This window comes from Sphaeramia orbicularis, chromosome 4 (assembly GCF_902148855.1).
Source record: "Sphaeramia orbicularis chromosome 4, fSphaOr1.1, whole genome shotgun sequence".
Lineage (NCBI taxonomy): Eukaryota > Metazoa > Chordata > Actinopteri > Kurtiformes > Apogonidae > Sphaeramia > Sphaeramia orbicularis.
The window spans coordinates 57,994,737-58,138,915 of record NC_043960.1 but is presented as its reverse complement, the minus strand read 5'-3'; the positions used below and the strand labels follow the sequence as shown (position 1 = coordinate 58,138,915).

Genomic DNA, 144,179 nt, shown 5'->3' with positions numbered 1-144,179 from the left:
TGTGACGGTTCCACGTGTCTGTAATGTTACTGTAGTGGTTCCACGTGACTGTAATGCTACTGTAACGGTTCCACGTGTCTGTAATGTTACTGTAACGGTTCCACGTGTCTGTAATGTTACTGTAACGGTTCCACGTGTCTGTAATGTTACTGTAACGGTTCCATGTGTCTGTAATGTTACTGTTGTGGTTCCACGTGTCTGTAATGTTACTGTTGTGGTTCCACGTGTCTGTAATGTTACTGTAACGGTTCCACGTGTCTGTAATGTTACTGTAGTGGTTCCACGTGTCTGTAATGTTACTGTATGTGGTTCACGTGTCTGTAATGTTGATGTAACAGTTCCACGTGTCTGTAATATTACTGTATGTGGTTCCACGTGTCTGTAATGTTACTGTTGTGGTTCCACGTGTCTGTAATGTTACTGTTGTGGTTCCACGTGTCTGTAATGTTACTGTAACGGTTCCACGTGTCTGTAATGCTACTGTAACGGTTCCACGTGTCTGTAATGTTACTGTTGTGGTTCCATGTGTCTATAATGTTAGTTATGGTTCCACATGTCTGTAATGTTACTGTTGTGGTTCCATGTGTCTCTAATGTTACTGTAACAGTTCCATGTGTCTGTAATGTTACTGTAACGGTTCCACGTGTCTGTAATGTAACTGTAACGGTTCCACGTGTCTGTAATGTTACTGTAATGGTTCCACGTGTCTGTAATGTTACTGTAACGGTTCCACGTGTCTGTAATGCTACTGTTGTGGTTCCACGTGTCTGTAATGTTACTGTAACGGTTCCACGTGTCTGTAATGCTACTGTAACGGTTCCACGTGTCTGTAATGTTACTGTTGTGGTTCCACGTGTCTGTAATGTTACTGTTGTGGTTCCACGTGTCTGTAATGTTACTGTTGTGGTTCCACGTGTCTGTAATGTTACTGTAACGGTTCCACGTGTCTGTAATGTTACTGTAACGGTTCCACGTGTCTGTAATGTTACTGTTGTGGTTCCACGTGTCTGTAATGTTACTGTAATGGTTCCACGTGTCTGTAATGTTACTGTTGTGGTTCCACGTGTCTGTAATGTAACTGTAACGGTTCCACGTGTCTGTAATGTTACTGTAATGGTTCCACGTGTCTGTAATGTTACTGTTGTGGTTCCACGTGTCTGTAATGTTACTGTAACGGTTCCACGTGTCTGTAATGTTACTGTTGTGGTTCCATGTGTCTGTAATGTTACTGTAACGGTTCCATGTGTCTGTAATGTTACTGTAACGGTTCCACATGTCTGTAATGTTACTGTAACGGTTCCACGTGTCTGTAATGTTACTGTAACGGTTCCATGTGTCTGTAATATTACTGTTGTGGTTCCACGTGTCTGTAATGTTACTGTTGTGGTTCCACGTGTCTCTAATGTTACTGTAACAGTTCCACGTGTCTGTAATGTTACTGTAACGGTTCCACGTGTCTGTAATGTTACTGTAACGGCTGCACGTGTCTGTAATGTAACTGTAACGGTTCCACGTGTCTGTAATGTTACTGTAATGGTTCCACGTGTCTGTAATGTTACTGTAACGGTTCCACATGTCTGTAATGTTACTGTTGTGGTTCCACATGTCTGTAATGTTACTGTAACGGTTCCACGTGTCTGTAATGTAACTGTAACGGTTCCACGTGTCTGTGATGTAACTGTAACGGTTCCACGTGTCTGTGATGTTACTGTAACGGTTCCACGTGTCTGTAATGTTACTGTTGTGGTTCCACGTGTCTGTAATGCTACTGTAACGGTTCCACGTGTCTGTAATGTTACTGTTGTGGTTCCACGTGTCTGTGATGTTACTGTAACGGTTCCACGTGTCTGTGATGTTACTGTAACGGTTCCACGTGTCTGTAATGTTACTGTTGTGGTTCCATGTGTCTCTAATGTTACTGTAACAGTTCCAAATGTCTGTAATGTTACTGTTGTGGTTCCACATGTCTGTAATGTTACTGTAACAGTTCCATGTGTCTGTAATGTTACTGTAACGGTTCCACGTGTCTGTAATGTAACTGTAACGGTTCCACGTGTCTGTAATGTTACTGTAATGGTTCCACGTGTCTGTAATGTTACTGTAACGGTTCCACGTGTCTGTGATGTTACTGTTGTGGTTCCACGTGTCTGTAATGTTACTGTAACGGTTCCACGTGTCTGTAATGTTACTGTTGTGGTTCCACGTGTCTGTAATGTTACTGTAACAGTTCCATGTGTCTGTAATGTTACTGTAACGGTTCCACGTGTCTGTAATGTAACTGTAACGGTTCCACGTGTCTGTAATGTTACTGTAATGGTTCCACGTGTCTGTAATGTTACTGTAACGGTTCCACGTGTCTGTAATGCTACTGTAACGGTTCCACGTGTCTGTAATGTTACTGTAACGGCTGCACGTGTCTGTAATGTAACTGTAACGGTTCCACGTGTCTGTAATGTTACTGTAATGGTTCCACGTGTCTGTAATGTTACTGTAACGGTTCCACATGTCTGTAATGTTACTGTTGTGGTTCCACATGTCTGTAATGTTACTGTAACGGTTCCACGTGTCTGTAATGCTACTGTAACGGTTCCACGTGTCTGTAATGTTACTGTTGTGGTTCCACGTGTCTGTAATGCTACTGTAACGGTTCCACGTGTCTGTGATGTTACTGTAACGGTTCCACGTGTCTGTAATGCTACTGTTGTGGTTCCACGTGTCTGTAATGTTACTGTAACGGTTCCACGTGTCTGTGATGTTACTGTAACGGTTCCACGTGTCTGTAATGTTACTGTAACGGTTCCACGTGTCTGTAATGTTAGTTATGGTTCCACATGTCTGTAATGTTACTGTAACGGTTCCACGTGTCTGTAATGTTACTGTAACGGTTCCATGTGTCTGTAATGTTACTGTAACGGTTCCATGTGTCTGTAATGTTACTGTTGTGGTTCCACGTGTCTGTAATGTTACTGTTGTGGTTCCACGTGTCTCTAATGTTACTGTAACAGTTCCACGTGTCTGTAATGTTACTGTAACGGTTCCACGTGTCTGTAATGTTACTGTTGTGGTTCCACATGTCTGTAATGTTACTGTAACGGTTCCACGTGTCTGTAATGTAACTGTAATGGTTCCACGTGTCTGTGATGTAACTGTAACGGTTCCACGTGTCTGTGATGTTACTGTAACGGTTCCACGTGTCTGTAATGTTACTGTAGTGGTTCCACGTGTCTGTAATGTTACTGTTGTGGTTCCACGTGTCTGTAATCCTACTGTAACGGTTCCACGTGTCTGTGATTTTACTGTGACGGTTCCACGTGTCTGTAATGTTACTGTTGTGGTTCCACGTGACTGTAATGCTACTGTAACGGTTCCACGTGTCTGTAATGTTACTGTAACGGTTCCACGTGTCTGTAATGCTACTGTAACGGTTCCACGTGTCTGTAATGTTACTGTAACGGTTCCACGTGTCTGTAATGTTACTGTTGTGGTTCCACGTGTCTGTAATGTTACTGTTGTGGTTCCACGTGTCTGTAATGTTACTGTAACGGTTCCACGTGTCTGTAATGTTACTGTTGTGGTTCCACGTGTCTGTAATGTTACTGTTGTGGTTCCACGTGTCTGTAATGTTGATGTAACAGTTCCACGTGTCTGTAATATTACTGTTGTGGTTCCACGTGTCTGTAATGTTACTGTTGTGGTTCCACGTGTCTGTAATGTTACTGTTGTGGTTCCACGTGTCTGTAATGTTACTGTAACGGTTCCACGTGTCTGTAATGCTACTGTAACGGTTCCACGTGTCTGTAATGTTACTGTTGTGGTTCCATGTGTCTATAATGTTAGTTATGGTTCCACATGTCTGTAATGTTACTGTTGTGGTTCCATGTGTCTCTAATGTTACTGTAACAGTTCCATGTGTCTGTAATGTTACTGTAACGGTTCCACGTGTCTGTAATGTAACTGTAACGGTTCCACGTGTCTGTAATGTTACTGTAATGGTTCCACGTGTCTGTAATGTTACTGTAACGGTTCCACGTGTCTGTAATGCTACTGTTGTGGTTCCACGTGTCTGTAATGTTACTGTAACGGTTCCACGTGTCTGTAATGCTACTGTAACGGTTCCACGTGTCTGTAATGTTACTGTTGTGGTTCCACGTGTCTGTAATGTTACTGTTGTGGTTCCACGTGTCTGTAATGTTACTGTTGTGGTTCCACGTGTCTGTAATGTTACTGTAACGGTTCCACGTGTCTGTAATTCTACTGTAACGGTTCCACGTGTCTGTAATGTTACTGTTGTGGTTCCACGTGTCTGTAATGTTACTGTAATGGTTCCACGTGTCTGTAATGTTACTGTTGTGGTTCCACGTGTCTGTAATGTAACTGTAACGGTTCCACGTGTCTGTAATGTTACTGTAATGGTTCCACGTGTCTGTAATGTTACTGTTGTGGTTCCACGTGTCTGTAATGTTACTGTAACGGTTCCACGTGTCTGTATGTTACTGTTGGTGTTCCACGTGTCTGTATGTTACTGTAACGGTTCCACTGGTCTGTAATGTTACTGTACGGTTCCAACGTGTCTGTAATGTTACTTGTAACGGTCCACGTGTCTGTAATGTTACTGTACGGTGTTCCTGTGTCTGTAATATTACTGTAACGGTTCCAGTGTCTGTAATGTTACTGTTGTGGCTTCCCCGTGTCTCTAAGGTACTACTGTAACAGTTTTCCACGTGTCTGTAATGTTACGTAACGGTTCCACGTGTCTGTAATGTTACTGTACGCTGGTCAACGTGTCTGTAATTGTTACTGTAACGGTTCCACGTGTCTGTAATGTTACTGTAACTGGTTCCACGTGTCTGTAATGTTACTGTAACGGTTGCCACACTGGTCTGTAATGTTACTGTATGGTTTCCACATGTTCTGTAATGTACTGTAACGGTTCCACGTGTCTGTAATGTTAACTGTAACGGTTCCACTGTGTCTGTTAATGTTAACTTTGTAACAGGTTTCCACGTGTCTGTAATGTTACTGTAACGGTTCCACGTGTCTGTAATGTTACTGTTGTGGTTCCACGTGTCTGTAATGCTACTGTAACGGTTCCACGTGTCTGTAATGTTACTGTTGTGGTTCCACGTGTCTGTAATGTTACTGTAACGGTTCCACGTGTCTGTGAATGTTACTGTAACGGTTCCACGTGTCTGTAATGTTACTGTTGTGGTTCCACGTGTCTGTAATGTTACTGTAACGGTTCCACGTGTCTGTAATGTTACTGTTAGTGGTTCCACAGTGTCTGTAATGTTACTGTAACGGTTCCATGTGTCTGTAATGTTACTGTAACGGTTCCACGTGTCTGTAATGTTACTGTAACGGTTCCACGTGTCTGTAATGTTACTGTAATGGTTCCACGTGTCTGTAATGTTACTGTAACGGTTCCACGTGTCTGTAATGTTACTGTTGTGGTTCCACGTGTCTGTAATGTTACTGTAACGGTTCCACGTGTCTGTAATGTTACTGTTGTGGTTCCACGTGTCTGTAATGTTACTGTAACAGTTCCATGTGTCTGTAATGTTACTGTAACGGTTCCACGTGTCTGTAATGTAACTGTAACGGTTCCACGTGTCTGTAATGTTACTGTAATGGTTCCACGTGTCTGTAATGTTACTGTAACGGTTCCACGTGTCTGTGATGTTACTGTTGTGGTTCCACGTGTCTGTAATGTTACTGTAACGGTTCCACGTGTCTGTGATGTTACTGTAACGGTTCCACGTGTCTGTGATGTTACTGTAACGGTTCCACGTGTCTGTAATGTTACTGTTGTGGTTCCACGTGTCTGTAATGTTACTGTTGTGGTTCCACGTGTCTGTAATGTTACTGTAACGGTTCCACGTGTCTGTAATGCTACTGTTGTGGTTCCACGTGTCTGTAATGTTACTGTAACGGTTCCACGTGTCTGTAATGCTACTGTAACGGTTCCACGTGTCTGTAATGTTACTGTTGTGGTTCCACGTGTCTGTAATGTTACTGTAACGGTTCCATGTGTCTGTAATGTCACAGTTACGGTTCCACGTGTCTGTAATGTTACTGTTGTGGTTCCACGTGTCTAATGTTACTGTAACGGTTCCACGTGTCTGTAATGTTACTGTTGTGGTTCCACGTGTCTAATGTTACTGTAACGGTTCCACGTGTCTGTAATGTTACTGTTGTGGTTCCACGTGTCTGTAATGTTACTGTTGTGGTTCCACGTGTCTGTAATGTTACTGTAACAGTTCCACGTGTCTGTAATGTTACTGTAACGGTTCCACGTGTCTGTAATGTTACTGCAACGGTTCCATGTGTCTGTAATGTTACTGTAACGGTTCCACGTGTCTGTAAAGTCTTTCCATTTTTCCATGACAGTACATTCACCATGATTTAATGAGTTTATATACTTTATTTAACAGCTGAATATTCACAACACTATATTTGTAATGTAGTAATGTCAAATTTTTCATGCCAATTCACTTACACTACATACAAAATTATTAGTTATGTTTTAATTTTCCACTTAGATCCAATTTAAAATATAAATATGACTCATTTTCAGAAAGTCCTGCCATCTAAATAAAAACTCTCCATCTCAATAGGGTGACGCCAAAATCCCACTAAGAAGCCAAGTGGACTGGAAGCTGTTGAAAATTCACTACCACAGACTGGATTACATGAAAAAGAAAAAAAACCATGTAGTTTGAGTTCTGCAGTCTTGATGGTATAAACAGCTGTAGTTCGAATGTTAAGGATCATTCAAAAGAACATTTATTCCAGTTGAGACCTTCGACGTCCTGCACCAACTGGCCAACACTAACTCATGGTCAGTCCTGCTAAAAAGGTATTTCAACACGCAACTGAAAAGTCTGAGATGTACAAAAGATTATGGTAAAGTAAAACATGATGGTTAGAAAAAGTGGAGATGTCAAGAGATGGACGGAAGGAGGGCTCAGAGTAGAAATGAGGAAACATCTGTAGAAAACCGGTGAATTGAAAGGTTGAAACTAAAGTGGTTCTGAGATCCATAAAATGCCTGACCTCATGTCAAGTCAGTAATTATTAAAAACAGCAAAATGTTTTTTTTCCTCCCGATACATCATCTTTGTAATTTACTTAGAAAACATATGCATTTGTTACTGTGCAGAATCATTCAAAAACATTTGGTCATTAGTGTACAGGTGGAGGTGGAGTCGACGGTGGCGGGTTCGGCTCCGTTCAGGCGTTTGTAATAATCATCAGAGCAGGACAGGACGTCTGTTGTCTCGTCTCACACAGATTTCCCTGATCAACTGGCTTGGCGAAGACTCGCGGTGTGTTGAGGTTGTAGACTCCTGCTTGGAGGAAACAGGCTCTCAGAGTCAGACACAGAACTTCCTGGGCCTTCAGCTGCAGCTTGTACTGGGTTTGACCGACCCAGGTGAACGGGCTGTAGACCTCCAGAGAGTCCGGACTGGAAGACAAACAGCACAAACCACACTCACTTTTACACAATCAAGCTGATTCAGCCTCTGCATTTAAGCCCTCCTAACATGCACACGCAACCTAGCATTAGCATTAGCATTAGCACACATTAGAAGCAGTGAGCTGCAGTTGAAGGTGTTCGTGGACCTCCAGATCTTCATCAGTACCATGGTCAGGGGCACCGCAGGAGAATTAACCCATAAGAAGCTGTTTTTAATGATGGACGATGCAGCGTGGTGGTAGGCAGGTGGAGGTACGAGGGGATATGTAGTATATACATATGTAATGTACCCACAGTATATACGTATGTAATGTACTCACAGTATATACATATGTAATGTACCCACAGTATATACATATGTAATGTACTCACAGTATATACATATGTAATGTACTCACAGTATATACATATGTAATGTACTCACAGTATATACATATGTAATGTACCCACAGTATATACGTATGTAATGTACTCACAGTATATACGTATGTAATGTACTCAGAGTATATACATATGTAATGTACTCAGAGTATATACATATGTAATGTACTCACAGTATATACATATGTAATGTACTCACAGTATATACATATGTAATGTACCCACAGTATATACATATGTAATGTACCCACAGTATATACGTATGTAATGTACTCACAGTATATACATATGCATGTACTCACAGTATATACATATGTAATGTACCCACAGTATATACATATGTAATGTACCCACAGTATATACGTATGTAATGTACTCACAGTATATACATATGCATGTACTCACAGTATATACATATGTAATGTACCCACAGTATATACATATGTAATGTACCCACAGTATATACGTATGTAATGTACTCACAGTATATACATATGCATGTACTCACAGTATATACATATGTAATGTACTCACAGTATATACATATGCATGTACTCACAGTATATACATATGTAATGTACCCACAGTATATACATATGTAATGTACCCACAGTATATACGTATGTAATGTACTCACAGTATATACATATGTAATGTACTCACAGTATATACGTATGTAATGTACTCACAGTATACACGTATTCAATGTACTCACAGTATATACATATGTAATGTACTCAGAGTATATAACTGTCCATTGTTTTCTACCTCTTCAAATGGATTTGCATTTAGAAGGATTGCAGTTTACATGAACTCTAAAACAGAGTCCAACAGAGGCTTACTTGGTGCTTTTGTGTCGCAGGTCAATGATGACATCAGCCTGAGCCAAGGAGCAGTTGGTCAAAGTCAAAGTAACAGGAACCACACAGAGACTACGGACAAACACACACAACAGCAGATGGTTATTCAGCAGGCCTTTACTGTGGACCCCAAGGCACAGGGACTGTACCCATCATATTTACTATTATTATTATTATTATTATTATTATTATAAAAGAAATGTGGCCCAGAGTGTTGGAAATGCACCCAAACATATTATTGCATAAATGTGCAGCCTGCTCTTGAAAACTGTGCTATTATTCGGATTGACATTTGATGCATTGATTTTGTTAAAGTTGCAAAAAACCGTCCAGATTTGTCCTTCTGAAATGAATAGGGCCATTTTCAAGTAGCTCCCGTTCCCACACGATTGATCCTAAAGTTATTCCGTCAAAACGACAAATGTGCCCAAAGATTATATATGTGACACATAGTACAGATATCACACACAGTTGTGAAAAATTGTTCAATTCAGTTCAAATCAATTTAATTTCTAGAGCCCTACATCACAACAAAAATAGTTGGAAAAACTCTTCTTTCAAAGACTATTGACATGTTTATCGTTTGTTCATCTCCAGACCTCTAAGCGTACAGAGTGCTGATTTTTCTCATTCACTCCAGTGTTAAATGTTGGTCACTAACATGTTGGATTATCTCCACTTTACACAGTCTCTGCTCATTCACTTTGGACTTTTTTCCTCATATTATACATCGATGTATTCGCAAGACTCACCACAAACCGACCTGCAAGACCTTTGGAGATCAGATGTCGGGTTATGGATGTTCATCAGTTTGTTTGAGAGGTGGTTTCTTAGTGAATTAGTGAACGTGCAGGGTATTCAACCAAACCACTCCTTCCAATCCACCCGTTTGTCCAGTTCATCAGACCTCACACCACTAGACTGTTTTTATGTGGATCCCTAAAAGACAAAGTCTACGCTACGAGACCTGGAACAGGCGCTGAACTGAGAGCAGCCACTGAACATGAATGAACACAAATACCAAGGAACTGTTTGGTGATGTGTGCGATTCTACTGGTTGGCGTTGTCAGCAGTGGTGGTTAGTGGTTTGACATCCCCTTAAGGGTCCCTTTAGTGGTTTGACACCCCCCCCCCCCCCCCCCCAAAAGGGCCCTTTAGTAGTTTGACCCCCCCTTAAAGGGCCCTTTAGTGGTTTGACCCCCCCTTAAGGGGCCCTTTAGTAGTTTGACCCCCCCTTAAAGGGCCCTTTAGTGGTTTGACCCCGCCTAAAAGGGCCCTTTAGTGGTTTGACACCCCCCCTTAAAGGGCCCTTTAGTGGTTTGACACCCCCCCTTAAAGGGCCCTTTAGTGGTTTGACACCCCCCCCTTAAAGGGCCCTTTAGTGGTTTGACACCCCCCCTTAAAGGGCCCTTTAGTGGTTTGACCCCGCCTAAAAGGGCCCTTTAGTGGTTTGACACCCCCCTTTAAAGGGCCCTTTAGTGGTTTGACACCCCCCCTTAAAGGGCCCTTTAGTGGTTTGACCCCGCCTAAAAGGGCCCTTTAGTGGTTTGCCACCCCCCCTTAAAGGGCCCTTTAGTAGTTTGACCCCACCTAAAAGGGCCCTTTAGTGGTTTGACACCCCCCCTTAAAGGGCCCTTTAGTAGTTTGACCCCACCTAAAAGGGCCCTTTAGTGGTTTGCCCCCTTTAATGGTTTCTGTGCCGTTGGTTTTGTTCCTTTACTTATAAACAGTCCGTCTTTGGTTCTAGTTCTTCTTTTCCATCACACCTACACAGAAGTCCACAGATCCAGCCCGAGGCCAGAACACAGAGTCCTGTTCCTTCAGGACATGTGCACATGTTCAGTTATATTTCGGGGCTTTCAGTTGCCCTTCAGAGCATTAGCATAGGTTCCACACATGAGCAGAGCTGTCACCTGTCCTGGACGAAGGCGTGGCTGTAGCTCTCAGGGTACTGGAGGCTGGTCTTAATCAGCTGGGACAGTTCTGCAGAAGGAGGGACGACTGGAGGAGGGACTTCAGACTTGAACTTCAACAGCACCATCTCCTGAGCTTCCTGCAGTGTCCCCAGTAAAAAACACACCATTTAAGTGGTCGTACTCAAAATAATACAAAGTTTATCTTTAGGCTGAAGCTGCTGTATGTACTGATGTGATTTAAAGAACAGTTCATCAGCTGTTAACTCCAGTGTGTGTCGTATTATCAACGATACTCATTCTATTATTCAGTTCTGTATGTAGTTTATAAAACTGGAATTAACATGAGTGAATAAAATATTTGCCATTAATTAACAAGTAACTAATATGCATTCAGTATCTGTTTAATATCACTTTATCCAGGGTGTCCATGTTCACTGATTTTTAAAGTGAACCTGTACTGGTCATGTTTAACGCCTTAACTGTGTTTGGTGTTTGACTTAGAACAGAGGCACACATTCAGGAAAAATCCCCATAATGCACCACACTGGACCTTTAGGAGGTGAATAATGGGTGGGGTCAGAACCTATGAGAGCAGCCATTGGCTGTAAGTGAAGTATCATCATCAATTCCAGGTGATCAGTACCAGTAAACCAGTATCAGTACCAGTAAACCAGTATCAGTACCAGTAAACCGGTATCAGTACCAGTAAACTGGTATCAGTACCAGTAAACCAGTATCAGTCAGTCAGACAGATTGAGTTAAAGTACGTGTTAGTGTTTGTTCAGTTGTGACCTTTCCACTCCTCTGTTGTCCCAGAGATGTGACCCATCACTGGGTTGGGGTTCATGCTGTTACCATGGTAACATGTATGCTAGCTTCACTGTCCTGGTTGTGCAAAGGTGCTGCCATGGTACAGTAGTTAAATGTCATTAATGCTTCATGATATAAAAGGGAAAATATGAGACTTAAATACTTTTCTCATAAATAAAACAAACCTTTTCAGCTTTTGTTAACTAAGGCTTTTCTTATAATAGCTAAAAAAAAAAACCCCTGTAACTAAAAAAACCCAAATGTGAAATGTAAACATCCAGTGGTGTCCTGGTTCAGAATGACACACAGGCTGAGAAAAGACCATTCATTCGGTCCACATTTAAAAGGAGGTTTTGTTTGGTGAAAATGTGCCGTAGGCTGTTCCCCACACTGATGTGACCCATGAAGTTAGAGCTGACATGAGAACGTACAGTCCATTAAATGAAGGTTTGAATACACAGGTGGAAATGAACTCTGCACTCAAATTCAATACAGATTCTAGTCACATGTCAGACTGAGTCATTTGTTCCATGGAATTCAAATGCATCTTTTTCAACGACAGACACCAGTGTTTTCGACAGCTGTGGAAACACTACCTTTCTGGGAGTCAAAGAACTGGCCTCTTTTCCAACGGTCTGCAGAGCCACGTGGAGTTGACCTTCCAGGATCAGCTGTTTGTTGTCTTCAACCACGTAGGCCTGGACACACAAACACAGCACACAGGGTTAAGGCTAACCCTAACCCACACAGGGTTAACCCTAACCCTGTTAAAACACGACATTTTCAGCTGACATGTGGATTTATCAGCCACCAGCTGCTGTTCCTGTCCTTGGGTTGTGAATATTTGTATGGACACAACATTTAAAGTGTATATAATAAATACATCCATCCATCCATCCATATATATATTCACACACACAGCATCACATAATTTTTTAGGTTATGGTTACAGTTGAAATTGAAAAGAATTCTTAACTTTATTTTCTTCTTTGTTGCATATACTTACATACAGCATTAAAACAGACTTAATTGTCTTTACTCAGGAAGTGCACCAGTATTGTTTTGAATGGATCAGAATTGTAGACTCCTAGATTTCGTTGTGATCCTGTTGTGAAACATCATGGATAGTTCAGTCATGTTCTACCAGGCTTTGGTACCCATGACTAAGACATGCATCAAATTCTACCTTACTTTGTATTTTCTTAAAATGGAACATTTTTTTCTGTTAAACATTTGATATGTTTTCTATATTTGACTGTGAATAAAACATGGATTTATGAGATTCTGTTTTTTTTTATTATTATTTTAGCGTCCTAACTTTTTTGGAAGTGGGTTGTATAGGACATTTTTACAGAAGATACTAGAGAAAAATGGAAAACTCTGTACCGGAGTTACAAATAACACCGAATGCACTGGTGTTACAAATAACACCGAATGCACTGGTGTTAAAAATAACACTGAATGCATTGACATTACTAATGACACTGAATGTACCGACGTTATGAATAACACCGAATGCTCCAAAAGTTATTTTTATTGTTATTATTATTTTTATTGTTGCTGTTCTTGTTGTTGTTGTTATTATTGTTTTTCCTCTTCTTCTTCTTGTTATTGTTGTTATTCTTGTTCTTGTTGTTGTTATTCTTATTCGCTGTATGAGTTGACCTGGACATACTCACCTTCCAGATGACGATGATGTTGAGGTCCAGTTCATTACACTTCTTGAGGATGCTGCTGATGTCACTGGTCCGGTTCTCAGCGCAGACTGGAGGCTGACTCTTACCATAGGATGATACTTTAGATGGCGCCACCTGCTGAGACTCTGATGTCTGACAGCAACGGAAGAAAAAATCTCCACAGGGTGTTGAAGAACTAATAATCTGTGTAAATAAAAGAGGAAGAGATGTGCTGTGAGTGCAGGAGTAAAACCAGAGCACATCAAGGACCGGACCTGAAAACACTGGGTCACTGTCAGGGTTAGCAGGACTTTTATTCAAACTACAGGACACGTTTCATCATCAACACAACAACTGCTCAGTGTAGAAAATACACAATGTGAGCATCTTTTACCTCGGCATCATTTACCATTTGTATTTATTAATTCCAGTCAGGATCTGGAAAAAGTAGCTGTGACAAGAGCAGGTTTACCACAGTGTAACATCATTAAACCACAGTCTGTAAGTGTCTATTAATGTCTGAAAATGTGAAAGACTTAAGGCCTTAGACTAAAGACTTAAGGCCTCAGACCAAAGACTTAAGGCCTCAGACCAAAGACTTAAGGCCGTAGGCCAAAGACTTAAGGCCTCAGACCAAAGACTTAAGGCCTCAGACTAAAGACTTAAGGTCTCAGACCAAAGACTTAAGGCCTCAGACCAAAGACTTAAGGTCTCAGACCAAAGACTTAAGGCCTCAGACTAAAGACTTAAGGCCTCAGACCAAAGACTTAAGGCCGTAGGCCAAAGACTTAAGGCCTCAGACTAAAGACTTAAGGCCTCAGACTAAAGACTTAAGGCCGTAGGCCAAAGACTTAAGGCCTCAGACTAAAGACTTAAGGCCATAGGCCAAAGACTTAAGGCCGTAGGCCAAAGACTTAAGGCCTCAGACTAAAGACTTAAGGCCTCAGACTAAAGACTTAAGGCCTCAGACTAAAGACTTAAGGCCGTAGGCCAAAGACTTAAGGCCTCAGACTAAAGACTTAAGGCCGTAGGCCAAAGACTTACGGCCTCAGACCAAAGACTTAAGGCCTCAGACCAAAGACTTAAGGCCGTAGGCCAAAGACTTAAGGCCTCAGACCAAAGACTTAAGGCCGTAGGCCAAAGACTTACGGCCTCAGACCAAAGACTTAAGGCCGTAGGCCAAAGACTTAAGGCCTCAGACTAAAGACTTAAGGCCTCAGACCAAAGACTTAAGGCCTCAAACCAAAGACTTACGGCCTCAGACCAAAGACTTACGGCCTCAGACCAAAGACTTACGGCCTCAGACCAAAGACTTAAGGCCGTAGGCCAAAGACTTAAGGCCTCAGACCAAAGACTTAAGGCCTCAAACCAAAGACTTAAGGCCTCAGACCAAAGACTTACGGCCTCAGACCAAAGACTTAAGGCCTCAGACTAAAGACTTAAGGCCTCAGACTAAAGACTTAAGGCCTCAGACTAAAGACTTAAGGCCTCAGACTAAAGACTTAAGGCCTCAGAGGAATATGCATAGAGGGAAGGGAGCTCCTGCTGTTTCCGTGTTGTGTCTGTAGCAGCTGTGTAGTGTGTTTGTTGCTTTTTCATGCCGCTGCAGGCAGCTGTGCAAACCTCCGTTTCCCACAGTGCATGTCGCGACAAAATTCCGAAGATGCCTGAGGTACCTCCAGGCTCTGTTTGTAAACAAATGGTTTGTTTCTGGTGGATGGTGCTAAGAAACTGTTCACCATGAGGGAAGAGATTCAGGTGAGTAATGACAGAAAGACTAACGGATTCATGATACTGAGGATATGACTGAGGTTGGATAGATCTGAGGACAAACTGGTGATGAAAGTCTACTGCAGCTTTAAGACTGAGACAAAAACCCAACCATGAAGAACTACTGTGACAGGCTCCAACTTAATGCAACCTTAACAAACCCCAACTGAACCAACTACACTAACCTTAACTGAACTAACCCTAACCCTAAGGGCCCAGAGGTCACTGGTATCCACTATACTGTCCTATAGTTTCTCCAGATTCTCAGGGATCTTATAAACAAAACACTGATGATGGAAAAACCTTCACAATATTATGTGAAGAACATATTCTGACATTATTACAGACTGGTAAACCTCTGCCCATATTTACTTTGAAAAAATAAAATTCTCTTTATAGATTCTCATATTACTGACCTGTTGCAAATTAACGTAATTGATTGCAATATATTCCTGCAGCTGTTTATTTAACACCACTTACTGTTCAAGACCCTTGTTGCTCATGACATTTTAGAGACATCCAACCCTGCCATCAAATTAAAAAGTCATTCATTCATCCATCATCTGATCTTTTTAAATGGTACCTTTTTTCAGTTTAAAACTTTTGACTTTTTTCTATGTTTGATTGTGAATAAAATATTGGTTATGAGATTTTCAAGTCACACTGTTTTCTGCTAATGAAGTTCATTTTGTCTTCTGTTAATGTAATTAGACTTTTCTTTTGTTCAGACAAGGTATAGATATTAGATGTTACCCGTTGGACAGTTTCGAATGTGACTCAAGTCTTCCTCAGAAGCGTCAAGACTGGAGTCACAGTTGAAACTGTCCAACAGGTAACATCTAAAAACTATACCTTGTCTGAACAAAAGAAAAAAGTATATTTACATACTGTTTTCTATTGACAGTTTTCAATGACAGTTTGTACCCAAATGTGTTTACTCTTCCATGTTTTGTCATGTTTGGGGAAAAAATGATGTTTACCTGCTCATTTCCTAGATTCAGGTCTGCAAATGTGTATTTAGCTATTGTGTCCGGAGAAGCTAGAAAGAGACAGAAAACAACAAAAACATTAACTATTCAAAACCATCCATAAAATCCCATCAGAGGGATTCCATTAATACATTGTACTTCCAGTACCTTGATGGAGTTTGCATCGAATGGCCCTGAAGCACAACTTGGCTCTTTCTCTGCTTGTAAGTTTACAGTCTGGTAGAAAAAAGAGACACAGACACAACTTATGACATGATGAGCTCACACAAACACCTACTTAATAATAATAATAATAATAATAATAATAATAATACATTTTATTTGTATAGCGCTTTTCATTGAACTCAAAAACACTTTACATACAGCAGATAAAAACAGACCAAACACATTAAAAACAGATAAAAGCAGGTGCAAAAGGCAGGTATGCAAATATAAAACGGTAGCCTCCGGTAGTACCAAGGGTTCCTCTGCACTTAGTTGGGGTGAATATAAAACAATTAAACATTAAGATTAAACATTAAAATCAATCTTAAATAAATGACTTTTAAAAGGGATTTAAAAGTGTTGAGGTCGGAGCAGTGTCTGATAGAAGGTGGGAGGGAGTTCCAGAGGTTTGGAGCAGCAATGGAAAAAGCTCTGTCCCCCCCAGGTTCGGTGCTTATGTTGTTGGGTTATTTTACGTAGTAATTGAACCAAAATTTTACATTAGAAGTTGTAGTAGTTTAAAAATGAAACTCCTCCAAAGTTTAATGACAAAGTGCCTGATAGTTGGCACTGATTTTTGAACAGTGTTTATTCACCGACTTGAAAGTTTTCACCTTGTTTTTAAAAACTGATTCAGCATCAAACTACTTGGTCTTATTTTAACAAAATTAAAAAAAACCTTTGATGTCAAAGTAAGGACTTTTTTTTGTTTGTTTGTTTTACAAACTATTTTTGTAAAGGTAAATCCAATCATATCCAAAAACTTTGAATAACTTCTGATGCCCCACTTCTCTTGATAATGCACACAGATTTTGAACACATTCGGCAAAACGCTCAAAGATGGGTTCATTCAAATATGTCGGAGAAAACGCAGACTCAGCGTTTGGGAATTTTCAGTCCAAGATGGCTGAATTCTGGTTTGTTTTGGGCCATGGCCATAATAGTATTTTTTGTTTGTCTTGCGATTAATGTGTGTACCATTTTTCATGGCTGTATGACAAACTTTACGTGGGCCAAGGTCCCATTGGTTTAATGTATTTCCACTTTTCAAGGGGGTGCTGTCGTGCCATTACGGACATCTATAAAATCTATATGTAAATTCAATTTCACGCTTCACTGAATTTTGGGTAAAATTTGGTGAGTTTTCGTAAATGTTCAGGGGGTCATATTTGTGCTCAAATTGCAGCAGAAAGAAAAATAAACAATAATAAAAATAATAATAATAAGAAGAAGAAGAATAGTAACAATAAAAATAATAAAAATAATAATTGTAACAACAACAACAACAATAATAATAACAATAATAATAATAATAACAATAACAATAATAATAATAATAATGACAGCATGCGTCAGTGTTTCACCTTTGTCCTTGCTTGGGTTGATGAACTTATGGAGGCGCCAGTGTCGACTGCTGCTCGACACTTGGATAATGTGGAACTCTTGAACACCAGCTTCACTCTGACAAACACCAAAAACACCATTAAAATGAAAAGCTGAGTTCTGCACCTGTCACGATTTGGGAAATGTCAGATTCAATAAATACCACTAGGGTTAAACCCAGCGTACCCCCAGTGTGTTCCATGTTCTACATCTTACTGTATTAATGTTCTCCACGTCAACAAACACCAGGGCTCCATCGCTGCTTCCCTGATCTGAAGGGTGGTGCTGAGGGACGCTGCTGTGACACGCTGACGCCTGGACACTGAGCGAACGACTGGCACAGATGAACACTGTGTGGCGTAACACCCGATGACTGCACATGAGCAAAGAAGACGCACACAAAAATACACTTCAATAGAAAAAGGATACAGATGGTCTGTAAGTAAAGGGGCAGATATGTGCATTATATCCCATAGTTCTTACACCACATCCAATAACTGTGAACACATCAGTATTACAATAATTATCAGATTTAATAACTTTTCTGTACATCATTTTTAGTCATTTAGACAAAAGAAAAGACGATACTGAAGAATGGATTTCAGGACCTTCTTGGTGTGATATTGGTCCGAACTACACCACCACGACACTGAGGTACGAAAAAACAGGACACCGAGGTACGGAAAGACATGACAATGAGGTACGAAAAGACCAGGAAAGACACACTCTGACGTACAAAGAACATCTGACAGGACCGATTGGAATCAGAAATAATACAAACCAAAATAAAACAAGAATATAGAGCCATGGAGACCCTAGAACCATAGAAACCCTGACCCTATGGATATAGACCCACAGAGACCCTACCCTATAGATATAGACCCATGGAGACCCTAACCCTATAGATATAGAGCCACGGAGACCCTAACCCTATAGATATAAACCCACGGAGGCCCTAACCCTATAGATATAGAACCACTTAGACCCTAACCCTATATAGAGCTATGGAGACCGTAACCCTATAGATATAGAACCACTTAGACCTTAACCCTATAGATATAGAACCACTTAGACCCTAACCCTATATAGAGCTATGGAGACCGTAACCCTATAGATATAGAACCACTTAGACCTTAACCCTATAGATATAGAGCCACGGAGACCCTAACCCTATAGATATAAAGCCGTAGAGACCCTAACCCTATGGATATAAAGCCATAGAGACCCTAACCCCATAGATATAGAGCCATGGAGACCCTGACCTTAAGGATATAGAGCCACGGAGACCCTAACCCTATGGATATAGACCCACAGAGACCCTACCCTATAGATACAGACCCACGGAGACCCTACCCTATAGATATAGACCCATGGCGACCCTAACCCTATAGATATAGAGCCATGGAGACCCTAACCCTATGGATATAAAGCCATGGAGACCCTAACCCTATAGATATAAACCCACAAAGACCCTAACCCTATAGATATAGAACCGCTTAGACCCTAACCCTATATATATAGAGCTATGGAGACCCTAACCCTACAGATATAAACCCTCGGAGACCCTAACCTAACATAGTACAATCTAAGTTCAACTCCTCAGAGTCTGGGGTCCGTTGAAACCACCACTTCCTTTGACAGTCCTCTGAAGTAGGCTGCTTAGCTTGTTGCTAACCTTCTCCAACCAGATGTTCCATTAGCTCCGCCCCATTCAACACCTGAACACCGTCCACTATCTGTCACAGTAGCAGAGGTGAGCATTTACCTGAGGTGGGAACACTTAGTCCTGAGAAAGCAGCTGGGTAAGTGTTCCAGCCCGTCTAAGGACGGTCCTACCCAAATGTGTCAATCTGTGCAGAAGATCATCATTGGGAGTCTGCAGTTAGGGTTCGGGTTCCAGCACCGATGGAAACATCCAAAACCAGTACCCAAAGGGCGTTCAGCTGAGCTACAGAAGACAACTCCAGACTGGTTGTCCTCACCTCATCCGTGTTGAAGACCCTGGAGCATCTTCTTCTGCATCATTGAGATTCCACATCCATGTCAGAGGGTGGTGCTCTACATGCTAGCCCTACCCCGCTGTCATGTGGATCAACAGTATTTAACTCCTTACTAGTTATTTCTCAACCCTCTGGAATAGTCTTCCCCATCACATCAGATTCTATAGACACCTTCAAGCGACTCTTAAAAACTCACTTTTATAAACAAGCATTTTATTAAATCTCTTCTGTTTACGCCCCAGTGAATTCATGTTACTGACTTGACTTCTTCCCTGGAGTCTCTGTGCTTTATCACCTCACAGGTTTTCCCTGGATCATCACCGGTTTTTCCCTAGATCTTCACAGGTTTTCCTAAGATCATCTCTAGACCTGCTGCTGTGGTCCGGCCTCTCTCTACCTTTGTCATCACTCACTTATCCATATAATTACCATAGTGTTTATTATACTGTTCTATACATGTTCTAGTTCGGTTATCTGTGCATGTGTCTCCACCTACCTCCCCCCTCTCCCCCAGTCTCTCTCTATCTCTATCGCTCTCTCATTTCTCCTCCTTTACTTTCTTACTCTAACCCCAACTGGCCAAGGCAGACGGCCATCCTTAAGGAGTCTGGGTCTGCTCCAGGTTTCTGCTGTTAAAGGTAGTTTTTCCTTCCACTGTCACCAGTCGTAAGTGTTTGCTCCTGGAGGATTCTGTTGGGTTTCTGTAAATTGGCTTAAAATTTGATTTGATTTGTCTCCCCTTTATGTAAAGCACTTTGTAACATGTTGTTTTAAAAAGTGCTATATAAATAAAGCTTTACTTACTTACTTTTCTTGAATGTGTTTTTGTCAGGAATAGATGGATATGATCACATAAAACATGTCGTGTTCCTCCAGCAATGATTAAGTACAAGTCAAAGTGTTAGATCTGCACTGTTTGATCAACTACTTATTTTGGGTTTGTACAACAGTTTACAGACAGTGACAGATATGTGTACCTGATTTTGCCTCCTTTCTCCGTGTTCTCATAATAGAACAGAAAGTTGATTTCATGGACTCCCTCCTGGTCTGGTCCTCTGAGCCACAGGGGAAGCTGTGTAGATCCTCCTGGTTGCAGGGTTCCTCCAGATATTGGAATCTCTATCACACCTGGTGCTTGGCTGAAATCCTCGGCTGAAACCAGTATTTCAGCAGCTCCAGACCCTGTTTGGGACCCGGGTGGTTTGGCCAAGGTTTTATAAGCGGAACAGTTCTCAGCTGAGTTGGGGCTGACGGGTGTCGTAACTTGACTCCCAAACGTGAAGAAACTGGGATGTGTGGATGCCACCCGCAGGCCACACAATGCAACTGCACTGACATTACAGAATTCAATGTAGGCCTTTCTGATCTCACCACACAGTAAAGCCGTAGGAAACTTCAGGAAGAACACCTGAAAGACAACGGCAGAAATCATGAGCACAAACTTTCCATTTGCCTTCATTTTCCACATTCATGTCCCTCTGCAGAGGAATCTAACAGACTACACATGACTATCTATGACTAAATGTCCCCATGATGTTTCCATTAAGTACTTCTGATTATATTAGAACTATATAATTATATCAGTTTATAAGTAAATCAGAACATTTTTAATGAGAACTGTCCAACTGTGTCATTATGTTTTTACCTTTTTCTTCAAAACTTAGTACACAATGTTCCAGTGTTCTTAGGTATCACTTATACGTAGAAAGTCTTATTAGAAAATATATTTCACCAGTGTGGTTAAAAATGTAGTGACTAGTGTCCGTTGACTACACCTTCCACTGACTTCTACATCACTGACCTCTACATCACTGACCTCTACGTCACTGACCTCTACATCCATTCCTGTCAGTCTACAGCTGTTATTTCGCTACTTCTATTACACCAAGTTCCTACAATTTCATCAGGAACATTTCTTTGGAATAACTGAAAATGTCCTAACTGCACAGGGACAAGCAGCTGACCAAACTCTACAGCGTGTGAATCCTTTGATACCTCCATGAGGGGCATCGGTGGTGTTATGATGGGATTCAGACGCTGATCGGATCCATGTCGAACCAACATCTTGTCTTCTTTGGTCTGATTGAGCCGCGGACCTTGGATCTTCAAGTCCTGTCTGCCAGTAACCACCATATCCAGTCCAGTTTGTTTACCTGTTTACAAGAAAATCCACACCATGTGATACTACAGCGCTTACTGTGGTTGATCTGGAAGGGAACACAATCCAAACAGATCAACACCGATGGACTGTCATACATGTTCTGTTGGAAAACTCCTAATTAAACACTGATGAACCCACAACTCCACCTTCAGTGTGTTCCTGAAAAAACACTCTTGAAGAACTTAACAACTCATGTTTAGATTGGAAGCATTAAACACAACACTTCAGCTTCTGTTACCATGTTGTTATCATGTTTTCATCTAAACTCCCCCAAAAATACCTGAAAAAAATAAAGGTGAACAATTCCACTGCAAGAATGAGCTCCACTGTTTGTCCCCTGATTGAGAGAAGGTGGCGCTGAAGTCCCAGGTCATATGAGGTTAGGGCTAGTGTTAGGGTTAGGGTTAGGCTAACCCTAACCGACTGAATGAGCAGGAAACAGTCACTAAGTGTGGAAAAAAACAGCAGAACACAACCCATATAAAGTACATGCAAATGTATAAAACTAACCCATATAAAGTACATACAAGTACATAAAACTAACCCATATAAAATACATACAAGTACATAAAACTAACCCATATAAAGTACATACAAGTACATAAAACTAACCCATATAAAATACATACAAGTACATAAAACTAACCCATATAAAGTACATACAAGTACATAAAACTAACCCATATAAAGTACATACAAGTACATAAAACTAACCCATATAAAGTACATACAAGTACATAAAACTAACCCATATAAAATACATACAAGTACATAAAACTAACCCATATAAAGTACATACAAGTACATAAAACTAACCCATATAAAGTACATACAAGTACTTAAAACTAACCCATACAAAGTACATTCACAAAATATGATTTCTAGTAGGCCTGTAAAGGTACACAAAATTTTCAGTTTGGTACGTTTTTGGTTTTGAAAGCCATGGTTCTTTTTTTTTTCGGTTCAGTACGGGAAGAAAGAAAACCCCTCAAAATGTCTTTAATACATTTATTATGAATATTTGAACATCCCCCCCCCCGATTATTGGTGACAATAGAATATAGAAAAACAGGAATAATATAATTCTGCTGCTATAAATCAAACATAAAATAAATAAAATATTACTAAATGTATTTTAAACATTAGTTTTGCACTTTTCCCTGAAAGGTAGTTTTGAACAAACAAAAATCAAATCACAGTCCTGTCAGTTCACATTCTGCAGAAAAATAACAACAAAAACTCCACATAAAGTGCAACATTAACAAGAGGGCAAACTCGTATTCTCAGAACTACTGTCCAGGAGGAAACGGCAAACCTCCAGGAATATGTCAAGAAAATGGCCCCAATGGCCAACTGATAAGTGAATGCTTCAGGCAACAAAAGCCCAGTAAGGACGAGGACCCCGAGGGGCTATCATGGAAGGACAAGCCCCTGCATGGCATGGACCACCGGCAAATTGAGGAAGTGGCTGATACCGAGAAAACATACCAGCGGCTGGAAAAGGCTGGACTGAAAGACAGCACAGAGGTATTACTCATGGCTGCACAAGAACAGGCCCTGAACACCAGAGCAATAGAGGCCGGGGTCTACCACACCAGACTAGACCCCAGGTGTAGGTCTACCACACCAGACTAGACCCCAGGTGTAGGTCTACCACACCAGACTAGACCCCAGGTGTAGGCTGTGTAGAGAAGCCCCTGAGACAGTCCAGCACATCACAGCAGGTGTAAGATGGTCCTGGCAAGGCATACATGGAACAGCATAACTAGGTAGAGGACATAGTGTACAGGAATATCTGTACTGAGTATGGACTGGAGGTCCCAGGGTCCAGATAGGAGACACCCCCGAAGGTGACAGAGAACAAACAGGCCAAGATCCTGTGGGACTTCCAGATCCAGACTGACAAGATGGTGATGGCCAATCAGCCTGTCATAGTGGTGGTGGATAAACATCAGAAGACAGAGGTAGTGATAGATGTAGCAATCCCAAGTCATAGCAACATCAGAAAGAATGAGCACAAGAGGCTCGAGAAATACCAAGAGTTGAAAGAGGAGATAGAGAAAATGTGGGGTGTGAAGGCAACAGTGGTCCCAGTAGTGAAAGGGGCACTAGGGGTAATGACCCCCAAACTGAGAGGATGGAACCAGCAGATACCAGGAGCAACATCAGAGATCTGATTCCAAAAGAGCGCGATCCTAGGAACAGCTAAGATCCTGCACAGAACCCTCACATATACATATACATATACACACACACACACACACACACACACACACACACACACACACACGCCTGTACATTAATGATGCTTGTGGCTGAAATCAGGTAGAAAAACACCAGATTTTAACAATTCACTCCTATCTTTGACTGTTCTCCTCTCAGTCAAAAAAAAACTACAATGGTTTGAAAACCCAGTATTATGTGAGGGTTCATTACCTTCAGTGGTAGCACTGTGGTCTCCAGATGAAGCTGCAGCCAGGTTATACACCACACCCACAATGTTCAGCTGTCCAGTTCTGTGGGGCAGCAACTTGAGTCGGGCCTGAAGTCAAAAGTAAGAGTGTTACTATCCCCACATTCAACACTGGGGGACTGGGCTGACCCTAACCCTGACCCTGACTATTATTATTGATATATATGGTCTATTATTATTCATATATTTATAGTCGATTATTGGTGATGTATATGGTCTATTATTATTACTACTAACCCTAACCTTCCTTACCCTAACCCTAACCCTGGGGCAGACTGACAGAAGCGTGGTTGCCAGTCTGCGCCTACGGCCCCTCCCACCACCACCGAACATTCATACACATTCATACACCAGTGTGAGTAGCAGTACTGGTGTATTTGTTCACTGTGATGCAAGAGATTCAGGTGAGTAATGACAGACAGAGTAATGGATTCATGATACTGAGGATATGACTGAGGTTGGACAGATCTGAGGAAAAACTGGTCACGAAAGTCCACCACAGCTGTAAGGCCCACCTTTGTGTTTCTCTTAGTGGGTGATTGTACACTGTTTTTTCAGTTTCCTTTTAGAACCCCTAAAAGAGCCCATTAGTGGTTTGACCCCCCCTAAAAGGGCCTTGGTTTTGACCCCTTCAATGGGTAGGGTGTCTACACTTGTGTCTACAGCTGATGACCCTAACTCTAACTCTAACCCAGTCTAGTTCAGTCGTACACTTGTGTCTACAGCTGATGAACACTACCATCCACCCAACATAGGAGCTACTTACCATTTTGGTCTCCTCTGGACTCAAATGAAACACAGGGATGATTTCATTGGTAATGATGTCATCGTTCAAAGTCATCTGAAAGATAATACGGAGACGATGAATATTGTAAATGTTTTTTTCTGGAACTGAACAACATTCGTATTTGTACAACAGACAAATGTCCCAGATGCCCACCCCAGAAGCCAGGCTCTCCTCATTGGTGACGACCTCTCCATTAGCCTCATCCTTTGACGAAGATCCACCATCTGCAGTGAACCTCCACAGAAGTGAGAGGCTGGACAGTTCCAGGGACACCTTCAGAGGGTTCCTTAAGGTCACCTCTACTATGATTGGTTCTGCAGAGAAACAAACAAAACCAAAGTCTGTCCACAACAGTTATATTCAATATGATGAGATATAGAAGACAGAGAGATAGAAGATCAGACAATACTGAAACCAAAACAGTATGCTCTGCTTCTGCCTGGACCTAACCCCCCCTGGACCTCCAATGGATGCCTCTCTAACCCTAACTCTACCATTAACCCTAACACTAACTCTAACCCCCCATATCACACCATGTACTTGTGCACCCATGATGATGATGATGTAAATACGTAATAGTACTTAAAGTTCAATTAAAATCATTTATATAAATATTTAAATAAATACCAAATTTCTTACTTTTCTCTATATTTTACATTTTCACTGGTGTTTTTCTGTCTGTCTTTTTTCTCTGTGATTGGTTGTTGTTTGTTGCTGCTGGTAACTGTGAAATTTCTCCATGGTGAGATGAATAAAGTCGTATCTTAACACTACTGTCAAGACTACCAAACAACACTTGACCCTGGGACCCCAGAGCCCACCCTGTTGGACTTCTTACCCTCCACCACAGCCAGGGGCAGGCGTAGGTTGTCGGTCTGGTTGTTCAGACAGTACTGTGTAGGTTGGAAAGTCACTGGAATCACCCCCCTGTTGGCAGAGGCTACCAGCTGCTCCTCCAGATGAACCCACATGGCTGTCAGATCCTGGTCATACTCCTGGTCCAGGGAAACGTGTGTTGCTGCCTGCTTTTCGCCTAAATATACAGGGAGATTATATTCAGCATTTCATTCAACTTGCTGCAAAACTACATAAAACATTTTTTTCCAATATATATATATATATATATATATATATATATATATATATATATATATATACACACACACAAACAGGCAGATATACTCAAAGCTATATTTCTTGAGCTTTTTATTTACTGACTGCCTTTTTATTGTTTTTACTGTTTGCACAAACATTAAGTCGATAATAAATGAGGTCTATATCTCATTATATTGTGAGAAAAAAATAAAAGCTGAATTATTTCACAAATAAAACATCCTGAGCATAAATGATATGTTTTCAGGGTGTAATTTCTTCAGAATGGTTTAGGTTTGGATAAATCCTGTGACCTTCTGCAAGGCGGCGTTCATGTCCGAAGTAGACCCGAGTGGCTGAACCCTGGATGCACGGTAAAGGCAGTTCAGGAAGGATGGCTTCACTTCCTCCGATTACACTCTGCAAATTCACAACAAAAATTACACAGTTATGAAACTACTTTTGAAGTTTTTAATATTTACAAAACCCCAACAGACTGAAGGCCCCCACAGAGTCAGGTGTACTTGACTCTGTGGACGTCTGCGCGTACTGAAGGCAGACGTCCACTGGACATGTCCACGCAGAGCTCTATTTTAACACCCACGCCAACTCCGTGTAAGCATACTGGGTGTCACACAATAGACTGGTCGGTGGGAAGTCTTCACATTGACCTGTTTTAAATGTGACACCGAGCTGATTGGACTTGATCGGTACGCTGGACTATGAAAGCTCAAAGGTCTGCGGACAGTAAGCACACAGTCCAGCCGACAGCGGAAGCATTTAGACCAGTGTCCCAAACACGCTGTATGTTGACTTTCACATCTACAGCAGCCTGGATGGTTTTTCACACACTGTCATGAGTACTACTGGCTGATCCTAAGGCTTTCAAACACCATTCATTAGGAAGGATCACCTGAGACAGACCAGATACCAAGAAGAAGACAGGGACAAAAAGAATCACATGACACCAGGAACAGGGATCTATGTGTAACCTGTGTTCATTTAACTGAACCTGGGCTAGATTTCACCCTATCCCTAATAACCCTAACTCTAACCCTAATAACCCTAACCCTAATAACCCTAACCCTAACAACCCTAATAACCCTCACAGACCCTAACAGAAGGACAACCAGAAAGACAACCAGGAGGACATACTGGATCAGACCTGGCAGATCCAACCAAGCTTAATGCTCATGCTCCATGTCTTCTTTTCCATTTTTTTGTGAGAGCGTTCCAACACCACCTACAGGCCTGGCATCAGTACTACATCATTTTTGGGCATTTTCAGTGGTTTCGTGTGGACGCAGATATTTCCTGAAAGGACTCCGTGTTTACAAAGCCCTTCATTGAAAACGACAAAGGAAAAGATCGGATATGAAAAGATGTGGTTTGGTGTGGACATGGCCTCAGTGGTCTGCATAAATTCACGAACACATTCTAATTGAGTGAAGATTCAATATTGATTAAGTGTATGTCATTGAGCACAACCAGTAAAGCAGATGAAATGGTCAAACTTGACACATCAACATCAACATTATTGAAGTATTGATTGATTCACACCACTTCATGGAAAATATTCCACCTTAAAAGCTGTGTGCTAGTTTTTGAGCTGCGCAGTCATTACCATGGTAACCACAGCAGATCCAGCCTGTTCAGATGTTCTGGGTTTGTTCATTCAGATAAAAAAACCCGTGATCCAGGACTGTCCAACCCTGGTCCTCCAGATCTACTGTCTGACCCTGGTCCTCTAGATCTACTGTCCAACCCTGGTCCTCTAGATCTACTGTCCAACCCTGGTCCTCTAGATCTACTGTCCAACCCTGGTCCTCCAGATTTACTGTCCGACCCTGGCAGGGCTCGGCCAGTTTCCTACTCATAACACTATGAGATACGGGGCGATGCGGACCGTGCCGCCGGAGGGATGTGAAAGTGAAACGTATCGCTCATTTATGCAGAGATGATTTTCTTTTGTATGAAATATATGGTGTGGTGGTAACGATTTTGCCGTGGCGTTGAATCGTTTTCCTTCTTCTTTTTAAACCCTAATTGCTCTCACACATCTGCTTTTAAGTATGAAGGTGCTGGATTTATATTTGCCGCCATTCTCTTGAATCTCTTAGCTCTGACTGCGCAAACATGAGGAGAAAGACGTGGGCGTCTGTGTAAAGACAGTATCTAGACAGGTAAGTTGCTAGAAATGCTCTACAGTGACACTAGTGGCCGGCTAACCTAATCGTTCTTCCTGCAAAGCAAACGGGGAGATGGGCGGCGAGCAGAGTGCCAGACGGAACACGGGGGATTTGAATGGGGCTTGATGTATCGATCCTTGCGGCTGAAAAATCGATACTTTCTGGGGAAACAAAATATCGATATGTATCGCAGAATCGATAAAATCGCCCAGCCTTATGGAGGACCAGGATTGGTGAGCCCTGCTGTGACCCCACCTACAGGGCATTCGATCCAATGTGTAGGGACCCACTGGGCCTGCCCACTCAGAGCAGGGCTCAAACTCATTTTCTTTCAGGTTCCACATTCAGCTCAATTTGATCTCCAGTGGGCCGAACCAGTAAAATAATAACAGAATAACCAATAAATAATGACAACTCCAAATTTTGGTCTTGGTTTTAGTGCAAAAAACCCCCATTAAATTATGAAAATACTTACTTTTATAAACTATCCAAACAAAAAAGATGTGAATAACCTGAAAAAAACTGAAAAATAAGTGCAATTTTACAATATTATGCCTCAACTTATCATTTCTACATGTACATTATGGATCAGATCTACAAAGACACTAAACACTGAGTAACAGGCAGAAAATAGTTAAAATTATGCTTAATTTTCTTTAGACATTTCAGGTTGTTCATATTTGTTCAGGTTATCCATATTTTATTGTTACAGGATAGTTTGTAAATGTAAATATTTTCATAATTTAATGTTATTTTTTGCACGAAAGACAAAAAATTTGAAGTTGTCATTATTTATGGGCAAAATGTAATATTTTTTCACATCAAACCGAGAAGAAACAATGGAGTCATTATTTTTTGTCGGTTATTATGTTATTATTTTATTTGAGATCATATTGGTCTGTATGTGGAACCTGAACTAAAATGAGTTCGACAGCCTTAACAGTGGAATTTTTGCACTTTGCAAATTCATCCCACGGGCCAGATTAGAACCTTTGGCGGGCCGCATTTGGCCCCCGGGACATACGTTTGAGACCCCTGACTCAGAGTACCCTCCAGGATGTTGATCAGCTGTTCCAGGGCTCTACTCACCACCATGGACTTACCTTGAAAACGTACAGGTACTCTCGGAGGAAGGCCCCCTGCTGGGTGGACGTCTGCTGGCTGTCATTGACCAGGATTTGTCTGAAGGCTGTTACAGCGTTCTCCGGCTGGCGAAGTGTGAACGACTGACGGCCAATGGTGAAGTTGATATGGTCCTCTGCCAAAGTCCAGCCCCTCCCCTTGTAAACCTGCATGGCCTGACAGTAACAACGCAGAGCATGTCTTCTCTACAGAGAGACGGAAGAGATGAAGAAGAAGAGCATAAGAAGGAGCATCAGATATGGACCCATGCTAGACCACATACGGACCCACACTAGACCACATACGGACTCACAGTAGACCGCATACGGACTCACAGCAAGTTAACAAAAAGTAATGAAATGATGAAAACTACAATTGTAAAAACATTTTTGTTAACTGATATACATAAAAACTATAATTAAAAGAAAAAAACGATAACTAACTGAAACTGTATTGTGTGTTTACAAAACTAACTAAAACATATAAAAATTCTGGATAAAATTCTCTTCATTTTCGTCTTTATCAATGTCGAATTGATTTAAAATCGATTTATTTCCCTCAAGCAATTTTAGCTGCTGGCACCATATGATATTAAATGGTCCGTCACTTCTCATCACTTGTCATTTAGTGTCGTCTTCTGGTCCCCACTCTACCTGGAAACATGCAGACTAAAGTTGGGAGAAAGCAGCAGAGTCCTGTCTGGGATTTATTTGAATTCAACAGTGAAGAAGATAAAAGATATAAAGAAACTAAAACTAAACTAAAACCAAGCATTTAGAAAATAAAGAAAACTAATAAAAACTAGCAAACCTGCTATAAAAACTAATTAAAACTAACTGAATTAGAGAAAAAAAGTCAAAACTAAATAAAACTAAACTATAATGAAAAATCCAAAACTATTAGAACCTTGACCCACAGAAGATTCCCTACTGACCCACAGTAGACCACATATGGACCCACAGTAGACCACAGTAGACCATATACTCATAGGTTACAGACCATATACTCATAGGTTACAAACCATATACTCATAGGTTATAGACCATATACTCATAGGTTACAGACCATATACTCATAGGTTACAGACCATATACTCATAGGTTACAGACCATATACTCATAGGTTATAGACCATATACTGTACATTAGATCAGGATTCACTGGAGCTCACCTGTCCTGCTTTACTGAACCGATGTCCTGCCAGGATCATATGGAAAGCAAACTTGCGCAACATTGGATTCCGCATATTAACAAAGCAGTGGGCGGCCTGTTCCAGTAATAAAGCACTGCGCAAGTCTGAGTCCTGGACAAAACAATTACAACAAACACTGAATTAATGTACTGTGCTTTGCTTCTATAAACCAGTCAGACAAAGATGCTGCATCATATACATTTTACATCTATATACATTGTATATGTATATGCATAATTCAATCTATGCTGGAACTGCTCTGTTCATTTCTTCACCCTTTTAACAGTATATAGTGCAGTAGGTTTCCTTTACCTCACTGGTCATCTTAATCAGCAGAGTTGCAGCCTCTGAATATTTCCCCTGACTCTTCAGGATCTCTGCACTGAGTAAAGTACAGCGTTCAGCCAACGCCATGTTCCTGCAGTGGAGGAGTGATGAGGAGCTGTTAGCATCACATAGTTGGTACACTAGATCAGGGATTAAAGCAAAAATGTTTCATCTGACTGAAAATTTTCTTCTGGTCAAAATCATTGGCCACTATTAAAAATGATGCAATACAATACTACTATAGCGTACAAGTTTATATAGTCAAATTTGGCAATACTGTAAAACACACTGAATGGGAGAGTGTACAGGTGTAGAAGATTAGTAACATGGATAGAAAAAATGTCATGAGTGGTATTGGTGGGGGGTCTGGGGGTCTTCCCCCAGAAAATTTTTAAAGCTTCAGGTCAATTTTGGTGCTCTGTGGTTAATTTTAAAGGATATGAAAACCTTTGAAGCAAGTGAAAATAATAACTAGAAGAAAACCTTACTGCAAAAAATGAGTGAAAAACTGTTTATTTAACAATTTAGGAACTCCTAAAACATAACTCCAACTCCAACAGCACATGAATTTTGGGGAAGCGCCAATATCATGTTCTCTTTTGATTGGAAGAAATTACATCAACTGAAACAGAAATTCTATTCCGTTCCAGATCCTCTCTGAGGGTATTTCAAATACAGTGGCTTTGCAAATACCAAGGGTGATACTCATTCATTCTGTTTTATCTTCCTACTGTACCACACAGAAATAAGATGCTAAACGGGTCAAAATAAAGCACTTATGCAGTCGGGCGCGTAACAGCGTAAGGCCGCGGCGCGCACAGCCGCACGCACGGGAAGGGCACATACACACAAACACACACACACACACACACACTAGTCATATACCGGCAAGAGGAGATAAGCTATGAACCCAAACATGAAGGTCCATGTAGATCAGTTCTGTCTTCTTCCCTTTTCGCTGTGGTTCTGTCATAATGAAAGCTACTTGTTAGCACTAAACTAAAGTTAGTCTGGAGGCTGAACTTCGGTAAAGCTGAACTTGTCCATGTGTTTCTGAGGCACAGAATGAGCAGCGTTTCCTTCCAAAGATAAATAGTCATCAATCTGTCCTCCCGACATAAAAATAAAGAAGTTATCTTATTCTCATCACTGTTAAACCTATCAGCCCCCTGTGCGTGGTGTGCCTGTGTTAAACACCTGCAGATTCAGGACAGGATCGCGGTGCCGACTGGACTCCACGAAACATGTGGGGAAGTTACTTCAATATGACTTTTTTCCCCCCTCAATTTTTCCATTTGACGGAAATCCGTCGTGGTGACGGAGAACTTTAATCCCTGCACTAGATCCAAATGAAACATGTTTCTTACTGGAGCAGCCTGTCCAATAACTCAATGAAGAGAATGAAAGAATTCAGTCAGCTATACAGCTCTGTAATGCTCACTCATCATCTCAGTCCTCTTACGTTTTTTGCTGTGTGCAAACGTGCAGTGGAGAAAGGTTTGTAATAACCGAAAACTGAAAATGAGTGCATGAATTCAAACTGGAACCTGATGGGGTCAACGGGCCATACAGCCCAAAGAGAATTATCAAACAATCTGTGTTTGAGGTGGAACTATGAGACCAGAACCACATAAAGACTGGGCAAACCAGAGGCAATACTTGGTCTTCCATCAGTACATCAGGTCTTTGGGTTAGGGTATTTGGACAGTTAGGGTAGGGTATCTGGGTTAGGGTAGGGTATTTGGACAGGGTTAGAGCTGGGTTGTTCCATCACTGATTAACCACTAATTAACCTGGTTGTTCCATCACTAATTAATCTGGTAATTAATCTGGTTGCTCTATCACTAATTAACCTGGTTGTTCCATCAGTAATTAACCTGGTTGTTCTACCACTAATTAACCTGGCTGTTCTATCGTTAATTAACCTGGTTGCTGCTCCATCACTAATTAATCTGGTTGTCCTATCGCTAATTAACCTGATTGTCCTATCACTAATTAATCTGGTTGTTCTATCACTAATTAACTTGGTTCTCCTATCACTAATTAACCTGGTTGCTCCATCACTAATTAACCTGGATGCTCCATCACTAATTAACCTGGTTGCTCCATCACTAATTAACCTGGATGCTCCATCACTAATTAACCTGGTTGTTCCATCACTAATTAACTTGGTGTTCCAGGGACATTCAAAGCACAACCTACTCCCCCCTTCCCTCTTTAACTTCATGCTCATTTATTTTGTCTCTACCTCCTGAAGCTTCGCATTTGAGGGGGCAGGGCGTTTGTCCTGTTCTAGTACATATTATACATATGTAGAATACGTCTAATGCAACGGTGATAAATTTTTTTGTATGAAACGTTTGGTGTGGCGGCATGGAAACCTATCCCAGCGGAAACACTGGTTCAGTGTAATCCCATCATGTGTGAGTTCGTACTTGCAGACATCTTTGTACGTCTGTATTGCCGTGTCCATGTAGTGAGCTGGGTATGGTCTGGGAGCTCCAGTCTGAAGGAAAGCTGACACTGCAGCCATTTCCTACAGAAAAAGATGGTTTTAAACGAAAGGAAAGAAATGAACAAGAAATTGAAAAAAGACATACAATTTCAAATGTTGCCTTTAAATTACCGGACATAACTGAGGAAAGATGTAAAAAATAATCTTATGATAAACATTAAGAAAGCTTTGTTCAATTCAATCCTTTGGACGTTTTCTTTCTTTCTTCACTTCAGTTCACCTCCATGTCTAATGCTTCAGTAAACTGTATCTGTGACTGGGCTGTACCCATATGTACTCACCAGGGCTCCTGCAGCATACAGCATGGCCTGGTCAGACAGGAAGTCTTTTTTGGCAGTGTGGTAACAGCTGTAGGCCAGCTCATAGTGCTGAACCAGGAAGCAGAGGTCGGCCATCTTCCTAATCTGCAGTTCGGGTGCTTCTGGGGGATAGCTGACACCATGGAGGGAAAACCATTAAACACTCAAAGGCAGATCTATATATCTATAGAATACTGTCAACGTGAACTTGAAACGGAGCTGTCTGTAGTTGTGGTGTGTTCCTCATGAGTGGACTTAAGTTCATGCTGAGGTGCTTACAGAAGGCCACATGTGCTCTTGGGTTCACTGACGCTCTTCTCTGGAACCTTCCCACCACCAAACCACTTCTTTGTTGCAGTGAACAGGGACCGACTCAGACCTTTCCTGGACACCAGCTGTGGACACAGACACGTCACATGACTGACAAGTGGAAAGGCTTTAGTGGATGTTGACTTAAAACTGGACAACACTGGTCCTTTACAGCCTGAGTACCAGGATCAGGGTTAGGGTTAGGCGTACCTGGGTTAGGGTTACCTGGGTTAGGGTTAGGCGTACCTGGGTTAGGGTTAGGCGTACCTGGTCATTGAGCTGTCGGATGTTCTTCTCTATGTGCGGTAACAGGCCTCTGAAGGTGAACTCCTGGATGAACTGTCTAATATGGTCGTGGTCATTCAGAGTCAGACATGCACCGTGGTTCCCCGTTCCCCCACACGGGTGGTCCGGGTCGGGTTTCTTCAGGTCAGTGTTGACCGTTGGGAGGCCAAGGAGTAACCCAGAGCTGCTGACCGTCTCCAGCTGGAGATTGTGGCTACTCGATCCATCTGAAATGAAACCATGTTGAATTTAACCCCATTTACAAGGTGTGGCCGGCCACACACACGCACGCACGCACACACACACATACACACACACACACACACACACACTTTGGACTTAGACCTGCAGGTGCTAATGTAACATGTTCAACTGCATCTTTAGGTTCTATGTTCTGAGTTTCCTGTTGATCATTAATCCTCTCCCATGTTGCCATGATCGGTCCCTATCCATGGTCCTGAAACTGAATTAGACCACTCCCACATCACAGGTGCGGCCATTGCAGAAAATTAAATGTTTCATGTATTTTTAGTTTAAAGATGAATGTTCAACTGTTGGACATGTAATAGGACCGACCGTTAACTGAAAAAAGAATAGAGCCTGTTGATTGGTTGTTCATGATTAAAAAAACAACAACAATAAAACATCCACCCCCTCTGTTTTGTTAACAAATTGCACCCAGCATGTCTATACACACACACATATGTATATATACTATACATACATACATATATACACACACACATACACACATTTATATACACACAATTAAAATTGTAGAGAGCATAAGTTACACAGTCAAATGTGAGTGGAAGACAATGACAGGAAGTTGAAGTCTACCATCACTACATACAGGGGTTGGACAAAATAATGGAAACACCTAACATTGTGGCATCATAGAAGGAGTTTCCATTATTTTGTCCAACCCCTGTACATATGTAAGCCGAAAGAAATCCAATAATGGACCAGGGTTTATGATTATCGCATTTCTTAAATGCATGTAAATGTATTAGATATGATTATTACAATTATCCGATTACTCTCAGATATTGGCAGTAGTGTTTGGAAGCTACTAACAAATAATAGCTTCAACAAGAAGCTAAAGTAAGTGAAATGGTCCTGACCCTCCAGTGATGAGTGAAGGACTCACCTGCACCTGCACCGACAGGGTTCTCCACAGGTTCACTGTCAACAGTCTGGGTCTGCTCATCAAACAGGTCCTGCAACAGTTGACACACATATTACTGCTTTATATACATATATATGTATATACACACACTCACACACGTATGTAAGTATGTATACATACATGCATACACTCCCGATCAAAATGTTCAGACCAGTTGTAAAATTGCATGAATGTCCATTTTTCTCTGTTGGATCTTCAGAAGGTTCTAAATAGAGTTTGAAAATGCAAAAAGAAGAAATGGGAGTGAGACAAAAACAAATGTGAGTAATTTATCAAAAACAACAGTTAAACTGAACTAGTGTGTTCATCCACAGTTTCAGAGCCCAGCCTTTAACAGACCAAATGTGTGCATAAATGTGGATTCAGTGTCCTTCAGTGTCAGGTATTCCCACTGTCATGACCTCCTGATGGAAAAGGATCCAAAGCTTTGTCTGTTTGAACGTGGTCGGATTGTTGAGCTGCAGAAACAAGGCCTCTGGGAACGCACCATCACTGCTGAGGTTGGACGACCCAACACAGGCAGGTTGGACCCCCTGTTTGGAACTGATGTCCATTTTTGGTCACTTCCCTTTCCATCCATCCACAGATGTCCTCAGTGTGTTTTACATGAGGGGAACCTGCAGGACGGTCCACCACAGCGGGGTTGTCCCTCTGTCCTCTGTCAGACATTGGACATTGTGGACTGCAGTGTTGTCCTGTTTTTAAACCCAGTCCGTCCCACACAGACCAGGACCCTCAGTCATGACCTCTGACCCCTGAAACATCTGCACAGAGACACCCTTAGCCGTTGGATGCCCCTGCACAACCTGAAGCTCCACTGGTCCACTGAAGGACAAAGCACCCAGATCATGATGGCCACGCCCCCTCCACCAGGCCACACCTAGAAAGCCTCTCCAGTGGGATCTCCTTGTCATGTCAGTAACGGTGGAAGCATCAGAACCGTCAAGGTTCCATTTGTCCTCATCACAGAATCCACCTGTCTTCCACCTTTCACTGTCCCATGTCTGGTGTCTCTGTCCACGTCCAAATGGACAGTTTAGTGGTTTGGTTGAAGGACGAGGCCTTTGCAGATGTTGTTGGTTCTTCAAGTCCTTCTGTAGCAGATGTTGTCTGATGGTTCTTGGGCTGCAGCTGGCACCAAGAACCGCCTTCATTTGGGTCCAGGACCTTCCCCTGTCTGGACGGACAGCCAATCGGATCCTCCGGCTCAGCGCTGGGGACATGTTTTTGGTTCTACCACTGTTCCACAACCCTCAGGATCTTCTGTGGGTCCAACCTGCCTGTGTTAGGTCGTCACTAAACGACCTGACACTAAAGGACTCTGAATCCACATTTATGCACACATTTGGTCTGTTAAAGGCTGGGCTCTGAAACTGAGGATGAACACACTAGTTCAGTTTAACTGTTGTTTTTAATAAATTACTCACATTTGTTTTTGTCTCACTCCCATTTCTTCTTTTTGCATTTTCAAACTCTACTTAGAACCTTCTGCAAATCCAACAGGCAAAAATGGACATGCAATTTTACAACTGGTCCTAAAATTTTGATCAGGAGTGTGTGTATGTGTGTGTATGTATACATATGTGTGTGTGTGTGTGTATACACACACACATACGGTACATTGTTTGACGTTGGAACAGCTGACACACTCTGTTCTATACTCACCTGATTATGCAGGTTATTCTTGTGTAAGTATTGACTCCAGGGATCTGGAATCTGTTCATCTGTTTCTGCTAAAAATGTTCGAGAGTTCATTTTCAACAGGTAGCATCCCTGAGGACCATACCTCTGTTTCATATCCTCATACACAGCATCTGCCCTGAGGACCAAAGAAAACATCTGATGAACAGGTTTACTCTTATCCAATATATAACACCAGTACGTACACATGCTACAATTCTGAATTCTATTTAAAGGCTTATGGGTCTAGTGGAAACAAGGCCAAGACAGATCATATAATATACTAACCCATCAGATCTATACCATATGCATAATTATTAGGTAAATTGTATTTTTCAGAATCCTCTTTAGTATTGAAGGACTACAAAGCTGTTGGTCGATCCAATTGTTAATAGGTCTACAAGCAGAATATTTAAAGAAGTAAGTGATGTCTTGTCTTTGTTCGGAGAATATCTGTGTGTGGACACTTACTGGACAAATGTTTCTGAGCAGAATTATTATGTAACTACATGAAAAATTACCCTTTTCCCTTTTTACTTGTTTATTTTGATTGATATAGATGTAGGTAAAATAATTGTTCTATTAGATATAGATGTAGTTCAAATAAATATCATATTAGATATAGATGAAGGTAAAATAATTATCCTATTCGATATAAAGGTAAAATAATTATCCTATCAGACATAGATGTAGTTAAAATAATTATTCTATTACATATAAATGTAAGGAAATCTTACCTCTGTTCATCCCCCTCACTCATGTCATGCAGGAGGACATAATACTTGAGTGTGTTGGGGATAAACCACTTTGGGTGGGTGTACTCTCCACTGTGCTGAATCCTGTGCTGTTCTTGGGAAAGTTTAAGGAACTGTTCAACAGGAACTGCCTCTGAGGAGGACACCACCAGGAGACCTTCAGGATCAGACTGTTAAGGACAAACCATCAACCACATCTGTCAACAAAAGACAAACCATCAACCACATCTGTCAACAGAAGAAAACAGAGCCAACAGGAACCTTCTATTATTAATAATTCAAGGCTTACAAACCGCAATCAAAGGCTTGTTTTGCATATCGGAGGTTCAGTCGGTACGAGTGACTGAACAAACGAAGGAAACTCAATGTTTATTTTATTATAACTTTACATACTTTACTTGCTGCTAAATTACTTTGTATTTTGAATACTCTGCTACAGAGTTTGTCTATTACACAACATACCTTTACAAATGCACCCATGAATCTATCTGAACATTAACAAAAGTTTGACATACAAAAGGTCAATGTCTTCGATTCTAAAATGAGAGTTGTCTTTATTATTCTAGAGACAGAACATTGTTTTATGTTAAAAAATCACAGCTGTTACTGAAATCATCCAAACTCTGTCCCTTCTACTTCCTTTACTGTGGACGTTTCCTCCTTGATGTGGGAGAAATGTGTCAAACATAACATTCTAAAAGGACATATTCTAACAGAAGTGGACTCATTAATGAGATCCACCTACTTTCACACCAGATGGAATTAAATCAATCAATAAATAATCACATCCAGTGTAAAGGCCACTGTCTGTGTCCCAGTATGTGAAAAGGATACAGGCCAGGTAGTGGTTGAGGAACTCATGATCCGAGGCAGGCATGGACTGGAGGAAGGTCTCTCTGTAAGCTTCAAACCAGGGTGTGGTGGCTTTAAAAAACATAACACACAAAAGACAGAGACATGAAGGATTTGACCAAAGGCGTCCAAGTCCGATCAGGTTTAGAGGAGTGAGTTGGACCGATCAGAATCACACGTCTGACCAGCTGAAGGGGGGGCCGGCCCCCTTCCACTTTTTAATGCAACAATAATCTTTGTGCTTGATTGTTCAGAATAATGTTTGTAAAATGACAACGCCGTCTGCAGAACTGAAATGTGGTCAACTGTAGAAAAAGGATGACTTCATGGTACACGAACATTAACCTTTTCAAGAGTCACATACATGCTGTGAACCGAGATTACAAACTAGTTTTCTATTCAAATATTTGTTACTAAAAAAAAAACAGGAGAAATGTATTGATATTTAATTAAGTTATATGACTTAGTGGTGAATTAGCCATGTGAGACTCACATCACTATTTAAAGCTGAATATTTCACTATAAGAATTTATTTATTTAACCAGGAAAAAAAATCCCAGTTAGATTAAAAACCTCTTTTACAAGGGAGTCCTGGATAAGATCAGCAGCAGCATGTCCAACACAGTTAGAGGATTACACCATTAGAACACAAATAACACACACAGTGAACAACAAACAGACTGTAAAAATAACATTTACAAGCAGATGAAGAAGAAAAATAAGACCAAGGGTCCTGTAGTCCAACGGCATATTTAAAGGGGTCCTTCCACATGTATTTCATTCCTTTTGTGTTCATGTCTGAAGTTCTACCATGGACTCGACAACATTCTTTGTGGGTAAATGCCTTGGTTCCAAGTTTCTATCCATTCTAACGTGGTGATGACAGCCTGCTGAAGACTCAGCTCCATTTGCAGCAGTTCTCATGAATATTCAACATGCTATTCTGCTTGACTCTGATTCGCTAACATCTAGCCAATGAGAGCCTGGCTTTTCAGCATCCTTTACCCTGTTGCACAACAAGTAGAGGAACTATCGGAAACTGAAAATGAAACTGAACATGCTTTGAACGTCCGACTCCCAGCTTCTATACCTCTTGTACGGCGGACCTTACACGGAATTTTTACAACTTCTAACCTGTATCCACTGGACACCCCCTCCACTGCTCTATGCCCCCTCCCCACACACACACACACACACACACACACACACACACACACACACACACACACACACACACACACTGCTCTATGGGCCGTTGGACCGTTGGACTAATGATACCAATAGTCCAACAGACCTTCAGTCGATAGTTAAAGTGTAATTATGTAACATTTTACCGTTTTGGTTCTTCTTCGCTGTTTTGTTATCATTTTTCTTACTGTTGCTGTTTTCTTACTCTTGCTGTTATAGTTATAGCAAATGTTTTTTTGTAATAAATTAGTGCTGGGCAACAATTGTAATTCTTAATCATAATTAATCTCATGAATTTCTGTAATTAATCACTTAGTTATATGCTGGGGGGGGGGGGGTTTGCCGGCATCGACTGCGTGTGTTTCCTTTCAGTGATATTTCAGACTTGAAGTACTCCGGTGATAAAAAATAATTCCACACTGCAGTGCTTCCAAACAACTTCGTCCTTCTCAACCCCACCATCTGAAGACACTTAAAATGAAAATGTCCATGGAAAAGACCGGTACTTTTCTCCATATTCATGTCCCCACCAATTTATTTCCGGTTGTGAGTGATTGACAGGAGTCTTAAGACCACCCCAAATGCTGTCATTGGTTGAAATGCATGATGACGCCGATTGGCAAACCAACTCTGATCCACATCCCCCTCCTCCTGTGACCCATGGTTTACTTACGTGTATTCACAGAGCCAGAGCAATGGACTTTCAAAATAATATGTGATGTTCAGTTGTTAAAAGCAAGCAACAGGGGCCCTCTAGTGGTCGGAATAAGTTACACTAATGTATGCTTTGTCCTTGCGGTGTTACTGTAGTCAGTTCAGACATAAGAAGGAACTAACAGACACGTTTCTTTCACTCTGTTTGTATGGCCTGAAAAACATTTGCCTGTAAGTATTTTATGTTCAGTTGTTGTAAGAATGAATAGTATAAAATATCTCTGATGTGAACCTTTGTTGCTGGATAAAAAGACGTAAATCTTAAATTAATCTGTAAATGCTAATCGTTAGCATGTCTATGTATTTTCCCATTCAAGTTAGCATCAAGCTAGCGATCTTTTCCCCATTCATTTAAATGTATAATGCCATGTAAATGTACTAAGGCACTGAACAGAACTCAGACATATTTTGTATGTATGTTGCAGTTTTACAGTGAGTCTCAAGTAAAAGATTTAGAGATAAGTTTGGGGTGTCCGGCTTTTCTTGGTAAACCTGTTGTCTATCTGCCGAACTAATCGCTACACACACAAGCAGGGGCAGAGTAATATGAGTTATAATAAAACGGCATTAACGTGAGATTAAAAAAAATTGTCGGCATTATTTAATGAATGCGTTAACGTGACAATAACGTGTTAACTTGCCCAGCCCTATAATAAATACCTTGTACATACAAATGCAACGCAGAACAACCTAACGTTCATCCAAATATATGCAGTAGGCAAACGCATGGGACAATATTTTCTTCAGGAAATGTGCACGTCTAGTTTTTATAATTATTTGTTAAACTTTATTGTGGTTTAGTGTTTAAAATCTAATTAAAAAGATACTTGTAAACCATTTCTAAACTAAGAGAGTAAAAGTCAAAGCATATCTCAACATAATCCTTCAGTATGCTCCTCTGTCCCCTGTAAAACAAACTTACTACTGAAGTTGAAGTCGTAGTCTCCTGCTGTGATCACACTGGTGACAGCGCCCTCTTGTGGCTGGCAGAATAACACCACCTCATCCAGCAGTCGACGCTGGGCCGGGCTGAGGGAGGCAGATGCTGAGCTTGGGCTGGGAACTATACTGTTGATGCAGATGCGCAGGTTCTTCACCATTTGCACTTGGTTGTTGGGATCCCGAATATGACCTAGAAAAAAAGGACAATCAATCAAATTCAAACAAACCAAATATTATTTATATAGCGCCAAATCATAGCAAATGTTATCTCATGACACGTTACAAATCGAGTTGGTTGAAACCAGACTCTAAGCCAATTTACAGAAACCCAACTAGGGATGTAACAATTACCGGTATAATGATAAACCGTGGTAAAATTTCCAACGGTTAGTATTACCGTTTAAATTCTAATTATTATGATAACCGTGTTCGATTACCGCACTTTGAAAATCACGGTGATGCTCTTCGTTTCCTGGTCAAGCAGCAGCACTCCAGGCATGTGTATGCAGTTTGTAATGTTTGGCCTCTGAAAACATGGTGGAAGGCACCTGCATGGACACAGCTCCAGAGTTTGGGGATAACGGGCTCCCACAAGGACCCGGTCCGTCTGATTACGAGTGCATGGACCCGGTTCATTCGAGAGCACACAGACCAGGTCCGCACTACTGTAAAACCCTCCCCACCCCCGCTGCTTCAGCTCCTCATCCAGCAGAGAGACCTGTCCGACTCCTTTTTTTCCCACTCAAAAAAACACTCGGGAATCGATAGGAGACTTGATAAGGAATTGGATTGGTAAACAGAATCCACAATAACATTAATATTGATAAAATCCTATTAATTTCCACCCCTGGTGCAGATATCTCTTATGGCCATAAGGCGCTATCTTTAATGCACATTTGTATGTTTGATGTTGACATGTTAATATTTTAATGTTTCTGCCACAGAAAGTACATTGTGTGTGTTATCTATTTGTTTTTTTCAAAATACAACTTGGTTACATTATTTCAGTGTGTGTATAAGTAGTTTTTGAACATTTTGAACACATTACAACAATACCGCGATAATAATCATAACCGTGATAATTTTGGTCACAATAACCGCGATATGAAATTTTCATATCGTTACATCCCTAAACCCAACAGAATCAAAAAAAGAACAGCGGTTTTACAGATTCAGGTCCACTCTATTAGTGCCCAGGGGGAGTTGAACACCCATGAGCTCAAACAGTCCTGCATCAGTGAGCTCACTTATCCACTGCAGCTGCTCTCCTGTCAATCAATCAATCAAATGTTATTTATATAGCACCACATCTGAACAACAGTTCTCTCCTAACCCTTGACATCCAGAGCTGTTCAGACCAGACTCTTCTGTGACTTTAACTCTCCATCACCGTAAACATGTGTCTGGGCTCCTGAGTCAGTGAGCTGAGTGTATTCAGTAAATACATCAGAATCCAATCATGTGTTCATGTACATGTTAAGACAGCGGTTAAAATACACTTCGATGTATGGGTTCTGATTATGTTACTAGGTCAACTGAATTATCATGGCCACCGGTGAACCAGTAAATACCAGTCCAGAACCAAAGCTAATACCTAGACTGGTCTAAACCCCTCATGGGCCAGGGGTCATGTTCAAGCACCAGTTTCAGCCCCACACAAACAAGCCCACATTAGTTCTACATTTGGACTTTACCTAGAGTCTGTGTGGGTGTGGTCTGCAGACAAATACAGCCAACATATGAGACGAATATTATACACACGATGGCAGCGTGTACAGATGCAGTGACCCAGTGCGGTTCACATTTTAGCAGCTCTTATTATTTTGTATATTTGCACCTCCTTTTTCTGCTTTCATCGGTGGCAGTTGCACATGTGCAGTACAACAGAGCCGAACTGTTCATGTTCTCGGATAATCATCGCTTCACTTACGACAATAACAACTGGGACTGTATTCAGCCAGAGCTCCAGAGGTCTATGGAACTCCCTCTCACCATCTCCCCATTTAGGGTTAGGGTTAGACCGGTTTAGGGGTTAGACCGGTTTAGGGTTAGACCAGGTTAGGGTTAGGATTAGACTGGTTTAGGGTTAGACCAGGTTAGGGTTAGACCGGTTTAGGGTTAGACCAGGTTAGGGTTAGACCAGGTTTAGGGTTAGACCAGGTTAGGGTTAGACCGGTTTAGGGTTAGACCAGGTTTAGGGTTAGGGTTAGACCAGGTTTAGGGTTAGACCAGGTTAGGGTTAAATCAGGTTTAGGGTTAGACCAGGTTAGGGTTAGGGTTAGACCAGGTTTAGGATTAGACTAGATTTAGGGTTAGGGTTAGATGTTAAAAGGACATTTGTTTTCTTGTCAGCACACATATGTTTGGTTGCATCCTGCTAACTCTAACCTGCTAACTCTAACCTGCTAACTTTAACCTGCTAACTTTAACCTGCTAACTCTAACCTGCTAACTTTAACCTGCTAACTCTAACCTGCTAACTCTAACCTGCTCACTTAGCTTCATGTGTTTCTGGGTTAGGGTTAGCTCCTTTACCGTTCCCTGTAACCCAAGCTGACGCCAACCAGTCCGTTAGGGTTCGGGTTCTGGTTCGGGTAAATGTGGGCAGAGGTGGACCAGAATAAGCCGCTCTTACCTTCGGATGTCAGTCTGCAGAAAGGCCTCAACAGCTCATCAAAACTCAGGTTGTTTTTGCGGGTGACTCTCTCCGCTTCTTCGCTGCATAAAACGGCGACCATCGGAACAAAAGAGTCCTGAACGAACTCCTGCACAGAGTGAACACACTGGGCCATGACGGAGCAGAGGAGGGACCCGCTAACCCGAACCCAACCGAACCAAATGTCCTACTGTTGGACAAATACACTGCTTTAAATCATCAAGTCATCCGGGCGGATGGCAGCCATGTTGAATTCACTAACCCTCTTCCTGTGAAGACGACAGTCATGTGACCGTGAACGGCCTGTTTCCGGTTCCTCTTTCTGTTGTGTTATTGTTTGGAAGCTTGACAATGAAGTTTGAAAAGCATCCAGATTTAAAAAATAAAATAAAATAAGATCAGATAAAACAAAATAAAATAAGATCAAATAAAATAAAACTAAACAAAATAAAATAAAATGAATTCCACCCTAACCCCTCACTAACCCTAGTCTGTCCTGTCTATGTTCCTGCTTGACCCTAACCCTGTTCAATACACTATATTGCAAAAGTATTGGCTCCTCCATCCAAATCCTCAGACTCAGCTGTTCCAGTCCCTTCCATGTCCACAGGTGTATTAAATCCAGCCCTAGGCATGCAGACTGCTTTTACAAACATTTGGGACAGAATGGGTCTCTCTCAGGAGCTCAGTGAATTCCAGCGTGGAACTGTGATAGGATGACACCTGTGCAACAAATCCAGTGGTGAAATTTCCTGGCTCCTAAATATTCCACAGTCAGCTGTCAGCTGGATTATAAGAAAGTGGAAGTGTTTGGGAACGACGGCAACTCAGCCACGCAGTGGTAGGCCACGGAAACTGACGGAGCGGGGTTGCTGAGGCGCAGAGTGTGAAGAGGTCTCCAACTTTCTGCAGAGTCAATGGTACAGACCTCCAAACTTCATGTGGCCTTCAGATTAGCTCCAGAACAGTGCGCACAGAGCTTCATGGAATGGGTTTCCGTGGCCGAGCAGCTGCATCCAAGCCATACATCACCAAGTGCAATGCAAAGCGGTGGATGCAGTGGTGTAAAGCACGCTGCCACTGGACTGTAGAGCAGTGGAGGAGCCTTCTCTGCAGTGACCAATCACGCTTCTCCATCTGACAATCTGATGGACAGGTCTGGGTTTGGTGGTTGCCAGGAGAACGATACTTGTGGGAGCGCATTGTGCCAAGTGTAAAGTTTGGTGGAGGGGGGGTTATGGTGTGGGGTTGTTTTTCAGGAGCTGGGCTGGGCCCCTTAGTTCCAGTGAAAGGAACTGGGAATGCTTCAGCAGACCAAGACATTTTGGACAATTCCATGCTCCCAACTCTGTGGGAACAGTTTGGAGCCGGCCCCTTCCTCTTCCAACATGACTGTGCACCAGTGCACAAAGCAAGGTCCATTTGGACATGGAGGACAGAGTCTGGTGTGGATGAACTGGACTGGCCTGCACACAGTCCTGACCTCAACCCCATAGAACACCTTTGGATGAATCAGAGCGCAGACTGAGAGCCAGGCCTTCTGTCCAACATCAGTGTGTGACCTCACAAATGCACTTCTGGAAGAATGGTCCAAAATTCCCATGAACACACTCCTAAACCTTGTGGACAGCCTTCCCAGAAGAGTTGAAGCTGTTATAGCTGCAAAGGGTGGGCCCACGTCAGACTGAACCCATAGACTAGGAATGGGATGGCACTGAAATTAATATGCGAGTCAAGGCAGGTGAGTGAATACTTTTGGCAATATAGTGTACATAAAGTCCATTCCAGCATATGATGCATGTTTATGTGTGTTATCTATAGACTAACAAGGAATCTTAATCTTAATATTTACAATTAGTGTTCAATAAATTAGGGTGCTGGAGCCCGAATAATCTAATATTGGTTGGAATAAATACAGTGGCATAATTTGACCAAGACATTGTAATTCCCAGTCTGCTTTTATTTCATGAACAGACGCACCTGCCATGTCCTTGTGGAACACTGATGGGCTGAACCATATTTCAGATGAGTAACAGTGCATCAATACATATATACATAGAAGATATATACAACAGAACATTCAGTGCCATTATTAGTAATGCAGCCCTTTAAGAAGTGATCCGAACAATGACAAAAACAAACCAGATGTGCATTTAGAGTCATTTCACTGTAATCAGACAAAGAATCAGAATCAGCTTTATTGGCCAAGTATGTGAACACATACAAGGAGTTTGGCGTCGGTATTTACATTGCTCACGACACACAGTTCTGACATGAACCCAGACAACATGTGGACCTGGACACAATAGAGACAAACAGTCCACTAGAGACAGAGACAACAATGGGTTGAGATTTACAGTGGATTTGAAAAGGGGTTGAACATTAGTGAATAAACAGAAAACAGATCTCAAAGAAAAGTCCTGCATTTGTTGGACCATCTTAGACTTTATTACAACGGTAGCTTTCCTACAGAGGCGGCGTGCCACCGTGTCCTTATCAGTTACATATGTTCAGACCCAAATCAGAAAAAGCCTTCAGCACTGATGAATGGGATGACTGACAGGGTCATTTGATGTTGCGTAGAATGCGTCGAGCGTGGCTGGACTTCATGGCGGTCAGTGCCGTTTCCAGGGTGGAGATGAGGTGCAGAAGGGTGCTGGGGTCCGTCTGGAGGACCTGACTACTGTTGGAATGTCCTGACAGAAGCAGCTGGACGGTCAGCACAGGAATGAGCTGCTGCCGAAGTGAACGACTGGCCAACTGGAAGAAAGAATTCAAAACACAAGAGACATTTAAAAGATCTACAAGTCAAATAGAAACATACACAAAACTCACTGAGATACTGCAAATAATGACAAATACTCTGTGTGTTCTCCCAGCCTTGACTTAGTCCTGACTTCAGGTCTGGAACGGTTGGACTTCATAGTCTTTCCACTAAATCAGGGGTGTCAAATGACACGCTTCCACTACATGGAACCAGCTTGACTCGGTATTCCTGGAGACCGTTTCCATTACAGGATACTACTGACTTTACAGTACCTGGACGTCATAGTGATGCAGCATGTTATTTCCATGTCGTCTGCTCAGAGAGTTGCTGAAAACTCACTCAATGTGTGTTGTTTCATCTGAATTTTTACGTCGGCCACCAAAGACTGATTCTCCTCGACCGACCATGGTGTAGTTTTGGGCTGTTATCATGTGGATTACTGTACCGCTACATTTACTGTCCACTTCTGCATCTGTTGTTTGTAAAACGGCGTGTCACAGAGAAAACTGTCTGACCAATCAGTGGTCTGCAGTGTTATACGTCACGGTTTAGTATCGCTTGGAACCTCGGCGGAGGTGATACCAAAAAAACTAGTACCAGGTACCAGATTCCAGGTCCTTTTCGTAATGGAAACACAAAAAGGCCGAGCCGAGCCGGTACCACACAGTGGAAACGCGGCAAAAGTCATTTTCTTCCGGGGTCCACATTCAGCCCAATTTAATCTGAAGTGGGCCGGACCAGTAAAATAACAGCATGATAGCCAATAAACAATGACAAGTCCAAACTGTTTTAGCGCAAAAAAATGACATTCAATTATGCAAATATTTACATTTACAAACTATGCAAACAAAAAGGATGTAAATAACCTGAAAAAAATGAAATTTGTTTAGAAATCCAAGTACAATCTTATCAATATTTTGCCTTGACTTTTGCTGTCCCCCATCGTACGCAACACATCCATGGACGCAGTGGACTGCAGCACTGAGTTCATACAAAGGATCAGTTCTCACTCACCTAAAAGTAAACGTGCATGTTCTGGGGACCATTACTATTACTTTGCTGTACTACAGTATTTCATATACAGACTAATTCTAATTACAATATGACTTCAGTTCTACACGACTCTAAAACATTAGCTATTATTAAGTAGGATTCTGTTATTCTATTATGTAATCTGTTTATCTATATGTATTCTATTACGTATTCTATTAAGTATTCTATGTCTATATGTATTCTGTTATGTATGGTATGTATATGTATTCTATTACATATTCTATGTATTCTATGATGTATTGTATGTGTATGTATTCTATTACGTATTCTAAGTATTGTATGTGTATGTATTCTATTACATATTCTATGTCTGTGTATGTACTCTATTCTTTGTATTTCTACACATGTACCTGTACGTCCAGTCTCCATTCCAGGTTGTGGTATGAAGGCGGGTTGAAGGGCAGCTGATTGACAACGCTGCGGATCTGACTGTGGTGCTGCAGGTAAAGCTGCAAATAATTAAAAACAAAAGACAGAACTGATCAAAACCCCAGACTGGGACAAAACAAATACACTTCTTGAAAAATCTTCTCATATATAGAAAATATATTTGAAGTCACCTGTAAGAGGGTTTGATTCAGATCCTCATTGAAGCCCAGAACCAACACAGAGTCCAGGAAATCCACTTCAGAGATCTGAAAAGACAGATGGACACTGTATCACCTCAGAGCTAACCCCAACCCTAAACACCACAACACATCTGTCATGTTCAACCTCTGACAGAAAATCAATCTGATTTAAATCCAAAATAACCTTCTGACGTCTTCACAACTAACTGATGAGGAACGGAAAATGAAAGATGCACAAAAAGAGTGATTTGATTTATATCGTGATACATATCAATATCGCCTGATAAGAAAAAAATTATCATGATGTGATTGTTTTCCATATCACCCAGCCGTACCACAAACATACTGCTAATTTTATCAGTTTGTTCATCTTCATCATAGATTATTTTGTCAGATGTATTAAAATAGTCCTGGCATTTCAACAGTAAACATCCTGAGCTGTTTGTTAAAGAGTTAATAATAACTCAAATGAAACTATATTTAAACATTCATTGTCATCTCAGCAGTTTAGCTTTTACATAACTTCTGTAATGACCAAGAAAATGGAAAAAAAAACAAAAAAAAACAGAGGTACGGGACTGTGATGGAGTTAAACCCAGAGGTACGGGACTGTGATGGAGTTAAACCCAGAGGTACGGGACTGTGATGGAGTTAAACCCAGAGGTACGGGACTGTGATGGAGTTAAACCCAGAGGTACGGGACTGTGATGGAGTTAAACCCAGAGGTACGGGACTGTGATGGAGTTAAACCCAGAGGTACGGGACTGTGATGGAGTTAAACCCAGAGGTACGGGACTGTGATGGAGTTAAACCCAGAGGTACGGGACTGTGATGGAGTTAAACCCAGAGGTACGGGACTGTGATGGAGTTAAACCCAGAGGTACGGGACTGTGATGGAGTTAAACCAGAGGTACGGGACTGTGATGGAGTTAAACCCAGAGGTACGGGACTGTGATGGAGTTAAACCCAGAGGTACGGGACTGTGATGGAGTTAAACCCAGAGGTACGTGATGGAGTTACCATGTGTTTGGAGCTCTCTAGCATCAGGTACATGAGTCCTTCCACTCCATGCTGGACCACATCCACTGGAACACAGAGCTTCCCTGTACGTAAATGTGCATTCAACAGTTAATTTGAAGTCCTGACAGATATATTGCAGTAACGTGTGTAAAAGCCCAACGATATAGAAAAAATATTACAATTACACATTCCACTGTATGTTATAAAAAACAAAAGATCAGGAAAATAAAAACAGCTTCAAAAAGAGATCGATCTGTCATAAAAACATTCAAGAGAACAGCGAAAAATGAAAATGAGATTATACAGAAATGTACAACTCTAACCCTCTAACCCTAACCCTCTAACTCTAACCCAGATATGAAGTGTATAATGACACAAACTCTTACTGGCTGCTCCCTCATAGATCTTCGGGCTGGTTCCTTTTCTCAGAAACTCCAGTGCGATACGTCCAAACTCTGCGACCACTGAGAACAAAAACACAGACACATATTCAAACACAGTGACGTTATCATGTTCATGCCCAGATTAATAAAAGTGTGAAAAAAACTGATTATGAATATCATGATAACCCATAACAATTATTTTCATATTTATGAACCCAGCATTGATCTGTAAGTCGCCAGAGGGACCTACCCCGAAATACAGTTACCAGACCCACCCTTACATACAGTTACCAGACCCACCCTTAAATAGTTACCAGACCTACCCCCACCCTAACCCTCTCATGGGGGGCTTTTTCCTGGTTCCTATAAACCACAGAATGTGATCTCTAACCCTAACGCTCTGAGAGCACAGCTGAAATTTCAGACCTTTAACCTTGATATTTTGTTTTTATGCTTTATGACTTAATACATATAAATATATAATAATATAATACAATAAAAATAATAATAATATTTAATGCACTTAAAGTAAATTAATTAACTGCATCAAAGTAGGACAATGGGCTCTATGCACAGTCTCACTACTTCCAGAACTTCAGGTGGCTCCTTTATTTCCTGTCTTTCATTATTGGACACACTGATTAATCCAGCTGTGCCTAATTAATCAGTAGTCAGGACAAGAAGTAGCAGACACACCTGGGTTAACCAGTGTCCAATAATGAAAGACAAGAAATAAAGGACTCACCTGAAGTTCAGGAAGTACTGGGGCTGTGCAGAGAGTCCAGGAGGACCAACATGGAAGATGCACCAGATGAGTGAAAGGCTTTTGTACCTTTCAAATTAATGAAACTGATGTGGCACAGAGACAGTTAGGGTTCACCCCAACTACCCCTAACCCTAGGGTTCACCCTGACTACCCCTAACCCTAGGGTTAACCCTGACTAACCCTAACCCTAGGGTTAACCCCGACTACCCCTAACCCTAGGGTTCACCCCAACTACCCTAACCCTAGGGTTAACCCTGACTAACCCTAACCCTAGGGTTAACCCCGACTACCCCTAACCCTAGGGTTAACCCCGACTACCCCTAACCCTAGGGTTCACCCCGACTAACCCTAACCCTAGGGTTCACCCCGACTACCCCTAACCCTAGGGTTAACCCCGACTACCCCTAACCCTAGGGTTCACCCCGACTAACCCTAACCCTAGGGTTAACCCCGACTACCCCTAACCCTAGGGTTCACCCTGACTACCCCTAACCCTAGGGTTAACCCCGACTAACCCTAACCCTAACCCTAGGGTTAGAGCCTCGTGACTAGTCACCACATTCTGAGAATCTCCATAAATGCGACGATAAAAGCGGCGTTTATTTCAACTGTTAGACTAACTAACTAACTAACTAACTAACTAACTAACCAACCCATGTGTTCGGACCCAGGGCGGACGCTGGTCCCTGTGGCTTTGGCTCCAGATGCTTTTGTTTTTACCTGCCGTCGGAACCTTCGGTAAAAAGCCCAGGTGGTCTTTATGTTCTTCAGACAAAACCAGCAGCATTCTCCGGAACCGCAGTGTCCACCACAAACACCCTGCAGAAGCTCCAGAACCAAACAAACCCAAACTACTGATGTTCCACTAGCCGCAGACTGTGGACCTTCCACAGGACAAGTATCGCGACAAGATGTTTCGATGCAGCTTCATCAGGCGAAAAATCACGTGACTCTCCGAAGGCCGCTCCTCCTACGTCATACGCGTATCAGCTGTCACCCAGTCTGAGATTTTTTTTAAAATTAACTTTATTGACAATATACACATATACAAACAACTTGGCATAATTAAGAACATACAAAGGCACGGGTGCAAACAGGAGTACACACATAGATGTCAACAACCATGAAGACTGCAAATTAAAAAAAAAAGAAAAAAAAAAAAAAAAAGAAAATGAAGTGGGGGGACTAGGGCTTGTACAAATATATGTATGTGTGTGTGTGCATGTATGTATGTGTGTGCATGTATGTATATGTGTGCATGTATGTATGTAGATATATAGTGACTGGATAGCTCAGTGGGTCACACCTCTGACTTTAGGGTTGCCGGTTCGAATCACGGATCCCTTGAGCAAGGCCTTTTACAGTACACACCTACACATCAGAAAGGGCGTTAGAATAAATGTAAGTCATTCCAGTTCGGACGTTGCCGGGACAACAAGATCCACGTCAGGTGTTGGAGGGAAAGTCAGCTGATCCAGGCCATTAACACCAACACCTACACCCTACCCTAACCCATTAACACCAACACCTACACCCTACCCCATTAACACCAACACCCTACCCTAACCCATTAACACCCATGCCCTACCCTGACCCTACCAGTAATCAGATACCCCACTGGTATCATATCCTGGATATCCAGACAGTCTGTGGACATTAACAGGACCATCATAATAAAATACTCCTGAAATAAAGGATTTATTCAAATATCATTAGTTGTTCTTCGTTCACTTGTGGATCACACAGAAGACACAAACTAAACCAAACTCATTCATTTAATCACAACACATCACTAAAAATGGAAGGAGTATGAAGAATTTAAAGGACTGTATATATGTATAGAAGCATCCACCCTCCATGTCATTTCCATACATATACTAAGTGTATACACACACTCTTCTGTCCTCATCCTGTATATAACACCACATCTTCATGAAGGATGGAATTTTCCCCACAGCAGCAAATTAACCCTTTGACACAACATTAACTCTAGACTTTATTGAAGTGACTATAATGATACAAACATTGTGCTCAGATCAGTGAGCAGATGGTGAAGCTCCATTAGAAGAACATTCTCCTCATTAAAAAATAAAACACAAATGACACCGTTGAGATTTTATTTTTCTATTCAACTGCTTTTTGTCTCCATCAGCACTTTCTGTTAATACGATCTTCTTTGGACTGTTCTTTCATCCACCTTCAACCCTTAACCTTTAACCCTAGGGGTCAGTGTTGACCTGTCCTAACCCTTAACCTTTAACCCCAACCACAACATACGTCACAGACTTTGCCTGTAATTTTTGGGCAGAACATTTCTGATTGGATAACTGGTAAATGTCAGACTAATGCTGTTAAATGATCATAAAGACGAATGGACACTGTGTCAAATGAAGGACAGTTCAAAGACCAAACAGGTGAGTTCCATCTGACAAACAGAACTGTTTCCACACCCACTGTTCTGTACTAGAACTGATCCAGCATCTGCACATCAGATCTGCTCTAGTACACAAAGAATCACAGCCGCTGGACATGTACATGTACTACCAGTAGAATATTCTGTTAGTACATGTACTACCAGTAGAATATTCTGTTAGTACATGTACTACCAGTAGAATATTCTGTTAGTACATGTACTACCAGTAGAATATTCTGTTAGTACATGTACTACCAGTAGAATATTCTGTTAGTACATGTAGGGTTAAGGTTAATAAATATTCAGTCTGAAATGGGTTTCATACCAACCTGGAAACAGGTTCATTAGCGTTCACATTTTTCTGTCCAATCCTCCCAAGACACAAAATAAAAAAGAAAAATGAAATATATATTGAACCAGAAATATTTCATTAATTGAACTGATTACAGAGAATAAGTAAAAAAAAACATACAATAATTAAGTCTCCAGAAATAATATACAAAGAAAGAAGAGAACAAAATCACACTCATGCATGTCCTAGTGTCTAAAATAAGAGAAAACACATGAAATAATGCAATCATGGCCTCATTGCAACCCTTAACCTTAACCCTTAAATAAGAGAAAACAGATGCAATAACACTATTATGGCCTCATTGTACAGGTGTGTATGTGAGTGGAATATTCCACTATTTAATGGGAACTGTAAAGGGAAACTGGACCCTTAGCTAACCCTTAACCCACTGGACCCTTACCTAACCCTAACGTAAATAAACCAAACCCACTGCTTGGACCTGGAGCCTCTGGAGGGTTTAGGGTTCAGGGTTTCTGTTCCAACATCAGCCTCTGGTTAAGGTTAGTCATACCAACAGGGTTAGTTATATGATTAGGGTTAGTCATACCAACAGGGTTAGGGTTAGTTATATGAACAGGGTTAGGGTTAGTTATAGGAACAGGGTTAGGGTTAGTCATACCAACAGGGTTAGGGTTAGTTATATGATTAGGGTTAGTCATACCAACAGGGTTAGGGTTAGTTATATGATTAGGGTTAGTCATACCAACAGGGTTAGTTATATGATTAGGGTTAGTTATATGAACAGGGTTAGGGTTAGTTATATGAACAGGGTTAGGGTTAGTCATACCAACAGGGTTAGTTATATGATTAGGGTTAGTCATACCAACAGGGTTAGGGTTAGTTATATGAACAGGGTTAGGGTTAGTCATACCGTTAGGGTTAGTTATATGAACAGGGTTAGGGTTAGTTATACCAACAGGGTTAGGGTTAGTTATATGAACAGGGCTAGGGTTAGTTATATGATTAGGGTTAGTCATACCAACGGGGTTAGGGTTAGTCATACCAACAGGGTTAGGGTCAGTTATATGAACAGGGTTAGGGTTAGTCATATGAACAGGGTTAGGGTCAGTCATATGAACAGGGTTAGGGTTAGTCATATGAACAGGGTTAGGGTTAGTCATATGAACAGGGTTAGGGTCAGTTATATGAACAGGGTTAGGGTTAGTCATATGAACAGGGTTAGGGTTAGTCATATGAACAGGGTTAGGGTTAGTCATATGAACAGGGTTAGGGTTAGTCATATGAACAGGGTTAGGGTTAGTCATATGAACAGGGTTAGGGTTAGTTCTATGAACAGGGTTAGGGTCAGTTATATGAACAGGGTTAGGGTTAGTCATATGAACAGGGTTAGGGTTAGTTCTATGAACAGGGTGAGTGGAGGTTAAAGGTCAGGGCTGAGCAGTGTCAGGGTTGGAGGATGAGGATGGAAGTGTTAGGAGGGCGTAGCCGCATCTATATCTATAATTCAAATAGAACCTGATGATGTAACCCACCTGAGAATGAGACACAGACATAACCCTGATGAAACCCTGAGGAGGACAGACACCCAGAACAATAAAGAAAACTGTTTATTGGGTTAGAGCATGCAGGTCTGATGTCCACCAGCACCTGTCTGCATGAGGGGCAAACCCGTGGCATCAAACACATGTATGTCCAAAGATGACACGTACTAAATTCTTTAATTACATACAAAAAGGTCCAATGACTGAATAAATCATATTTCTTGTCTATTTGAGGGATCATGATTTTACTGTGGAATACAAGGGTTAGGGTTAGAGGACCAGTGGACCAATAGAATGGAGGGTTTTCCACTTCTAAACTCCACAACACCTGCTCCTAACCCTCACCAGGTGAACTCACACCTGATGGTCTGGATTATTTCAGTGTGTTCTTGGAGGACATGAACATCAGTGGGACATCAGTGAAAGATCAGACCGGATCAGGAATGACTGACAGCCGCATTCCGAAGACTAGACTGTACTGTTTTCATGATATCAGTCTGAACAGAAACCTGCACCATAATGAGGACTTCTGGAGTTTTATAAAACTAAACACAAAGTACACATGAAATAAAGAGTAGGAAATTCCTGTCATCTGATTTAAGAATCATTCCAACACCCAGACCAAGACCATTCACTGATCATATTCTGAAAAATTCAAAACACTTTTACTGAATGTTTGGAGGCAATATTTAGATTCCTATTAAAGTAGGTCCAGAAAATGTGGAGCGAAAAGCAGCAAAAAGTCTGTGTTTATGTAGAAGAATATAAAAACACCAGTGACAGGATCAGGTCTGAGGATCTAAGGTGGTGACGGGGTCTTCACATGATGGAACACTCTCTGGACGACACCTTCCCCTGTAGGAGAAACAAGTTCAACATCAGTACAAGCATTAAAGAACATTCAGTACAATCCAAACAACACACACTAACCCTAACCCTACTAACCAACCCACTAACCCCAACCCTACTAACCCACACACTAACCCTACTAACCCACATACTAACCCTACTAACCAACCCACGAACCCCAACCCTTCTAACCAACCCACTAACCCTAACCCTACTAACCCACTGACTAACCCTAACCCACACACTAACCCTAACCCTACTAACCCACTGACTAACCCTAACCCACACACTAACCCTAACCCTATTAACCTACTGACTAACCCTAACCCACACACTAACCCTAACCCTAATAACCCACTGACTAACCCTAACCCTAATAACCCACACACTAACCCACTGACTAACCCTAACCCACACACTAACCCTACTAACCAACCCACGAACCCCAACCCTTCTAACCAACCCACTAACCCTAACCCTACTAACCCACTGACTAACCCTAACCCACACACTAACCCTAACCCTATTAACCCACACACTAACCCTAACCCTAATAACCCACACACTAACCCTAACCCTAATAACCCACACACTAACCCACTGACTAACCCTAACCCCCACTAACCCTAACCCTACTAACCCATACAATAACCCTAACCCTACGAACCAACACACTAACCCTACTAACCCATATACTAACCAACACACTAACCCTAACCCACACACTAACCCACACTAACCCTACTAACCCATATACTAACCCTAACCCTACTAACACACACACTAATCCTAACCCACACACTAACCCTCACCCTAACCCACATATACCCCTTTTCCACCAAATTGGTTCCAGGACTGGTTCAGAGCCAGTGCTTGCAGGGGTTACAGACCAAAAACAGGAACAATGAAAGCAATGAACCGTCATTTTTAAAACTACAACCAGTGGGTTTTTAGTTTAGTTTAGTTTTCAGAGAAAAAGTTATAGACGCCAAAAATAAGCAGCAGTGAAAAGAGGAGGAGACCAGTGGTTTCTGACACTGTGGGCTTCATCTGAAGTCCAAGACCAGTTGGAGGGAGTCTCTCGAACAAAGCCAGTGTTCGAAAAAAATATCAAGAGAGACGGCTGCGACTGGACCTGGACCAGCTTCTAAACAAACTAAAGAAGATAAAGGACTACAGGACCAGAAAAGACAGAAGGACTACAGGAACCAGAAAAAACAGAAGGACTACAGGGACCAGAAAAGACAGATGGACTACAGGGATCAGAAAAGACAGAAGGACTACAGGAACCAGAAAAAACAGAAGGACTACAGGAACCAGAAAAAACAGAAGGACTACAGGGACCAGAAAAGACAGATGGACTACAGGAACCAGAAAAAACAGAAGGACTACAGGGACCAGAAAAGACAGAAAGACTACAGGAACCAGAAAAAACAGAAGGACTACAGGAACCAGAAAAAACAGAAGGACTACAGGGACCAGAAAAGACAGAAGGACTACAGGAACCAGAAAAGACAGATGGACTACAGGGACCAGAAAAAACAGAAGGACTACAGGAACCAGAAAAGACAGATGGACTACAGGAACCAGAAAAAACAGAAGGACTACAGGGACCAGAAAAGACAGAAGGACTACAGGAACCAGAAAAGACAGAAGGACTACAGGAACCAGAAAAAACAGAAGGACTACAGGAACCAGAAAAAACAGAAGGACTACAGGGACCAGAAAAGACAGAAGGACTACAGGAACCAGAAAAGACAGATGGACTACAGGGACCAGAAAAAACAGCTTGGATGCAGCAGCCAAACAGAATCCCACATTTGGACCTGCTGGACTGGGTTTTAGTGGACCAGTGAACCAGACTACCGGTGCACTGAACTGGGACACAGCAGACACGGACTGGAGGCTTTGGATTGTGGACGAGTCTGTTGTTCAAACAGCGTCAAACGACACGGGGAAGTTTTGTTTCTCAAACGCATGGTTAATGGTTCACAAAAAGTCGACTTTAGAGATTAAAGAGAGCTACAAATGTTACAGACGTTAAAACGCCAGCTACTGGTCTGCTAACATTTCCGTGTAGTTGTCTCCGAAATGCTGTTTCCTCGGTGGGTTCATAAAAGGCAGATCTGAACCCAGTAGTTAACAGAACCGTGTTCCAGTAGACGGGTTATGGTTCTAACAGTAGTTTACTGAACCGTGTTCCAGTAGACGGGTTATGGTTCTAACAGTAGTTTACTGAACCGTGTTCCAGTAGACAGGGTTATGGTTCTAACAGTAGTTTACTGAACCGTGTTCCAGTAGACGGGTTATGGTTCTAACGGTAGTTAACTGAACCGTGTTCCAGTAGACAGCGTTATGGTTCTAATAGTAGTTAACTGAATCATGTTCCAGTAGACAGAGTTATGGTTCTAACAGTAAACTGAACCGTGTTCCAGTAGACAGGGTTATGGTTCTAACAGTAGTTTACTGAACCGTGTTCCAGTAGACGGGTTATGGTTCTAACAGTAGTTAACTGAACCGTGTTCCAGTAAACAGGGTTATGGTTCTAACAGTAGTTAACTGAACTGTGTTCCAGTAGACAGGGTTATGGTTCCAACAGTAGTTTACTGAACCGCGTTCCAGTAGACAGAGTTCTGGTTCTAACAGTAAACTGAACTGTGTTCCAGTGGACAGGGTTCTTGTCCACATTATGGAGAACATGTTCAGTTAAACCAGTTTCTTTGTTTTGTTCTTTACAGTTGTTGTCCATGGACCAGGAGGCAGTTTCACATCAACACCACCTGGATTTTTCTTCCCTTTTGTAAAGTTGTTAAAGCATTGTTTTATTTGTGCCTATTTACATTTTTCCTTCTGTGTGAATAAACCTATTAAATACATACAGTTCATTTTGTCGGTCTTTTCCTGTTCTTCACAAACTTTGGTAACAGTCCTGTTCTGCTGACCTCACTAATTATCTATTCACAGTCTATCCTTACATTTGTTTGTATCATACATACAGTATGTATGATACAAACCCACATATTATGTTTATCACAAATGCTACAGAGTGACTATTAGTGTTTTTCGCCTCTGGATTGGAATATAGGTTTGTAAAGATGAGCAGCACTTGCTTGCGAGTGAGTGTCTCCCACGGCAGACCCACAGTCACATGATCACATTTTCCGCTGATGTAATGACGCGGCTCTGCTTGGCTCTTGGCCTATGGAAAAGCAAACCGGTTCTTTGGAAGCACCAGGTTGGAACCAGTTAAGCACTGGCTCTAGCACCGGCATCGAACTAGCACCAGGTTCTTTTTGGTGGAAAAGGGGTGTGACTGTACTGAAGATGAACCCAACCATGGTACGTACTGAACCATGACGTTTGACATACCATTACACCCCATTAGATACAGATGCTAACATACAATCAAACAGAAGCTAATTTAGGTAGGGGTTACCAAAGGGTCATTTACACGACTTTGCTTTTAATTTCAAACATGACAGAGGTGTGTGCCCACACCAGACCCTAACCCTTTCACATCGACACTGAATATGAACAGTAAACACACCTAAGAAAAAATAAATAAAATTCACAAAATAGCTGTGAGTACATTGCGTCATCTACCTCTGTGTTCAAAGTGCTGAAAACTAGCTTAACCTGTACAAATTTCATAACTTCCTTAATATTTTGTTCCTTCTTCTAAAATTAACAGCTAAATTCATGTGATTTTACATCTTTATTCTCAGTTTCATCCTTTTTACCCTCCCCTCCCATTAATAACAAGTTGTTCCCTCAAGTTAGGGGTCTGAATAAGAATGTGACATGATGCTGTGACATGATGCAACTGAACTCACCATTTGGGAACCTTCCTCTTCTTCCTCTCCATTTTCTACCTCTACCTGGGTCTTGGTTGCACTCCTTCTGGCTACTTCCTGTGAGATGGACAAATCCATAATCCCAAACAAACACAATGTTAGTGCTTAAATAGCAGCTGTTATCACAAATACCACTAAAGAGAAGTGATACGTCCATCAACCGAAAGACACATAAATGCAGAATATGGCTGTAATAATTCATGGATGGATGTTCTAACCTCGCCCTCAGTGTTGATCAAAGAGGTAATGATTTCACTCCCTGTGCCCCAGGAGGCCTGGCTCTTCCACAGGAGGTCAGATGGTGGACTATGGGCTATTCCAGCATCAGCAGACCACACCTGGATTACAAACAAAAACAAAACACTGGCTTTATTGTCCAAAAACATGTACTCTGTAATAGATATAAAGTAGAAGGTTCTGACTCAAAGATGTGCAGTGATCACATGGACATAACCGTCCAATGTTAGTGTTAAGACAAGGGGAGTGTCCCATTAGAGACACCAAAAACATTCACACTATAATCCAGAGTAGAGGTTTTTGATGCTAATATGCCCCTCTTCTCAATTCTCAGGAGATTCTAGAGCACAGGTGTCAAACATGCGGCCCACCAAAGGGTCCAGTCCAGCCCGTAGGATGAATTTGTGAAATGCAAAAATTACACTGAAGAAATTATCAATCAGTGGTGTAAAAATCATTTTAATTCAGGTTCCACACACAGACCAACTAAATCTCAATTGGGTCAGACCAGTGAAATATTATCATAATAACCTATAAATAATGACAACTGCAGATTTGATCTTCGTTTTCGTGTAAAAAGCAAAATTACATGAAAATGTTTATATTAACAAACAAACAATGTGAATAACCTGAACAAATACAAACGACTTGAAATGACTTAAGAGAAGTAAATGTAAATTTACCAAAATTCTGCCTGATACTAAATGTTTTGTGTATTTGTAATTGTAATGCAAGTTGTAATGCATGTGTAAATGATAAAGTGAGGCAGAATATTGTTAAAATTGCCCTTGTTTTTCCGAAGATATTTCAAGTTGTTAATGTTTTTTAGATTTTTAAGGAAATGTAGATGTAAACACTATTATAACATAATTTAACTTTTTTCACGGTATTATTTTACTGGTCCGGCCCACTTGAGATCATATTGGGCTGAATGTGGCCCCTGAACTAAAATGAGTTTGACACCCATACTCTAGAGATGTGAGTGGAGAAGACCAGAGGAGAGAAGAGCTGAGGCTAGAGGCATCTGACAACATGAGACATCCTCCCCTCTGAGCCGTCACTTAAATATTAAGGTTAGGGATAGGGGTTAGCCTAACCCCAAACCCTAACCCTCATATTTATATAACCCTGTCAGATACATGAGTGTTCATGTGAACTCATGATTACCTTTAAATTCACAACACAGCAAAATATGTCAGTTGGTGATTTCATTCACTCAAGTTGGATCATTTTAGATAACTATTAAAATGCTTCAGAATAAGAACTTTTAATTTTAAAATTCCTGCTTCTACTAACCCTAACCCTATAATCCAGATGTGTCTCACACGTCTTTAACATAACATGGGTCTGACATGGGTCCAATTCCACTAAGACTTCCATAAAACAGAGGTCTGCCAGCCTCCTCGTTGCTCAGTTTGCATTTAAGGGAACTGAGACCTCCTTCAAAATCGTGCCCTGACATGGATTTCCAGGTCACAATCAAGCATTAAGGAGGTGAGGAATTTAAGAGGATGTATGGTGCAGGACAAGGGTATAATAATCCATGGATGTCATGACCTCACAGTCAGTGCTGATCCATGAGGTCATGAATTCACCTCCTCTGCCCCAGGAGGGTTAGGGTTTAGGGTTATGTCTCCAATGGGTTAGGGTTTAGGGTGGCAGTGGGAGGTACATCTGTAGACAGGGTTAAGGTTAGGTTTATATCTGTTCTTCATTCACACAGTGGTTGGGGGTACATCTGTAGACAGGGTTAAAGTTAGGCTGTCCTGGAGCAGGCTGATGGAAATGACTTTTACCAGAGTGCCATGAAACATCCCTCAACTCATATTTCTATTATTTACACCAAAAATAAAGCACATATCCATTATCTCAAAGTTTTTCCTTCATATTTCTCACCGTGACCGACTGTCCAGCCTTGAGGACAAACTTCGGGGAGAACTTGTATATTACTTCCTCCCCACCATCCACTTGCCTCTTCAACCTCCAGTTGCCCAAAGGCTGGTCCTGCAAACAGAAGAAAGCTGAACAGTTACACTGGATGCATATTATAACATGATACTGGAGGAAATGGTACATGACCATGCTTGTCTAATTCAAAACAGCTCAATGGTTACACTGACTGTGGTAGGGGAGACTGGGGTTAGGGTTAGGGTTCTGGCCTGGGAGCATAAAATAATATCCAAGTGGGCAAAGCAAAGCCGTTAATGCTGTACGCCTTTACCAGTGTCAGGTCTCAGGAGAACCAGGACACTTTGGTGTGAAATTGACTACTAGAACAAGACACATATGGAGCAGGACACAGATCGTAAAGCTCAGAGTGCTACTATGGTAGCAAGGAATGTTAACCAATGACTAAGAAACAGCTACTAGCTCAATGTTGAAATATCAGAATGAAGAAGTTGCCATCACAGCTAGAGATTGATGAAGTACAACATACTTCATCCGAGGTACAAAGATGCCACAGTACCTTATGCTATTAAGTACTTTATGCCACGTTTCCACTACATGGTACTGGCTCGACTCGACATTTTTGCGTTTCCATTATGAAGAAGGACGTGGAATCTGGTACCCGGTACGACTTTTTTGGTATCACCTCCGCTGAGGTTCCAAGACTGGAGACCAGATACTAAAAGGTGACGTGTAAACACTGCAGACCACTGATTGATCAGAGAGTTCTCTCTGTGACCTGCCATTTTACAAAAAACAGATGCAGAAGTTTACAGTAAATATAGCGGTAGGTTAATCCACATGATGACAACCCGAAAACTACACCATGGTCGGTCCAGGAGATTCAGATGTAAAAATTCAGCATGAGCTTGATGGAGCAACACACAACAAGCAAATTTATCAGCAACTCTCTGAGCAGACGACATGGAAGTAATGTGCCCCATCGCTATGACGACCAGGTACTGTAAAGACGGTAGTATCCTGTAATGGAAACGGTCTCCAGGAATAGGACCTGGTACCCTGAGCTGAGTCGACCGGTTCCACGTAGTGGAAACGTGACAATAGTAGCACGTCAAACACTGAAGCATATTTTACATTAATAATGTCTGTCTTTGGTAAAAGATTTGTCCTTTTCCAGAGACAAAGCTGACATCAGATAATCAGCAAGTTATGAAGCAGTATTTCCCCACAATTATATTAGGGGGTTGCCCAGCCCCCCAACAATGCCCACAATGTGGGCACATGCATGGATTCTTTGTTAGATTTAAATTTGGTTAAAAATGAATATGGGCCACAGAGTAAAATCAGATTATACTAAAACCCCAACACTGGTATGGACCTCCAAACTGTTGTCTATAGACTAACGAAGTGCTCCCCACCTGTTCAGTGTCATTAGTCAGCGTGACAGCGTTTCCATCCATATCCGTTGGTGATATGGTGACCGCTCCACTAGCTGTGGCCTCCTCAGATACCAGCACCTGCTCTGCCCCTGTTCCAACCTCTGCTGCATCCTTGGCCTCCATCTCCACTCTCTTCCTCTTTGATAAACGGGAAGAGGAAGATCCTGTTACCCTGGAAACAGTGACTCGAGTTGACGGGCTGGGGGACAGCTTCAGTCTGAAATCAATAAGGACAATACACCAGTCCATGAAAGAGCCCGACAGGACAGTCAACTGACAACAGAACTCAAAGCTGTGATGCCATTTATTCCAGAACATCCTTCCTACGTCATGAAGCACAAACAAGGTTAGTCTGTAAACTTGAACAGAAACCTGTGATTTCACAAAATGAACAGCAGGCATTACAGTTATGTGTTCATGGTCTTTTCTTTCATGTTTAATTTAAACTTGTACGAGAATTACATCATTCATGATTGATTATTAAAAGTTAAAAACAGTGCCTGTCATTGGCAAGAAACTGATGATAAGACTGAGTCTGATTCACATAGATGTGGACAGTGACACAAATTTTATACCTTTGACTAACAGAGATTGTAAAAACTTCAGGAGGATCTAAAATCAACAATTTAGTACATTCTTTAAAAGAAAGAATCCACTGGTGAGCGCTGCGACATCCAAAGGCCTTAAAGACCGCAGCAGACTAAAGGTGCAGACACACCAACTCGATTTTCGGTGGTCATACATCGGCGGTCAGATGACTCTGTTTGGTGTGTTCCTTTCGATTGGCTGTCATTAATTCCATCTCCAGTCTTTTCGGTCGATTCAACATGTGTAATCATCCACTCCCCGTCGTTCAGTCGGACCAATCTGATTGGTGGAGGGATAGCCCTGGACTACTGAATGAGTGAAGGAGAAGTTTCCATGTGAATCCAGTTCTGCCAAGGTACTTCACACTATTAATGTCTTCTATAATAGTCCGTTCACTGCTCAGTTCGGATCTGAATGAGTGACAGTCAGTGTTGACGATGGACTTCATTCATTCCATTAAGTCAACACTGTTAGCATAGTGCCATTTCGCCTGCTTGGTCTAGAGTCATGTTCCATCATTTCTGGTTCTACGTCTCGCGTAAGTGCAGAGCATATGCTCAACTCTGTAGTCAATTTGGTGTGTTCTTCACACTTTTTTGACCGTGACAGGGAGACGGGAGCCAAATGATCAGTCAGACTACCTTTTCTGGTGACGACTGGCAGTCAGGTTGGTGTGTCTTTGCCCTAAAGTGAACAGCTGAAGGAAACCCTTTACAACAGCCATGTACACAACATACCAGAGGAGGTAGGCTAACCAAAGTCTACAACCAAAACAACTTTAATGAATGTAAATGTAGAGGGTTCTGTTGGTGTCTGTGAATTTATTAAGAGTCTGGTGTGGACCATCTCTAAAGGTAAAATGTCATGACGTAACTTTTGTTATGATTTGGTGCTATATGAATAACATTTGATTAGATTTAACAAGAAGATGCAAATCACTAATACCAGATTAGTATTTGACAGAAAATGTCTTTAAAAAAAGCCCAACCACTAGGGCTGCAACTAATGATAATTTTAATAATCGATTCATCTGTAGATTATTCTAATAACTCATCAATTTATCGAATAAACACAAAAGACTTAATTCTCAAAGATCAATATACAACCAAAGGCAATATAGGCTGAAGACAAGTCACTTATGATTACATCCCCGCAATGGCTTCAGGTTTAGTTAGCAAGGACTAGCCCACTACCTAGACTTGTTATGGCTAGAGACTAACAAGATATAGTCTTCAACCAGCTCCGGTTATAGGCTATCAAACTAGCGTTGAATAGATCAGTTCCAGTCAACAATAGGTAACGTTAGTCTGGTGGCCTGATAAACGGAGATGGATGAAAATGTTATAATTACGACGATAGTAATCATGACACGTAGGCTATCTTAAGCTAGGTTTACATTATGTTCGCTGTGGCCACGACAGATTGACACTGTGTGTCAATCAGAACTAAAGATAAATGGAGTATCCTTACAACATTAATACTACAGAGCACTTGAACTAACACCAACATGTTTATCAACAATCATATTTCTAGACATTTGGAATAGCAATGAATGATAGGGCTGGGCAAAAAAAGTCAATTTGATCGATTTTGGATTGATTTCACTTTCATTTTGCGTAACCGATTAATAGTGGATGAGATTGATTTTTCAGAGCAGGACCACCAGTAAATGACTCAGATATAGCCGACACGGAAGCGTAGCCAGCTCCGTCTTGCGAGCCTCTTGGGGAGTCTTGGTCTTGCTTGCGATGGAGGGATGCGGAGGAAGGGTGGGGAAAACCCCTCTGTGGGAGGCTCTACCGTCCTCAAACTGGAACCCACAGTGTGGAGAAACTGGCCAGTGAAGGTAGATCGCGGAAGCTGGTCGTTCTAGAAATATTAACTTGGATCACCTATGGCTGAGGCAGAGTTAGAGGAATAGTAAAGCGCCAATCACAAAGCGCCACCCACCCTCCCCCTCCACTGAGTTTCTGGTACCAAGGGCACAACATGATTATGTTACAGGGGGGTTAAAACTGGTGTCGGTGCCCCAGGGTGATAGTAATGTGCCTTAAGGCTAGAAGCACCAGCCATGAAACAGAATAAAGATGACGCAGAAGTCTGTTCTGAGCCACTGGAGAAATATGGGAATGGTTCGGTTCATTATTTCAGAGCAGATTCAACTATTTACTGATGAAATGTCAGATTTATTTCCTTTCTAATGTCAGTATTGATTCTGTGTTGCATGGCTGTGGTAGTCAAATAATCAGGTTACAGCTCAAAATTGCACTTTGGTATCACTAAATGAATCTGACTCAATCAATTAATACTGAATTGAAATCAAATCAGATCGTGATTAATCGATTCAGAACCGTATGAATAAAAATCAAATCGATTAAGGAAACTGGCCATGATACCCAGCCCTGATGAATGATGCAATGAAACGCCTAAATGTGTGCAGATACCTGTGCTCCTCTCCCTCCAGTAGTTTCCTGTAGGCATTGATCTCCATATCCAGTGCCAGCTTCACATCCAGAAGCTCCTGGTATTCACTCAGCTGAGCGTTCATGCGGTCTCTCAGTTCACTCATCTCTTGTTCCTTTCCTTCGACGGTCCGACGGTGTTTGTCTCGTTCTGTCGACAGGATTTCTTCTAGCTCTCTGATACGATCCTCTGAGGCAGCCACCTACAAACATCAACATACACAGAAGTATCAACAGTACCATTCATGAAGTGAAGAACACCAGCGCTAGGATGGGCACCTTTAAGGGTTTATTGATACTACTACTCTTATTGATCAAGTACTTTAATGATATTGGTTCGTTTTCAGGTCAGAGTTACAGTTTAAATTGTTTTCTCCTTTGTGACTTAGGCCAATATAATAAATAAAATATATACTTTAACAGGACAGTTCAAAAGCATAACAAATTCTGACTGCTTGATGACAGCAGTGTGAAACAAGTATCATAATAGTCATTTACTGCTGCAGAAAATTGCCTTCACTTGATCATTTGTAAGTCCAAACTGAATACACCCCTACTAGTATTTTCAACAGTGTGGTAGTTTTCCGAGTCTCCACATATTTAAATCCTCCGGTCTTAGTCTACAAATGACAAAGTAGATGATGCTCAGACCATTTCACATCACATTTATGAAAGGATGTGAACCAAATCAGTCAGTGGTGCCCAGTAACTTTAAACCATAAACTCATGTTCATATTGAGGCTCAAACTGCAGAGAAGGGTGATACCGATGAGCTCCACACCCAACTGTGCATCCCCACCTGTACATGACACAGGGCTGCATGATTTTGGCAAAAAATAAAATCCCGATTTTTTCCTCTAAAAACTCAATTTTCGATTTCGATTTTTGGATAAAACTACAAAAGACAACAGAAGTCAGCATGTAGTTTTCATGAGCAGCCCACAATGCAAGGCACAACTCCCTACCTCTAACCTGTGATGGTATCACATGATGGGCCCACAGAAGTTTTTTTTTCTTCATTAAATCTTTATTGAATGAAGTAGAGAATACAAACAATGTATACAACAAGAAAATAACATAAGTTTGCCAGGGGGAATACACTATAATACAATGTCCAAATCAGAGCAAACACTGATGGTTTTAAGAGCCTTTTTGTTTCCAGATTTATCTAACAGCTTTAAATAAAGTTCAACATCATTCAAAAAATAAATATTTGGTTTTGTGTTACAGAACTTACATCTGTGAATGAAAAATTTAGCAAGTAAGAGAACTAAATTAATTATGAATTGGGGTATCTGGGCCCACAGAAGTGATACCAATGTAAGTCAGTGACAGGCATCAGTCGTGCGTGTGCATGCGTGTGTGCGCGGACCATGCAATATGAGTGATGAGAAAAAATAAACATCTGAGATCATGTGGTTGGACTAGTGTGTCCACCCTCTGATAACTTGGGGCGTGTCTGTGTTCAGAATGAACCAATCACAGTTAAACTCATGTTAAATGGTGGTCAGCACACACCTGACCCCATTTAAAGACCCTCTGATGAACCCAGATCCAGTTGGACTGTTCTAGAGGCTGTTCCTCACATTTATGGAGTCACATGTTCATGTCCAACCACGGTCTTCAGAGAGCTTCCACTGCACCAGTGAATCTGACTGTTCAAAGGTCAAAGGTCAGAAGAGGGCATTCAATATACCATGAACACAGGGAAGACAGGCATCAGCAAGTGGACAAAATATGGACCAACAGGGACATGAACCACAACGGGACATCTGTCCAAAACTGAAGAAAAAACCAGAAGAAAACTGGACAGGGAGGAGGACAAGGGGACGACGGCAAAACTGAAGGAGATGAAATATTCATTCATTCATTTTCTGAACCCGCTTTATCCTCACTAGGGTCACGGGGGTCGCTTGGAGCCTATCCCAGCTACATAGGGGCGAAGGCAGGGTACACCCTGGACAAGTCGCCAGTTCATCGCAGGGCGGAGATGAAACAGTTTATACAAATATTAGTGAAGAAGAATATATGACACCAATCTGACATGAGTGGGTCTGGGGTAGGGGGGCAAGACCAAAGACTGGTCCTGTGGACAGAATGACCCAAGACCAAAGACCAAAGACTGGTCCTGTGGACAGAAGGACCCAAGACCAAAGACTGGTCCTGTGGACAAAAGGACCCAAATCCAGCTACATTTAAACAAACACATGAGAAAATGTGTTGTGGATGAACCCAAGGGTAAATGTTTAGTCCATAATTCCAAAGGTCTATTTGGTGTAAACACAACACTGGTCATCTCCAACAGAACACCAGACCTACAGTGAAGCATGGTGGAGACACCTTCATACTTTGGACTGGAACTGGGGACTTGGACAAGGCGGAAGGAGTTTAGAACACTTCCAAATACCAGTCAGTGTTGGACCAAAACCAGGGTTCTGCCAGAAAGATGAAGATGAAGAGGACCTTCATCTGTTAGTCCGACAGTGATCCAAAGGCCACATCCAAACCAACCAAAGAATGGGTTCACCAGAAGAAGATGAAGGCTCTGGAATGAACCACCAGAGTCCAGACCTGAGTCTGATGGAATATCTGTGGACTGATCTGAAGAGGACTGTGACCAGGAGATGACCTCAGTCTGACAGATCTGGGACATTTTTAGAAAGAAGAGTGGACAAATACGGACACATGAAGAGTGGACAAATATGGACACATGACGAGTGAACAAATATGCACATATGAAGAGTGGACAAATATGGACACATGAGGAATGGACAAATATGGACACTTGAAGATGTGTCCACTGATAGACTCCAACCAAACAGACTGAGGAACTAAGAAAAGACAAAGGTGATGAAACTAAGGGTTAGTTTAAGGGGGTGAATATTTGTGCAAACAGAGTATTGGAAGGATTTATTTTTCCCCTTTTTCAGATTTCAGTTTGTTTTCCATCTGACTTGTACAGGTTATAGGTCTGATTAATGGAGGAAAAGGATTTGAAATGGTTTATGTTGGTCTGATTATTTTCCATCAGATAAACCTGGCATGTGAACAGGGGGGTGGAGACTTTATATCCACTGTGTGTGTGTGTGTGTGTGTGTGTGTGTGTGTGTGTGTGTGTGTGTCTGAAGGTGTACCTGCTTCTGAAGGGTACTCAGCTGATAGCCAAGGCTCTCCATTCTTATCCGGGACTCCTGCAGCTCCTCTCTGGCTGTACTCACTGCCTTGTCATTCATCTCTGAGGAGACTTTGGCATTATCCAACTGCAGGGAACCCCAGACAGATATGTCAGAGTGGGAACATTAACAGAACACAACACAGAAGGAGTCATCACTCACCTTTGCTTGGAAGGTTTGTTCAAGTTCTTCCTTGTAAAGAGACACTTGCTCATCATGTTGCTTCCTCAGGTCCTGATTGAATCACAAAATTAATGATAATTCTCAAATTTTCAGAAGGTCAGGGGACATTACCAAAAAGCACAAATCTGAACACCATGGGATGCAAAGGGGTAGACCTCGGACAAAGATGAGAAACATTTAGCCAGCTGAAATATGAAACTCACCAAAACCTGTCAGAAACACAGGAACATGTTTGAAACTACACATGTGCACATTTCCTGACGGACATGTAGTCCATGTGCTTGACCACTGCATACATTTGGATGAAAGTTACGTTGTTCCACATTACATTTGTATGTTCAAGTTATTTATCACAAAAAACCTTTTGCCTTAACTGTGCAACAGGAGAGGGAAAAAATATGGATCAACTGAATTATTGACAGTGTTTTTCAAAACCTACATTTACAAATCACATTAAATTAACCGCAGAATTTGTAATTTACACAAAACATGTTGAAATGGAACATGAACATCATGATGAAATTAAATACTTTTGGTGGCAAAAGGTTAAAGTCACTTTGACCTCATGTCCATCTCACACCTCAGGAATGTGTTTGAGTGAATTTCCAAGAGTCAAAAGTTTCTTTTTTGTTTTTAAATGGAAAATACAGTTGAACCAACGAGAAGATGGATTCTTTCAGTTTCACTGTTCAATCCAAAGATATACCAGTTAGTTTTCTTATCTGGTAATCATAGAGTTAAGCGGCACATGTGAAACACATTTACTGATTCATCATCAGTAGTTCAGGTTCCACATTCAGCCCAGCTGGGATCTACAGTAAAATAACAGAATAATAACCTATAAATAATGACTACAAACTTAAATCAAAATTTCATTGTAAAGAGTTGGTATTGGATTGGTACCGGCCAAACTAATCCTAAAAAAATTGGATGGGAAGCAAAAAAAAAAATCCAGATTGGGAAATCACTAGTGTGTATAAGTGTGTATTTATTGTATGTGTGTATATAACTGTATTTAGTGTATGTGTGTATTTAGTGTATGTGTGTATAATATGACTGTATTCATTGTATGTGTGTATATGTGCATATATGTGTGTGTATGTGCCTGGTGGTCCTCCATACCTGTAAAGCCTGGGCCAGTTTGAATTCATAGTCCTGTCGGACTCCAGAGTCCACCTCCACTATTCTCTGCTCCTGACGGCGGCGAGACTCCCGAACCTCCTACACACACAGAACTATTGGAGCGGCCATGTTGTCGGAATGAGGTCATTTTGGATATTAGGGGGATCTAAAGGTCCCCCATCTGGACATTAAAAGTATAGGCCTTACCTCTTCAAACATACTTTTCCTGAACTCCAGTTCTTCACTTAAGGACTGACATCGGTTCTCCAAATCCACACGCATCAGTGTCTCTGCCTCCAGCTGGCGTTTGGCTACAGCGTGGCTGTCCTCGCTCTAAACACCAGTCACATGACACACTTTTATTATTCTACTTCCTGAAGGGTTAGGGTCATCCAGACTATTATTATTCTACTTCCTGTAGGGTTAGGGTCATCCAGACTATTATTATTCTACTTCCTGAAGGGTTAGGGTCATCCAGACTATTATTATTCTACTTCCTGTAGGGCTAGGGTCATCCAGACTATTATTATTCTACTTCCTGTAGGGCTAGGGTCATCCAGACTATTATTATTCTACTTCCTGTAGGGCTAGGGTCATCCAGACTATTATTATTCTACTTCCTGTAGGGCTAGGGTCATCCAGACTATTATTATTCTATTCCCTGTAGGGTTAGGGTCATCCACACTATTATTATTCTACTTCCTGTAGAGTTAGGGTCATCCAACTAGGCTTGCACACTTGGTTCTATTTAAAGCATTAAACATCAAAGTGTTGCAGAGGTATGTGCTTTTATACATTTTAAAATATGTAGCTTTTTTCCTAACATGTAATATTTTTTCCACTAAAATTGACAGGACGATCCTTTAAACCAGCTCTTTGATGAATTTCAACTACTTCAACAAACTGTCAAACAAACTCACAGTTGAAGTTTTCAGTTTTTCTCAGCTGTACCACAGATCTATGGGATGGAATTTTCAGCTTCTATAATCACAGCTGTTAACAAATTTAACACTTCACCTCCTAAAATTATCCAATTAAACTTCCTTAAACAATTTATACATTAAAAACAGAGAAATATATGCTGACACTCATTCAGATATCTGACATTAACTTCTACATTTCCAGCCTAAAACAGTCCCTACGGCTCACCCATTAACTATGTTAAGTAAGATAGAAGGCATTGTAACAATCACATATATTGGGGATTTTTGGAACTTACCATAACTTGGTTATTTTTCACTCATTTCCATTATATTACATATACCTATATATAATCTGGCTGAGTCTCCTCTCACCCATAATTAACCCATTATGACCTACCATAGAACAAATCCAAGGAGCATGAGTTGACAGTTTTACATGCTATAATGCCATTTTGGGAACAATTTAATTTGCTACACATCCACACAACCCTTATATTCCAAATTTTAAAAGAGCTGTATGTAAGAATTATATTCAACGTAATCATTAAATGACCCTGATATGTCAACAGACATTAAGGAATCATCTTCATTTCAAATACTGATATCAGTAGTCACTTTTTCATTGACCCTCAAATATCGTGAATATAACTTACACTTAAAAATTTGCCTAATGGAAAAATGATAATTTCACCAAAACTCTCATTTTTCGGTTAAAAGTTTTTGCGCTAGCAAGAGGTGTTTTTTTTTTGGGCGTAGTGCAATTGGTATAATCACATAAAACTGCAATGGAAAGACCTTTTTCCACAACTAGTCATGTGAATAAAAAAAAAACAAAAACAAAACAGGATGTTGACAGTCACTTCAACTGGCGAAGAAGAAGAGTTTTAAAAGAAACATGGTGCAGTATGTGTGGACACACTAGGAAACTGAATCATTTTTTTAATTTAGTATGGGATTGAGGGCTAACATATAATAATAATAAATATATCTGTAAATCAACACAATATTTATGTTTGCATCAGGAGTGTACCTGGGACACTGACAACATCCATATCCTACTACCTGTAGAGAAATGATAAGTAAGGATGACAGTGATCTACTCAGACATATGACTTTACTGTGAGATCGCCATGTTCTGTTCTTCCTCTGTGGTTAATTCAGTAAAGTAGATTTAGCACCCCCCCACAGGTAGAACCGTTTGTCTTTTAAATACCTCATTAGGCCAGTATTTTTCACTTCAACAAAAACAGGAAAAATGACTTACTTTTACTAACAGATTCTTGACATCGTTGAGGTCGGAGGTCAGAGCAGCATTTTGGCTGAGAGCTGTGGACAGGGCTGCTTCACTCTGGTTCAGCTGGCCTTCCAAAGCACTGACCCGGGACAACGCTGCCACCAGGTCGCTGTCCTTCTTCTTTGAACTAGTACACAAACACATAGGATATAGCAGACTCTCATAGACTCTAACAGAACAGGGTATGGGTAAGATTTTAATGATACCTCGGCTCTTACCAATATTGATTAACCATAGAATAGAACAGAATAGACTTTATTGTCATTTGACAGTACAAAGTACATCAAACGAAATTGAGTTCGATGATTAGGGACATTGGGCCGCTGCTCCTACTAGAGCACTGCCACAAACCCTTTTCTTCTAAAATTGCAGTGAAGAACAGAAGACAATGCAAAGTACAAATATAAGACGCCATACAGTTTTCACACAGTACACGTAGGGCTGCACGATTAATCGATTTTAAATCGAAATCGGATTTTTTAATTAGTACGATTTTTAAAAAAGGGAAATCGTAAAATCGATTTCATCTCTCTCGTGCCTGCGGGCCGTGTGCTTGCAGGCTCCCGTAGGCTCCTCCTCCTATCAGTGACAGCGGTCTGTCACAGAAGTCCGTGTAATGACCGGACTTTAAATGTGTTCATGAGCCCGCAGTACTTATAGCAATGTAAGCCGTGGCTTCACGCACGGATCCCGCAACTGAAATAGAACTGCATGTGGATCACTCATCTTATGTTGTCCCAGATCCGTACTGTACTGTCTTCTTTCGAACCGGGTCTGGGTCTCGGGTCATCAGGCTCAGCAGAGGAGCCCACACAGCCCTGTGCCCACACACATCCACCAGCTCCACACATAGAATCCCTCCAGCGTGTCCTGGGTCGGTCTATTCCACGCACGGATCCTCCAGTTTAAATAGAACCACATGTGGATCACTCATATTAACGTGGTCCACACACGCACGCACGACTGATGCCTGTCACTGACTTACATTGGTATCACTTCTGTGGGCCCAGATACCCAGGAAAAAACAAAACAAAACAACCAAATATATATATATATATATATATATATATATATATATATATATATATATATATATATATATATATATAAAATTTAGTCCTCTTACTTGCTAAATTTTTCATTCACAAATGTAAGTTCTGTAACACAAAACCAAATATTTATTTTTTGAAAGATGTTGAACTTTATTTAAAGCTGTTAGATAAATGTGGAAACAAAAAGGCTCTAAAAAACATAAGTATTTGCTCTGATTTGGACATTGTATTATAGTGTATTCCCCCTGACAAACTTCTGTTATTTTCTTGTTGTATACATTGTTTGTATACTCTACTTCATTCAATAAAGATTTAATTAAGAATAAAACTTCTGTGGGTTCATCACATGATCCCATCACAGATTTGAGGTTAGAGCAGTGCCTTGCATTGTGGGCTGCTCACGAAAACGGCATGCTGACTTCTGTTGTCTTTTGTAGTTTTACCCAAAAATCGAAATCAAAATCGAGTTTTTAGAGGAAAAAAAAATTCGGGATTTTTTTTTTTTTGCCAAAATCGTGCAGCCCTAAGTACACGTGGACACATGCTGGAATTTTATGGTACTTTAATAGAATTCTCATCATTTCCTAAAACTTCAATATCATCTGTGCTCTCTGCTCTGACCACTTCAGATTACATTCATAAATAGGGCTATCGTGGTTCAATAACCTGGCTCATCATCACTTTTAATCATTGAATTGTGTATGTATATGGGATCCAGGCCACTAGCATACTGCTACATACATGGGGTAACAACATGTGAGCTTAGCATCAAACTGTACATTTGTCCACTTTCAATATCTACCCTTCAATGAGACACGATCCTTGCCTTTCCATATGGTTTTGATACAAATGACTGTCTTATTTTCGTAAGGAAATGCAATGTTAATTAAATGTGTACTTTTTCAATTCCAACATACAAAAGTGAACTCATATTTTAAAAAGTGAACTAGACAACAGTTTGTGTACACTTCTATATATTACCTGCGTGCAGCTTCTTCCACCTCAGCCTGGGCCTTGCCTAGGTCGATCTGGAGTCTGGCTCTCTCTTTTGCAGTTTCATCCAAAACCCGCCGAGCATCAGCTAACTCTGCCTCGTACAGGGCCTTCAGGCCTGAAACCTGCCAAAAAGAACACCATAGCCATACCCTGTTAGCTCAGCTGATGACATTGAATTTAAAACATGTAGGTTACAATGGGGATTCGAGTCGAGTCAACAGCAGCAGCTATCAGCCATCAAGTGCATGAAAATGTACTCAGTGACTCCATGTCCTCCAGCAGTCCCATCCCTCCAATCAGCTAATATATATGTTTCTATTTGGTTTATATACATTTCTATTTGGTTTCTACATGTTTCTATGTGGTTTCTATATGTTATGTTTCTATACAGTTTACTGCTGGTTGGCTGGTTTCTATTTGTTTCTATGAGGTTTACTCCTGACTGCTTTGTGTATCTCCTCTCATGCTTCATGTATCTCCTCTTCGTGCCCACCCCCCCATATATATGTATGTATGTGTGTGTATATGTGTGTTTTTTAAGGGGGAAAATTCATATCACACCTAGGGCGCCAAAATGGCTAGAACTGTGTGTGTGTGTGTGTGTGTGTGTGCTTGGTAATTAGGATTTGAAGAATGTCAAAGAAAAGAAAACTGGACATAAGACACTTCTTTAGGAGTCAAAGTGCAAGTTAGTTCGAGGGTATAGAACTGTAAAGGCTCAACAATACAGATACTGAATAAAGGACACTATTTAATGCCAAACACATACACTTTTTAAAGTTATTTTTACTTATTTTCATATGTTTGTATGGAAGACAAGTGTTTAAAAAACACAAATAAAAGAAAACGTGTGGGGAAAATACAATAAAACCTCAGATTCTAGATGCTCATGTGATTTTATCCATATTTTTGGGGAATAAATTACAACAATAATAATAATGACTGAAAGAAAAAAAGCCTTTTTTGCTCAGGCAGTAAGTTTACCATCAAACTCTACGATCACTGTGTTCATAATCTGTTCATATGTCATGTATCAACATATTTGTCAGGTGACAGACAGTAGAGAGGAGACGGGAGGAGGAAGAGAAGAAGGAGGAGGTAGAGGAGGAGAAGGAGAAGGAGGAGGAGAGGCTGTAAATTCACGGTTGAGGTTTAATAATAATGCATATGTTAGTCATTAGAATAACTTTGCAGAATGCATTCAATTCTTGCATTGTCTGTAGATGTTCAGTTATGCATTATAAACATATCAATTACAGAATTTTTTTCTGATTGTTTACTTGTTTGATCAGCTCTACATGATGTGAAACAATGATCGCAAATGCAAAAAAACATCAACTTTCAGGAGTGCTGCCTTGGAGCACTTCTGTGTCTCCACCAATGTCAGAATCAAACCTCCTCCCTTGACCATGTGTATGTATTCCATCTGCTGATGGGTCTGGAACCTACGGACACAAACATCTACCCGGTGTGCTTTTGTTGACACTGGAACTGACCTCTCTGGTAGTAACCTCCTCTTTTTCAGACACCTTCACCATCAGCCGGTCGTTCTCCAGCTCCAATGCTCGGACCCGGTCGATGTAGACGGCCAACCGGTCGTTGAGGTGCTGCAGGTCCTGCTTCTCCTGTAAACGGGAGATCCGGGTTGGGGACAGCGGGGTACAGGCCGCCGCCGGCCGGGCCGCTTCACGGGCAGGGGTAGCCGTCGCCATAACGGTTCCTTTCACAGTTTGCCAGTGATCAATAAGAAGTACAAAAGTGTATCCGACTTGGTCTAACGGACACCGGAAGCAATGATTTTAACCGAAACAACCCAAAGCAGTGTCCGCGGACCACGGAGCAGCCTGTCACTGTGAGTGTTGCGATTCCAAGATGGCGGACCCCGCTCTCAACACCGCGCCAAAAGTGGGAAATACGTTTCCTGTCTTGCAATGGATGATGGGAAATTTAAGTCTTACGCGTGCCTGCGCGGTTTTTTTTTTTTTTTTTTAAATAAATTTCCCGTACAAATGCATCCCAACAATATTATCATTCTTGCTAAATTCCATATACACAAATGCAAATATTTAAAAACAAAACCCACATTTTTCGTTTTTCATGTTGTTTCCTTTTTTTTTAAAAAAAAAAAAAAAAAAAAAAAGCTCTGAATCCCTTAAAAAGAAAATGCCTGCAAACTTTCAAATATGACTAGCCTCTGTTTAACTTTAGTTTTTTTTTTCGTTTTGATCCCTCCTATGTCCTTCATATCTCTTCCTGTTTTGATTTGTAAAAGAATTTATGCCATGAAAGTTTTCTACATTTAACTAGATGAAAAACAAAAAGTATGCATCCAGTGGACACTTGAATTTCGGTGAGAAAATAAACAGAGGACAGTTAGAAAATCTTACGGAAGATCTTCTGTGTTTTTTGTATTATTTCAGCAAATCTTTCTTAAATGTGTAAATAAATGCCTCTGGCTTTCCTAACTCAGATGGTCCGGAACATCAGCGTAAACCTGACAGATACACATGTCCGGAGGAGACCAAGACCATGTCAACAGTTTATGTGACAGGACAGTGTCTGATGGTTCTGGTTCACCTCCAGGACATAACCCCTGTGTCCTACTGACCTCCATCTCCCATGCAGGAGCCTCTGAGTTTGACTAACTGACCTTCGTTTCTGTCTGGGTTCCTCTTTGTGCCACTTACTGGGTCAAATACAGTTGAATAGAACTCCATCTGTTCCACAACCACAGACAGAAAACATCTAAGATGCAGCAAAAAAGGACCAAAATAAATCAGTTCTAGCTGTGATGTAGGAGTTCCCTTAAAGCTGCTCTCCCACAGGTTTATGGTCTATTTGTATGTATATGTTCTAGGTATATATGCATGTTCCAGGTACATGGTTGTCACTGAGAATCTCTAGCTTCCTCTAAACTCATCCATCATTTTAAATTCACAGCTCAAACTTACCATCCTCGTTTGCTTGTCCAAATTATGAAATCCCTGGATTTGAATCCTTCATGGCATTACTTTTATTACCATGTTGTCCCATTATTTACCTTGGCTGTTTCCTTTTTCAAACACTTAGTTAATGTTCTCTGGCCTCTGTTTATTTCACTGAGGACTATCATCACCATCACATGTACTTTATTCATCCTTCAGCAAATAAAAGTCCATGTCTGGAGAAAATCAGACCAATGCAACCATCACATGGCCTTCTAGGAATGACCGTCACAGAAAACAGGATTTGCTCAATCTGAACATTTGCACTGACAGCAGTAAGTATAATATGTAATCTATAATTTAAATGTGTAAAATCCCACATCTGGCTTTAAAATGACTATGGTGCACAGAGCAGACCACTGCAGTTACAGTTATTTTGTTAATTTATCTGAATCCAAACCAAACTGAGGCCAGGATGGAACACATCCCCATGTGTGAGACCTGAGTCAAAGCAGAGACCAGCAGACGTCTGGAGGTGCAGCTTCAGCTTTTATTGAGTCACATTAGTCTTTCTTGGCGGCAGCTTTTCTCATTGCAGCCAACACGTTGCTCAGCTCCTCCCTCTTTCTCTTGGCCCGAATGTGAGTTCCGATCTGCAAAAGTAAAGCAGGCTGTTAGGTGGATTCAGTCCATTTCCACCCATGTTCATTTACAGCCGTTTCTAATGTGAGTGCAGTCTGCTCCCTACTCTGTCCACGGCTTTGCTTCAGCAGGTTTATTCTACTGTAGGAGTCTGCAGGTCCAGTAACAGGCTGCATTTACCCTCTTTAATACCACTTCAATTCAACCTCAACTTCAGTTACATCAAAACCACATTTTATACCACATACATCATTTATTGTCTTTTAAAACTGATTTTATGCTCTTTAAAATAGTTTCTTCCATCTCTTTGTAGGTAAAAACTAAAATCCTAGAGGCACTGTCTCTGTGAGAAGAAATATAAACCAACTACCAACCCAGGCAGACTGTGTCCTGTTCCAGAATGATAGTGAAGACCAGAGGAAGACCAGACAAACCAAGGGACAAAGTCATCTAATGCGTTAACACAACACTTTAGACTGAAAACCAAACTTCCACAAAACTGAAGTGCATGGCATGACAGTAACTGGACAATTGGACAATGACCACAGCACAAGTAGTCCCAGTAATAATCACATATAATTATAATAACATAATAATAATAATAATAATAAAAACAATCATTGTGCATCAAATTCATGGTGTACAACAGCTGTAACAAGCTATTATTTTCTTATTGAAGATTTTTCTGAGTCCAATCTCCTTCTGGTTCGTTAGATCCTTTCGTCATCTTACTGATTAATAATCATCTTAAATCCCATCATTCTCTGGCATCCATCAAGAGTTTCACTTTAAGTCTCTGTTGAAAGAATCCTTACATTTGAATGAAGGGAAAAGGTTTTGTGTATTGCTGTTTTACAGTCTGAGTTAGGGCTGGACATTATGGAAAAAAAAATGTCACCACAATAATTGTTTTCATATCAGACAATAGATATGCATCACAATATAAATCAAATCACTATTTTTGTCCAGCTTAAATTTTCTGTTACTCATAAGTTAGTTGTGAAGACATCAGAAGGTTATTTTTGATTTAAATATAATTTATTTTCTGTCAGAGGTTGAACATGAGAGATGTGTGACGAACATTATCCAACTGTTTCAGAAACATAAAACGGGTCCATGTTGTGTATGTTCCACTGGAAAGGCAATACAATGGAAAAGTCTGTGTGTGTGTGTGTATATATTGTGTGTGTATATATATATATATATATATATATATATATATATATATATGTATATATATATATATATACACACAATATATACACACACACACCTGCAAACATGTAAACAAACCCTTAGACAAATAATCCACCAGTCCCTCATTTGTTGACACTACACAGCTACACAGACCCATATTTAAATGCAGATGTAGTTCATATTCTGTTCAGTCTAATGTGTGTTTGATATTTGTCCAATCTCAGTGCAGTAGTGTGTGTAGGAGGGGTTCATGGGTGTGTCACAGAAATCTGGTGACATTTCACTGAGTAGAAGCAAAGTTATTAAATTTTAAATCTGTATAAATTTTGCGTTTAACACTTTTCAGACGGTCCCTAACCCTTCACTCACTAACTGGCTCCTCATTGGAAGTTCTGCCGTCAGCTGATGGTTAAGGACCGTTTGATTGGATGTAAACAGTTGTAGTTTCCTCTGTTACCACAGACACATACAGACAGTATCTGGGTCTGACTGATTATTGAGCTGTGAATCTCTTGCCAACTTTACCTCAGTGAGTGTTTGTGTTCTTCACATTCTACATGTATCTGTGTATTGTTCTGAAGGTCCTGAACCCAAATGGTTACGCCTACTGTTCATTAACCTGGTCGCCCCAGTTCTAGGTCACATGTTCTCTTTAAGAACACTCCTATGGGGCTGTTTTGATGTGGACTGTAGTCTCTGCAAGTCACCCTCTGTGTATCTTTGCCTTTTACCATCTTTAAATTATTTAGATTAACACAGTCATATTATATGTTTGACTTTTTGGTCGATATACATCTACAACTGCTGCAAACATTACACTGTTCTTTACTGCATTGTTGTCTGTTTCTTTGTTAATTTCACTCCTAAACTGAGTTCTGGTAAAGCTTCAGGAATTAGTGGCATGAGGACACAAACTTTGGTAGAGTTTTTGATTAACCAACAAGCTGCACAGTCCCTCATTAGAACATGATTAAGAAAAGAACTGGGCAGGGGCAGCATTTATGTCAACTTGACCCACTTATTTAAAAAGATAAACCAGGAGGTGAAATGTATATATTTGCGCTGAAGCATTCCAACTGATGCCGGAGGAAATTCCATGTCATTATCAATGAAATGAGCTAAGCTGTACTTTGAACCCATCAAATCAAAATGACATGGGGATTCGAACCGATGATTGTAACGCGCATTTAGAATGTCATCATTTATGTTAACAGAGACATTAGTTCAGTGGTTCTTAACCTGGGTTCGGTGAGTCAGTCTCAGGGGTTCGGCGGAGGTCAAGACACACAGTCGACTCGTTAGTCGGGTGTGTGTGTCGGGCTAGGTCTGTGTATGTAAACGGCTTTGGAGACTCTTTCTCTGATTGACATCCAATATACGTGGTGTATTATTGTTGCTTATAGCACTACAACACATCCTGAAGTGTTTATAATCTCTTCCACTCGTCTGACGATGAATTATTTGAGTATTTTCCAAATCGTTGTTATGACTTTTGCTACTTCCTGTTAACCACGGAGGCAGCCATGTGTAGCGTTTGTTTACATTTTTTGGTCACCGCACTGGTCAGTTACAATCATGTGACAACCGACGCACCGTCGCGGATGGAGAAATCGTATTACACTAAAGCCGTCAGTCACACTGATTTGCAGTAAATATTCATTATTATTGTAGCCTGATGGAAATTAGGTGATGGGTGTGTGTTAAAATGTTAAAAATGATAAATAGCATAAATACAATAAGTTCATTATTGGAATACATAAGGTTAAAAATTAAAACCATTTCAGTGTGGTAGTATTAAAAAAGGTCATGTCTTTGTGAAAAGGTATGTAATTTGTTGTGAGTTCATGCACTGTATTGGTTTTGTTCTTTGAACACAGTGATGTTAATGCACGGTTCATTTTGTGCACCAGTAAAACATATACCTGTGTCTTGAATTTGAAAAAAATCATATTTTATTTTTTAATAAAGAAGGGTTCGGTGAATGCGCATATGAAACTGGTGGGGTTCAGTACCTCCAACAAGGTTAAGAACCACTGCATTAGTTATAGGAGCCTTAATTTGTTCGTTTCATTACTTAGATATCAACACTCATCTTCACTTCACGCATCATGGTTAAGCATTAAACGTCCATGTAATTGTGACCATAGCATTTCAGTAAGTTCGGAAGCCTGAAAAATTAAGCACATTGTGACGCTCAAGCAGTCCCCCCAAAAGTCAGCTCTGCCCAGCATCAAAATGACCACATCTAAAACCAGGGGTTCCCCACGGGTCACATACGAACTACATGAAGCACAGTCGGTGCATGTGTGCAGGTTCCACAGACAGATGTTGTCCAGGGTACCTGTGAGTGAAACCAGACTCACCCTCTTCTTGATGAATTTGAGGGCCCTCTTGTCCTTGGATACCTTCAGCAGTTCCATGGCTCTCCTCTCATACGGAGCAAAACCACAAACCTCACGGATCATATCACGAACAAACTTGCTGTGTTTAGTCAGACGCTAAAGAAAGATGAGACATTTATATTAATGTACAAACTCTACAGTACAGACACCAGTGAATTCAAACACTTTCAACTATCACAGAACATTCAATAGGATATACATTTCACATAGCAGGAGTCAACCCTGGTCCTCCAGATCTACTATCCTGAATGTTGTAGACATAGCCCTCTTCCAACAAACCTGATTCAAATGATAAACATATCCTCCAGCTCTGCAGAAGAATGATAACACAATCAGGTGGACTGGAACAGGGAAACATCTATAACATGCAGGACAGTAGATCTGGAGGACCAGGGTTTGTGACCCCTGCCCTAGAATATAAGACTGTTAAATGCTGGCCTCTGTAGAAGGTTAAAGGGTGATTCCAGTACTCACACATCAAACACAATTACTTGGAAAGGTCAAACCCAGTACAGATGTGAGATGACACCCCTGTTTTAGACACTCCAGGGTTAAAACACCTTAAACCCAGGGTTAGGGTGTTTTAACCCTAACTCTCCAGCCAGTGTACAGTTACTCACCCCACGCCGGCGGCTGTGTTTAGGAGCAGCTACATTTTTAGTAACTGAATGGCCTTTGTTAAGGCCAACGGCCATCTGGTAGCGAATAGGCATATCTGCAAAAGACCACAGAAGACAGTCATCATCATCTGTAAATACCACTGACCATCAGATAGGATCATTATCCAACCCCAACCACTGTGCCTCCTTAGTGATCAGGAAGTTAAGACCAATGCTTACTTTGACATGCAAGAATTAAAGAGTAACTAGATTACCTGTGAACCTCACCTGAACCTAATCACAACACATCCTCTAAATCTTTAAACTACTACTGAATCCAGCCCGAGTTCCTGCATTTACTTATAATAGTTATAACTGTAAAGTACAGTCATTCAGTCACGATCACTTCTACATTTACGAAATAAACCTGTTTGACATGATGCTTCAAACACAGTCCAGTGGTTCCACAGGACATGTGTACGGAAACACAGCTATGGGAGTCACTATGGACAGGGTTTGAGTTAGCTTTAACTCCGTCCATAGTTGGGTTCGGGTTAGCTTTAACTCCGTCCATAGTTGGGTTCGGGTTAGCTCTAACTCTGTCCACTGTTGCTAACACTTAGCTGCAGTTACTGCAGCTCAATGGGTCGCACATCCCGGAACGCATTTGAGACGGTTTCCTGGGTTTTCGGAGTAAAATATTCAACGGCGATGTTTGTCAAAGATAACATGTTGGTGTGGATGAAATTTCATCGTTAAAATGAAAACGATGGCGAAGATTATACCTGGATTTAAACAGTCGGAAAAGGACATGAAATACTAACCTGCTAGCTTTAATGGCGCTCAAACCGGAAAGGCCGTTGAATGGGCGGAGCCAGCGTCATAGTGACGGTTTTGATCCGGAAGTCCTCTATCTAATACATTTGACTCCAGCGCCCCTTGCGGACAGGAGTCAGACATACAGGACGCCTATAACCTCAGAAAAAGGTCAAATATTCTTAAATTTAACCAAATGATCTTGTTTTTAGCACGAAAAACACTGCCACAGGGTAACACAATTTACTTGGCTTGGATTCTTACAACTTTAATATAAATCTAACCATTTCAAGACTTGAAAGTAGGAAAAAAAAATTCTAATTTCATAGAAATGTTTGCATATTACAAGCAAATAAACACTGTTATCCACAAATGTTGATTTAAAACGAGCGTTCTGTTTTCTTAATTCTGCTCATTTAAACCCTAACCCTAAGGGGGTTAGAGTTCACGGGTTAACCCTATGAGGTTTCTCATGGAGTGTTTTATACAAACTGAAGCAGTGATTACAATCATAAATGAATTCACTTTTAATGATTTGACAAATACAATAAATATTCACATTTTTCTTCATGTTGTTAATGGGACGTTTGTTTCTATTGGGACTGATTCAATCGGAGCATAAACAAATCCTCTGATTCTATAAATAAATCCTACATATTCAACATAAAATGAACAGGGGCCTCAAGTATAAAGGTTTTGTACGCACAAAAATGTGGCGTACGCACTTTTCCACGCACATGTTCAGATGTACAAAGAGTGACATGACCGTGGAAGTGTGCGGTGCTTCATGCCAAATTCATAGCTGACGTACGCACGTTTCTAGTGTTTTGGAACCTTTGGAGACACTTAAAGGTGATACTGGGAAACTGTTAATGATGTGAAAAAGGTTATTCCACAGAGTGAGGAACACATCAGAGATACACAGAAGAACAATGAACACACAGACACACCATCCTACTGCCACAGCAGCACATCCACCATCAGAACCAGAACCAGAACAACCAGAACCAACCCTGGACCCATCAATGCTGGTCCTGCCCAGAGGACATTCAGCAACAACCACATAAAGAGACACGGACACAACATTCACCTGTTGGTAAATGTAGTTAATGTAGGGTTCATGTCTGTAGGAACATTTAGAAGTCAGTCCAGACGCTCACTGACGCCATCGAGTGTCCTCATCATGTCCTCTGGTGACTCTGGTGAACACGGACCCAGGCCGGTCAGACGGGCATCAGCAGCCGGCTGCCCCCCCACCCCCAGTCGTCAACTCTCTGTTCAAACAGGCTCAGTTCTTCCTCTTCTCTTCTTCTGTCTGTTTTGTCCTCCACTTCATGTCCACCTTGACGTCATGTGATCATACAGAGGGAATCCCAGCTGCAGACCCTGTTCATACTAATTTGCATATTTAAATGTGGGTGTGGAGAGGGAGGAGTCTGGTGCTCCATCCCAGCTGATTGGGACGTGTAAAGGAGGTGTACTTGGACTCAGGCGTACGCTCAGTTGGATTCATCTGGATGTTTTTGTGCGTACGAACTTTTCTGGATTTGGGTGTACGTCAGGTTTACCAATGAAATCCACACAAGTCTGTGTCTGTGAGGCCCAGGCCTGAGATTTTCATTCATTATAATATGACGTTTATCCCAGACCAACGGGTTCACCCTGAAGATGAGGCTAGTTCATCACCCTAAACCCACCACCCTAACCCAACCACCCTAACCCTAACCCAACCACCCTTAACCATCAGTTAACATCAGTTACCATCAGTTCACCATTAGTTACCCTTCAGGTTCATCTGTTTGGAAGGTTAGAGGGAGGAGAAGGAGAAAACCCACCACAACCCAGGACCACCTTCAAATACAGAACACAAGGAAAACCACCATGATTGACTGTTGACCCCAGCAGTTTCTCTCTCACACACACACACACACACACACACACACACACACACACACACACACACACACACTAACAAACACACTAATGTAGAGTTCAGATCTAGACGCACAATAAAAACACATTTATAGATCATTCCAGTGATATTGCATCATTTTTTGATTTGCATTTTTCAAACTGTTTCAACTATTTCTTATTTGAGGTTTTATCAGCATATCTGTAATTATCAATTATTATTATTATTATTATTATTATTATTATTATTATTATTATTATTATTATTATTATTATTATTAATTATATTAATAACCTGACGAGGGGTGTGATTCCGGAGCAGCTGACACCAGTTCAATGAGGATCACCAGGTGTGTGTTTATGGAGTGTCCCTTTATTCATCATACATGTATCTGTTGTGGAGCTCCGCCCCCTTCCCTCATTACAAGGTGTGTTTTCCATCCACACCACAGTCACTCCTGTTGTTCTGTAAGGGGCTCATAAGTGGACGGAGCTTTATACAGACAGTAATGTTGAACCATGAAGAGGATGTCAAACACCACCGAGAACAGACCCAGACCAAACTTTGTAGGATCTCCAAAAATCAGGAACCATTGATCTGTGGAGACACACACACATAACACTTACACAACATTTACTTTAAATAAATAAATACACACACACACACACACACACATATATATATATATATATATATATATATATATATATACACACACACACACACACACATATATATATATATATATATATATATATACACACACACACACACACACACATATATATATATATATATATATATATATATATATATATATATATATATATATATATATATATATATATATATATATATACATACATATATATGGACTAAAAATCCTTCACAAGAACAGGGATAGTTTAGTAAAATGGGTTTACAGGTGTTTAAATAAAACAATCTTAAACAGAAAAAAATCATTTATAATGGAGTATATACTGTACAGTGTACATCCATTATCATTATTATTATTATTATTATTGTTATCCATCTGTATACTGTAGAACTCTAAAGAGTACATCATTTTTCAAAGATTATTTAGGAAAGAGTTTATTTTATTTTAATATTTCCACATATACAAAATCAGCAAAACTTAACTATCACATAAGTATTTAATAACTATCAAAAATAAAGATGAATAAATAATTAACAAAATGAAAAACAAAAAAATAGTGAAATAATGCCTGATGATAATTTTCCGGCCCCTTCCATGGAAAATGAGCAGAAAACCACAGTGAAACTTGGTGAAAAGTAGTTGACTGTGTGTTTGTACCGTTGTTGTAGGAGTCTAAGATCATCTGAAGGATGCTGAGGATTCCACCGGTGAAGTCCAGTAACACATTCCCAATGCTCCACCCACTGGTACTCTGCCTTCTATAGTTCATATACGCCTGGAAAAACAACAACCACCCATGGAAACAAATACAGAGTTAGTTTCATCTACAAACAAAATGTACACATGTACAGAATGGAAACCTGGAAGTCTAAGTACGAAGAAGGGTTCAACAGTTCAACTGAATCTGTTCTGAACTCAAAGGACGAAAATACATGATTAAAATAGTAATTAATTAATAGTTCACACATCATGGATTCATGTATGAAACCCAACAGTAATGAAGAGATGGACTGTATTTAATGTGTGATATTACAGTTCATATGTAGGGTTACAGGGTTAGGGTTACAGGGTTAGGGTTACAGGGTTAGGGTTACAGGGTTAGGGTTAGGGTTACAGGGTTAGGGTTAGGGTTACAGGGTTAGGGTTAGGGTCTGTCTCATTGATGGCATTGGTCTGTTTCTGTTGTGGTTGTTCAGTGTTTTTTGTATGTACTTACCTGAGGCACATATTTGATCAGAGTCACGCCCAGTTTAATGTAGGAGAAATAATACAGGTAATCCAACCAGGTGATCTGTTTGGCTGCAGCAAGACACAAGCTGACCAGAGCAAAAGTCCAACCCACACCCAAAAAGAACCACGCAGTCCGGGACACTCTCTGACCCCCCCTCTGGAAAACAAAGGATGGACACCAATGATGAAAGACAAGCACAAATAGAACAGTATGCTGATACCAGTACCCTAACCATAACCCACTGATACTAGTACCCTAACCATAACCCACTGATACTCGTACCCTAACCATAACCCACTGATACTAGTACCCTAACCATAACCCACTGATACCAGTACCCTAACCATAACCCACTGATACTAGTACCCTAACCATAACCCACTGATACTAGTACCATAACCATAACCCACTGATACTAGTACCCTAACCATAACCCACTGATACTAGTACCATAACCATAACCCACTGATACTAGTACCCTAACCATAACCCACTGATACTAGTACCCTAACCATAACCCACTGATACTAGTACCATAACCATAACCCACTGATACTAGTACCCTAACCATAACCCACTGATACTAGTACCATAACCATAACCCACTGATGCTAGTACCATAACCATCACCATAACCCACTAATACTAGTACCCTAACCCTAACCCACTGATACTAGTACCCTAACCCTTACTCACTGATACCAGTACCCTAACCATCATCATAACCCACTAATACTAGTACACTAACCATAACCCACTAATATTAGCACCTTAACCATCACCATAACCCACTAATACTAGTACCCTAACCCTAACTGACTGATACTAGTACCCTAACCATAACCCACTAATACCAGTACCCTAACCATAACCCACTAATACTAGTATCCTAACCGTACCCCACTAATACTAGTACCCTAACCATAACCCACTAATACTAGTACCCTAACCATAACCCACTAATACTAGTACCTTAACCATAACCATAACCCACTAATACGAGTACCCTAACCATAACCCACTAATACTAGTAACCTAACCATAACCCACTAATACTAGTACCCTAACCATCACCATAACCCACCAATACTAGCACCCTAATAATAACCCACTAATACTAGTACCCTAACCATAACTCACTAATGCTAGTACCATAACCATAACTCACTAATGCTAGTACCCTAACCATAACCCACTAATACTAGTACCCTAACCCTAGCCCACTAATACTAGTGCCCTAATCCTAACCCTAATAACCCTAACCATAACCCTAAACCGGTCTAAACCAGACTTAGACAGACTTATCCATGTATTGATCTGGACCAGGTTAGACTACTGGAACAGCCTTCTGACTGGACTCTAAACCAGCTGGAAGACAGCTGCAGAACATCCAGAATGCTACTGCTGGGGTCCGGACCAGAACCAGGAAGGACCACCATATTAGTCCTGGTCCAGGTCTGTGCACTGGCTTCCTGTGGCTCAGAGAATAGACTTTAAAACATCTCTGGTCCTGTGGAAGTCTGTCCATGGTCTACAACCAAAGTCCATCTGGGACATGTTGGTCCCATATGAACCATCTGGGACCCTGAGAACCTCAGGGACTGGTCATATGAACCATCTGGGACCCTGAGAACCTCAGGGACTGGTCTTCTGCTGGAGCCCAGAGTCAGGACTAAACAGGGAGAAGCTGCGTTTCAGTTCCATGAAGCTAAACTGTGGAACAGTGAGACAGACCTCTACTGTGACCTCTGACCTCTAAACAACTGAAAGGGTCCTATCTGACCTCTAAACAACTGAAAAGGTTCTATCTGACCTCTGACCTTAGAACTGAAAGGGTTCTATCTGACCTCTGACCTTTTACTGTTTTACTGATTATGTTTTAATTCTGTGTTTTGAACTTGTCTCTTCTATTGATGTAAATCTGTGTGTATGAATTGTGCTATACAAATACATTTGCCTTGCCTTGCATAACCCTAACCCTCTAACCCCTACTGGCACCCTAACCCTAATAACCCTAACCCTCTAACCCCTACTGGCACCCTAACCCTAATAACCCTAACCCTCTAACCCCTACTGGCACCCTAACCCTAACCCTGAGGTGGACTGGTCACATACCTCGTACAAAGCTGCCTGGATGATGTAGATGAGACACAGCAGGACGGCGTGGACACTGAAGAACACGTCATTAGCACTGACGGGGTTAATTCCATTAGGGTTCTTCTTCAGGTACAACTCCTGCACAGACAGACACATGAAAGGGAGGTTTTCTCCTTCAAAGGAAACCTCAGAGTCTGGAAGTGTGGATGTGATATGGGTATGGGTACGGGGGTTTATGACAGATGTTCAGGGTTAATGAAGATGACCCAGTAAAACTATTATCATGGTATGGGTATGGGTAAGGGTAAGGGGGGTTTATTTTAGTCATTAATGAGCTATTATCCAAACAAGACAAAACAACATTCCATAGATATATGTAATAATGTAATATAGTATAGTAATAATCAAATTTAATGTCTTCAACCCTCATAAGAGTTGTTATATTGTCGACTTACAAATGTGCAAAAAACACAAGTTCAGCATCAAACTTCATTCCTTCACTGATTTGGGAAAACAACAGCTACACTGGGTTAGGGCTAGGGTTAGGGTAAGGGTTAGGGTCTGTTTCCTCTGAACATTCTCTCTTATTGTCAGCTTTGACTGACACATAAGGTTGTACCTAACCCTAACCCTACATAACCCTGACGCTAAGCCTGTAACCCTAAACCAGCTTTGACAGATTTAAGTTTGTACCCAACCCAAACCCTAAAGTTGTACCTAACCCTAGGTATAAGTTTGTACCTAACTCTAACCCTAAGTATAAGGCTGTACCTAACCCTAACCCTAACTATAAGGTTGTACCTGACCCTAAGTATAAGGCTGTACCTAACCGTAAGTATAAGGCTGTGCCTAACCCTAACCCTAAGTATAAAGTTGTACCTAACCCTAACCCTAAGTATAAGGTTGTACCTAACCCTAACCCTAAGTATAAGGTTGTACCTAACCCTAACCCTAACTATAAGGTTGTACCTGACCCTAAGTATAAGGCTGTACCTAACCCTAAGTATAAGGCTGTACCTAACCCTAAGTATAAGGTTGTACCTAACCCTAACCCTAAGTATAAGGTTGTACCTAACCCTAACCCTAAGTATAAGGTTGTACCTAACCCTAACCCTAACTATAAGGTTGTACCTGACCCTAAGTATAAGGCTGTACCTAACCCTAAGTATAAGGCTGTACCTAACCCTAAGTATAAGGCTGTACCTAACCCTAAGTATAAGGTTGTACCTAACCCTAACCCTAAGTATAAGGTTGTACCTAACCCTAAGTATAAGGTTGTACCTAACCCTAAGTATAAGGTTGTACCTAACCCTAACCCTAAGTATAAGGTTGTACCTAACCCTAACCCTAGGTATAAGGTTGTACCTAACCCTAAGTATAAGGTTGTACCTAACCCTAAGTATAAGGTTGTACCTAACCCTAACCCTAGGTATAAGGTTGTACCTAACCCTAAGTATAAGGTTGTACCTAACCCTAACCCTAGGTATAAGGTTGTGCCTAACCCTAAGTATAAGGTTGTACCTAACCCTAACCCTAGGTATAAGGTTGTACCTAACCCTAAGTATAAGGTTGTACCTAACCCTAACCCTAGGTATAAGGTTGTACCTAACCCTAAGTATAAGGTTGTACCTAACCCTAAGTATAAGGCTGTACCTAACCCTAAGTATAAGGTTGTACCTAACCCTAACCCTAAGTATAAGGTTGTACCTAACCCTAAGTATAAGGCTGTACCTAACCCTAAGTATAAGGTTGTACCTAACCCTAACCCTAGGTATAAGGTTGTACCTAACCCTAAGTATAAGGCTGTACCTAACCCTAAGTATAAGGTTGTACCTAACCCTAACCCTAGGTATAAGGTTGTACCTAACCCTAAGTATAAGGTTGTACCTAACCCTAACCCTAGGTATAAGGTTGTACCTAACCCTAAGTATAAGGCTGTACCTAACCCTAAGTATAAGGCTGTACCTAACCCTAAGTATAAGGTTGTACCTAACCCTAACCCTAAGTATAAGGTTGTACCTAACCCTAAGTATAAGGTTGTACCTAACCCTAAGTATAAGGTTGTACCTAACCCTAAGTATAAGGTTGTACCTAACCCTAAGTATAAGGTTGTACCTAACCCTAACCCTAGGTATAAGGTTGTACCTAACCCTAAGTATAAGGTTGTACCTAACCCTAAGTATAAGGTTGTACCTAACCCTAACCCTAGGTATAAGGTTGTACCTAACCCTAAGTATAAGGTTGTACCTAACCCTAACCCTAGGTATAAGGTTGTGCCTAACCCTAAGTATAAGGTTGTACCTAACCCTAACCCTAGGTATAAGGTTGTACCTAACCCTAAGTATAAGGTTGTACCTAACCCTAACCCTAGGTATAAGGTTGTACCTAACCCTAAGTATAAGGTTGTACCTAACCCTAACCCTAAGTATAAGGTTGTACCTAACCCTAAGTATAAGGTTGTACCTAACCCTAACCCTAAGTATAAGGTTGTACCTAACCCTAAGTATAAGGTTGTACCTAACCCTAAGTATAAGGTTGTACCTAACCCTAAGTATAAGGTTGTACCTAACCCTAAGTATAAGGTTGTACCTAACCCTAACCCTAGGTATAAGGTTGTACCTAACCCTAAGTATAAGGTTGTACCTAACCCTAAGTATAAGGTTGTACCTAACCCTAACCCTAGGTATAAGGTTGTACCTAACCCTAAGTATAAGGTTGTACCTAACCCTAACCCTAGGTATAAGGTTGTGCCTAACCCTAAGTATAAGGTTGTACCTAACCCTAACCCTAGGTATAAGGTTGTACCTAACCCTAAGTATAAGGTTGTACCTAACCCTAACCCTAGGTATAAGGTTGTACCTAACCCTAAGTATAAGGTTGTACCTAACCCTAAGTATAAGGTTGTACCTAACCCTAACCCTAGGTATAAGGTTGTACCTAACCCTAACCCTAACCCTAACTATAAGGTTGTACCTAACCCTAACCCTACATAACCCTGACGCTAACCCTAACCCAGCTTTGACAGACATTTAAGGTTGTACCTAACCCTAATGTTACGACCCATAGGTGGGTCTGTATGTCACTCAGTGGGTGTGTCCATTTTTTCTTGTGTGCGTGGATAATGTGTTCCAGGTGCTGAGCCAGATTCTCCCCCGTTATTGGAGCAGCGGCTGGAGGCGGGTCTTTAAAGACCGCGGAGCTGGGCTGGACAGATGTCGCACTTCCTCTACTCCCAACCCCGCCTTCATTCTGCCAGTGTTCCCGTTTCAGTAGTAGGGGTGGGCTGCCCTGTTTGTTTTGTCTCGTTTTCTCCTGTTTTTGATAAGGAAGGTTAGATCTAGTATTTTGGTTTCTTTATTTTGCAGGTCAGCTTCACTTCTCGGTAGAACAGCTTTGTTTGTTGTTTTGGCCAGAGCCCACCCCGAAGTTTCAGTTGCCTTTTTGTCCAGTTTTCAGTATCTTTATGTTGCACCATGTAAATAAATCACTCTTTGTTAAACTTGCACAACCCGTGTCCAGGGTTTCTCTCTGCGGCTTGAGAGTGAGGAAAGGTGACCACACTTTTCATGTTGCACCCTAGGGTCCCCTAGTCGGGGCGTAACACTAAGTATAAAGTTGTACCTAACTGTAACCATAACCGTAAGTATAAGGTTGGACCTAACCCTAACCCTAACCCTAAGGCTAAGGCTGTATCTAAGCCTAACCCTGCATAACCCTAACCCTAACCCATGGTTGTACTTCCTGTTGTGGTTCAGTTCCCTGTTGGTCTGTCCACCTGTTGGACAGTCGTCTCATTAAAGTGGTCTCAGACACTAGTCCTGTTCTAATCACAGGCGGACACATTTACTGTACATTCAAACATTCACTGGCATGAGGTCTGTTTAGAAACACTCAAACCATATTGGAACAAATTCTTGAATATCTTAAATATACTATTACAAATTGTTTGTTTAAGGGTCCAAAGTAAAACAGATGGAATAAACCCAGTGTTTATTTCTAATTTTTCTTCATATACACACAATACCGTCGCTATATTCACTCCTGTACAAAAGTTATTGAGGTCTATATCAGAAATTGACTGCGTTATGAGTCAGATCTCCTGTAAATGATGAATTTACCTTTATATAAGGAATCCAGAACAGGCCTATGTTGAAGACACTGTAGGCGATGAAGCCAGTGAGGTTGAGAGCCAAGAAGTCAAAGTTGAGACCGACAACACTACAAAAAGACACAACATGTTTTTAACACTACAAAAAGACACAACATGTTTTTAACACTACAAAAAGACACAACATCATAGTTTTAACACTACAAAGACAAAACAACATAGTTTTAACACTACAAAGACAAAACATCACAGTTTTAACACTACAAAAAGACACGACATCATAGTTTTAACACTACAAAGACAAAACAACATAGTTTTAACACTACAAAAAGACACAACCTCATAGTTTTAACACTACAAAAAGACACATCATAGTTTTAACATGACTAAAAGACAAAACTTCATAGTTTTAACACCACAAAAAGACACGACATCATAGTTTTAACACTAGAAAAAAGACTCAGCATCATAGGTTTAAAACTACAAAGACACAACATCTTAGTTTTAACACGACAAAAAGACACAACCTCATAGTTTTAACACTACGAAGACATAAACCTCATAGTTTTGACACTACAAAAAGACACAACCTCATAGTTTTAACACTACAAAAAGACACAACATCGTAGTTTTAACACTAGTAAAAAGACACAACATCATAGTTTTAACACTAGAGAAAAGACTCAGCATCATAGTTTTTAACACTGAAAAAACACATCATAGTTTTAACGCTACAAAAAGACACAACATCATAGTTTTAACAATACAAAGATAGAACATCATGGTTTTAACACTAGAAAAAGACACAACATAGTTTTAACACAAAAAATATATGTATGTATTTCAGTACATTACTGATGATTTTTTTGTATGAAATTTATGGTGTGGTGGCAAGGATTAGTGGAAATGCTAGTAGTAGATGCTGATGCTGGATCTGGGAACCCCTAGTCTGGGGGGAGGAGGAGAGGATACCACGCTCTACAGTATTTTGAATGTGATTGCAGTTTTGGCCACAATCCTACATACAGCACCTTTAACCTCAGACCATAAAGTCACTGGTTACCCCCATGTTCACTTCTATAAACACCATTGTGTGTGTGATGTCATTAATGATCAAGTGCACATGTGGGTCACTTCAGGAGCAATCTGTAAACAGGCCACGTTTAAAAACAGAATGTGAACAGCCAAACAATAAATCAGAATTGGGCATTAAGGCCTGCAGTGTGAACGGAGCCTTAAACGTGTCTTTAACCCTTTTGTTCAGACAATAGGACATTTCTGTCTCTGACTTTCAGATGTTTGATTCCAGGTTTCATTCAACACAAGCCAGATGTTTCTAAGGGTTTTTTCTGCTTCTTGTCATTGGGTCAGGGGTCACACTGCCAAAGACACCAAAGTCCTTCAGCTGAATCTGACCACAACAGGTGGATCATGAAACCTCTGGAGGAGAACAGACATAGTAAAGGGTTACCTAAGCCTAAGCCTAAGCCTAAGCCTTTACCTTTTCCTCTTCCAGTTGTGCCAGGCTTGTGGATAGAAGGAAACGGACCAGGCCAAAAAGTAAATCCATCCAATGACTTGGCTGATGATGGACACAACGTTACTATGGACCACAGTAAAGCGGATCCGGACTGAAGGACTGGAGAAAGACCAGAAAAACACATTAAACATGACTTCAAAAACTGGACTTTCCCCAACAACATTAATACAATGTGAAAACTGTGTGAAACACATTTAAACTGATAAAGAAAGTACAATTCACAAACATTTCAAGAAGTTTTTAAATACATTTTTACACAAACACCACAAACCCATGACACCCCAAACCATGACACTAACCCTATTCTAACTCTAACTCTAGCCCTAACTCATGGCACCCCTAACCCATGAGACTAACCCGAGTACTAACCCTAACCATGACACCCCTAACCCATGACACTAACTCGAGTACTAACCCTAACTCATGGCACCCCTAACCCATGACACTAACTCGAGTACTAACCCTAACTCATGGCACCCCTAACCCATGAGACTAACCCGAGTACTAACCCTAACCATGACACCCCTAACCCATGAGACTAACCCTAACCATGACAACCCTAACCCATGACACTAACCCATGACACTAACCCTAACCCATGACACTAACCCTAACATGACACCCCTAACCCATGACACTAACTATAATCTAACCCTAACCCAGGACATGGGGCAAGACCCTGAACCCTAAATTGCTCCCAGTAGGGCTTTGGAAACCATAAATGCGGAAGAGCACTATATAAGTACCAACCATTTACCATTTCACCCTAACCCTCAAACAAATGCATGTGACCATGACACCCCAACCCTAACCCATGACACTGAGTATGAATGAAAGTGAATGAACATGTGTATCAGTCTAAACACACACTCACCTGTCCATGTCTGTGTTGTTGCTAAGCAGCTGTGTGGTGACTTGGCCAACATTATGGGATATTACATTGAACCTGGCAGATGTTGTGTTGGCTTGCAACAAGACCTGAGAGAAAGCAGCAACAGTTCAGCAACAGCAACAACAACAGCAGCAGTAGAAATAACAGCAACAACAACAGCTACAACAGCAGCAACAACAAGAAAAGCACTCAGAGAACGCAGACCTCCGCCAAGACAGATCTGCCCCCCCCCAATCACCATCAAAATTTAATCATTTGATCTTTGTGCCAGTATCAACATGTCCTGAAAATTTCCTGAAAATCCGTCCATAAGTTTTTGAGTTATCTTGCTAACATACAAACAAACAAACAAACAAACAAACACACACACACACAAAGCAAAGTGATCACAATACCTCCTGGCAGAGGTAACAACAGCAGCAATTGCAACAACAGCAACAGCAATAGAAACAACAGTAGCAACAACAACAATAGCAGCAGCAATAGCTACAGCAGCAACAACAACAGTAACAAGATGCCTAGATGAACCCATAGTTACTGGGGTTAGGGTTATGGTTAGGGTTAGCTGCTTAGATGAACCCATGGTTACTGTTACTTTGGAATTGGAACCAGCTGATACTTCCAGGATCAGTCAGCTGGTTAAGGTGTCATTCTTATCCAGTTTATGAAATGATAAGTAGGTATTCAGAAATACTGCTGGTAATATTGACAATTTTTCCATTTCCTACAGAGACAGGTTATAACTTTTAATTCTAAAATAAATAAATAAATAAAAACCTCACCAAATTACACCTTTCCTCAAGGTGTGCCTGAATTTCAGCAAATACCTGATTGGAACTGTCCCTGGTGTCCCAGGTGTTTGTGTGAGTCCGTTTTAACATGCTTATTGACTTATTTGTACATTTGTATGACATTTTAACATAGAAAATCATTTAATAGCAGTTTTGCAGGATATACTTTTACATGTGGTTACTTGTCTACTCCAAATCAAGCAGCTGAATTTGAATTTTCTTTGAATTTTCTTGAAGTTTCCGGACCTGCACAGCCATATTTAATGATAAATCAATAGTAAACTCTGTAGACTACTTCAGACATGTTTCTGGGTTTAACCCCTCAATAACAGTACTAATACACTCAATGGAAAACTACAAAGGCTTCCAAGAGTTTACAGCCTCATTTTGAATATTTACGGATTTGGTGCCAACAAGTAAAGATAAATGTACAAAATGACCAGTATGAACTGTTTATGTGGGTAGCTAGCTATTATTCCAAGACAGGCCTAGAATATATAGAATTTATCCTTTGTAAATGAGCCTTATTTGCTCGATGATGCAGTGTGGTTGTAAGTTTTTATGTCTTACCTGCTCAGGTAATGTGATGATAGATGAGTAGTTCGACTTGGAGCTGAAGGTCACATTTAACCAAATCACAGCCGACTGGTTGAAAGCACAACTAAAAAGCATATGAACCTCCAGTCAGAGCAATGTACAGATGTATACAGGGTATAGGGTTAGGGTTATAGACATATGCAGGGAACAGGGTTAGGGTAATAGACGTATACAGGGTATAGGGTTAGGGTTACAGACATATACAGGGGGTTAGGGTTAGGGTGTAGGTTAGGGTATAAAGTCCATTTACAATGTAAAACACTTGTTACAAAAGCAGTTGATGACGCAGGTTCATCAGATTTGTTTTGTGTTCTCATTATTTATCAGAGTTTTCAATCCCATTGGATTTGTGTATTTCAGGTACAATGTTAATGAAACATGTTCTGTTAAATAAACCCCTGAAAATAGAAACTCCACCAACATACGACTGTGATGAACCCACAGACCAGATCACTCACTGAGTTCATATGAAGCTCATTCCATCCATTCAAATACAAACATTCAGCTTTTGGAAATCAACAGAACTGTGCCTTTAAATCCTCACAGTTACTGCATTGACCCATATTTACATTAGAACTGATTTCAATCCAAGTTAAAACGTCCCCTTTGGTCTCTGCTTTTCTTACTGAGCTGACTGCGTACATGTGTAGACATGTTAAGAAAAAGAATTCTGGTCACTAATCAATGAAGCTCCTTAACTCTATTATCAACACCTTACTAAGGCAGAGGCGGTTTCCATGGTTACCTAGAAGTAACGTTGATGGAGGCCTGGGAGGATTCTTCCAGTGTGACAACGTCTGGGGCAGACAGCAGACTCCTGGACTCTGAAGGACAAAGTTGAATAAATTGTATACTTTTATTCTGGATCCATCCATGAAGGTCACAGCTGAGGACTGACGACTGTCTTACAGACCCACACCCAGAGCCTTCCATAGAACAGAGTTGCGACACTTCCATAGACTCCCGTTGTACAAAAAGTGGTGGACGAAAAATGGACCTACTTCCTGGTTCTGGAGGCGGGGCTAATAGTTCCAAACATCGAGTGTAACATCGTCTGAACACATTCATTTGTATTTGTGCTGATCTACCAACTCCAGCTCTAAGTTGATCAGATATGGTCATCTTTCCACTGGTCCAGTGTATTTCCTGTGTTAGTGACATTTCTGTTGTAAATTCTGTTTTCTTTGGTCTGTGTTGGCGTTTGGATCCATTTTTATCGGATCCAACTGTTCTGTTGGATTTTCAGCTGTAGTCCTATAGTTAGACTGTTGGACTGGTCCAGCTGTTCGCATGGAACCACTAGAACTAGAATGAGGGAGGTTCTAAGGTAAGGTACTGTTAGTCCAAATGTGGTTCTGTGGGTTTGATTTTAGCTGTTCTGTTCAACCTGCTGTTGTTGGCTTCAGTTTATCAGCTGAGGCCATGTGATCATTAGGAGGATAGCTACTGTAGAGCTGAGCTCTGATCAATAAAAGTTCATTAAAGTTATTATTCATGAGTTAAAGGAGGACAAACTTCTGTCACTTGGCGTTTGTAAGATCTGACTCATCATAGAAGAATTCTGTTGAGGTTTTACTGAGTCTATGGTCCGTGCTAATGCTAACATGCTAAGTTAGCCTGTATGCTATCCTGTGGTTAATGCCTTATTGTGTGTGTGCTAACGCCAACATGCTAAGTTAGCCTGTATGCTATCCTGTGGTTAATGCCTTATTGTGTGTGTTCTCAGAGAAGAGCTTAGCAGACACACAGTGTTCACAGATAAACACTGTTTTCTGATTGGACCACAGTCCTACAATAGGAAAACTAAAATGGTCCATTGTCTATCTCCGTACCAGTCCAATTACAGAATGAATGAACCGGTAAAGTTAGCACCACTCATGGATGTAGCCTATCCAAGCTAACACCAACCTTTAGCCCTAAATGTCAGTTTTCACAGTAATAAAGTCAGTCCTTTCAGTGGCCAACCCCACTTCTCAGAAGTAGAACACACACAACAGTACACACAGTAGTGACACAACGGGTGGGTGTGGCTTATTTCAGATACACCATGTTCACTGCTGTTTCTCCTGTTAAATAACATGACAGCGCTGGGTTTGTTTGGAACTATTCAGGTTTACATGAACTACCTGATCACCGGAGCAGCCACATCAAAGTGTTGTAACTCTCTTTATAGGGCTCTGCCGACACCATTCCAACAGATATTTATTCACAAATATCACAATTATCACGTCATCTAGATGGACATGTGTGTGAGGGAAGTGAGATGGTGGTTCAGAGACTGATGCACACACTTAGTAACGTAGGAGAGGCCAGACCAGGAACTAAACAACCCTAAAAGTCCACTAAATACAAGAGTAATGGACCCTAACCCTCTAACCCCTCTAAACCCTCTAACCCCTCTAACCCTTCTAACCCTTTCAACCCCTCTAACCCCTCTAACCCTAACCCTCTAACCCTAACCCCTTTAATCCTCTAACTCCTCTAACCCCTCTAACCCCTCTAACCCTAACCCCTCTGACCCTCTAACCCTAACCCACAGGTTGTGAAGGTGTTCATTTTTAACATTAGGCCACTGTCCACCCACATTTGGAAATACCAATGTGAAATAATCCATATATTTTTGTATATATCAGTCCTAGGCAAAGGAGCTCCACCCCCTGGAGTAAACATCTACTGTCAGGACACAATGTTATAACTAGTGGCTTCAGACACAACAAGCCCCGCCCCTCGCACATATTGTATCTTATTTTGTCATGGATCCAGCTGATGTCATCATGTCTATGTGTGTGCTGATCAGTGGCAGCTGCTCGTCTTTCAGACAGGGGAAGCTCATTGTCGGCTTACATGAAAAAAAAAAAGTCAAGTTATTTAAACATAAATTCGGCCTTTTCCTTTTTAAGAAAATGGTCAGTGACCTTATTGTACCAACTAAACAAGAAAACGTTGAAATTATGTTAAATTGAAACAAGGAAGTCCAATGTGTGTGTTTTATTTACAGTGCAAGAAATGAACAAGTAATTTCGAAGTGGTTTCTCTCTCAATTTCACAGCAGAATGTGACGGTATTAAACTGAACTGTGTCAGTGAAGGAGTAGATCTGAAAATAGCTGTCAATCAAACGGGATTCAGCCTTTCGACTGATCCTCCAATCAGCACGTGGAAGCCTGGCGTCCAGCCCAGCTGAGCTCCGCCCACAGCTCCATTCAACCCCAGAGACGCCGAGCGTCCGGGGGCGGGACAACATCGTGGCATTTATCCAATTACCATCCAGTTTTGAGGCAATGAAAAAACCAGTTCCACTCAGTCCCATTGAAGTGCATGGACGCTGAGCGTCTACGGACAAATGCACTGAGCAGAGATGGAATGAGAAAACAGAGACACGGGAATGGAGGAGAAGTGAACAACATCCAGTCCACTGATCTGTGATAAAGCTGATTCTGAACGAACTCGTCTGTGAGATGAGCGTGTTCTAACACATTTGTAGACAATGAAATGTCAACACAACCGAACATATTTGACCATTTAATTTTCGTAATTTTAGGGGAAGCCGAGCTTCCCTTGCAGTCTGAGAGAAATCACCTCTGGTGCTGATGTCATATCAACTGCCCCAATATATGAGCCAAGTTTGAAGGAAACTGAAAAAACTGATGTTTTTATAGAAGTGAAATTTCACCCATTATAAGTAAATGGGAGAAAAAACATTTTAAAAATTTAGGAAAAATTAAAACTTTGACTTGGGGGGGGGGGGGGGGCGCAATAATATTCACCGCAGATGTTGGTCAGTATCCAAAGCAGCAGCAGTTCAGCACGAAGCCATCTTTGTGTCCAAGTCCCAGCAGCCATTTCTGCACAGTGATAGGTCCCACCTACCTGTATGAGAAAAGGAGGTGTTTACACACTGGGAAATGGGAGGAGCTACCGTACTAACTTTACCTGGAACTCTGACTTTACCTGGAACTTTAAAAATCTATTTCTTGCCCTGTTTTCCAAATGAATAGGCTCTTTTCCAGCTTATTGGACCCGCTGTAATAAGTGCACTGTCTGTCCATCCAAATATATTAATGAACATATTCAGCAAATCTGCACAAAACAGACTCCACCTTAGGGGTGCACCCATACCACTTTTTTCCAGACCGAGTATGAGTACGAGTACTTATATTTGAGTACTTGCCGATACCAAGTGCCAATACGAGTCCTTAATAATCCCATTCCAGTTCTTAGTTCCTTTTGTAAATGTGCTTCATTGTCGTTGTCATTAGTCTGACTGGAACAAAGTGCTGCTACTGACATTTAATGTGTTTGAATGAGTGTTTCTCAATTAATCCACCAGGGGGCGCCGCTCTGAATTAACCATACTGGACAAATACCACGAAGAAGAGGAAAGTTTAATGAGAAGAAGAAAGTCAGTAATAACAAACATGGAGACGACAGAGGCAACACTAATGTGATACTAATATTGCAGCGTTTTCACTGGTAAGGTTTAAAAGTTTAGCTTCAGCAGGAAGAGAAAAGAGAAATGAGTGATAAGTTTGTTTTTCACTTCCGCTGGTGGTGGTCCACACCGCTTTGTACTCTCGCTGGTATTCTCTGTCTGGGTACTCATCCACCAGCACCTGGAAAACAGATGGAATGTACGCAGAGGACGGACAGAACGCTGCGTCCGTATCTGTCTGTGTCTTTAACGTTACTTGCAGTCAGCGTTACTTTTATCACCATAATTTATTTTGAAAAATCTCCTCACTCTTCACACTCCACACACATTATTCCACTGCTGCGTACCTGCTGCACTGAACTGTGAATGTCACACGGCCGTAAGCGGTATCGGTGCAGTTGTATCAGATGTCTTTTACAAGTGCAAATACGAGTACACACACTGAGTATCGGAGCCGATGCCCGATACTCGTATCAGTATCGGTGCATCCCTACTCCACCTCATTGAATGTTTTCCCAAATACACTCAAAAGACACTTAGCAGGACTTCGAGTCCACCACCTGAAATGACTGAACCTCATTTCAACACGTTTTCATGAACTTTGAGGTGCGTTGGAAACACAGAGCATGCAGATAGACCCAGGTCAATAAGTTCCAGGTAATTAAAGTTCCTGGGAATCTGGTGGAAAAGGGGCTTTTCTCCCAGTATATATGCACGGCAGCGGAATTCATTTACTTTTGAAATTATGTCCCTCCACTTCAGCAGGTGGCGATATGCACTCTTTCAGCTGGTTAACCTATGCCGTCAGAACACAACAGTCAATGTACAAGTACCGAGTCACAGACCCAGAGGTACACCAGCACCACAGAGGACACCGCTATATGGTTATACAGATGGTAGTTTTAGTACAGTTGAGATCCATGAGGGTCAGGGTTCCAGATCCAAGAGGGTCAGGGTCAGGGTTCCAGATCCAAGAGGGTCAGGGTCAGGGTTCCAGATCCATGAGGGTCAGGGTTAGAGATCCAGGCTGGGTTTGGTGCAGAGTTCAAGTGCATGTGCTCAAAACCTCATCCACTTCCTGTCCAACTGGTCTGTTCACATGCAGAAGTCGATAAACTTTCATTATCGACATGAGTTCAACCAACTATTACAACTTCAAATCCAGTCCAGATAACATGTTTACACCACCTGGACAGACGTAGACACAGGTGTAGTTTAGAGGGTTAGGGGCATTAGAGGGTTAGGGGCAGTAGGGTTAGGGGCAGTAGGGTTAGGGGTATTAGAGGGTTAGGGTTAGGGGCATTAGAGGGTTAGGGGCGTTAGGGGCATTAGAGGGTTAGGGTTAGGGGCGTTAGGGTTAGGGTCATTAGAAGGTTCGGGTTAGGGGCATTAGAAGGTTCGGGTTAGGGGCATTAGAAGGTTCAGGTTAGGGGCATTAGGGTTTGGGGGTTTGTGTATATCTCTTGTTCTTGAAATAATATTTCAATCAGTTCTTTTAGTTGCATTTTTAAAATTATAATTCCAAGATATTTCACTTTAAGTGGAGTTCCTTCTACCTGTAAACAAACCTGTTGCACTGGAACAGGACCACATGCTCAGTGCAGGCACTAACCCTAACCCTAACCCAAAACCTAACCCACAGTCTGGAGGTCCAACAGCGTATGTCATCTGTACGACATCCAAACCAAACCATCTGTCCAAGTAGAGAGGACAGACAGTAGCCCACCGCTGACCGCTGACCTGCCAGTTGACCTCTGGGCTGCTAAACTGCTAGCTTTCCATTGTTGTAGTCTGTGACATCATAGGTTCATCTGAAAATGGTCCAATAATAACAGTCTGACAGAGTGCATATCGCCCCCTATCGCAGCAGATGGGATATGCTTTCGCCAATAAACCGGTTCCACTCCTGTGCATGTACCCAGGGACAAAAACTACATGAAATCAAAGGGTTTCCATCTTCTTTGTGCTCTAAACAGATGCGGCCATCTGTTTTGTTCACAGTCTGAACAGTACAAATCCAGTTTTTTTTAAACCAGACCTAGTCTGCTTCCACATGTGGTCCTAAACCGGATCCATATCTGATGTTTTCCTATGTGGACTCAGTCTGAACAGCCCAGTATCATCCAACTATAGAGGCACATACGTCACTTCCCCCCCAGGCCACGCGACTCTCAGTCAGACTGAGCGGCAAAAACAAAGCAGCTCAACATGGCGGAGTATAGCAGTAACTACAGCGAGACCGAGAAAAATGTGGAATATAAGATGAAATTAAAGACAACTGGACTGGACATGGATCCATACAAGCTACCAAACAAGTGTTCTACAAACACTGATCTGGGACAGAAATCACCTATCCTGACATTTATATGAACCTGAGTTCAACGCCGGGAAAATCCCCAATGCAAAGGCTGAAAGCATCCAACAGACCCGGAGTTGTGTCCATCCTGGTCCTGGTTCATTAGAGGATTCCAGCTGGTGAGTGCTTTCATTCAACATACTATTGTTTTGGAGGTTTTGTGTCAGTGCAGACGTATTTTGTTGGCGGTGATTTGGGCGGTAAAGGCCCAGCAGTAGTGCTCACAGTTCACTACCGATTTACTGGAGTTGAACCCTTAGTACTGACCCAAGTGAGTGGATGATCTACTGGTACTGTGGAGATTTAAGGAGAGTTCACATCAAATACTGGATCCAACACAGATCCAACAGCTTTGTGCTAGAGTGGAAAACTAGGTTAGCCTCAGTTTAAGCTAGTTTACAAATCATGAAGAGCACAAGGTTCACAATCACACAACTGAAGACACAAACGTTTGAGTTTTGAAATCTAGAACTAAATGACAGATGCTAACATTAAGAGCTTTACTAAGAAAGAACGTTAGCCAAAACCAGATGGAATTTAAGGTATGATTTTACACGAGAATACAGCAAAAATTAACGTTACCCGACATGAAATGCCAACCACAAATCCAGGTTTGGTCTGGATTCCAGTTATTTCTCTGAATTGCAGCGATCCATCTGCTTCTTCTGTCTTTGGCTTTAGGTCTCCGCTAAAACGAGAGCTCCCAGTGCTTTTTAAACCTATTTGTGCGATCAATGGCACAACAGCTCCGCCCCATTTTTTAGATTGTTCTAAAGTTTTCGCAGTATTCAAGTCAAAGCCACTACTCATCTCCCTCTTTCTGACACTCAGTGGGCGGAACCACAGTGACTTCCGCTTGCGGTGATGTCACGTGCATACCCTCTATTCTGGAAGAGGCGGGATCCACATTTACTTTCGTAAACCACATTGCATGTGACGTCACCTCTTCTGGGCATGCGGGTCAGTTCAGGACCATAAACTGTTCACTGTTCAAAAGACCACCACGAAAAAACATCTAATTTCAGCGTAAAAATGGGAATGAGGTTTTAAGACCTCCAGAGTGAACGTAGTTTTAGTATTGATTTTAAGATTTTACTGATCACTTTTAAAGCCCGAATGGGTCTGGCCCCAAGTTATATAGATGAGATGCTAGTTGACTATGAGCCAGTACGCAGCCTTAGGTCCGGGGGGGGGGGGCTTTTCCATCAGGGCCCCTCCACTTTGGAACGGCCTGCCCGAGGAGATAAGGCTTCAGTGACATCTTTTAAATCACTTCTTAAAACACATTCTTATAGACTTGCCTTCATGTGATGTCTGTCCCTTTTTAACTTTTAATTTTAATTTTTAAATTTGATCCTGTTTGATTATTAATTTGTTCATACATCTCTCTAATTGTGTTGCTTCTGCTTTAGTGTTTTTACTTGCTTCGTGTATCCTGCTGTTGTGCCCTCTGTCAAACCATTTTGTAAACTTTGTTTTTGAAGGTGCTATACAAATAAAGTTATTATTATTATTATTATTATTATTATTATTATTATTATTATTATTTTATTTTATTTTATTTTTTTTTTAAAGAATCTCCTCCATCTGTGACGTCACACCTGCGTGTCCCGGTACCCGACCCACGGAACGTCCGTGGTTTGACTCTCCGGTTCCCCGTTTGGCCCGTATCCCTTAACTTCCAGGGAACGGATCCAGATACCCGAACCCGAACCCTACTGAAGGCAGGGTTCGGCTCCGAACGGATCCATGAGCGGAAGTTGAAAACATCTGGTTCATTATGAAATGAAAACAGTGAACAGACCCAGAGAACCCAGAGAAAAGAACATTCTGGTTCCTTTTTAACGTTCTAGTTCCTGGAGTTCTGTTTATTATTATTATTATTATTATTATTATTATTATTATTAATTGTTTAATGTTTGTTCTCAGACATCGGAGGATACGCACACACACGTACACACGCAAACCAACCCGGGCTTTTAAAAACCTGTTGTGTTTGTTCCACTGAACTCCCATCTTTACCCCTCTACACTCTCCTCAGTCCTTTTTCTGAAAGGCTTCATGTTTTTAAACACAGCTTTTGTTTATGACTAATGTTGTTAAACACTCCATTTCCGACACCAGACAAATCTGAGACAGCGTGTATTCGGTCTAAATCTAAGAATTAAAGGATGTAAACAGGGGTGTGCTGTTATAAAAAAGAACAGATTTATGAGCAGGTTCTCCTGATTTTGGGTTTATTACCTGAGCTGAGTTTGTTTCCTCATCGAGTCACGAGAAACTTGAACCGGAACCAATGTTCAATGTTTATTGTTTCACTACGACGCGTTTCCGGTGGAACTCTAATGCTCGACCTTGTGCTTCCTCTTACCCAGTCGTAATTTCATCTTCTCCGTTTGTGAGGTGAATTTTATCTGGGTTTGGATCCGGATCATGTCTTTACTGGAGCTGTTTTCAAGGTGAGTTCAGTTCAGGAGGTTCTACCTGTGTTTATGAAATATAAACCAGCTGAAGTTCAGGAGGTTCTACCTGTGTTTATGAAATATAAACCAGCTGAAGTTCAGGAGGTTCTACCTGTGTTTATGAAATAGAAAGCATCTGAAGTTCAGGAGGTTCTACCTGTGTTTATGAAATATAAACCAGCTGAAGTTCAGGAGGTTCTCCCTGTGTTTATGAAATATAAACCAGCTGAAGTTCAGGAGGTTCTACCTGTGTTTATGAAATATAAACCAGCTGAAGTTCAGGAGGTTCTACCTGTGTTTATGAAATAGAAAGCATCTGAAGTTCAGGAGGTTCTACCTGTGTTTATGAAATATAAACCAGCTGAAGTTCAGGAGGTTCTCCCTGTGTTTATGAAATATAAACCAGCTGAAGTTCAGGAGGTTCTACCTGTGTTTATGAAATAGAAAGCATCTGAAGTTCAGGAGGTTCTCCCTGTGTTTATGAAATATAAACCAGCTGAAGTTCAGGAGGTTCTACCTGTGTTTATGAAATAGAAAGCATCTGAAGTTCAGGAGGTTCTACCTGTGTTTATGAAATATAAACCAGCTGAAGTTCAGGAGGTTCTCCCTGTGTTTATGAAATATAAACCAGCTGAAGTTCAGGAGGTTCTACCTGTGTTTATGAAATATAAACCAGCTGAAGTTCAGGAGGTTCTCCCTGTGTTTATGAAATAGAAAGCATCTGAAGTTCAGGAGGTTCTACCTGTGTTTATGAAATATAAACCAGCTGAAGTTCAGGAGGTTCTCCCTGTGTTTATGAAATATAAACCAGCTGAAGTTCAGGAGGTTCTACCTGTGTTTATGAAATATAAACCAGCTGAAGTTCAGGAGGTTCTACCTGTGTTTATGAAATAGAAAGCATCTGAAGTTCAGGAGGTTCTACCTGTGTTTATGAAATATAAACCAGCTGAAGTTCAGGAGGTTCTACCTGTGTTTATGAAATAGAAAGCATCTGAAGTTCAGGAGGTTCTACCTGTGTTTATGAAATATAAACCAGCTGAAGTTCAGGAGGTTCTCCCTGTGTTTATGAAATATAAACCAGCTGAAGTTCAGGAGGTTCTACCTGTGTTTATGAAATAGAAAGCATCTGAAGTTCAGGAGGTTCTCCCTGTGTTTATGAAATATAAACCAGCTGAAGTTCAGGAGGTTCTACCTGTGTTTATGAAATAGAAAGCATCTGAAGTTCAGGAGGTTCTACCTGTGTTTATGAAATATAAACCAGCTGAAGTTCAGGAGGTTCTACCTGTGTTTATGAAATATAAACCAGCTGAAGTTCAGGAGGTTCTACCTGTGTTTATGAAATATAAACCAGCTGAAGTTCAGGAGGTTCTACCTGTGTTTATGAAATAGAAAGCATCTGAAAACAACAAACACAGCACTAAATGACAACAACAGTATTTGACATTATATTAAATTACAGCTCACTGATTTAAATAAATAGAATCCAAAAAAACAAAATACTACCTCCGTCTTTCTGAAGAGACACACATTTGTCAGGTACTTGGAGTTCATTGAACTTGATGATAACAAAGTTTATAAATTCAACATACAAACAAAATTACAGAATGCAAAATGGATTATTTTAAAATATAGTTTATAAGCAAATTTAACAACAGTTTAACTACTTTAAGATACTCTTAAAGTGACAGAAGACCAGATGACACTGCATGGATGGGTGGTTTGTTTCTTTGTGTGTGTGTGTGTGTGTGTGTGTGTGTGTGTTTGGTTGTTTGTTTCTTTGTGTGTTTTTCTTTGTTTTTGTCTTTATTTGTGTGTTTATTTATTTGTGTGTTTGTTGAGTGTGTGTTTGTTTATTTGTGTGTTTTTGTTTGTTTATTTGTGTGTTTGGTTGTTGATTTGTTTGTTTATTTGTGTGTTTGTTTGTTGATTTGTGTGTTTCTTTGTGTGTTTCTTTGTTAATTTATGTGTTTGTTTGTTTGTTTGTTTGTTTGTTTGTTTGCCAGTGTATCATTACTGTTTAGACTCACAGCTTTCTGTAGATTGACCCCTGGTTGTGTGTTTTCTTGTGATGCTGTGGTGCGTTCGAGGACAGGTGTGTAAACCCCGTCGTCAGACACAGCTGTCGTCGTCTTCCGCAGCTGAACTGTGGTCGCTCGTCGCTGCACACGCACACACCTCAGCTCAACTCCAACAGGACGTCGGTGGTTCGCTGTGGACGCCAGAGCTATGAGCGCCTGTTCCCAGTGACGCTGGTGCGCCCTGACGGATCCGCCATTCGAATCCGATATAAAGAACCCAGACGCATCCTCATGGTCAGTATGTCACATGACTGTGTTTCAAACAGATGGACTTTTAAAACAACTGGAAAATGTGTCAGAAAAGTCAAAGAATGGAGGTGTTGAAGTAGGCGGAGCTCAAAGGTCATGACCTCAGGGATGGGAAGGTCCACTGGTCTCACGGGTCCCACTTGGTCCTACAGGTCCTACTGGTCCAACAGGTTCCACTGGTCCCACTGATCCCACAGATCCCACTGGACCTGGTCCCACAGGTCCGACTGATCCTTCTGGTTCCTCAAATTCCACTGGTCCCCCAGGTCCCTCTGGTCTCACAGGTCCCACTGGTCCTACAGGTCCAACTGGTCCCACAGATCCCTCTGGTCCTAATGGTCCCTCTGATCTTACAGGTCCCTCTGGTCCCACTGGCCCTACAAGTCCTACAGGTCCCTCTGGTCCCACAGCTCCTTCCGGTCCTACTGGTCCTTCTGGTCCTACTGGTCCAACTTCTGCTCATGTTTAGTTTTGTGTTTTTTCGCTTTTTCTTCAGATGCCGGTTGATTTATCGACTCTGTCTGAGGAGGAGCGTCGAGATCGACAGAAGAAGAGAGAAGTGAAGAAAACGACAGAAGAGAAAGTAGTTTATTATGAAGACGACTTCAAAGCAGACAAATATAGACGCTTCTGGAAGAAGGACTAGTCTTTAGTATGTCAAACATGTTCCTACAAAGAAACCGTGGGAACTGAACTGAAGACGTCTGTCCTTCTACAGTCTGGACTTCAGTTCATGGACTTGTGTCTAATGTGTTGAAAATGTGCAGATTGATGCTGTTCACTGAATAAATACTTGTTCATAGATCTCACTTCTATAATTCCATCCCATAATCATCAAATATACAGAAGTAAACATCCAGTCCATCCATTTACTTCACTAATGCTGTTTAGACCCACATTACATCAGTCCATTGTTCCTGTTTTGTCAAATGTTTGAATATCAAATTGAATCCAAAGCAGCTTTGGTTTAGTTTCTAACCTTAGGCTCCACTATTATTATTATATATGATATATTATGTATTATATCTATTAGGAGCCCACAACAACTCAGTCAAACAGAAACATTTTTTGCCATAGATTTAACATTATTTACATTGTTTTGTATGAAGGGTGTTCACTTAACAACATTAATAATCTAAATGACCAAAAACAGTCACTGTCATTGACGGTGTGAGAAATGATAGGAAGTGGAAACTGGAAAGGAAGGAAACACACATTAACATTGGAGTTTCAGGAGAAGGAGGACGACTACAGGTCCGTCTGAAAAAATTAGAATACCATGAAAAAGTTCAATAATTTTTGTCACTCATTCCACAAAGGCAAACCCATACACTATACAGACTCATTAAACATAGAGTGAAATATTTCAAGCCTTATTTCTTGAAACTTTGATGTTTATATCTTACAGATAATGAAAACTCAAAATTCAGTGTCTCAGAAAATTAGAATATTACATAAAATCAATTAAAAAGGATATTTGAAACATAAATGTCAGTCTTCTGTTAAGCCTGTTCATTTGTATGAACTCAGTACTTGGTTGGTTCTACTTTTACATGAATTCCTGCATCAGTATGTGGTGTCATGGAGGGGATCAGCCTGTGGACCTGCTCAGGTGGAATGGAAGCCCAGGTTGGTTTGATAGAGTCCTTCAGCTCATCTCCATAGTACAGAAGATTAGCAGGAAAAAATAACAATAAAAATGATAACAAAATAAATAAGTAAAATAAAACAAATTATGGAGGACTGAACCTGCCATATTGAAAAATATATACAGAAACATAAAAATGGCTTGATAAATTCATTTCCGTACCATTTATTTATTTATTTTGTCCTTATTTATATTTTTCCTTATTTTATTTTTATCCCTGCATTTATTTCTGCATTGCTTTTTATTTACATTTTCTTTATCTCTTCTTATTTACTTCTACATATCTTATATTTCATCTGACATCTTAATTTATTCATATTTTTTTAATTCATTGTCATATTTATCTCTTCAGTATTCCCCTTTTGCATTTTCTTCCTCTATTTACCGCTGGGTTAGGGTTAGGTCCGGGTCCCGTCAGTCTTGGTTCAGATTGCAGTAGTCTGATCTGGATCACTGATCTAATGTGACCCCCATGGATCCCCTGATTCTAATATACCTGCATCTGGATCACCAGTGTTCCGTGGCCCCAGAGGTCGGTCTGTGAAGCAAACCTAAACCCTCTGTCAGTTCCTACATCTGGACCAAACAGTGCAGTCTTAAGTGACTGTAGGATTTCTGCAGCAGGAACTCTACTGGTTTTCAAACAACACACCTTCATGTCCCTCTACGGAGACCACAAACACTACAGTCCCCCAATACAAATGAACCAATAGGAGAAGAGCTGACCTAAGGACACGCCTTTAAAGACCGCCCCCCTCATTAGCCTAATGAGGCATAAAAGCATACAGAAATAGAAAAAGGACAAGCAGAAATAAATACAGGAAGAAAATACAAAAGGGAATACTGTGGAAAATGTAAATAGAAGGCAACACAGAAATAAATGCAGGGATAAAAAATTAAATTAGGACAAAATAGATAAATAAATGCTACGGAAATGAATTTATCAAGCCATTTTTATATTTCTGTATAGATTTTTCAATATGGCAGGTTCAGTCCTCCATACTGTACCACCTCCAGTCCGGTAGGTGGCGGTAGTGCACAGGTTAAGTGGAGTGCCGGCCGCCAGTCAAAACCAAAGAAGAAGAAGAACGCGTCCTCGCGAGCTTTTCCTCCCTGGTGTTGTTGCCCTTGGTCCAGTTACCGTCATGGGGTACTGGGATGAACCAGAGGGCGCCGGCTGCGTCCAAAAAACATGGATCACTACAAAACTGGGCACGGCCGTGGGTGAGTGGGAATAACAACAACAAAACACACACACAGACACACACCCCTGCCCTTCACTGGGCTCGTGCACACACGGTAGTTAGACAAGCTGTGTCTTGACCTAGCATACTAGCTAATGCTAACGCTGTGTCTGTGAGACTACGGTAGGGTCTCCTATGAACTGAGGATCTAGATCAGGGCTGTCCAACCCTGGTCCTCCAGATCTACAGTCCAACCCTGGTCCTCCAGATCTACAGTCCAACCCTGGTCCTCCAGATCTACAGTCCAACCCTGGTCCTCCAGATCTACAGTCCAACCCTGGTCCTCCAGATCTACAGTCCTGCATGTTTCAGATGTATCCCTCTTCCAACACATCTGACTTAAATGATAAGCCCATCATCAAGCTCTGCAGAAGAATGAGAACGACTGTCAGATGGACTGGAAGAGGAAACATCTGAAACAGGGTTAGGGTTAGAGGAAAGGAGATCTGGAGGACCAGGGTTGGACAGTCCTGGTCTAGATGAAGTCTCCGGGTTAGGGTTACTTTATCCACTGTAACATGTTTGTCCTTTATTCAGTCAGTATTTGTGGGACTCCTTAAACCCAATGACAGTAGTGGTTCTGGTCCGGTCCAATAACGACTCCCTTAAGTTTATTCTTCTGTCATTCGGTTTCTTCTTCTGTCAAGACAGAGCTGTTAGGGTTGGACCTACATTTTTATCCCAGTGAATATTTGCTTGTTTATCTGTAGAAAAGTCTGTCATTAATATTTCTTTATCATTTCATCACTTTCAGCTCAGTAACAGAATACATTTATTCTGTGTCCTCCAGGTTTTAGGAACATGTTGGACAGTTTAGACCAGTTCAAACAGTTTCACTGATCTGCCCAGCAGCTTTGTTTAATGATGATAATAATGATAATCATACTACTACTACTACTACCACCACTACTAATAATAATAATAATAAAAATAAGAAGAATAGTAATACTACTAATAATAAAAATAATAGTAATACTACTAATACTGATACTAATACTACTACTGCTAATAATACTAACTCTAATACTGATAATATTACTGGTGATGGTGGGGGCCTGTAAACTGGGTCATGCTGCAGTTATGGTTCAATAACATATTTCCATCTGAAACACATTTATCACTGCACTAGTTAATGGAGGAGGTTTACCTGTTAACTTAGTTAAATTCAGATGGGGTGGTCAGGTTGTGTAATACTGTCCTGGTTTAATAGAACAGCTTTGTTCTCAAATGATGGATTCATACTAATGTGAAAAAATGTGTAAAAAAAAAAAAATAATAATAATAATAACAGTAGAATTACATGAAAATGTTTACATTTACAATCTGTCCTTTGTAACAAACAAAAAGTGTGAATAATCTGAACAAATATGAACAACCTGAAATGTGTAATTGTACCAATATTCTGTCTGTTTTTAAAAGTCCTGTACGGATAATGTGTTTACAGTAGATTACAGCAACACCTTCGGTCTGAATCCTTGGTGTTTTTAAGGTTCACAGACTCCGTTTCCCATGAGCACTAGCTCCTACTGTCATAAGGGCAGAACTGTGTCCAAGGCGTTTTGAAGTTAATGACTGAAGAGTGGATCCTCTTTCCAACTGTGCACTTCTTTTTTCCACACAGTAACTTTCAGGTGCAAAGTGATGTTTGAAACGAGACAACAAACAAACTTCATAAAGTCCGTTTGTGTCGTAGTTTAGTAACTGGAGTGAAAACCAAAGTGAAACCAAACTGTTAGTGCGACTCCTGCTTCTATGTCTGTTTTCCTCTGGAGCGCCTCAGTGTTCCTCACAGACCGCTGTTTCACACGTGTCCCAATAATCTCCATTTGCTGTAGCTTTAACCCACAGTATTCAGTCCTTTTCCTAAATGCCTTCAGTCCTTCTTCTTCTTCCTCATTGTGCATTAGTTCAGTCCAGCTCTAGCTGCTTCAGCCTTCTGCATTCACAGTATTCTACTGGTAGAATGGTCTTGTTCCTGAAGGACAGTTTCGTATCCAGGCCCCGGCATGAACATTCAACTCCATCCAGAACCATTTCAGTGGGACCTTCCAAAGCCCTTAGTTTGGACTGAACCAATGCTCCAAATCCAACAGATGAGCCCCGTCACAGAGCTAGCCCTGTGGCTAACACACAAGTGTTTACCAAGTGTTGGACTGAGCTACCAACAGACACTAGAGTCCGATCCAATGTTCCAATGCATCTGTGTGAAGAACAGAAGCATTCTATACCTGTGGAGAAGGAAGAGGGACAACTGCAGCTCTGCTTTCATTCCTTTAACTCTATCCTTAGTTCTATCCATGGGTTCAATGCACAGGTTTCCCTCTGTTTCAGTCTGGGCTCGTTCACTCTACCCTTTAGTTTTCTGTTTCTTTCTGCCAGTCCAGCTCCAGTTCCAGTGTCCACCATTACAACTAAACAAATCCAACTAATCCCTTTGTTTAGGAAAAAGGACAGATCTGACTCCTCACTCATTCATCTTACTTCTTTCCACTAAACTCTGCCGGTTGGTGTGTTGTTGTCATAGTGACATAAGTCTGCTGTAAATCAGTCCAGTCTGGTCCGACCAGGGAAGATGGAAATAGCATTTGGAAATAACCTTTTTAGGTGAAGATAATCTCATTTTAAACTGTGGACTACAGTCAGACATATATATAAAAATGAGACTTTTTACAGATCACAGATAAAGTCTGGACAGGACCTTTAACTGTTGTGTGTTTGTATTCACTGTGATCTGTACGTGGAAATGCACATGTGTAAATGTTAAACTGAGGCAGAATATTGGTAAAATTGCCGTTTTCATAAGACATTTCAGGTTGTTCATGTCATTCAGATTTTTAAGGAAACTTCTAAACACTTTCCTAATGTAATTGGACCTTTTTCACTCTTATTATTGTACTGGTTTGGCCTACTTCAGCTCATATGTAGAACTGGACTAACCTGAGTTTGACAGTCCTGGTCTGCACTGATCAAATACCCTAATTCAGACACTGCTCTGATGAGCTGATGGTGTATATTCTACTAATGATAGGCGTGTGTTTGTTTTGTTTTCAGGCCTGGTCGCTTCAGCCTATCACACAGTGGCATTCCAGCCTGATTCAGCTTTGACGGCTCTACAGAGGGCAACCAACACCACGGTGACCATGGGTAAGCACCGACATTTAACACCAAGAACAGACCTGTGGGTAAGCACCGACATTTAACACCAACTACAGACCTGTGGGTAAGCACCGACATTTAACACCAAGAACAGACCTGTGGGTAAACACTGACATTTAACACCAAGAACAGACCTGTGGGTAAGCACCGACATTTAACACCAAGAACAGACCTGTGGGTAAGCACCGACATTTAACACCAAGAACAGACCTGTGGGTAAACACCGACATTTAACACCAACTACAGACCTGTGGGTAAGCACCGACATTTAACACCAAGAACAGACCTGTGGGTAAACACCGACATTTAACACCAAGAACAGACCCATAGTTAACCACTGACATTTAACACCAACTACAGACCTGTGGGTAAACACTGACATTTAACACCAATTACAGACCTGTGGGTAAGCACCGATATTTAACACCAAGAACAGACCTGTGGGTAAGCACCGACATTTAACACCAAGAACAGACCCATAGTTAACCACTGACATTTAACACCAACTACAGACCTGTGGGTAAACACTGACATTTAACACCAAGAACAGACCTGTGGGTAAGCACCGACATTTAACACCAAGAACAGACCCATAGTTAACCACTGACATTTAACACCAACTACAGACCTGTGGGTAAACACTGACATTTAACACCAAGAACAGACCTGTGGGTAAGCACTGACATTTAACACCAAGAACAGACCTGTGGGTAAGCACTGACATTTAACACCAAGAACAGACCTGTGGGTAAGCACTGACATTTAACACCAAGAACAGACCTGTGGGTAAGCACTGACATTTAACACCAAGAACAGACCTGTGGGTAAACACCGACATTTAACACCAAGAACAGACCTGTGGGTAAACACCGACATTTAACACCAAGAACAGACCCATAGTTAACCACTGACATTTAACACCAACTACAGACCTGTGGGTAAACACTGACATTTAACACCAACTACAGACCTGTGGGTAAACACTGACATTTAACACCAAGAACAGACCTGTGGGTAAACACTGACATTTAACACCAACTACAGACCTGTGGGTAAACACTGACATTTAACACCAAGAACAGACCTGTGGGTAAGCACCGACATTTAACACCAAGAACAGACCTGTGGGTAAGCACTGACATTTAACACCAAGAACAGACCCATAGTTAACCACTGACATTTAACACCAACTACAGACCTGTGGGTAAACACTGACATTTAACACCAACTACAGACCTGTGGGTAAACACTGACATTTAACACCAACTACAGACCTGTGGGTAAACATTGACATTTAACACCAAGAACAGACCTGTGGGTAAGCACCGACATTTAACACCAAGAACAGACCTGTGGGTAAGCACCGACATTTAACACCAAGAACAGACCTGTGGGTAAACACTGACATTTAACACCAAGAACAGACCTGTGGGTAAGCACTGACATTTAACACCAAGAACAGACCTGTGGGTAAACACTGACATTTAACACCAAGAACAGACCTGTGGGTAAGCACTGACATTTAACACCAAGAACAGACCTGTGGGTAAGCACTGACATTTAACACTAACTACAGACCTGTGGGTAAACACTGACATTTAACACTAACTACAGACCTGTGGGTAAGCACTGACATTTAACACCAAGAACAGACCTGTGGGTAAACACTGACATTTAACACTAACTACAGACCTGTGGGTAAACACTGACATTTAACACCAAGAACAGACCTGTGGGTAAACACTGACATTTAACACTAACTACAGACCTGTGGGTAAACACTGACATTTAACACTAACTACAGACCTGTGGGTAAACACTGACATTTAACACTAACTACAGACCTGTGGGTAAGCACTGACATTTAACACCAACTACAGACCTGTGGGTAAACACTGACATTTAACACCAAGAACAGACCTGTGGGTAAACACTGACATTTAACACTAACTACAGACCTGTGGGTAAACACTGACATTTAACACCAAGAACAGACCTGTGGGTAAACACTGACATTTAACACTAACTACAGACCTGTGGGTAAGCACTGACATTTAACACCAAGAACAGACCTGTGGGTAAACACTGACATTTAACACTAACTACAGACCTGTGGGTAAGCACTGACATTTAACACCAACTACAGACCTGTGGGTAAGCACCGACATTTAACACCAACTACAGACCTGTGGGTAAACACTGACATTTAACACCAAGAACAGACCTGTGGGTAAACACTGACATTTAACACTAACTACAGACCTGTGGGTAAACACTGACATTTAACACCAAGAACAGACCTGTGGGTAAACACTGACATTTAACACTAACTACAGACCTGTGGGTAAGCACTGACATTTAACACCAAGAACAGACCTGTGGGTAAACACTGACATTTAACACTAACTACAGACCTGTGGGTAAGCACTGACATTTAACACCAACTACAGACCTGTGGGTAAACACTGACATTTAACACTAACTACAGACCTGTGGGTAAACACTGACATTTAACACCAACTACAGACCTGTGGGTAAACACTGACATTTAACACCAAGAACAGACCTGTGGGTAAACACTGACATTTAACACTAACTACAGACCTGTGGGTAAACACTGACATTTAACACCAAGAACAGACCTGTGGGTAAACACTGACATTTAACACTAACTACAGACCTGTGGGTAAATGTTTTGATGAATGAAAACAAACACAAAATCATGGTTCATCCACTTTTCTATATTTGAATCCACTGAACGCTACAGTGTTTCTGTCAAGTCCATCATGTACAAACACATATGAAGCAGTATTTTAGATCACAGGGTTAGGGTTAAACAGACCTGTAGGATGGGTAGAATGTCCACCTTGGGGGGGATTTTCTTGAACTGAGTGTCTCATTAACTTAGTCCCACTAATGTGTCTGCAATTAAAAAAAAAAAAAAGCTTGACTTCATTTGGTTTATCAAACGTGTGTGTGTGTGTGTGTGTGTGTGTGTGTGTGTGTGTGTGTGTGTGTGTGTGTGTGTGTGTGTTGGATCAGCCACCATGGGGGCGGTCTTTGGGATGGTCACATGCCTCAGTGCTCAAGCTCGAGAAGCTCCAGATGATCCACTCAACTATTTCATCGGAGGCTGCACCTCTGGAATCTTTCTGGGAGCCAGGAGTAAGTATCCATGGTAACGGAGTCCAACTGATGTGTTTACACACACACCTGCACAGAATGGAATAGAATGGAATAGAATAGAATAGAATCAACCAGTCGTCCTGTGGATGGTCCACAGCTGTGAGGTGCATGGATTATCAGTGTTCGCTAACACACATTCACACAGATTTAAAACAGTATTAGACACAAACAGACCTTTCGTGAACACAGAAACAGACTGAGATCTGAGTTCAACTAATGAAGAATGGAACAAAAACAGAAGTGTGTGTTTATATTTGTGTTCAGTGTAAATATAAGTGACTGAATAGTGTGTGTGTGTGTGTGTGTGTGTGCGCTCAGCCCACAGTGCTATGACGGGTACCACTGCGTGTCTGGGTCTGGGAACTCTGGCGTTCTTAACGAAGGTTGGAAAGATGGAAGGATGGAAAGTGGCTGGACCTCCGAAACTATGAAGAGGAAACCGACCGGATGATGGAGTCAAACATTTATTCATGTAATAAAATATGAGTGAAAACCACAGCATAATGTTGAGTTATTTTCAGGAATAGATGAAGTATCACACACACACATATATAAATCTACATATATATATACCCACACACATGTATGTGTGTGTGTGTGTGTGTGTATATATATATATATATATATATATATATATATAGAGAGAGAGAGAGAGAGAGAGAGAGAGAGAGAGAGAGAGAGAGAGAGAGAGAGAGAGAGAGAGAGAGAGAGAGAGAGAGAGAGAGAGCGATATATAGATATAGACACACATGCACGAGTCATTCTACTGAATTGGTTCAAATTCAGTTGGAAATTGTTTGAACTTTGGTGTTTTGGAAAAACTTTGACCGTATCCATGTTGCACCAGATCTAAGGAACACATTTTTAGTAAAAGTACAGTCAGTTTTCATCTTGTATTTTCATACGTTATTGGAATAAATTTGCTCTCCCTAAATTTGCAACTACCAATACATAAAATTACCTTTAGAATTAAGATAATATTAATCTCTTAATATTTTTTCCATTCTCCCATGTACAGGCTACTTTTAAGAATTAATGTTGGTGGTTTCCACAATTAAATAAATTAAAATTAATATTTGAATGTATTTTGTTGTGTTGAATTTTTATGATACATCAAAATCAAAACACTATTTCTTGTAAAATGTCTAAATTAGATTATATTGATTTCACCATTAATGATAGTTGAAATTACACATCCACCTAAACAATCATTATTATAAAATATTGGTTGATAATTCATTATCTTTTATTTTTGACAAAACAACAGGTGTTTCAGTAGTGACCTTAAGTTAATACTATATGGTCACTATGGCAACAGTACAACAACTCTGAACTGTTTTCATTAAATATTCACTGAACATGCATTGTGTTGGAAACAGAATAAACACATGATCAACAGAATATGGTCATTCATTATAAAAGACAACAACTGGTCTGATTTTCTGTTTGCACTTTTTATTAGTACTTTATTTTACCAGGTACAATCAGCTGATAACAGCTACTCATTTACAATGAAGACCTGGAGCCTGTTGCACAAAACTAGGATAAGGGATTAAGCTGGGATATGTTGGTTATCCTGGCTCAACTTATCCTTGATCCGGTTGCACAAAAGCAGGATAGGGGAAAGCAGGATATGTTTTGATATAAGTTACCATGGAGATTTATTCTGTGGAGTTAACCTGCTCCAGACCAGGCTAAATTCCAGGATTTATTTAACCTCATCCCTTACCTCAGTCAACAGTCACCACAAACGGAAACCAATAGTTCTTCCACTGCCCACTACACAGTGGAAACACATACACTAGACCCAGTGTCAGTATATAAACATTTGTGATTATTAATTTCAATAATTTTACATAAATGACGATTTTAGATGATTTTGCAATCATTAGATCAGTTCAGTTCAATCATGTTCATTCAGACATTTCAAACATTATTACATCTGCCAGGAGGTATTGTGATCGTTTAGTTTTGTGTGTGTGTTTGTTAACAAGATAACTCAAAAAGTTATGGATGGATTTTCATGAAATTTTCAGGAAATGTACTGGCACAAGGAACAAATGATTACATTTTGGTGGTGATCGGAGGGGGCACGGGGGTCCACTGATCTGCCTTGGCGGAGGTCTGCGCTCTCCGAGTGCTTTTCTTGTTCATTTATACAGATACAATGTTTAAAACCTAAAGAGTCTGTAAAGGAACAGACTGAAGCCCAAGTTTATTCTGCCAACCCCGCCCCCCCCCCCCCCCATTTATATCACCAATCAAAATGAAATAAAATAGACACCAATGTCTTTAGTAACAATAGCAACAACAACAAACTAAACAGTTCATTAGTTTGAGTGGAAAAATGAACATTCACATTCTTCATATATTTTCATGACCTTTCTTTTAAACCTAAATCCCGTTGTACAGTCTTTGAAGTCAGGATTTAACTTGTTCCAAACATTTCCTCCAACGCACAGACTAAATGTGTTCATATTTGTTCGAACATAGGTTTTTTGAACATGACTTCCTCTGAAATTAGAAACTCTTCCCTGTATTTTAAACAATCTCTGACTATGAACAGGCAACAGATTTTTTATTTTGAACATAAATTGTATTGTTTTAAAGTGGACTAAGTCACTAAACCTTAAAACTTTTAATTTGATCATAAACTGATGTGTGTGTTCCCTGTAAGACACTTTATTGATCAGTGGTATTGGCCTTTTCTGAATAATGTTGACTGGATTTGTATTAGTTCAGTCAGTATTCACCCACACCTCCATACACTACAACATAAAACAACTGCACTTCTTTTGTATAGTTATTCCAGGGAATCTGATTACATTGACCCTTTCAGTCTGTGTATTATTTATACTTAGATAACTGACAGTTTCCCATAGACTACATATGTCATAGAAATATAAATACACAAAGAGTAACATGATGTTCCTTTATTGAATAAGGATCAATCACAGCAAGTAAAACCATCAGCTCCTTTAAAACTGAAGTCACACAGTGACTGTACAAGAGAGAAAGAACAGAACCAAAGCATATGATAGAAAAGAAGAATAAATACACATTTAAAGGTAGAATACAGCACACATGTCTGCACACTGAAAGAAATATACGTCTGTACACTGAAAGAAATACACGTCTGCACACTGAAAGAAATACACGTCTGTACACTGAAAGAAATACACGTCTGCACACTGAAAGAAATACACGTCTGCACACTGAAAGAAATGCAAGACAAATCCATACGTAACAAATGAATGGATGCAGTAGCCTCCTGCAACACAGTACACACAGTATACATAAAGTATATACACAGTACACACAGTATACATACAGTATACACACAGTATGTAACAGAAAACATCAAAACAGGCCAAGTCAATCTAAATTGAATAAAAAAAACAACAACAAATTCCTCTGCCCCTGCAGGACATATTTAACTTAAATCATGCATGCGAACTAAAATAATTGAACACATATTGGTCCCTGATCAGCTGACCAGCTGACCACTGCGGTCATCAGGGAAGATGGCAGGATTGTCTCAGTCCATGTGTAATGCCCTCTGGGGGAGGGGGGGGCTCCCTTCCTCAGGCCACATTGTGGAGGACAGTACAGGCCACAGTGATGTCACATGACCTCAAAGGGCTGACCCTTAGGTGGTGAAGACAGTGAAAGTGTTCCTTCAGGAGGTCAAAGGTCATTTGGATCCTGGTCCTTGTCCTGGCATGGACATGACTGTAGGCCTGCTGTGCTTCCTGGGGGTCTGTGTATGGTGTCAGGAGAAAAGGCTGGTAGGTAGACCCCCTGTCCCCCAGAAACACACCCAGCAATTCATCTGTCAACACAAAACCTCAGCATCACAACCTCAGAAATACAGCGACATTGTGGACACAGATCTGATGGAAACAGTGGTTATTAACTGTCTTAAAAACAGAAATGAAAAAACAACCCCCCCCCCCCCCCCCCTGTAATTTCTCAGGTGAACTCTCCCAGACCTGGTGCAAACTGCACATGTGCATGAGTGACAGAGACAGCGGAGCTGAATGACAGAATCAGACAGGTGTAGAACTGAGCATCCAGGTAAAGGTTGGAGAGTTTATCACCATGAAAAGGCCTTCCAAGGCCTTAGCTGCACAGTTTAGATGAGGAGAGGAGGCAGAAAAGTAATCCAATTACAGAGGTATGGAACTTTTTATAAGGCTAAAAAAAACTTTTGACGTTACTAGCAACAGCTAGCTGAATTGAAATGAAGCAAAGTTGATGAATAATGGTACTGTAGGTGATTAAGATATGAGATATCTGCTAAGGTGTGGTTTACTGCTGCTGAACTGGGTCATATATGTTTATATATAGTTTATATAGATGTATGTTTCTATATGGTTTCTATATGGTTCATATATGTTTCTATCTGGTTTATATATGTTTCTATCTGGTTTATATATGTTTATATATGGGGGGGGCTAGAACCGGCCCTGACCCCCCTGGCTGTACATTCAAACTGTGTTTTCCTTACAGTCTATGAAGAAGAACAGCTGTGTCATTCACTGTCATCTGTGTCTGCACAGACAAGTCGACATTTCAGCCAATAAGAGCTGAACTTTGAATCAGAGAAACCACCCTAACCCTCTAACCTGTTCTATGGGACCCTAACCCTCTAACCTGTTCTATAGGACCCTAACCCTCTAACCTGTTCTATAGGACCCTAACCCTCTAACCTGTTCTATAGGACCCTAACCCTCTAACCTGCTTTATCGGACCCTAACCCTCTAACCTGTTCTATAGGACCCTAACCCTCTAACCTGTTCTATAGGACCCTAACCCTCCAACCTGTTCTATAGGACCCTAACCCTCTAACCTGCTTTATCGGACCCTAACCCTCTAACCTGTTCTATAGGACCCTAACCCTCTAACCTGTTCTATAGGACCCTAACCCTCTAACCTGCTTTATCGGACCCTAACCCTCTAACCTGTTCTATAGGACCCTAACCCTCTAACCTGCTCCTAGGACCCTAACCCTCTAACCTGCTCTATAGGACCCTAACCCTCTAACCTGTTCTATAGGACCCTAACCCTCTAACCTGCTCTATAGGACCCTAACCCTCTAACCTGCTTTATCGGACCCTAACCCTCTAACCTGTTCTATAGGACCCTAACCCTCCAACCTGTTCTATAGGACCCTAACCCTCTAACCTGCTTTATCGGACCCTAACCCTCTAACCTGTTCTATAGGACCCTAACCCTCTAACCTGCTCTATAGGACTCTAACCCTCTAACCTGTTCTATAGGACCCTAACCCTCTAACCTGCTTTATCGGACCCTAACCCTCTAACCTGTTCTATAGGACCCTAACCCTCTAACCTGTTCTATAGGACCCTAACCCTCTAACCTGCTTTATAGGACCCTAACCCTCTAACCTGTTCTATAGGACCCTAACCCTCTAACCTGTTCTATAGGACCCTAACCCTCTAACCTGTTCTATAGGACCCTAACCCTCTAACCTGTTCTATAGGACCCTAACCCTCTAACCTGTTCTATAGGACCCTAACCCTCTAACCTGCTTTATCGGACCCTAACCCTCTAACCTGTTCTATAGGACCCTAACCCTCTAACCTGTTCTATGGGACCCTAACCCTCTAACCTGCTTTATCGGACCCTAACCCTCTAACCTGTTCTATAGGACCCTAACCCTCTAACCTGTTCTATGGGACCCTAACCCTCTAACCTGTTCTATGGGACCCTAACCCTCTAACCTGTTCTATGGGACCCTAACCCTCTAACCTGCTCGTCGTAACTCTCTTCATAGGGCTCTGTAGTAAACTGACTTCGTGTTACCATAGTGTTTCAGTAGTCCTTCCACTGCAGCGCCCCCACATGGATGAGCTGATACTACTGCACAGGTACCAGGAAAACACAGATGGGTTTAAGTATACAATGAAATATAATAAATACAAACCATCAACAATGTACTCATGTTAAACAAACAGTATCAGCTCAAATGATCCAAACACACACACACACACACACACGCACACATACACACACACACACACACACATGCACACATACACACACATGCACACATACACACACACACACACACATGCACACATACACACACACACACACATGCACACATACACACACACACACACGCACACACACACACACACACACACATATGCGCACGCACGCACACACACACACACACATGCGCACACACACACACACACACACACACACACACAGTCTGTAGAGGTTTACTAATTTTACTGACTCAACTGTTTAATCATTAAGCTGAAGGTTGACCTCTCATACCTGTCAGGTGAGATTCACAGCAAAGGAAACTAAAACTGTCAAAGACCCAGGACGACTGAGGGTCTACGAGGACTGGATCTGGACCTGGATCAGTACCAACACCATGTCTGCCTCCACTGCAGGTCTGTTCTTGACATTATTACTGACAGGTGTCCTTCACACAATGACAAACCTGCTCTACAGGATCCAAACCCTAACCTGAACCCTAACCCTCTATCCCTAACCCTCTAACTCTAACCCTAACCCTCTAACCCTAACCCTCTAACTCTAACCCTAACCCTCTAACCCTAACCTAACCCTAACCCTCTAAAAACTAAAGTCACTCCAACGACATGTATCATGTGTGGACATGATGTGACTCAGGGACAATGCTAGCCTCATACTTTTGTTCATTTATCAATGATAAGTTTCATATAGTTTCAGTAATACAATAGTAAAGTGTGGTTTTAACCTGAATGCAGCCACTTCTTCTGGATTTGTCCCAACGCCAACTCCAAAGCCAGGCCTCCGGCTGGAGGCTGCTGACATCACTGTGGTTGTCATCTACTTTATCTTTGTGATGGCGGTTGGAATCTGGGTAAGACCTGAAAAAGTCTCAATATCATCAAATACAGACTGTAAACGGATTCACCTTCAGTTCAGAATCCAACCTCGAATGACTTATTTTGATGACACAGCTGATCAATCTAACGGACATGAAACTGGGACCGGATGCTAACCTTCCTTCTGTGTCTTCTTCAGTCATCATTGCGGGCCAATAGGAACACAGTAGGAGGGTACTTCTTGGCTGGTCGTTCAATGACATGGTGGCCTGTGAGTACCAAACACTGTACCATGTATCAGCCGAGTTCTGCTTCCTCACATACATGATACAGGACAGTTATGAGACTTAACACTTAAAAATATAATTTTGTTTCTGACATTTTTTTTTAAGTTAACCAAATTTTGTTGTTGTTGTAGGAAGCCTGTGTGTCTAATGCATTATAAAGTATTTTAAACAGACTTAAAATGCTTTACAATGTACCAAATACTATGTAGTCATAGTTATGAGCACTTACATTTGTTTTGGACTGATTTTGTTATAAAGCATTATGAATAATCAGAGTCATTATGCAAATATCTGTAATAACTTATGAACATCTGTCTGATAATGTACATATAGTTATCAGTGATCAGAAATATTAAAATGATAGACATAACATGCTTCAGGTACTAATGTATAAAATATATAATAGTAATGTCCTCTACCATTCTGATTCATTCTGTTTATGAACTGCTTAATCCTCGGGGGGGGGGGGGGGGGGGGGGGTCCTGACCTCTCTACAGTGCCCCAGAGTCCCAGGACTCTGCTTCCATCGCAGAGGGCATGAGGGCAGGATTTAGGAGATCCTCTCAGTAGTAATGCTATCCCCGGTTGAGGTCAGTACAGAGCCTATAAAGAGAGTCACGACATGTTTTGATGTGGCCGCTCCGGTGATCACATGTTTCATGTCAGCCTGAATAGTTCCAAACAAACTGAGCACTCCCATGTTATTTAACGGGAGAAACAGCAGTGAACATGGTAAATCTAAAATAAGCCCCACCCACCTGTTGTGTCACTACTGTGTGTACTGTTGTGTGTGTTCTACTTCTGAGTAGTGGGGTTGACCACTGAAAGGACTGACTTTATTACTGTGAAAACTGACATTTAAGGCTAAAGGTTGGCGTTAGCTTGGATAGGCTACGTCCATGAGTGGTGCTAACTTTACCCGCTCATTCATTCTGTAATTGGACCGGACTGGTACAAAGGTAGACAATGGATTATTTTAGTTTTCCTATTGTAGGACTGTGGTCCAATCAGAAAACAGTGTTTATCTGTGAACACTGTGTGTCTGCCAAACTCTGCTCTGATAACTCATACAATAAGGCACACAGGATAGCAGACAGGCTAACTTAGCATATTAGCATTAGCATGGACCATAGCGTTAGCATGGACCATAAACTCAGTAAGAACTCAACAGAATTCTTCCAGGATGAGTCGGATTGTACAAACGCCAAGTGACAGAAGTTTGATCTCTAACTCATGAATAATAACGTTAATGAACGTTTCTTGGCAGAGCTCTACACCAACTCACCTCTGACTGGATTAGAGAAGGCTTAGACACTGATTAGCACATGACCTCAGCTGACAAACTGAACCCAACACCACCAGCTTCAGCAAAACAACTAAAATAAAACCTGCTTATAACAACATTTGTCCTGATGTTACCTTACCTTAGAAACTCCATAATTTGTGGTTATAGTGGTTAAATCTCAACAGCTGGACAAGTTAAGCTAACCATCGGGCTACAGCTGAAAATCGAATGTAACAGTTGTTTAAGATATAAATTTGTACAAACCCTAACCAAAGAAAACTGAATTTACAACATGAATGTCCGCTAATACAGGAAATACACTCGATAATTTGAAAGATGATGATATCTTATTAACCTTACCGCTGGAGTTGATAGATGAGCTGCAAGAGAAATGAATGTGTTTCGATGGTGTTACACTGAGTGTTTGGAACTATTGGCCCCTCCATGACCCGGAAGTAGGTGCATATTTTGTTGACAACGGAAGTCTATGGAAGTGTTATGACTGTGATATATATGGAGGACTCTGGGTCAGTAGAGCTCCATCCACACTGTAAACGGGGTTTATGGAGCACCGCTTCCAACTCCTGACTCAGCTGACAATTTGCCAGAACCTCTATGAAGCACTTCCGAGGACTACAGGACTACTTCTACAACTTGAAAGCAGTGCTTATTGTTGGAGGCCACCAAGTGCTTCGGGGATTGCTGCCACTACAAGCAATGGCAACCTTGCAGCCAGAACTTCTCACAGCCACTTCGGTGATGGAGGTTCAGAATATGGTCCAGTCAGATGTAGTTGAAGCTCTTTCAGAGGTGGATGTTATATCTCGTAGATTGATTTTTCAGACATTCCCAGCACACCCTCACTGTAAGTTTGGGCCTGTCAGGTCTGACGTCAACCTTCCCTACTGTTGCATCCAATTCACCACCAAATGGTGATCAGTTGACAGCTCTGCACCTTTCGTCACTTGAGGGTCTGAGACATGTGACAGGAAGTCTGATGAAATGGCTATAGAGTCAGTCATCGACCTATGGCCTAAGATGTCCTGGTGCCTACATACTTATGGACACCCTTGTGCTCAAAAAAAGTGTTAGATACAAACTGGGACTTGCACAGAGTCCAACAACAGAACACCCACAACGCTGGTTCAGATCAGGCAGGCTCTTGCTCCTTTCAAGTCCAGTTATAAAACACAGGAGTCCCCAAGTGGAGCACCTTCAAGCACACGACCAAAAGACTCCAAGAAGGCCATGTATTCTGAACTGCTGTTTGGTGCATAGGCACAGACAACAGTGAGAGTCCGTTCTTCAGCTCAAAGGCTCAAGGAAGGAACTCTCCCATCCACTGGAGTGAATTCCAACATACAAGCACGGAGCTGGGGGGACATACGAAGCATCACACCTCCTTTGACCCTGGGGAACTTCAGAATGGAAAAAAGTGCAGAGTTGAGCCTGAATATGCCTAGCCAGTACCTCTCAACTTCCCACCCCAACTGAGACTCCTTCTCCATCAGGTTGTTGATGTTCCATGTCCCACAGGAGGTGGACTCCTGTAGCTCATTTGGGCTGTGCCTAGCCATGTCCCATGGGCAAAGACCTGGCCAGCAGACCTGGTTCAAGGGTGGGGCCCTGGTAGTCCTAATCCAGGCGAGTGTAACTGGACCCTTGGTTTTCTACATACAGTCGTCCTCAAAATTATTCATACCCCTGCCATTTTTTTGTAACTTTTTGTTTTTGTGATGAAATGAATGAGTTTTGTCAAGTTTGTTTGTGACTTATATGTGATACACAAGTGAGGAAATAAGAACAAATGATACTTAGAGAAATACTTTATTTCAGGAGTATTTTATTAGAGGATTTCCAAAAAATGCCTTCTCCTTGCTTCCTTCAGATGCAGTCAACATCCATGTGGCCAAACAACTTCATCTTTGTTTCATCAAATCACTGGATTGATGACCAAAAGCTTGGATCTTGGTTAAGAAGAGCTCTAGGAAATGCCAGATGAGCCTCCTGATGTTTCATCCTGAGTCATGCCATCTTCCTGTGTCTGCATCCATGGAGAACTCCTTTGTGCAATACTGGCTGGATGGTTGTCTGTGATACCTTCATACCTTGGTTATTTTGATGGCAACATAATGCTATGGTTATAACCTATAATGCTAGGATGCTTCTCTGCTAGTGGCACTGGAAACCTCATGAAGTTACAAGGCATCATGAATTTAACATAATTATATCAACGTCCTGGATGACAACGTGAAAGTGCTGAGAAACTCTAGACTGGTCCTGACTGGATGTCCCAGCAGGACACTGACCCCAAGCATACCACCAAGGTAGTGCAGTAGTGGTTCAAGGACATGACCCAGTCAAAGTCCTAACCTAAATCATTTAGAGGATCTGTGGAGGGAGCTAAAGACCAGAGTGATGGGTAGGAGACCATCCAACCGGACCCAGCTGGAGGCTTTGGTCCAGGAAGAGTGGACCAAAACCCCACAGGAGACAGAAGAGAACCTGTGGACACTTACAGGAACCATTATCAAGAACAAAGGCTACTCTATTGACTATTAAGAAAAGACTTTGGACTTAATAAACCTAGGGTATGAATAATTTTGAACATGGCCTTTTTTAGAAATCCTCTAATAAAATACTCCTGAAATAAAGTATTTCTCCAAGTATCATTTATTCTTATTTCCTCACTTGTGTATCACATATAAGTCACAAACAAACTTGACAAAACTCATTCATTTCATCACAAAAACAAAAAGTTACAAAAAATGGCAGGGGTATGAATAATTTTGAGGACGACTGTAGCTCAGGGAACACAAATAGAGCTTTGTTCGACCTGTCACATAGGTCCCTGACCCTAACCCTGTCACATATGAATATTATTACAATTGCCCAAATATGAAGAAATTCTTACACTTAATGGTAGCTGGTGGCCATGCTGTGATTTCTTCTTTGTCCATCTTCTTTGTCCACCTTCTTTGTCCACCTTCTTTGTCCATCTTCTTTGTCCATCTTTGCTCACAGATTGGAGCCTCTCTCATGTCCAGTAATGTTGGCAGTGGGCTGTTTATTGGTCTTGCTGGGACAGGAGCAGCTGGAGGCATTGCTGTTGGAGGATTTGAATGGAATGTAAGGATCACAATCCACAGCTACATGTTAAAATAAAACTAAGAGACAATAGTTTGATGACCCTTCCTTCTCTTCATAACTTTTTTTGTCCTACTGTCCTCTTGTAGGTTCTCATACTGTTCCTCTTTGCCTTGTGCCCTTGGTCCAACTCTTGAAACTGCTTGTTGTTTGTTTCCATGAAGGCAACATTACCCTAAAGACATGGCTAAACTGAAAGTATTTCACTGATTAAAGCACTGCTTGTTGAATAAGGACACATTAAAAAAAAAAAAAAAAAAAGTCGCATTGATCATAGTGAAAAACAAGCCACTTTATAGATTAGAATTATTTCTGTGATGGTTACCTAAGTTTAGGAGGTTTACCTACGATCTACTCCAGAGTTGGCTGTGAAATTAGTCAGATTCATCCTTTAAGCAAGAAGGTTCCAAAGATAGATAGATAGATAGATAGATAGATAGATAGATAGATAGATCGTCTGTTTACTGTATTTTGTGTCTGTTTTCTGTACTTTTTGCCTGTTGTTTGACTTTGGTAAACTTTGCTATAACTGCAGTGTGTGTGTGTGTGTGTGTGTGTGTGTGTGTGTGTGTGTGATTGTAGGCAGCGTGGGTGCTGGTGGCTCTAGGCTGGATCTTTATCCCTGTTTACATTTCTGCTGATGTGGTGACTATGCCTGAGTACCTGGCCAAACGGTTTGGAGGACAGAGGATACGCATATACATGTCGGTTCTGTCGCTAATCCTTTACATCTTCACTAAAATATCTGTAAGACAAAAGACACAAAATGCACAAGATATACTGAAAACTTTCCAACATTAAATTCATACACAGTACATAAATGTTTGATCTGGACCATTTGTGTGTATGTTTCCAGACAGATATCTTTTCTGGAGCATTGTTTATCCAGGTATCACTGGGGTGGGATCTTTATCTGTCCACTGGAATCCTGCTGCTGGTCACCGCTGCGTACACCATAGCAGGTACATCCACACCAGAGGTGATTTCTCATAGACTGCAGTGGAGGCCCGGCTTCCCCTAAAACTATGAAAATTAAATGGGCAAATATGTACGGTTGTGTTGACATTTCATTAACTACAAATGTGTTAGAACATGTTCATCTCAAAGACAAGTTCGTTCAGAATCAGTTTTATCACAAATCAGCGGACTTGATGTTGTTCACTTCTCCTCCATTCCCGTGTCTGTTTTCTCATTCCATCTCTGCTCAGTGCATTTGTCCGTAGACGCTCAGCGTCCATGCACTTCAATGGGACTGAGTGGAACAGTTTTTTTCATTGCCTCAAAACTGGACAGTAATTGGATAAATGCCATGATGTTGTCCCGCCCCCAGACGCCCGGCATTTCTGGGGATGAATGGAGCTGTGGGTGGAGCTCGGCCGGGCTGGACGCCAGAATCCCACGCGTTGATTGGATGATCAGTGGAAAGGCTGAATCCCATTTGATTGACAGCTGTTTTCAGATCTGCTCCTTCACTGACACAGTTCAGTTTAATACCGTCACACATTCTGCTGTGAAATCAGAGAAACCACTACGAAATTACTCATTCATTTGTTGCACTGTAAATAAAACACACTCATTGGACTTCCTTGTTTCAGTTTAAGATAATTTCAGCATTTTCTTGTTTCAGTTCCATAATTTAATCATTTCTTGTTCGAATTTAATATCGTTTTGTAGATAGTTCAGTCAATCAAACTGTTGGCTAGGTCGGAGTGAAAGGAGCATCTGTAGTTTAAAAAGGCTGAAGTCTTACACCCACAACACACTGGGCCAAGGCTGTCTAAGCAGCCCAGCTCTGCTGGACATTCAGAGGACACTGGTCCAGTCCCTGGAAAAGACGCCTACTTGGTACGATAAGGTCACTGACCATTTTCTATAAAAGGAACGGAGGGCCGAATTTATGTTTAAATAACTTGACTTCTTTTTTTCATGCAAGCTGACAGTGAGCTTCCCCTGTCTGAAGGACAAGCAGCCGCCACTGATCCACACACACAAACACACACAAACACACACAGACACACACAGACACACACAGACACTTTGCACAGACACAAAACAGACCTGCACCCTGATGGTTCACTGGAGATTGAACTTGATTAGTTCACTAACAGCAGTAGAAATGCTAGTTCAAGGCCTGCTTTTGAATTTTATACTGTCAGCACATGTGAGAGCCTTTGCTATTTCTTTTTTTCTGTTTTACTACAGTTCAGAAGTTAAATAATAATAATAATAAGAATACATCACACTTACATAGCGCTTTCTTGGACTCTCAAAGACGCTTGAATCCGAACAGATCTTTTTGACCTACGTATCTGTACTTCAGGTGGAGGATATAATAGTGTAGCCATGTTATTTATCTGCCTTTTAAACCTTCAGGCAGAAGAAGACAAGTTTAAGAAAAGCCAACAGTCCACGTCAATGTCCACTGTAGAGACAGGAGTAGGACAACAGGAAAAATGACTGTGGACACGTGGAAGACCGATCAGCAGGTATTAAACAGGCCCAACCTCTGTTTAGATTATTCAAAGAACTTTAGACATGCATTTCCTTTTGACAAAGGACTCTTTGTTTTTGTGTCCATTTGTATTTTGCCGATAAAGACCAGCACTCGGTGTTTCCTGCTTGTTCGGTCACTGATGCTCTTCCATGTCCATGGTTGTTTGCAGGTGGTTTGGCAGCGGTCATCTACACTGATGCACTCCAGACACTGATTATGGTGGGAGGAGCCTTTTCACTGATGTTCATTGGTGAGATGCAAATACATACACATTAGCGTTAATGCATTTACAGTGAGTCACAGATACCTCCTGAAGACATTATTATACATGAAGGTTTGAGGTCCACACCAAGGGTCACCTTTCAGATGCAGTGTATAGATTTGGTTTGATTAGTTTTGCTTTCACACTGTAATTTGTAGTGGACTAATGCATCCTGTCATTATTATTAAAGTTTGCTGTGTTTCTCTTCACAGATGGCTGTGAATTTGATCTGTACTTTGTCATTTTTAACTTTTACTGTCTTGTTTTCCTGCTACACTGTGATATCCTTGCATTACTTGCTGCAAATGTACAGATGGTCCAAAAGCTGTGGACCATTTAAAAGGGTTTTCATACTGTACATGAAGTGATCCATGGTTTAGTTTGATCTGGACTGAGACTTTTCTGGCCAGATTTGCTCACTGGGAGGTTTCACACCTTGAATTTGGTTAAAATGGAACTGGATAATTCCAAAGCCCCAATCTACCCTGAAGAAAACCTTAGCCACATGCACCCACATAGATGACGGAGAAAGACGACGTTGCGCATGTTGGCTGTGGCTGCATGGGCTTGCGATAAAAACATTGAGGAACATGCCATTCCTTATCAAAGAAAGACATTAGCAACAGGAGGACGTCCTCCTTGAACGGTCACCTTATGGTAGTGGAGGAGTTTGAGAGCCCTAATGACCCTAGGAGCTATGTTGGGGGCATTTTGCCCCTGGTAGGGTCTCCCATGGCAGATTGGTCCTAGGCAAAGGGTGAGACGAAGAATGGTTCAGAAGACCCTGATGCCAATAAATAACAAGAGGTTGTGTACCTGGCCCAGAGGGTTACCGAGGCTCCACCCTGGAGCCAGGCCTGGGGATGGGGCCTGTGGGCAAGTACCTGGTGGCCAGGCCTTTGCCCATGGGGTTCGGCGGGGCCCACCCCGAACTGGTTACATGGGCCCCTTGTCCCGTACGGCCACCACCCACAGGGAGAAGCAGCAGGGTCCGGTGCATTGTGGATCAGACAGAAGACCAAAGCAAGGGCCTTGCCGGTTCAATCCCTGGTTATAGAAACTGACTTTTTGGGACATGGAACGTCACCTCTCTGCCGGGGAAGGATGTATTATAAAAACATTCCCAGTCCCTAACCCTAACCCTAACCCTAATCTTAACCTTAACCCATTCAAAGCATGCCTGTAGCGCAGAGGTGCTGTCCTCTGTCCAGGTCTTAACTGTCCTTTCCGTCCTCTCCAGGCGTCTAAAACAGGGTTTGTACTCTGGCACCAGATGAACAGTTACGGTACAAATTACCCATCAGTGGCATCAGTAATGATGTGTAGGCTCAGTTTACGGAACCATAACACACATCGATCTTTGTGTTCCTCCGAGCGGTGGAACAAGTCACATACTGGTCGTAGGTTTTCAAGGTTGTGTTTAAATTACAATGATTAAAATCTCAGAGGATGAATTTTGGGGCTTCAGGGCAGATGGAGTCTACTCTGCTGGTGATGTTAGCGATCAGCTGAGCAGCAGCAGACATGTTAGCTCACAGATGAATGTGCACAAGTGTGTGTAAAACAACTACTGGAACTCCCAAAGTAAATAAAAGGGACGGAGTGAAATGGTCAGTGGTTCCAGATCAGCAGTACAGATTCTTTCCCTGACCATCACAGTTTTACAGTACTTTTTATTGACATAGAAGCAGACTCCTCCTTCTTGGCTTTTCCTGATGATCTAAGGGGACCGGTCCAGACGGATCGGGGTTCCAAACCCGCTCAGCGACAGGGTCTGGTCCTGGTCGGATTCATTGAGCCAGGACGCGAGGAGACAGGATTCTCCTGTTCCTTTTTCAAATTTGGCTCCATGCTGGTGCTAGCTTGAACCGCATTATCTTCATTAGCTCAGGGCTGCGACGACAACATTTAATCAATTTTAGGGCCTGGAGTGCTCTTTAGCCATGGGTTTTTACCTCTGTTCATTAGTACTAATTAAGTTATGCAACTATGACAAAAATTAAGTCCCTTGGCGGTTTATAATTGGCCGACAAGGTCTCTGCCTCTTCAGCACGGCCCGCCCCTCACCACATCGCCACTGGAAGTGTCAGTATTTCTATTTTTGAATGTCAGACCCATTTTCCAGGACTTCCTTTATGTTGTATTTATGCAATGACACAAAATACAGAGTTACATTAATTTCTGTCCAGACTTTTTTTTTCCCAACATCTTGTATTGATGAAGGAACAGATAGATCATTGCTAAAGTTTTGTTCAGTCATGTCCCAAAGATTCTCAGCTGGGACAAGAGCTGGACTCAGTGGTGGATGGTTCATAATAATAATAATACGTTTTATGTCTAGGCGCCGTTCAGGACAGTCACGGTCACCGTAAAAAATTCATGTGTGAAAATGTCACATGTAAACCACTCTTTCACCATTTTTGTTAAGTTTACTGTTGCTAATGGACACCATTTTTAAATCAATTTAATAATTTATAACTGTATATTAGAATGGTATTTGCATGAGACTTGATCTAACACCCCCCCCCCCCCCCCCCCCGCACGTTTCGCAGCATTCTCTGAAATTGGCTGGTATGATGGCCTTATGGACCGTTACCCATTAGCTGTTCCCTCAGTGACCATTGTCAACACCACCTGCCATCTACCACGTAGTGATGCCTTCCACCTGTTCAGGGATCCAGTGTCAGGGGACATACCGTGGCCAGGACTTGTGTTTGGACTCACCGTACTGGCCACCTGGGTCTGGTGTACTGATCAGGTAACCATACAACTATTGTATTACTCATCTTCTGAACTGCTTTATCCTCCAAGAGTCACAGGGGCGGAGCCTATCCCTGCTGGATTTTGGATGAAGGCGGGGTTCACCCTGGACACGTCGCCAGTTCATTACTGGGTGATCATAAATAGAAACGAACAATCCCTCACTCATTCACACCTATGGGCAATTTTAGCTTAAGCAATCAACCTATTAGTTAACCCTAACTCTAACCCAGAGTACCCTAACCCTAACTCTCACCCACAGTACCCTAACCCAGAGTACCCTAACCCAGAGTACCCTAACCCAGAGTATCCTAAACCCAAGAATTCTAACCCAGAGTTTGTGTGTTTCTGTGTGTCCATGAGTGTGTATCCATATGTGCGTGTCCAAATGTGTGTGTGTCCATTTGTCCATGCATGTGTCCGTTTGTTCATATGTATGTGTCCATATGTGTGTGTGTGTGTGTGTCAATTTGTTCATATGTGTGTATCCATATGTGTGTGTGTGTGTGTGTGTGTGTTTGTGTCCATTTGTCCATATGTGTGTGTGTCCTCCAGGTCATAGTCCAGCGGTCCCTGTCGGCCCAGTCTTTGTCTCATGCTAAAGGGGGGAGTGTTCTGGGGGGATACCTGAAGTTACTGCCCATGTTCTTCATCGTCATGCCAGGCATGATCAGCCGAGCGCTGTTCCCAGGTCAGTGGAACTAAACAATCTAGACAACATTTGGATCCGCTGTCACATTTTTCATATCACAGTTTTCAAGGTACTATACATTGTTTGTAAAAACCTAAAGAAGTTTGATTTTGGGAGATTGCGTTTATTGTGTAGTTGTTCGAATGATGCTAAAGCGTTTTCATAAACAGATCCCTGAAACACACAGTCCCCTCCCCCTCCACTCCCTAAAGACAGAGTCATGAGTAGATGGATTAAAAAGGTGGTTTGATGCAATAGAACTTAAAAAAGAGAAATCATGCAGCCTAAAGAATTTATGGAATTGAACCCATATCCTTAAAGACTGTTTAACCACCAAATTTTTCAAAGACTTAATTGAAGGAAATAGAAGCGAGGATCTGAGTAGTGCGACCACGGACAGGTTGTCCTCTGTGTGCGATTCCATGGCCACCCAGCCAGGGCCACTAGGCTGGGCATGGACGGGGGACCAGAATGAAAGATGAGTCTACCTTATTACTTAATTAGGCAGAGCACTTTGAAGTGAATCAGGACATAAAGCACAGTCTTTTCGTTGCTTTATTGAACATACGTATGGACCATTAACATGCCGCTCTCCAAGGCTCACCGTTCATCATTACATCTGCCCCTACGTCATCACGAAAGTATGCATGGAGGTCATCAGCGTATAATGAGACCTTGTGTTATGTACCGCCTCTCCAAATACCAGCAATGTCCTCACAACTATGGATGGCTATAGCAAGTGGTTCGATAGCTTAGCCGAAAAGCACGGGGCTCACAGGACAGCCCTGGTGGGTTCCACAGTGCAAGTCGAATGGCCTTCAAAGCTGGAAATTAGCTTGAATTGATGCTGTGGGGTGTGAATAGAATAATCTGACCTGAATTTTGGTCCAGAACCTATACTTAGAATTTAAACAGGAATACTAACCGTCGGAAATTTTACCACGGTTTATCTGTGGGTTCTGTGTCAGTTCTCTGTGGGTTCTCTGTTGGTTCTCTGGGGGTTCTGTGTGGGTTCTCAATCTATGGGTTCTCTGTGGATTCTGTGTCAGTTGTCTGTTGGCTCTCTGTGGGTTCTCTGTAGTTTCTCTGTTGGTTCTTTGTGAGTTCTCTGTGGTGTCTGTGTGGGTTCTCCATCTGTGGGTTCTCTGTGGGTTCTGTGTCAGTTCTCTATTGGTTCTCTGTTGGTTCTCTTTGGGATCTGTGTTAGTTCTCTATCTGTGGGTTCTGTGTGGGTTCTGTGTCAGTTCTCTGTTGTTTCGCTGTTGGTTCTCTTTGGGTTCTGTCTCAGTTCTCTGTGGGTTCTCTGTTGGTTCTTTGTGAGTTCTCTGTTGGTTCTGTGTGGGTTCTCTATCTGTGGGTTCTGTGTCAGTTCTCTGTGGGTTCTCTGTGGGTTCTGTGTTAGTTCGCTGTTGGTTCTTTGTGAGTTCTGCGTCAGTTCTCTGTGGTTTCTCTGTTGGTTCTTTGTGAGTTCTTTGTTGGTTCTCTGTGGGTTCTCTTACTGTGGGTTCTGTGTCAGTTCTCTGTGGGTTCTGTGTCAGTTCTCTGTGGTTTCTCTGTTGGTTCTGTGTGGGTTCTCTATCTGTGGGTTCTTTGTCAGTTCTCTCTGAGTTCTCAGTTGGTTCTTTGTGGGTTCTTTGTCAGTTCTCTGTTGGTTCTCTGCGGGTTCTGGGTTAGTTCTTTATTGGTTCTCTGTTGGTTCTCTGTCTGTGGGTTCTGTGTCAGTTATCTGTGGGTTCTGTGTCCGTTCTCTGTTGTTTCTCTGTGGTTGTGGTTTCTCTGTTGGTTCTTTGTGAGTTCTCTGTTGGTTCTCTGTCTCTGGATAGAAGTCACATCTTAAAATATTCAGTCCAGTGTCGATCTGATCTGGGTCAGTTTTTACTGTTCCTTTACCTGGTTTATGTGATGGTGGTTCTGTCTTTGTAGATGCACTGGTCTTTATTATTTGTTCCCCGTTTGTTTTTTTGTCCATTTCTTTGTAAATGAGCTGGTCTTCACATGTTCCCTGTTTGTTTTTTTTTTGTTTTTTTGTCCTTTTCTTTGTAGATGATGTAGTCTTTACATGTTCCCTGTTTGTTTTCTTGTTCTTTTTCTTTGTAGATGAGGTGGGCTGTGTGGACCCTTCTGTGTGCCTGGAGGTTTGTGGAGCCTCGGTGGGTTGTTCCAACATTGCTTATCCTAAGCTTGTGATGGAACTAATGCCCGTTGGTACGTCATGTCCCATATATATGTGTGTGTGTGTGTATATGTGTATATATATATATATATGTGTGTATATGTGTGTGTATATATATATATATATATATATATATATATATATATATATATACATATATATATATATATATATATATATACATATATATATATTCAAAGGACAGTGACCGTTAACACCTGTGACCGTTATGGACTGTGACTGTTAAAGACCGCATGTATACATTATTTTTTCATCTGTCACTCCAAAATATTCACATGAGGGTGAAAAATGCGTTCTTTGCATCTCGTTTCATCATTTCTTTGTCTCCTAACCACTTCCATGCGTGTGTAAATAACCTTCCAAACCTTTTGACACCTGTTAAATATAGACTCAGTTTCTATCAGTAAAATTACTTTCGGGTTTGATAAATCACTTTGTGTGTGTTAAATTAATATATTTACATTTTCTCCTCCCGGCACACGCACAACTGTGTATAAACGCCCCTTATTTCATATTCATTGTGGTAAACGTACTAACTGGATGCAGACGCACTATTTTGCACCTTTGACAGACACAACCCTTCGTGCCACTGTTAGTAAATCAGTTTGGACAGTTTTTTGCGAGTGCAATGAGTTTGCACACGTTTTAATACACGTAAACCTTTAGTAGATCCGGCCCATAGTGTACAGGACCATCTGTACCCAGTCTGGACTGGAGGTCCAGGGTCCAGATGGGAGACACCCCCAAAGGTGATCAAGAACAAACAGGTCCAGATCTTGGTGGACTTCCAGATCCAGACTGAGCAGATGGTGATATCCACTCATCCTGACATAGTGGAGGTGGACAAACATCAGAAGACAGCGGTAGAGATAGATGGAGGAACATCAGAAAGAAAGAACATGAGAAGCTCCAGAAATACCAAGAACTGAAAGAGGAGAGAGAGAAAATGTGGGTGTGAAGGCAACAGTGGTACCAATAGTGATGGGGGGGGACTAGGGGCAGTGACCCCCAAACTGAAAGGATGGAACCAGCAGATACCTGGAACAACTTCAGAGATGTGAGCCCAAAAGAGCACAGTTGTAGGAAGAGCTAAGAACTAGAACAGAACCCTCAGAGTCCCAGACCTCTGGTAGAGGACCGAGTCTGAAGGAGACCCCAGAGAAAGACTGTTTCTAAATGTTGGTGAGAGTGTCCCAGAACATACTGAGTTAAAGCCAAAGGAAGGATGGAGGTCCCAGATGTCACCAGATGACATGTGCCTGTGTGTGTCTGCTTCCTTGTGCAGGTCTTCGTGGTCTGATGCTGGCGGTCATGTTAGCTGCTCTAATGTCGTCTCTGACCTCCATCTTTAACAGCAGTTCCACTCTATTTACTTTGGATCTGTACCACCGGGCAAGGCCCAGAGCCTCAGAGTGGGAACTGATGGTTGTTGGAAGGTACCCCTGACCCCTTGGTTCACAGATTGCATTTATGATTTTATATATATATATATATATATATATATATATATATATATATATATATATATATATATATATATATATATATATATATATATATAGTATCTATGGTAGCAGTATAAGTGCACTGTGAGCTCATAGAATGACACTAATGTGTGAGATCATGTGTTTGTTTGTTTGTTTGTGTTTTCAGAGTGTTCGTTCTGCTCTTAGTGTGTATCAGCTTATTGTGGATTCCAGTGATCCAAACAGCCAATAGTGGACAGTTATTTGACTACATCCAATCAGTGACCAGCTTCCTGTCCCCGCCCATTACTGCTGTATTCCTAATGGCTATTTTCTGGCCACGGGCAAATGAGCAGGTACATACAATACATATACATATACAATACACACACACACACACACACACACACACACACACACACACACAAATAAATAAATAAATAAATAAATAGATAAATAAATATATATCTACATATACACACACAATACATATACAATAATTATACAATAAATATGCATATACGATACATATACATATACGATACATACACAATACATATACATACAATATATATACAATATATATACTGTATATATACAAACAATACATATACAATACATATACATATACAATACATGTAATCGTAAACACATGTAGAGCTGTTAAACAGGAGTTAACTACAGTAACTAAACAGGAGTTAACTATAGTAACTAAACAGGAGTTAACTACAGTAACTAAACAGGAGTTAACTATAGTAACTAAACAGGAGTTAACTATAGTAACTAAACAGGAGTTAACAACAGTAACTAAACAGGAGTTAACTATAGTAACTAAACAGGAGTTAACTATAGTAACTAAACAGGAGTTAACTATAGTAACTAAACAGGAGTTAACTATAGTAACTAAACAGGAGTTAACTATAGTAACTAAACAGGAGTTAACAACAGTAACTAAACAGGAGTTAACTATAGTAACTAAACAGGAGTTAACTATAGTAACTAAACAGGAGTTAACTACAGTAACTAAACAGGAGTTAACAACAGTAACTAAACAGGAGTTAACTATAGTAACTAAACAGGAGTTAACTATAGTAACTAAACAGGAGTTAACTATAGTAACTAAAAAGGAGTTAACTATCGTAACTAAACAGGAGTTAACTATAGTAACTAAACAGGAGTTAACAACAGTAACTAAACAGGAGTTAACTACAGTAACTAAAAAGGAGTTAACAACAGTAACTAAACAGGAGTTAACTACAGTAACTAAACAGGAGTTAACAACAGTAACTAAACAGGAGTTAACAACAGTAACTAAACAGGAGTTAACTATAGTAACTAAACAGGAGTTAACTACAGTAACTAAACAGGAGTTAACAACAGTAACTAAACAGGAGTTAACTACAGCAGTAGAACATAAACAGGATGGGCTATCCTTGGTCTGTATCCACCACTGCTGTTTTTTTTTTCCTTTTTGCCACAGCACCGAAATGAAATGAACAGACAACACTGATTACATCAGACTAATCAGAGTAATCACACTAATCACCATAACTAATCATTGGATAGATTAGTTAAATGTCAGCTGATAACAGTGTTATGATGTTTATTGTTCTTTGGTTCAGGTCTAGAACTCCAGTGTTGATCATTACTTTCAGATCATTCCACACATTTAGAGGAACTCATTCAAACTCTCCTGATCTGAACTACAGCTGAGGCTGTGGATGTGTATCCTGACAGGTGTGTGTGTGTGTGTGTGTGTGTGTGTGTGTGTGTGTGTGTGTGTCAGGGTGCATTCTGGGGCCTGATGTCTGGACTGGTGGTGGGTCTAATCCGGATGGTTCTTGAATTCTCCTATGTGTCTCCGTCCTGTGGTCATCCGGACCTCCGTCCCTCTGTCCTGGCTGACGTCCACTACTTATACTTTGCTCTCATCCTGGGGACTCTCACCTGCCTGGTCATCGTTGCTGTTAGCTTAGCCACAGCGCCAGTACCGAAGGAACATGTAAGGAACCCAAACATGCACTCATGTGTAGTAGCTGACAGAACAGACGGTGGTTTAGTCTGCAGACACACTGACACTCAGACTGCTTCAATGTGGAACAGCTGACAGAAGAACGGATTCAACTGTTCAAGTTTCCAGTCCACCATCTACACTAACCCTCTGTGGTGTGCCCACAACTAGTCCTTCAGTCGACCACCAAACAAACCCAAATGTATGCGAACTGTCCTCAAAGTCCTTCGACTAATGCTAATGTGTTGATGGTGGGCGGGGCTAATAGGCTCAGTCTTTGGTGGGCGGGGCTAATAGGCTCAGTCTTTGGTGGGCGGGGCTAATAGGCTCAGCATTTGGCCTATGTGCGTAAATCCCAAATGAAAGTAGAAACCTAACGAAATGTTCCCAGTTCTATATTGTGAGACCAGTGGGTACGACTGTATTCTGGAAATTAAGATATTTTTCCACCTGTTTTTAAATTATGACGTTATTTTCATAATATTACGACTTTATTCTCATAAAATTATGGGTTTTATTGAGGTATCTTATCAAATGATTAAGTTATTTACAAAGAAAATCTGTTCATTTGTGTGTTTCTTTGCTCACTGCTGCTCTTTTTTGCTGTGTTTACCTCCATCTGACCGATGATGGGAACTGAATTATGGCAGATTTATCAGACCCTTGTGTTTGTAGTGTGGTCCTGAGAAGTCTCCATTTGGAGGGTCAAACAGCCCTCCCCCTTAGCCCTTCCTTTTTGACTTTGAGAATCGGGACACCCCTACCCCTTCAAGTGTACCCACAAAATACAGAGGTTGGGCTAAGGGGGAGGGGCCAAGGGGTGAATTGGGATTGGGCCATAGACATACGACTGGTCTCTTCTGTCAACAGTAGATATTAGAGCAGGGGTGTCAAACTCATTTTAGCTCAGGGGCCACATTCACCCCAATAAGATCTCAAATGGGCCGGACCAGTAAAATAACAACAGTTACAAAAGTAAAATTAAATGATGTCAATGTTTACATCTATAACGTTTCCTTAAAAATCTGAATAACATGGACAACTTGAAATGTCTTAAGAAAAACAGGTGCAATTTAATTTTTTATTTCTATTCTGCCACAGTTTATCATTTACACATGTGCATTATAACTTACTTTACAATTACAAAAACACAAAACATTTACTAACAGGCAGAGTATTGGTAAAATTGCACTTAAATCTCTTAAGACATTTCAGATTGTTCATATTTATTCAGGTTATTCACATTTTTTGAAGAAGGAAAGTTTGTCGCTGTAAACATTTTCATATATTACTTTTTTTTTTTTTTTTTTTTTACAGTAAAACAACGAGAAAATTTGCAGTTGTCATTATTTCTAGGTTACTACAATAGTATTTTACTGGACTGACCCACTTGAGATTATTTTGGTCTGTGTGTGGAACCCGAATTGAAATAATTTTGACACTATTGATTGTTAATATCTTCAGTGTAATTTTTGCATTTCACAAATTCATCCCACGGGCCAGATCTGACCCTTTGGCGGGCTGAATTTGGCCCCCAGGCCGCATGTTTGACACCTGTGTAGCAGAGCATTTCCAACTTGTTCTCCTGGTCTCCTCCAGCTCTATCGACTGACCTGGTGGTCCAGACACAGCCTCAAACCTCGGACCGACCTCCCAGGACCCTGGACGACCCCTGAGCCAGTGACCCCTGAACCGGTTACCCCTGAGCCGGAGACCCCTGAGCCTAAGTCCTTCTGTCAGAGGTTTTCTCTGTGGTTGTGTGGTTTGTCAGGCCCGTCATCTGCTGGTCCAGGAGATGAAAGCATTCAAGTGATGTCCTTAGAGGAGGAGCCAGTGTGGAGGCGGGTCTGTAACGCTAACGCTCTGCTTCTACTGACCGTTAACGTGTTTCTGTGGGGATACTTTGCCTGATTTCACCAACCCTCTGCAGACTGTCATCATCAGTGTCAAACACGTCCTTTGTCTGTAACGCTTGGTCCAAATCTGTCCTCGTACATTAGACCAGATTCATCTGAGTTTGAGTTTTTAATCTGATGCTCCAGACATCACCTCCAGTCACCCATCACTCCGATCCGCCTTTGGATCCTGGGGTATGTGTCCTTGAGTAATGGTCCTTGAAATGAACAACACACTGTTTGTGACTCTGATTGGAACCCATATGTCTGACTGACATGGGTTAGAGTTTGAGTCAGTGTAGGTTTCCTTTGACAAACATGTTGATTGACGGATGAACTGTTATATTCTATATGTTGATACACACATGTCGATGGATGAATCATATGAGACAGCAGGGTCATATTCAAGTGAAGTCAGTGAATCAACTCAGATCCAGACTGGATGTGCAGGTTCTTCCCCATTAAAATGTTTTATAAACATACGTCTGGACTTCTTTCTTGTAGGTGAAGGCTCCACATGA

General features: G+C 41.3%; 8 protein-coding genes and 4 long non-coding RNA genes across 14 annotated transcripts; 6 read left to right on the top strand and 6 right to left on the bottom strand.

The window, feature by feature from the left end:
• Positions 1-6,572: 6,572 nt before the first annotated feature.
• On the bottom strand, positions 6,573-44,479 carry trappc8 (trafficking protein particle complex subunit 8). 2 transcript variants are annotated; one of them, XM_030133033.1, is made up of 29 exons: positions 44,171-44,479; positions 41,517-41,726; positions 38,675-38,764; positions 37,823-37,997; positions 37,071-37,224; positions 35,367-35,436; positions 34,199-34,443; positions 33,902-34,017; positions 33,605-33,755; positions 33,244-33,344; positions 30,794-30,899; positions 30,461-30,592; positions 29,272-29,496; positions 26,294-26,399; positions 25,726-25,920; positions 25,041-25,201; positions 24,867-24,941; positions 24,064-24,169; positions 21,462-21,619; positions 20,444-20,874; positions 17,683-17,839; positions 17,448-17,544; positions 16,027-16,095; positions 15,871-15,929; positions 13,124-13,324; positions 12,041-12,142; positions 10,632-10,771; positions 8,701-8,790; positions 6,573-7,465 (listed from the first exon to the last, which is right to left on the bottom strand). In XM_030133033.1, the coding sequence occupies exons 1-29, from the start codon at positions 44,325-44,327 to the stop codon at positions 7,231-7,233; spliced, it is 4,314 nt and encodes a 1,437-aa protein (XP_029988893.1). In that variant the 5' UTR covers positions 44,328-44,479; the 3' UTR covers positions 6,573-7,230. The 2 variants fall into 2 exon arrangements, with proteins under 2 accessions (XP_029988893.1, XP_029988894.1); XM_030133034.1 differs by having other exon boundaries at positions 35,373-35,436.
• Positions 44,480-46,114: 1,635 nt separating this feature from the next.
• commd2 (COMM domain containing 2) lies at positions 46,115-51,649 on the bottom strand. Its single transcript, XM_030133060.1, has 6 exons — positions 51,470-51,649; positions 49,987-50,064; positions 49,601-49,683; positions 48,572-48,646; positions 48,362-48,460; positions 46,115-46,951 (listed from the first exon to the last, which is right to left on the bottom strand). Exons 1-6 carry the CDS (start codon positions 51,534-51,536, stop codon positions 46,757-46,759), a joined length of 597 nt encoding a protein of 198 aa, XP_029988920.1. The 5' UTR covers positions 51,537-51,649; the 3' UTR covers positions 46,115-46,756.
• Positions 51,650-55,569: 3,920 nt separating this feature from the next.
• lmnb2 (lamin B2) lies at positions 55,570-76,983 on the bottom strand. Of its 2 annotated transcripts, none has more exons than XM_030133042.1 (13): positions 76,589-76,983; positions 75,082-75,214; positions 73,019-73,175; positions 71,039-71,164; positions 70,832-70,930; positions 69,689-69,760; positions 69,488-69,613; positions 66,336-66,556; positions 63,283-63,520; positions 61,853-61,960; positions 59,938-60,057; positions 59,699-59,776; positions 55,570-55,871 (listed from the first exon to the last, which is right to left on the bottom strand). In XM_030133042.1, exons 1-13 carry the CDS (start codon positions 76,806-76,808, stop codon positions 55,836-55,838), a joined length of 1,734 nt encoding a protein of 577 aa, XP_029988902.1. In that variant the 5' UTR covers positions 76,809-76,983; the 3' UTR covers positions 55,570-55,835. The 2 variants fall into 2 exon arrangements, with proteins under 2 accessions (XP_029988902.1, XP_029988901.1); XM_030133041.1 differs by having other exon boundaries at positions 75,082-75,218; positions 76,593-76,983.
• LOC115418572 (uncharacterized) lies at positions 59,015-70,188 on the top strand. Its single transcript, XR_003935326.1, has 3 exons — positions 59,015-59,174; positions 70,019-70,025; positions 70,178-70,188. It is a non-coding gene; the product is annotated as an uncharacterized LOC115418572 (long non-coding RNA).
• Positions 75,697-99,666, top strand: LOC115418574 (uncharacterized). Its single transcript, XR_003935328.1, has 4 exons — positions 75,697-75,875; positions 82,181-82,196; positions 96,060-96,070; positions 99,656-99,666. It is a non-coding gene; the product is annotated as an uncharacterized LOC115418574 (long non-coding RNA).
• rpl36 (ribosomal protein L36) lies at positions 78,551-83,810 on the bottom strand. Its single transcript, XM_030133078.1, has 4 exons — positions 83,685-83,810; positions 82,882-82,976; positions 82,223-82,357; positions 78,551-78,673 (listed from the first exon to the last, which is right to left on the bottom strand). Exons 2-4 carry the CDS (start codon positions 82,972-82,974, stop codon positions 78,584-78,586), a joined length of 318 nt encoding a protein of 105 aa, XP_029988938.1. The 5' UTR covers positions 82,975-82,976; positions 83,685-83,810; the 3' UTR covers positions 78,551-78,583.
• On the bottom strand, positions 85,939-106,593 carry ctns (cystinosin, lysosomal cystine transporter). Its single transcript, XM_030133049.1, has 11 exons — positions 106,534-106,593; positions 101,269-101,371; positions 98,248-98,326; positions 97,476-97,566; positions 96,097-96,200; positions 95,184-95,321; positions 93,693-93,792; positions 89,593-89,712; positions 87,463-87,633; positions 86,904-87,021; positions 85,939-86,185 (listed from the first exon to the last, which is right to left on the bottom strand). The coding sequence occupies exons 2-11, from the start codon at positions 101,342-101,344 to the stop codon at positions 86,040-86,042; spliced, it is 1,143 nt and encodes a 380-aa protein (XP_029988909.1). The 5' UTR covers positions 101,345-101,371; positions 106,534-106,593; the 3' UTR covers positions 85,939-86,039.
• Positions 106,594-106,601: 8 nt separating this feature from the next.
• On the top strand, positions 106,602-109,887 carry mrpl55 (mitochondrial ribosomal protein L55). Its single transcript, XM_030133076.1, has 3 exons — positions 106,602-106,748; positions 108,844-109,063; positions 109,575-109,887. The coding sequence occupies exons 1-3, from the start codon at positions 106,723-106,725 to the stop codon at positions 109,722-109,724; spliced, it is 396 nt and encodes a 131-aa protein (XP_029988936.1). The 5' UTR covers positions 106,602-106,722; the 3' UTR covers positions 109,725-109,887.
• Positions 106,760-108,135, top strand: LOC115418577 (uncharacterized). Its single transcript, XR_003935331.1, has 2 exons — positions 106,760-107,216; positions 107,262-108,135. It is a non-coding gene; the product is annotated as an uncharacterized LOC115418577 (long non-coding RNA).
• Positions 109,888-111,804: 1,917 nt separating the features above from the next.
• On the top strand, positions 111,805-118,810 carry ndufa11 (NADH:ubiquinone oxidoreductase subunit A11). Its single transcript, XM_030133074.1, has 4 exons — positions 111,805-111,950; positions 115,022-115,114; positions 118,169-118,291; positions 118,631-118,810. The coding sequence occupies exons 1-4, from the start codon at positions 111,872-111,874 to the stop codon at positions 118,741-118,743; spliced, it is 408 nt and encodes a 135-aa protein (XP_029988934.1). The 5' UTR covers positions 111,805-111,871; the 3' UTR covers positions 118,744-118,810.
• LOC115418575 (uncharacterized) lies at positions 114,191-123,580 on the bottom strand. Its single transcript, XR_003935329.1, has 3 exons — positions 123,570-123,580; positions 114,432-114,437; positions 114,191-114,302 (listed from the first exon to the last, which is right to left on the bottom strand). It is a non-coding gene; the product is annotated as an uncharacterized LOC115418575 (long non-coding RNA).
• A 1,078-nt stretch (positions 123,581-124,658) lies between these two features.
• slc5a9 (solute carrier family 5 member 9) lies at positions 124,659-143,885 on the top strand. The gene is made up of 14 exons (XM_030133035.1): positions 124,659-124,746; positions 125,086-125,201; positions 125,366-125,437; positions 129,763-129,867; positions 130,468-130,632; positions 130,742-130,847; positions 132,549-132,629; positions 135,194-135,399; positions 135,957-136,092; positions 138,190-138,297; positions 139,572-139,722; positions 139,940-140,108; positions 141,539-141,754; positions 143,363-143,885. The coding sequence occupies exons 1-14, from the start codon at positions 124,728-124,730 to the stop codon at positions 143,672-143,674; spliced, it is 1,962 nt and encodes a 653-aa protein (XP_029988895.1). The 5' UTR covers positions 124,659-124,727; the 3' UTR covers positions 143,675-143,885.
• Positions 143,886-144,179: the final 294 nt, after the last annotated feature.

Bases quoted from the DNA above. Each gene is read 5' to 3' on its own strand.
- commd2 (XM_030133060.1), bottom strand. From the start codon at position 51,536: ATGCTGCTGGTTTTGTCTGAAGAACATAAAGACCACCTGGGCTTTTTA. The intron at 50,065-51,469 runs GTAAAAACAAAA...TTTTGTTCTCAG, and splicing joins ACCGAAGGTTCCGACGGCAG to TGGTCGCAGAGTTTGGACGT. The intron at 48,461-48,571 runs GTGACTTCAAAT...AATTATTTGCAG, and splicing joins TGAATCAAACCCTCTTACAG to CTTTACCTGCAGCACCACAG.
- mrpl55 (XM_030133076.1), top strand. From the start codon at position 106,723: ATGTCTTTACTGGAGCTGTTTTCAAG. The intron at 106,749-108,843 runs GTGAGTTCAGTT...GTTCGAGGACAG, and splicing joins TTACTGGAGCTGTTTTCAAG to GTGTGTAAACCCCGTCGTCA. The intron at 109,064-109,574 runs GTCAGTATGTCA...CTTTTTCTTCAG, and splicing joins AACCCAGACGCATCCTCATG to ATGCCGGTTGATTTATCGAC.
- rpl36 (XM_030133078.1), bottom strand. From the start codon at position 82,974: ATGCCTATTCGCTACCAGATGGCCGTTGGCCTTAACAAAGGCCATTCA. The intron at 82,358-82,881 runs GTGAGTAACTGT...ATCTTTCTTTAG, and splicing joins AACACAGCCGCCGGCGTGGG to CGTCTGACTAAACACAGCAA. The intron at 78,674-82,222 runs GTGAGTCTGGTT...TTACTTTTGCAG, and splicing joins TCAAATTCATCAAGAAGAGG to ATCGGAACTCACATTCGGGC.
- trappc8 (XM_030133033.1), bottom strand. From the start codon at position 44,327: ATGGCCCAGTGTGTTCACTCTGTGCAGGAGTTCGTTCAGGACTCTTTT. The intron at 37,225-37,822 runs GTAAGATTTCCT...TTTGGTCCTCAG, and splicing joins AGTGAGGGGGATGAACAGAG to GGCAGATGCTGTGTATGAGG. The intron at 7,466-8,700 runs GTAAGCCTCTGT...TTTGTCTTCCAG, and splicing joins CTGCGACACAAAAGCACCAA to TCCGGACTCTCTGGAGGTCT.
- ndufa11 (XM_030133074.1), top strand. From the start codon at position 111,872: ATGGGGTACTGGGATGAACCAGAGGGCGCCGGCTGCGTCCAAAAAACA. The intron at 115,115-118,168 runs GTAAGCACCGAC...GTGTTGGATCAG, and splicing joins CAACACCACGGTGACCATGG to CCACCATGGGGGCGGTCTTT. The intron at 118,292-118,630 runs GTAAGTATCCAT...GTGTGCGCTCAG, and splicing joins AATCTTTCTGGGAGCCAGGA to CCCACAGTGCTATGACGGGT.
- ctns (XM_030133049.1), bottom strand. From the start codon at position 101,344: ATGGCTGCTGGGACTTGGACACAAAGATGGCTTCGTGCTGAACTGCTG. The intron at 93,793-95,183 runs GTAAAGGCTTAG...GTCTTTTTGTAG, and splicing joins CACAACTGGAAGAGGAAAAG to TGTTGTCGGTCTCAACTTTG. The intron at 87,634-89,592 runs GTATGTGACCAG...TTTGTTTTCCAG, and splicing joins TCCAGGCAGCTTTGTACGAG to AGGGGGGGTCAGAGAGTGTC.
- slc5a9 (XM_030133035.1), top strand. The intron at 135,400-135,956 runs GTAACCATACAA...TGTGTCCTCCAG, and splicing joins GGGTCTGGTGTACTGATCAG to GTCATAGTCCAGCGGTCCCT. The intron at 141,755-143,362 runs GTAAGGAACCCA...GGTCTCCTCCAG, and splicing joins CGCCAGTACCGAAGGAACAT to CTCTATCGACTGACCTGGTG.
- lmnb2 (XM_030133042.1), bottom strand. From the start codon at position 76,808: ATGGCGACGGCTACCCCTGCCCGTGAAGCGGCCCGGCCGGCGGCGGCC. The intron at 73,176-75,081 runs GTAATATATAGA...TTTGTGTACTAG, and splicing joins GTGGAAGAAGCTGCACGCAG to TTCAAAGAAGAAGGACAGCG. The intron at 60,058-61,852 runs GTGAGAAATATG...TTTGTAATCCAG, and splicing joins AGGCTGGACAGTCGGTCACG to GTGTGGTCTGCTGATGCTGG.